The sequence below is a fragment of the Rousettus aegyptiacus genome, unplaced genomic scaffold (genome assembly GCF_014176215.1).
Source record: "Rousettus aegyptiacus isolate mRouAeg1 unplaced genomic scaffold, mRouAeg1.p scaffold_m13_p_15, whole genome shotgun sequence".
Classification (NCBI taxonomy): domain Eukaryota; kingdom Metazoa; phylum Chordata; class Mammalia; order Chiroptera; family Pteropodidae; genus Rousettus; species Rousettus aegyptiacus.
The window spans coordinates 14,741,026-14,885,204 of NW_023416290.1; the positions used below are offsets into that span (position 1 = coordinate 14,741,026).

The 144,179-nt window shown below is 38.4% G+C and overlaps 1 protein-coding gene across 1 annotated transcript; it reads right to left on the reverse strand.

Annotated features, from left to right (window-relative positions):
- Positions 1–253: 253 nt before the first annotated feature.
- On the reverse strand, positions 254–81,847 carry RAB2A (RAB2A, member RAS oncogene family). Its single transcript, XM_016162554.2, has 8 exons — positions 81,574–81,847; positions 52,114–52,185; positions 43,959–44,026; positions 36,079–36,161; positions 35,550–35,642; positions 24,798–24,909; positions 3,627–3,695; positions 254–1,593 (listed from the first exon to the last, which is right to left on the reverse strand). Exons 1-8 carry the CDS (start codon positions 81,617–81,619, stop codon positions 1,498–1,500), a joined length of 639 nt encoding a protein of 212 aa, XP_016018040.1. The 5' UTR covers positions 81,620–81,847; the 3' UTR covers positions 254–1,497.
- Between the last annotated feature and the right edge of the window lie 62,332 nt (positions 81,848–144,179).

Here is a 144,179-nt window from a genome sequence, read left to right on the forward strand (position 1 = left end):
TTAGCACTTCTTCATGAAGCTTTCTTATAGTTTAAATGCGCTTTTGTGCTGGGTAAATACAAAATGTAACTTATATCATCAATAACAAAACATTTCAATACTGTGAAGTTTTATCACCTTTTAGCAAAAGTTTTACTAAGGATAAGTGTTAAACATTCTGACCTTTTTAAAAATATGCTTAAATACGTGTAAAAACTGTGAATGAACTAAAAAAAAAAGTTTTAATAAAATGACGTGGTCATAATAAAAAAAGAACACTTTTATACATAGGACTTTATTTTGCACTGCTATAACAATTTCATTATAGACCAGGGGAGAAAAATAAGGGGAAAAAAGGATAAAACTACCACACCGAGTAAATTACTAAAGCTCTTCTACTTTTTAACAGGATTTTCCATCTGGCAGATTTATTGTCATATCTCCTTCAAAACAGACAAGATGCTTACCATATTTCAAAGATTATAGGTTACCACTGAAAGGAAATTTTACACAGTCACTGTACAGCAAGGTTGAAAAACTGTCCTGCATGAAAAATATACTTAGAAATCATGTGAATAAAAGAAAAAGAAAACATTATTGTGTTTAAGGAAAAATTAAAGTCCTCGTAATGTGCCATCTAAATGTGGACATTCATTCTTCTTGGAGTCGCTTAGGTGTAGGGAGTTCTTGCTTCTGCCCATTTCACTCATTATACTGTGTTTTTACCCAACAGTATTCATTAAGGCAAACAAATCCTTTTCTGAAGAGGTCTTAAAGAAATTGTGGACAAACAGCAAACTTTTGGCATTAAAACAGGTTAACACATACATAGCTTTTAGTAATGTACATTAAGCATATTTTTCTTGGACTAGAGACAAGAAAAGATGGAACATGCTTGCTAACAATGTCAAAAAGTTTAAAATTCAGTGTCCAAGCAATTCCTAACAATGCTTCGGTAGCTTTAAGCTCTAAACAGTATAGAATTTATGCAAATGCATTAATGAATTCAAGCTTGGCAAATTACACCCAAGCAGGTTATTAAACTATATATACAGAAAGTAAACAAATACAGAATTAAAAGAGTCCTTCTGTTTTTCCTTACTTATAGCCTTGAAAATTGACAAATTTTTTGAGGACAGTTCTATTAATATTAAACATTAGGTAACCACAAGTGTTGGGAAACCTAACTACACAAACCAATTTAAAATACTCAAGATGACTTTGTAGTGTTTAATACAATTCAGTTCATAGGTAAGGGCACGAGACAACAGTTAACAAAAATAATCACATCAATTGACCTAGAAATCAAATGCAAATAGATATGAATACAATCTCCAAAATCTGTCTTTTTAAGTGAACATTAACCATTTATTCAAAGTTATACAAGAATTTGAAAGATTAAAGTCTTCTGTGACATAAAGCCATTTCGAATAGTTTCATGTCTCAGCTGAGCAGGAGGAGAGGGTGAAAGAAATAGTGAGTAGGCCCCATTTGGGCAGCGAGACAGTAAAAACGGACTCAACAGCAGCCTCCTCCGGCCTGCTGTCCTCCCTGATTGCCTGCATGTGTGGCATTAGTAGCAGCATGCTGAGGGCCAATTTTAATGCCATTTGCCTGAAATAAAGGAGAAAAGGATAATAAATGTAACTGGATCCAATAAAAATCCATTTCATTCTTAATGACACAATGTTACCAAACAACTCAATATATATATATATATATAAAGCAGATTTTTGCACAATTAAAACAATCTCTCTTCGGGGTATTTCTTCCTTTTAGAAACAATACACTGGAAATATTTCTGGAAATAATTCTTTATCATACCAGGTACTGAGTAAAGAAACTGGATGGTTCCGCTTTTTAGGGAATTCTCACAATGGAGAAAATGTTTAAAACACTTCTTGCAAGTCATCTTCAAAGGATGAAAATATGTAAAGCCTGTGCTGCTCCAACACGACATAAAATCTTTTCTCTAGACAGCATTTCTCTTCCATGTTGAATCAGCTGTACAGGCTAAGGGCATATGAGTGTTCTGTGTCATCAATAATTTCTATGATCCCCAAAGACATGGCAGCTTGCCAAGAACCCACACACAGAGTAGTGCTTTCATTCATCAAACTCACACTTCTGTCTCAACCCTCACTCCCTCAAGTGGATTTTACCTAAAAATACAACACTTTGAGAAAAGTAATACAGTAGCTTCAGAAATTAAGCTCTTAAGGAAACTTTACGTCACAGTAAATCTCAGATTTATAGTGCTTGGCAGTTGTTCTGCAACAGTAGTAGCCTTGGGGTTTCTGGCACTAGCTCAGTATTGACAGCAGCTGATGTGGTTTCTTTTCGCTCTTTTGACTCCTCTTTAATAAAAAGCATGCCCTATGGCTCATTGGTTTTGCCCCCTCTGGGCTGGTAGCAACTTCTTGAGGAATCAAGGAGTCGGACTTGGCATTAGGCCAAATAAATCGCACGGCCTGTTGGCTCCTGATAGCACATTACAATCAAAGCTGCACCAAGCACAGTAAAGCAGTCAGCTACTATATGAAACCAGACAGGAACAATGAACGGGCCCTTTTAAATAGAGGCCCAATTACTGTTCAATTTATATGGCATTAGTCTCTGAATGGTGTCGCCTTTAAACTAACTCAAGATTTACTGCCATATAAGCTTAGAGAATAGGATTCAGAAACCATAACTCTCCAAATTAAAACAAATGAGAAGATCGAGTACTTTTTGGAAAACTCAGGCAAACTGTCATTTTGTTCAGCAAAGAATACTGAAGCGAATAATAAAGGGCCTCATTTATATATAGGCCAAGAGACACACATGCCCTGGCTTCCTAACTGAATGCTTTCCTGATGGCAGCCAGGGAGGAGGAAGAGTTTTTCTCTTGAAAGCAAAAAGTCTTAATGTAGAATGGTGAAAATACTTATGTAACAGTAAATAATATGCTATATCCATATAAACATTCTGAAATTAAAATAAATGTATAGTAGGGATTTAGGTCAAAATGATGACCTTTGATAAACGCTGAATTATACGCTTCAAAACTTATGTTTTCTCCTAATCATGTTGATCCAAACTGGCTCAAAATAATTAAAAAAAAAAATTTTACAAAACAAAAAACAAAATAAATCCCCCCAAACTTCCAAGAAAAACAAACCAGTACCAGTTTCCAATTGCATATTAATTTAGTTTCCTGAAAACATGCTATGCTATACCGGGGGTAATTTCCAAATTGGGTATTTCCCACTTTCATACCAGACAACAGGGAGAGCACCTTGCATTAGTAACATGGTACATGCATTTACACACTAGAGAATTATTCCCCAAAGCAGATGACACCATATGGACGCGTGGCTGAAAGTGGATTTTCTTCTCTCTTTGGAGGATTTATATTATTTTGCATTGCTGCAATAAATGGATAGGGGCAGTTACTTTAATCCGTTTGCACAGATAAAGTGACGCTTTACTAGTACACACTTAAATATTGTACGACATATAATGAATTTTCAGTTAGATGATTATAAACGAATGCGTTAACACCATAGACCCATTTTAGTAATTCAAAAAATATATAAAATCATGACTCCAAGAAGTAATTAAAATTCAGTTCTAAATATTAGCCAATAATATTTATACGTATATACCTCATTATTAATGTCAAAGACTCCTTCTTGAATTTTTTCATAAATTTCTTTTGCTGTATTAATAAATGCCTGAAATACAAGGTAGAGAAATTGGTTCAATTTAAAACCATTGAAGTAAAAGAACATTATACAAAAGCTCGAAAAAATATCATAACATTCAGTGTAATAGATCATATCAACAGAATAAAGAACAAAAACCACACGATCTTTTCAATAGACGCAGAAAAAGCATTTGAGAAAATCCAATAACTTTTCATGATAAAAACACTCAACAAAGTAGGACCAGAAGGGAACTTCCTAAACCCGTTGGTCAAAACAGCATCTAAGAAAAACCCACGGCTAACGTCGCACCTGTGGGGAAGACCGAATGAAGGCTCTCCTCGGACCAAGGACCGGCTGAGGACGGATGTGAACATTATTAGCATTATTAGCAGCACCAACCAAAAAGCAGAAACGACACAAATGTTTGTCAACTGATGAATGAAAACCAAAATACGACATATAATAGAATGTTATTCTAACCATATAATAGAATGTTATTCAGCCATAAAAAGATGAAGTACTGATTAATGCTACAATATGGATGAGCCCTGAAAACATCATGCCAAATAAAAAAAGCCAGACATATAAAAGACCACACATGGTATGATTCTGTTTATATGAAATGTTAGAAGAGGTTAATCTATAGAGAGAAAAAGGAGATTATTGGTTGTTAGGGATCAAGAGAAAGGGTGGGGGGTAATGGAGAGCTACTGCTAATGAGTATGGGGTTTGTATTTGGGGAGATGAAAATGTTCTCAAGTTAGATAGTGATAATGCCTGCACAACTTTTGGAAAAAACTGGAACCCACTGAATTGTACCTTTATTTTTAAAAGGGCAAATTTTTTGGTATGTGAATTTTATCTCAAAAGAAAAATTTATGATGGGGTCGTTGGGGATACCATAACATGAGGACCAGTACATATGAGAAAAACATGTCAACTAGATAAACTGAATTAACTTCCATGTTGAAAATAGCTAACTATGGAGGCTGCTGTTGCACACAAGGTCCCTTTTGCCAGGACAATGTATAACTTAATACATAGTTTAAGAGGGAAAAATCAAACGATGCTAATGATAAAGAGATAAAAAGGGCAGGCTCAACTTCTATGCCACGTTGAATAAAGTTTCACCCTTTTCCCATAAAGCATACTACTAAATTGACAATAAATCAAGTTAGAACATTGTAACCAAATTAAACTTCTAAAAAACAAAATTAATCCATTCTATATTTATGTAAAATATTAAAATATTTTATGTAAGTCTCGACAATGCTACAGAGGGTGTTTCTAAACTATCAGATTTAAGAGATCACAGACAACAGTATTAATATTGTCAGGTCCTCTTTAATTAGCATTCTATGAAAACTCGTAAAGAAATTTATTCTTTACTATCACGGATACAGACCAAATTTGAAAAGTAAACAGGTTCATGGAGAGGGACAAATCATACCTTTCCTCTTTTCTCTACTGGAAACATCTGACTGCTGAACTTGCTACCAGGGCTTTTGTTTCCTAATTAACAGGACTGATATGTTTTCACCTTTAAAGGCCTTACAGCTCCCCAGAGTAATCAACCTACTGCCGCTCAATTACTGCACCAAGAACACACCAGTCAGCGAAGGAGACGTGAATGAGTGCGGCAGGAGCGCAGAGATATGAATATGCATAAACTCTAAGTGGCTGATCGAATCATCAGAGAGGGTCATGAGAATTTGCAGCAAAATAATGAGAAGAATTAATCACGGCAGATCCATGAGGCACTCTGGAAGTGAGTGTGCTTTTCACGTGTGTGCCGGAGTTACAGTGAAGGAGAAACTGGCTTTCAGCCAACTATGAACTGATTTATATTCCTCAAAATTGAAGTTATCCTGATAAATAAGGAAAAATTTAACTTTAATTCCAATAACATGTCAATTACAGTGATGGTCTCAGAAATCAGCTAAACACTGAACCAACAGATTCATAAATTCACAGGGCTGGAATTCCTTATACTACGCCCACATGTGTACACTTCACCAGACCGTTAGACAAAACTATAAGGTCCTATAAGTGAGTTGTAACTTCACATAAACATTTACATTGTAAAAATCATTATTAAATGTGCCAATTTATGTAAGTAAATTGACTTTTGATGAATCACTTTGAAAACTGTCTTAAGAAAGCTATGCTACATAAAATTTTCCAAGTCGCTACTCATTTTCTTGCATAAATAGTATTTAATACTTTATTAAGCACCTTTAAGAATAGTTGTACCCAATGGAAGGAAGATATAATTTTATATCTGAAAAATATGCAATTTCATTACAATTGAAATATAACAAATGGTTATATTTTCTTTCATAATTCCCATCATCCTGATGAAGTAGTCTTTGCACAATGCTACATTTACTTATAATCTAACTCTTTGATTACATATTAAGGACACTGAAATAAAATATTTTCCTTTTTTCTGAGAATATTATAGAGGATACTAGATAAATGGATTGTTTCATCTACATCATAGTGAATATATATATTCAGTGATTAATTAGTGAACAATTTTAAGGAGTCCTCAGAGTTTAAAACCCTATGTGACAAATGTGGACATCAGTATACCACTTTTAAAATTGTGTGGCTATGACTGAAACTGTCCAGTTCCCAAATAAAATGAACATTAACCAAATATTATTAGGGCTTATCAGAGATCAAATGAAACTTCTATGGTAAAGAGCCTTGGGTGTCACGACAGTATCATTCCACTAACGCTGTAAAGCATCTCGAGAACTCAGATAAAACATATTACGACAATTAGAATTTTATTTGCTCATTTCACCCTAGTCACTAAAAATCGACCGCCATGCATATATATTTTTCAAGGCAGAGGTGTTACATTCTGAATACAGGAAAAGAATGAGGATATTAGCAACAAAAAGTTAACTAAACTGATGCTACAAAGGTTTTAATAGGGCAGTCTTAACTGGAAATTCTTCCCATTTTAGACATAATTTTAACCAGTTTTACTTTTTTTATTGTCAGGCTACAGGAGCAAATTCTGAGGAGGAGGGGGAAGGCGGAAGACGGCAGGTTTGAGGGGTGTGTCTTTGAGCGGGAAGTGGGAGGGGCGCGCGCAGCAGCCGCAGACCTGCGCACACAGCTCCCGGCCCGGTGCGCAAGTGTCACCGATGACCGTCCAAGTTGTGCAGGAGACAGAGGTTCAGTATTTGCCGTTTAACAGAAGAAAAAGAATGTGTTTTTGAAACCTTTCATCACTATTACACGTTTTTATATATTTACCAGGGTAAGAGTTTTTAACCTGGGAAATTAATCTATCTGGAATAATTACTTCCTTAATATCGGGGAAAAAAAGCTAGCTGATGGCATACCTAAAGAAAAATTTACATTAGTTAATGCAATATTTCTAAAACTGGACATCCTAAAGATAACTGCAGGTTTTGTGACACATAAGTTAGAACCACAAGATACATATATATGTGTGTATATATATTCATATTCAAATATCTTCCACATTTCACATATAGTCAATTCAAATACTAATAGGTTACAAAATAGGAAAAAATATTTGCCGAGAAACTGATAACAAAGGGTAGCATTATCAGCCCTGGGGAACGAACAGTATCTAGGTAGATCCATGATCATGGAGTATAAACAGATTTCCCTGCAACTAACTTGATTTGTTGAGCCTCTCGCTTTCCCACACAGAGCTCCGCCCCAGTATCAGAAGCCTGACTCTTCGTTTTACCATTAGCTCTCTCCCTTTGCCCTACTTTGATTAACTGCCACATTCAGTCCTTTACCTTCATTAGCTATTAATTGCCTTCCACCTCAGACACTAATCTTTCAACCCTTGGCAGTATTTATCTAAATGGTCCTGAATATCTACACTTAAGTAAATTTTCAAGGACTTCTATAGCACAAATTAAATGTAATGACACAGAACTATAAATGCATTATGATTCAAATAAATATTCGGCAAACATACAAGCTGATGTGTATTCTACGTATACTATTCGTCGTCGTTTACTCAAGGGCACCTATTAAATCATTACCACAGATTCAGCACTTCTCTCGGTAGTACGGAAGATACAGAAAAGAGGAGGATATAGTTCCTACCGCTGCTGAATAAACAATTTAGCGGAGAGAATCTAAGCACAAGGGCCTACATCTCTGTTGGGCGAAAACAAACGTCCCGCACTGGTGGACGGGGCAGGGCCACGGTGAGTCTACTTTAGGCCACGGACAATGTGCTAAGAAGTCTTTCGCAGCTGACGAGTGAGAACAGAGGCAAAGGGGAACATGGAATAAAATTTTATTTTTACTATTAGTTTTTAAGGTAAAATACTGAAATAATCTGTCTACAACAGTAACATTTTTATTAACATGCTGCCACCTGGTGGCAAGATAAAAATGATAGCATCTGTTAGGTAAGAATTAAAAAAAAAAATCAAAATATCTTGGTTTTATTTAGACATTTTGAACAGATGCTGGAGACAAAATACCATATAAAATAAGTGACTCTCTAGTTTTCTCTTAATTTTCTTCTTAATTGCCAATCGATGCTATGGACATTACAGGAGTCCATTTGCTAAAGCTACAAATAACCAATATTTACTAAAAGTACTTATTATGTGGGTGAGTCACTATGTTAAATGATTTACATAGGTGTTATTTCTGAAAAGAAATTCAAAATATGTATAAAAATAAAATTAATTTTCTTTTACTTGCTTTCAAGAAAATCGATGTTTGTGGGATGCAGTTATGCCTGTGAGAGTGGCTAAAGGTGGGCTCTAGAACCAGACCAGGTAGATTCACACTCCAGTGCCACCTCTTACTAGATGTGTTGCTTTGAACCCATTGCTCAGCCTCACTGTTAAAAGGGATTACTGGGGCCCACCTCTTAGAATGTAATGCACCAAAAACAGTGCTTGGCACCTAGTAAGTACTCACTGCCTGTTAGCTTTCGACACCATGAATGTTTGAGTGCAATGGCATCTGGAGAACAACGGAAGCGGGTATGCGTGCTAAGTGTGAATGTGCCCTGAAACACTGCAGACTAAAGGGGAGAAGCGGTGGTTGATGCTCTTCAGTGAATTACAATTAATTCTTGATTAAATAAAACTAAACATTGAAAAAGTCAATTAGTAACATGTAATGTGTTCAGAGAGCTCTAAAGAATAAAACATATTGCGATCGAATCAAATATTATCCAAATATAGGAGAGTCTTGGCAACAACAGACTAGAATTCAAGACGAGGCAGTTTAAACACAAAACTCACATTCTGTGACTTTAAAATTTTCTGGGTCTATTTGTTAGCTTCAGTGGGAGAAGACTCATACTTACATCATAAAATACAGTGGCTTTCCAAGTGTATTTCATGGCAATCCTGCAGGGGTCACCTCTTACGGATGAGGGAGGAAGTAGAGAGAGCCCAGTGAAGGGAGAACTGTTTTCTCCTCTTTCCCTTCATTTCCCACAGCATTCCTAATTCCAAAGCAGAACCATTCTGCTTTTTCTTTTTCATAGTTTCCTTTGTTTCATTAAAAGAATGAGAGCCACTGCTAAATCTATTGATCTACTAATTGAAATGGACAAAAAAAGCACACACTTCTTACATCTTTCAAAAAGCTTCGAGCTAGAAATGACTTTTGATTTCTAGGATTATTTTTGGAAGTATCTAATATTTGTGATTATTTACATCTTTTGTGTCCTTCCTTCTCTTTATAAAAATTAACATCACAAGTGAATGCATATTAAGAAGGAAAGGAGATAGCCTGAACAAATCTTAAAGCATTTTATCAGGGAAATAAAGAGGGAAATGAACACTTTAGATTAGAAAGGTTTGTTGGGGGGGGGGTCCCAGTATTTAAGAATTTCCCATTTTCTGTTAGTGATAACTCACGGATATATTTAATTTCTTAGTAATTTAGTTCCTTTGTTCAACAAGCATTTAACGGTACTTAGTTTGTAACCAGGGCTGAGCATACTCAGGTAAATATGAATGTCTTTGACCTCGAGGAAATGGTACAGGAGATACGTAAATCCCAAACTGAAACACAGCATGGAAACTTCCACCACAGCTGTTTAGAGGAGTAACATGGCATGATGACTTCTGATGGTAAAAAAAAAAAAAAAAATCTGTCAAGAGAGAAAGCCCTGTGAGCAGAGGCCTGATGGGTAAGTACGCTCCCACTCATTTACTGAGAAATTTATGGGCGCAAAGAGCATTCTGAGCAGAGGCAGATTTGAAGCTGTTTTGCTGGAAGCTGGAGACAGGCAGGCATGTGAGATGAGGTTAGAGGTGGCACAACAGACATCAAGGAACCCTGAAAAGGACAGTTTAGAGGATGAATTTTAAGGAGCTAAGGCTGGCAACAGGGAGACCAGTAAAAAGTCTACAATAATAATCCAGGGACGAAACAAAGGCCTGACAAATTACAACACTGGCAACAACAATGGAGAGCAAAGATCAAACCTAGTATCTGCTTTGGAGAAATCAACAGGACTTGGTGAATAAGGTAAGGATGGTAAGGTGTTTAATAAAGGTGACTCCACGTTTGGCTTAAGTGACTGAGATGGAAGGGTACGCTGTGATTGAGATAGATAAAAAAGAAAAATCAGGTTTTGAGGAAGAAATGACACGTTTATTTTAGACACACGCAATTCTAATGCTTATGTCATGTGTAAGTGGGAAAGTCTTGGCAGCTGATCTATAGAACTGTGCACCTATGAATATGCACTCCAGACAAATACGCATGCGTTTAAGTGGGTGGTACATGCACACACATATCAGCATGGTCTTCTTCGGTAACATTTGGCTACCCTGGTTTAAAAGCAGAGAAAATGAGTGTAACTTTCTAAATTAGTTTGGTTTGGATCATCCCTGAAGTTTCCTAGGGTGATGGCTAAATAAGGGGTAGAGAAGCTGATGCCAGTCAGCAAAGTCACCCAGTTTGTAGGAGAGAGCAGTAAATGTTCATTAAACTAAGCTCTCCTCCAGGACGGTAGCAGCCTGGAAAAGTCAGATCAGATTTCCAGTGTAAACTCGTGTGACACCCTCACCACTGAGAACAGGGTTAAGGGGACAACAAAGCCTTTGGTCCTTGTCCACATCCCAGCTCCAGTGACATCACTTAAGACACAGCCCAAGGCAAGTTAAGATGTCCTCTCAATGCAAATTAAATCTGTAGATTTTCAAGTATCTGGATGGGACACAAGTTCTAGCAAGGGGACTTCAAATTGGTCTTATTAACTGAAGTCTTATCAAACCATGTGTCTTCCCCTCCGACACAGAAGCCCACCTATCCTGCCTGTTTAGATGGCAAGTTTCTCTGATTGGGCTTAGGGTTAGCTGGCTGTATTTTCAACTTGGCTCTTTCTTTCCATTAGTACTTTAACAGCCAAACCAGGAATTTCCAGCCCTGATTTTTAACAATTTAAGATACTTTTGCCTTAAAAATTTTTGATGTTTATATATTTTCCTGGTTGCACATAAATTTCACATAAATTTGCTCAAAATACTTAATTTTAAGTAAAACTAATAAATACTGGGAAAAAAGGAACCCTTCAAATGACTAAGAAGTTGTAAAGAATATTTGATAAAATGACAACTGTTTGGGAGATGGCCAACTTAACTATTTTCACACTACACTCACCTTTAGGTCCTAGAAGGAATATACTACTTTAAATTTTGGTAATGTACAACTCTGAGGAAGTGAAATTTTAACTTAGAGGGTAAACACACAGAGAAAACAGAGAAAGAATTACAGAAGTAAATAATTACTTCTGGAGTATTTTGATATCTTCAAAAAGTGGCCTGGGGCTTTTGGGCAGGGGTACTTCTTCGAGCCTGTCATAATCTTTGCTACAGTTATTCCTGGGTCTTAAAAAAACTGCTTTTAAACCACAAAGACCCCAGGCAGCTACTGGAGGAAGCTCCTGATCAAAAGAGGAGCTTTCAGCTGAATTTCCGCAAATCTCAAGGATTTTAGAATGCTTAGGGCAAAAAGGTTTAGGTTGGAATTCCACTTACATGTTAACAAGTGGGACTAGAGCATAACCTGATTAAAGACTGAAGGAAGAAAAGCAAGGTTAAAAGTAATTAAATAACGAACATTTGTTATCTACTACGTGGTGAGGAGGCCTGTGTTGTTGCGGATGCAGAGATGAAAAGATAGTTTGTTTTCGAGAAATTCTGCCCTTATGGTGAGCTGACATGAAAAAGGAATGTCATGACAGACAGACTCCTAAGATAAATTCATGCCCGGGATGATACAAGAATATACGCAGAGAAAAGAACACATAAATCGTGACTGTGTGCATGTGTGGCGGCTGGTGGTGGAGGGGGACAGGGAGGGTGTGTCATGGCATTCCAAGAGACTTAGACTTGACTCTATCCTTGAAGGGTCAGGAAGAAAGGAAGGGCATTTCAAGTGCAGAGAACACTTTCTGTGGCGGGGGTGCAGAGCATCCCTCAGCTGACGGCTTAGTTTAATATGGACAGCACGCTGTGGGAGGCTGGCAAACACAGGGACTAGTCTTCCAAGCTGAGGATTTTTATTCTGAAGCTGCGGGGAACCACAACATGATTTAACAAAATTTGTGAGTGACATTCAATTTTCATTTCAAGAAAGATCTCACAGGCAACAGTGTAGAGGATCGAAAAATGGAGACAGGGAGTCCAATTAGGAGGCAATTATGGAAGGAGAAAACTTGGAGAGAATTTAACAGGTAGAAATAAAAAGACACAAGTGGAAAGTGATACATAGTAACTGAATAAATGAGTGCTTCAAGGGGCTGGGGAAAAGGAACACTCCAGGATGTAGGACAGCACAGATCTGCAGATGAGAGAAGCGCTATCGGTTCAGCCTGGATGTGTTAACCCGGAGGGTCCGAGAACCGCTCATGCAGAGCTGTCCAGGCAGCAGCGATTGACGCTGAGCTGCACACACAGCCTGCCCTTCAGAAGGGTGCCTGATGTCATTGATTTAGGCGACATTTCAACATGGAAGAGTTGGTAAGGGGGCTGGAAGGCTAGAGAGGCAGTAAGAAGGAAGACTAAACAGTATCATGGAGCTAAGGAAAAAGAAAGTTCATGGAAGAGCAGTCACAAGTAACACATATCCCCAAGGGGCTGCCTAAGGGAAGAGCAGAGAAGCATCTGCTACCTGGGGCAACTGGGAAGTGCAAGGTGATGTTGGCCACGGTGGAGAAGGTCAGATGGTGAACTAAGGTGTGAAAAAGAATTAGAAAATGGAGATGGATCTTGCTAGAAAGTAGAAGAGAACATAATCAGGGAGAACTGGGAACAACAGATTTTTATTTTAAGATGGCTGAAATGTGACTACATAATTATATGCTCAGAGCCAAGAATCAGTAGAAAAGGAGAAGATAGATATGACGAGGTCTGAAGGAATAACGCCCCTGAGGAGGTGGAAAAGGAACGCACTCTGCGAGTCTTCTCAGCCTCTGCACAGTGAGGCGTGGGGCAGCCGCGTCACCACTGAGAGCAGGTTCCACATGCGGACTTTTAGGCCACGCCCCAACCTACTGAATCAGGGTCTGCATTTTCATAGGATGCTTAGGTGAGCTGAATGCACATTACTGTTTGAGAAGCACTGCTTGTACATACAACTGATTTGGTAAAAAAAAAAAAAAAAAATTTTTACAATACATTCTGAGCTTAAAAAAAAGTAGTTTCCACACTCCTCGCTGCAACCTATATGTTACTGTGAATTAGGAGAACGAGCAAAATAACAGTGACACCAACTCCTCATGTGCATCCATTACCCATAATTCCATTTTTTTTCCCCTGTGAAATGACTGAATCACACTTGGAAACCTGGGGGGTTAAATAAAAGTCAACAATTTTCTGAACACTGGTTTCTCAGAAACTGATATACCACTGTGAATTCTGGTTTTCTAAAATACAGATACAGTCCAGCTCCTCCTAAACTCGTTTGACCGGGGGACCCTATGTAGAAGTGATCATTTTAATTAACATTCCTCAAAGGAGGATAAGGAGAATAAGGATAATCTTTAGTGCTGCTATTCTTTCCTGAGTAGTACAACGTAAAAGGGGAATGAATGGTGAGCTGAAACCCCTGGGTCTGGGTCCTCCAGGGAAAATGGGGATGATGGATGTGAAAGAACTCTGACAATGTACCATGCAAACCTACAACAGAGTCATTATGTCACGTACTTGGCATGTTTTAATCATCTGAAAATGATTCTGAAAGAAAATTTCCGTTTATGAGATATTCTTCTAAATACTGATACCACATGTGTACAATCGAGATGACTGGATTCCCGTGACAGGAGGGGCTCTTTGTAATCTTCATACCAATTCCTCAGCTTGTCATAGAACAGACCACAGGGGTCATATCTTCCTGGAACCCTGCAGAATGGGACACTGAACAAAGTTATGGTCCTGGAATGAGCTGCCAGAGTGTGTCAGTTGAGGTGTGAATCAGATGGGGAGCCAGGGCAGTCACCAGGCAGACACTATGTCTTGGTGTCCTCAATGACCTTTAAGTCTCAGTTGAAAATGGAAGTCAAACTGATATTCAAAAATATTACTGCTGGTTACACTGTCAATTCTTATTTCCCTACCAGCAAAATCTTTAATAAAATAGAGGTCAAATATATATATATTTTTTTTTGTCAAAGAGCCTAAACCTCACTTTCCTTATGAAAAACGTAATGACCCTATAAATGCTCTGCACGTTCAGCACGCTACTTGAATAAATGATAAGCAACATGTGAATTTTTCTGTTTACATGCTATGCACTCAAAATGTATATAGAATCAAATATTATGTTTAAAAAATCAGCAGTAATGACAGTTGAAAATATAAAGAATGAGTTCTGGTCTCCTATTACTCTGGGAATACCACGTAGACAAGAATATTTTGGTTGAAATTGGCTTTTTGATTTCACTGACATTTAGGGAATGAACTCTGGGGTGCGATTCTATTATCACATTTATAGATGTATTTCCTCAGTGAATAACAAAAAGGATAAATGATAATAGCATATTTGGAGCCATCCCAAGTTGTATAAAACTGATTAAAATCCATTTCACAGAAGAAATGAATTCCCCTATTATAGCTTGTAAGTTACAGTTGGAAAACAAATGTACTTAAACATAATGCTTATGTGCCATATTAGTTTGTTAAGAGTTGTTTTATATGAACAAAACTTTGTTTATGTGTATATAATAAATGTTTGTGTGCATATATATGTGTGGTATTAGTGTTATACATGACTTTATAAATATCAAATTATATCTCTACCGACTGAATAGCAGACCTTGTCTTGAGAAATTCTTACTTCTCTAAGTAAAACCTAGTTTAGGCAGACTAGTGTATCATTTTATTTTTATGCTCTTTAGAAAATAATTTTAAAAAATACCCTAGAATTTGTAAGTAGAGTTTTGGGTGCCATTTTTTAACCTAAGACCCCAGCTGAAGATCGGCAGCATAAGTTTAGAGAACAGCAAAATGGCTGGCACATCCGAGGTTATAGGTAAAGAAAAATATAAAGCTCGAGATATTACAGGTAGAGTGGTGCTGCACGATGGTGTGAGCGGGTGCCCGAAGTGAAACAAGGAGGAGGTCCTGTGGTTTAGGAATTTAATGAACTCGGATCTAGGTGGTGATCTCATCAGGAAGATGCTGCAATAGTTGAGGATACTCACTGAAGAATTCACAGGTCAGAAAGCTCATAAAATAGAAGTGGTGTCATCTCATAACAGTACTTTCCAGACTTCACTCTCCCCGAGGATGTTGATTGACATGAAACATTTTTAAGGTCAAAATCATATACCATCCCACCTACTACTACATGAATAAAGAAGATTCATGTATTATGCTGAGCTGTTGGTTCTGTACTTCATTGATTTTAATTGTATCCTCTCATTCTAGCTCAGTGTTTCTCAACCTAGATATTGACATTTTGGACCAGACGTTGTGCGGAGCTATCTTGTGCATTTTTCTCTTAACTCCACTTTGACCCTTTTCCCCCTCGCAGATCCTTCATGAATGAAATCGTTAAGCTGAGTAAATCAGCAGATCAGCAGATTAAAAGTAAATCTATTCTAACAACTCAACTAATGCTGGTAAAATGGTGTTATCGTATGCTGCACATTATCCAGTCTCTTACGGGGAAAGGCGCAAGGGAAACTTCATGGTCTCTACTTGCATTACACGGTAACTGGATCTGTCTATAAAAATAAACTACAGAACAATAGCAGAGGAAAGAAGTCTAGTTCTAAACAGAAAAGAGTCATCAATGTACCAGCAAGATTTAACCTTAATGAATAATCATGTAGTTTTAAATTTCTAAAAGAACCTTTAGCCAGATGGTCCATAATCAGGACATTGACATTCGTATAAATCATTCTTTTGACATAATTATCTTTAAGTAATTTATTTTAGAAAATGGCTTTTAAGAACTTATTTTTTTTTTTTTTAAATACAGGGGTTCCCCAACTTCTTCTCTACACATGAGAGCCAAAGACTGGCTAGGAATTGAGTAATTTTCAATGGATTACACAAAGAGGACAAATGACTTTCATGAGCTTCCTAAATAGCAACCGCCATTCTCACTGGATGGCTGGGATGGGCCATCAGAATACCTTCCTTACTCTTTGAACTCCTCATATGATCAGCTCTCCTACAGGAAGATCCTCCACGTTCAAGCAGTAAGTCTGAACCCATGATTTGAGTTTCTACCCACTGTGTAAACTGCCTCTCCCATGGAAGGTGGCAAAATTAGGCAAATTCAAGTCCTTAGAAAGCAAAAAACATAAAGCACTTAGATCATATTTCCCTGAAATTAATTACTATTTCTTGCAACCCAAAGTCTAAGTAACTTAACTAATTAAGAATCTCTGAACTCTGTAAAACTAACATTTATCTCTTATAATTCGTCATGATTCCTTTTGGGATCTAAGTCTAGCAGGCTAACTCTTGTTAAAATCCCAGAGGTAATATATTCTAATTTTATGAGCTGTACAGTCTTCATTGAGGCCTCAGCTCTCCAACCATAGAAACTGCTGTTGAGTGCCTATCGCAAAGCAGATGCTAATAAATGTTGGCTTAGTTCTCCTTCCCATTTCCTGAAGTAAAAAAAAAAATACCTTTTGTCTGTCTTCCTCAATCCCAAAGAAACTAAGTATTTGTTCTCCAACATTAGTCGCTGAATAAAATAAAAAGAACACTATTCAGACTTGATATTAGATATTAAGGAATTATTGCTGTTTGTTAGGTATGATAATGGTATTGTGGTTTGCACAGGGGTCATGAATGAACTCATATATTTTTTAAAATATTAGCTTATATATTAAAATTTAAAACATCTACTATTTAGCCCATTTTTGGAGTTTTTCTCTAGTTTGCTAAATGTAAAACTCATTATCTTCTAACCAAGTCTTTCTTATTGCATATAGCCTAGCTGTCTTCTTTTTTTAAATAAATATTTATATAATTTTATCTTCAGCTACATCTGAGAAATTTTATTGAGAAAGCCTATGCATAATAAAAATTTCAACAGGAACTATTATTTATTAGGTATATGCTAAACACAAAACACAGAGGGACCTGGTTGGTGTGTAAAAATCTGCTCTGTTCAGAAATGTGAGAGACACATGAAAAAGCTGTACTTAAAAAAATAACAATAATTTAAAAAAGAAATTCTATGTTCATGAATTCAAAAAATATAATTTAAGCTTTTATAATTATATTACATTATTTTCATATTACTATTTTATTATAATATAATTGTGAGGCTTCTAAATCCTTAATTTTAATTTGTTTAGATTGCCATTATGATCTTAAAGAACAGGGTATATTTAATTAGTTTGTATGTGGTTATTATCATGGTATTTTGATCAAACTTTTGAGATAATTACAGATTCATATGCAGGCATATGTCATTTCAAGAGAGTCATATAAATAGAATCATATGGTATGCAATCTTTTGTTCACTAAGCATAGTTTTCTGGAGATTCATCCAGATTGTTGAAATAAAGCTGTTAGGAACAGAAAAATCTCTGTATGGGTTTTTGCATAAGTCTTCATTTCTCTGGGATATATGCCCAGGGGTGCAACTGCTAGGTCCTACAGAAGCTGTATGTCTAATTTTGAAATAAACTGCCAAAATGTTTTTCCAAGTGGCTATATCATTTTATATTCTAAACAGCAATGTATAAGTGATTTAGTTTCTCTACATTCTTGTCGGTATTTGTTGTCACTATTTTTCATTTTAGCCATTCTGATAGTTGTGTAGTGATATCTCTTGGGGATCATAATGTGCATTTCTCTAATGGCCAGTGGTGCTAAATGTCTTTTTAAGTGCTTATCTGACATTTATATATCTGTCCCAATAAAATTCCTGCTCATATCTTTTGCCCATTTTCTGATTTCTTCTTCTTTTTTAGTTTTTAGTTTCGAGAGTTCTTTATTCTAGATACTAGTTCTTAGCTGAATACTTGGTTTGCAAGAATTTTCTCCCAGTCTGTAGACTGTCCTATCATCTTATCAAGATCATTCAAAAGGTTTTATAGACTCATTTATCAAATTTTCCTTTTATGGATCCTGCTTTTAGTGATGAGCAAGCCTAGTGCCAGATCCTTAAGATTTTCTCATTTTCTTCCCCCTAAAAGATAAAGTTTTACATTTAACTCCATGATGCATTTTGAGTTAGTTTTTGTATAAGGTGTGATATTTAGGTTCATTTTTTTGCCTATGGATAGCCAATTGTTAGAGCACCATTCATAGAAACAGTTATCTTCTTCCATGAGTTGTTTTTGTACTTTTGTTAAAAACTGATTGGGCATATTTGTGTGGCTATATTTATGGATTCCTATTCTGTTCCACTGACGTATTTATCCTTTTACTAGTATCATGGTCTTGTAGACTGATGACACAAGACTTGAAATTGAATAGAGTGATTCATACTTTATTCTTTTTCAAAATCAATTGAGCTGTTCTAGTTCCTTTGTCTTTCCATATACATTTTATATTAATAGTCAGATATCCATAAAAAAATCTTACTGGGATTTTATTAGTAATTGGGTTAAATCTGTGTATCGATTTGTAAAGAAGTGACATCTTTACTAGATTGTGTATTCCAAACAATGAACATAGCATATCCATCCATTTATTTAGATCTTAATTTTTCAGTTTTCAGCAATTTTGTAGTTTTTGGCATACATGCCCTGTGCATGTCATTTTTAGATTTATACCTAGTTATTTCATTTTCTTTTTCTGTGACTATAGATGGTACTGTATTTTATGTTGATGTTCATTGCTAGTATAAGGAAATAGAATAGATTTTTTACACCTGTCTTATATCCTGTACCCTTGCTGAACTCCTCATCTCCAGTTGAGTGTGTACACGCATGTGTGTGTAAATTCCTTGGGATTTCCTACAAACACAAATCATATCATGCACTAACAGAAACAGTTTTATTTCTTCCTTCCTGAGCTATGTGCCTTTATCTCCTTTACTTGCTTTATTGGACTGGCTAGGGCTTCTACCAATATGTTGAATAATGGTGAGAGCAGACATTCCTGCCTTGTTCCTGATCTCAGGTGTAAAGCATTCGCCATTAAATATAAATATATATATTTGATGCTCTTAAACAAGCTGAGAAGTTCTCCATAATCCCTTTACACTTTATTGAGAGTTTTAAAATATGTGTGGGTGTTGCATTCTATCAAATGCTTTTTCTGCACTGACTCCTAGAATGTTTCTTTTCCTTTATCTTATTCAAATGGTGGATTTTACTGATTGATTTTTGAATGTTAAACCAGCCTTGCATCCCTGGAATAAATTCCATTTGGCCATGATACAGATATTTTATGTACATGTACGTGATGTCATCTATTGTTGAAATCGATTTGCTAATATTTGTTGAGGATTTTTCCTTATATATTAATAAAAGCTATCAGTCTGTACTTTTTTGTACTTTCTTTGGTTTTGGTATCAAGATAATATTAGCTTTATAAGTAAATAAGGAAACATTTCATCTCTTCTACTTTCTGGAAAAGATGGTACAGAATTGGTGTTCATTCTTTCTTTAAATGTGTGGTAGAATTCTCCACTGAAATAATCTGGGCCTAGGGATTTTGTGGAAATTTTAAAATTATGAATTCAATTTCCTTAATAGTTATAGGTCTATTCAAATATCTGTTTCATAGTAGGTGAGGAGTAGTAGTTTGCTTAGTTTGTGTTTTCTTGTCCATTTCATTGAATTTATCATATTTATGTATTATTCCTTTGATGCCTGTAAGGATCATAGTTACATATTATTCTGTTCCTGATATTGGTAATTTATGCCTTCTCTCTTTGCTTGTCAGTTGCCAGAAATTTGCCAGGCTTATTAATTAAAAAAAAATAGCTCCTTTTCTTGATTTTCCCTTTGTTTTCCTGTTTTCAATTTCACTGATTTCTGCTCTTACCTTTATTTTTTCCTTCTATTTGCTCTGGTTTATTTTGCCTTGGGTACTGATGTGTGAGCTAAGATTACTGATTTGAGACTTTTTCTTTTTTCTAATGTATGCATTTAATGCTATAAATTTCCCACTCTGCATTACCTGTTTCCTACAAAATCTAGTATGTTGTATTTTAATTTTCATTCATTCAATGTATTTTAAATTTCCTTTGAGGGTTGACATACATATTATTTAGAAATATACTGTCTAATTTCCAAGTCTCTGGAGATTTTTCCAATTACCTGTTATTGATAACTGGCACTAACAGAACTGAAAGGAGAAATAGGCAAATCCACAATCACAGTTGGAGACTTGACTTTGATTTCTAGTTAAATTCCTTTATCTACTGTAATTCCATTGCTTCTATTGGTTTTTGCTTCACAGATCTTGCACTCTATTCTTTGGTGTATACAAATTTAGGATTGATATGCCTTCCTGGTAGATTCTCCTTATATTTTATATGATGTCCCACCGTCTTTGGCAATTTTCTTTGCTCTTAAGTCTACTTTATATGATATTAACAATGTCACTCCTCCTTTCTTTTGATTAATGTTTGTGTATCTTTTCCCATCCTTTTAATTTCAACCTGTCTGTACTGTTATATTTGAATTAAGTTTCTTGTGGACACCATACAGCTGTGTTGTTTTCTAATGTTCTCTGCTAATCTCTCTTTTGATTGGCATAGTTAAATCATTTACATTCCATGTAATTATTGCTACATAAGGTCTTAAGTCTGCCATCTTATTTTTGTTTGCTGTTTTTTGTTTTTCTCCTGCCTTTTTTGAAGGTTAATTGAACTTTGTTTTAGAATTCTATGTTGATTTATTATCTATTATTTTTTGGTGTATCTCTTTGTATGTTTTTTAGTAGTTGCTCCAGGCATTGCATTAGATATATACAATTTATCACAGTCTACTAGTGTTGTCATTTTACTCAGGTGAGGTGCAGAAAGCGTACCTTCCTTGATGTCCCTTTCTCCTCCACGGTTTATAGTATTTCCTGTATGTGCATTGAGAACCACATCAGACATTACTATTTTGCTTAAATTGTCAAACGTAATTTAGAAACTAAAAAATTTTTTTAAAAAAAGTCTATCATACTTCTCCATACTTTTGGTTACCAGGGTTCCTTCCTCTAAGATTCTTTGATCATTTCATTTCTGGTAGATAACTGCCTTTAGCCATTCTTTTTTGGTAGATCTACTATCAATAAATACTTAGTTTTCTTTTATTTGAGAATATCTTGATTTCCCTTAATTCCTGAAAGATATTTTTGCTAGTTCTAGCATTCTGGGCTGAATGTTCTTCTCTTTCAGCTCTGGAAAAATCTTGTGCTGTATCCTTCTAGCCTCCATGGTTTCTGATGAGAATTTTGCTGTCATTCAACTTAGTAAGTTATTGTTTCAAAAATTTTTCTTTGTCTTTAGCTTTCAGAGATTGACTCTGGACAGAAGTCTTGGCATGAATTTATTTGGGTTTAACCTGTCGGGAGTTGTTTTAGCTTCTTGAATCTTCTGCCGTATTTGGGAAGTTTTCAGTCATTATTTTGTTAAGTACTTTCTCACAATCATCTTTTGGCTTCTTTCTTTCAAGGATTTCGGTAACATGATGTTAGACATTTTATTATTGTCCCACAGGTCCCTGAGGAACTGTTAATATTTTTTCATCTATTTTCTCTCTAGTTTAGGCTACATACTTTCTATTATTTTATCGTCCACTTCACTATTTCTTTCTTCTGTCCTCTTCATTCTGCTGCTGATCCCACCCACTGAGTTTATTTTGGTTATAGCATTATCCAGCTCTAAAATTTCTATCTGGTTCTTTTTATCTTGTTTTCTTTTACTGAAACTATTTTTCACTTTCAAGGATGCTTCCAATTGTTTGTTGAGGCATTTTAATGATGGTTGCCTAAAAAATCTTTGTCAGATAATTCTAACATCTCTGTCATCTTGCTCTTGTCATCTATTTATTGACTACGTTTTTTTTCGCCCCCCCCCCCATTTGGTTTGATATCTTCCTGGTTCTAGATATAAAGAATGACTTTTTATTGAAACCTGGACATTTTGGGTAGTTTTATAAGACTCTGGATATTGTTTAAACCTATGTTTTAGTGGCTTCCTCTGATACTGCTCCTGGTATCAGAAAAGATGAGTGTGGAAGAATCTCATTACAGCCAGCTAACGGTGGAAGCAGTGCCCAGATTTTTTCCTGCGACATTTGGCTGTAGTAGAATAGTGATTTTCTAAAAGATTTCTGTCTTGTAACGCTACACCTTTCCTGGTTCTTTGGCTAGTGAGTAAGCTTCTCTCTCAACCTCACACCTGTCAGTTTCTCTAGCACTCAATCTGAGATACGAGGCAAAAAGAAAACCAAGGGAAATCTCTGCTGTGTTGTTCCTTGGGTCCCAAGGTCTCTAGCAGGTCAGCCAACTTTCTCTACCTTTCGGAATCTTGTAATTGTTTTATAAACAATGTTTACGGTTTTAGTTGTACTAAGCAGGAGAAATAGGTAAGAGTTAAGTCTATTCCATCTTTTCAGATGAATGAGTACTTTGGTTATTATTTCCATGTTCAATCAGTTCCTAAGTTGTGTAAAGAGATTCAAGATTGATTTCACCCTTTTTGGATCCTAAAGTGGTCTTCCACCTTCTTAAAATACTTTACCATGAAACGGTTTTGGCTTTTAGGTAAAAAACTCATGGATGATTACATTATGTTATACCTGTCTATGAATCCTTTAAAAATAGAATTTAAAAAGATTCCTTAAATCCTTAGCTTCTGAGAGACACATTTACATGATTAAATAAAGTGCTGTTCTCTCATAAGTATAGGATATTCATGCCTAGATCAAATTTAAATGATCACTTTTATTATTAACCATGGACACAGAATGGTTGTAGTAAGTGATGACAAAATGTTAACGGAATAAACAGGTTTCCCTCAATATCTGAAAGTAGCGTGTTCCTGTGAAACCTTTCCTAAGAAGAAATGGTACAGAGCAAAGAGTATCCTCTGCTTTCTGAAAGTTCACATTATGCCACTAGGCTTTTACCAAAGACCTGTACTAGTATAATAGGTTTGTTTGTTTGTTTGTTTGTTTTTTTTGGTAAAAGCAAGAATCCTCTTTGGATTTCCTTGGCTAGTGAAAATAGGTATTAATGTAGATCTTTGGTAAAGGCAAAGTGGCCTAACGTGAACTTTTGAAAAGCAGGAAATGCTGGTATTTCATTTAAATGTTCAGCTAAATGACATTTGTAAGCAGCAAATAAATCCTTCCTAATACCAAAAATGAACACAAAGGCATTAGAGACAGAACTAGAAATCTAGGATTTCTTTCCAATAGTGGACGCCTTGTCATCTGACTACAAAGCATGGTTCTTTATTAAAATGCAAATAATTTTTGCTTTATGATTCTCAAAATCAGCCCAAAAAATCCGTTGTTAATAATCAATAAGGATATGTTTCAGATATCCTGAAACCCCCACAACATGTTGGCCCTTATGGTTTCAAACACAACACCTCTAATAAGGAGTCTCTCGGCTTACATGCCTATTTTAAGTTGAACAGAGGGACGCAACATATTTCTCTCTGGGTTTGCTATGTGGAGTGGAACATTACTCTTGCATGTTATCAAGTAATTACTGGCTACAACAGTGAAAACAATATTTGATGCCTACAGAAAATGCATTAAGGACAATCCGAGAGCACCTCATCTAGTACAGATAAGTATATCACCTTACCTAAGAAAAAATTCTTCAGTAAAAACACCAGTGCTGTTCAATTACTGTACTCAATTTTTGGGTTCAAGGCGGTAATAAGAAAGCCTTCAAGTATCATTTCATTCTTCATAAATATTTACTCGCTGTTTACTATGCCAAAGGCACAGTGCTAGGCTAGCTGCTGCCTACATCATCCTCTGCTTTCCTTAGAAGAATGAGATTCTTCGATCATTTGTTTTCTAGAATCCCTTTCTGTAGTTGCTCTTAAGATCTTACCTAGATGGTGTCACTACAGCATTATTCTGGGCAAACTACTTATTTTTAAGCTTCATTTCTGTGTTTTATAAAGTGTAGCAACACATTCACCTTAGAGAGGATTAAGTGCCTACTCATCTACGTATAGCATATAAATAAATACTATTATTTAAACACATATAGCATAAAAAACAATGTGTTCAGAAAATTTCCAACAGTTCAGGTTGATCGATGAAAATAACTGAGATACTGCAAATTTTATATACTAAAGGTGGCAGAATTCCCATGCTTTGTATAATGTTACAGAGCAATAATGTAATACTTTCCCTATTTAAGCAGAAGTGGCTACAAATAGCTACAAATGTTTAGTCTCTAGAAACATTTCAATTTTCCTTTTCCTCTCATGCAACATAAAAAAGACTCAGGAAAATACATATGACAATGTGTTAAAGCATTTTGGTTTCAAGAGAAGGCTCAGAATATAATTTGAGTCTGATATAAGATGAATGTTACAAGGCATTTGAACAGAAGGAACTTCTTTATGGTATTCAAAGATGATCAGTGATTAAAAAGCGTATGGAAGATACACCAATAAATGAATATTAAGGTATATAATTCTATTAAGTAAAAAGATGATAAACATTGAAAAGGGTCTCTTATTTACCTCTTCTACATTGGAAGCCGTCTTAGCGGAAGTTTCCATGAAGATAAGTCCATGTTCTCGTGCAAAAGCTTCACCTTCTTCTTTTTTTACTTCTCTTCTAGATTCTAAGTCACTAAACAGGAAGAAAGGGCCATGTTATTAACCAACACAGGACAAACAGAGGCACCTGTAGAAAATGTACCATGAGATTCAAAGTTGTACTGACCATTCTTTCAATTAATTTTTAACACATAATAATCAACTGCATTATGGTGGGTATTATGAGGGTCAATGTGTTTATAACACACTGCTTAGAACTAACAATTCAACACAAGAAAAATACTGAGTTACAGTCCTAGAATGCTAAAACTAGGAAAAAACCTAACAGGAACATCTAGCTTGACACCTGCCTTTGAATAGAGTGAATTCCCAAAGAAAATAATTTTACTCAAATACTTTTAGAGAAAACTAGAGAAGTCTACTCATCCTTTAGCCAGGCTGATGTCTATGAATATGATTAAAAAATTAGTCACATGATTCTCAGAAGCTACAGGAAATTGCTTAATAAATTCCAAATTACACACAAAAAATATTAGATTATGAAACCGAGTTGGTTTAATTCCCAGCAAAACTGTTAACAGAAAGAGAAACAAAAGCCTAAGCTAGAAATTTTGGATGAAAGCACAGTGTTCATTTTTATCATACCAGAACTGTACTAGTAAGGTGTATGTGGGGGGAAGTAACAGTCTTCAAGTGTGTTTTATTATAAAAATTTAAAAATTTAATAAAATATTTTAAGCACACAGAAAAGGATGGAGAATAATATCCATGTAGTGCCATCTAGCCTTAACACATATACATCATTTTGACAGATTTATATCAGATTATTTTTCCGTTGAGAAATAAAATCAATAGTTACAGTTGAACTGCTTCCTGTGTGGCTGTCCATGATCTCATTCTCTTCCCTCTTATCTCAAAGGTAACTACCACTCTGTATTTGGCATTTTCCTCCTCCTTATGTTTTTATGTTTATAGCCACATAAGGGTTTTTTGGGTATGTTTTTTGAAAATTCAGATGTAGCTATTGTCCTACAACTTGTTAATTTTGGTCAATGTTATGTTTTTCAGATTAACCCACATAATGTATATAGATCTAGTCTCAATTTTTTTACTGCTGTATTATATTTTATTGAATGAATGTAACAAAATTTTTAATTCTCCATGAGTTATTTGAAATTTTTAATTATTACAATGTTACAATGAAAATTTTAAACATTTAGTGTCCATGTAGTATTTTTCAAACTGAGACATGACTCAGTGAATTGTAAAACCACTTTAGCAAGTCATACTCAGAATCTACAAAAAGAGAAAATGTCAGTGTGTATTCCCCACTATTTCATGGACTTTTTATCTATGTAGGTATGTACATAATTTTATGTATAATTCATGATGGAAAGTGTATTTCCGTCAAATCCAAAAGCTCAAGTCACTGCTATTGAATATATACTCAGCATATAGCTGCTTTCCAAAACGACTGTATACTTTATACTCTTAGCAGCGATGTCTGAAAGTTCCTTGCATCACATCCTCATCGACACGTGGTAAGATCATACTTGTTCATATTTGCCAATTTGATCAATGTAAATAGTACCACACATTTATGCTAATTGACTTTAGCTGAGTTTCATAAATGCTAATTAATATCCTCATTAAATTAGGAAATACAGAAAAATCTAAAAAAAAAAAAGACATTCATTCATTCGACAAATATTTGCTGAAGGTCTCCTATAAGCCAGGAATTTTAGTAGGTACTCAGGATATATTAATGAACAAGAGAGACAAAAAAGTATACATATATACAGTTGACCCTTGAACAATGCAGCGGTTGTGGTGCTGACCACCCCACTGCACTTGAAGAGGCATGTATAAATTCTGACGATCTCAAAACTTAACTACCCTCAGTATCCACAGGAGACTGGTCCCAGGACTCCCATGGACACCAAAATCTGTGGATGCTCAAATCCTCTATATAAAATGGCATAGATTAATAATGCACACAGTTGGGCCCTCCGTATCTGTGGACTCCCAATCAAGGACTGAAACAGAACAGGTATTTACTGAAAACAGTCCCTATATAAACGGACCCGCACAGCTCAAGCCTGTGTTGTTCAACGGCCAACTGTATTCTAGAATGGTATAGAGAGATAATATTAAATGAGTCTAGTTTTTCTACCCAAAAGTGACTGTTTTACATATATTCATAATCGTGCTATGTCTGCGATTTTGTATCCTAATTTTCTACACTTAATATCTAGGTCATTACGCTTTTTCAATAAATATCATTTTAATGACTAATTAATAGTATCCCATCAAGTAGATATAGCATAATTCATTTAACTATTTCCTTACTGTTGGATGATCAGAGTCACATAGTATGAACCAGGTACTGTGTGAAGTGTTTTATATGCGGATTTTTCATTTAAGTCACTTGACAAATGAGGAAACGGAGGGACAAAGGAATAAAGTAAAGCCTCTGAGCTCACAGTCCAGGAAGAGTAAGCAGAATGATTCCAACCCGACCACTGTGCTATGCTGTATCATTAAAACATATTTTAATGACCACTTTTTAAAATAATTGATTATACTGAAGAATCTCTTTTTGTCAAATACAGAAAAATACAAGAAACAAATCTACTCATAATTTCACTTTCCACCAGTAATTAACATCTTGGTGAATATAATAATTCTATATAACTCATTATTTTTACTGTCTGTTTCTTCCCTACCACACTGGATATTAGCCAAGAGATGGAAAAGTGATGTTTCCTCTCTAGTAGAATATATTCATACCCACTAGTCATTGTAATTTGCTTTTTTTTCATGTACTATATTGTGGATCATTTTCCCAAGTCATTTTTGTAGTCTTTTACAATATTATTTTTACTGAGCGTATATAGTAAAGAATGGTAATATTTTATGTAAACAAAATTACACAAATTAGGGATATTACCCAAAAAAAGATATTAAGGTCTCATCCACCTAATGTTAAGTAATGTCAATGTTTCAACTTTACAAAATTTAGTATGTATTTTATAACTTCGAAGCTGGCTAACTGGATAAGCTGTCAATTACATTTACAAAGTTGCCATATAAGTCTTTATGAGTCACTATTGTTTGTGAGACTGTCTTGTAACCTTCAAAGTTGTTATACTTTAGAAATATTTTACCACTTAAAAATGTCGTCTAAGCCTTCATTCAGTGGAACAGGTTCTGAAAAAGCACTCCTAAAAATCAGAAATGTTGAAAAGAAAGTCTGATATAAAACACTGTAAGGGGAACAGCGAGTATATGCCATGCTATTAATTTAGATAACTGTGCTATAAAATATTAGTGGTAAGATGAAAACATAAAAAGTAGGCAAACTAAGTTTGTAAATATCATAGCATAATCAGGCAAGGATAACTTATCCAATTATCATCTAAGGGCCTCCAGTGCACTAAATAAGCTCCTTCATGGATCTGGGGACAGACCACTCAACAAAACAGACAAAAATCCATAAGCCCCTGGCCTCATGGAGTTTACATTCTAGTAAGAATTAAAAGGATGGAGGCGGCAAATGGCAGGGGGAGGGAGGGCTGAACTAGCAACAGTGATGCTGTAACGTGCTCCTGGAATTCAGCGTCTGTACCTGACAATCGCTCTTAAGAGAAAATAAGCTTTGAATTACAAAGAATATATCTTCCCTTAACTACCCTTTCCCCCATTTTATGCATTTGCCATATTTATATAGATAATCTCTTATTTGGGGATATTTAAAATTATTCCTAGTTTTCCACTACCAGTATCTGATTATGTTTGTGTTTTTAAATGTTATCTTAGCAAAGATGGGTAAGGACTTGGATGTTTGAGAGATTATTCAAAGAAAAGGAAGTGACACTTTACTATTCATGATCTTTGTCACTCTACTTTGGTTATTTCCTTAGTTTTCCACGCATAAAATCGTGTTGTCTTTGACTTTTCACCCCATCAATCCCATTTAAATTGCTTTCATTACTTAAATCTTTCTTTTCTAAATCATTCTTACTACTATGCTACCTTTTGGTTTAAGGTTTGTATGATAAGCCTTTAACTATTAAAAACTTTCATCTTTGCAGATTTTGGTTCCTAATTCTTGTATAAAGAATGTTAAATGCCACAGTAAAAAAAAAAAAAAAAATCTGTGTCATCTGTCACTCTGACTAGGTCACTGCTCTTCTCAAACCCCTTCACTAGCTCCCTTGTGTTTAACGTATCTAATTCCAACTCGCTTATTCTCGCATATTCTCTATTTCCATGTCTTCCTCAATTCACCTTACCTAATGATAATCACTTCATTTACCTCTTTTCATTCCCATTCATTCTTTGCATGTCATACATTCTTTTTGCCTTTCTCCTAGCTTCTTCCTTAAAATGTCTTCCCATAGCTACTATACTCTTAACTGTAAGGGCCACCCATCCATAATCACTAGAAATACCTCTTGCATATACTGTACTTTCTTTTTCCTTTTCATTTATACTATAAGCTCCTCAAGGGCGGCTGCCAAATTTAAGCCACCAGTAAGCGGCTACCCACCATGTTTCAGACACAAAGAAAACACTGCTAAGATAAAGGTGTGAAAATTCTCTTTCTTCTCCAAATATTCTCCTCTTAGTACTTCAAACATTACCGTTGAATGATAGGATAAATAATTCCATATTACAAGACTAAAAGTTCCTTCCAATATTTATTCTTTCTTAAATTATTTAGTGAGGTGATTTGAAAAGATAACCAGGAAAGGCCTTGACTGAAAGCCAAGATAATATATACTTTTAGTTACAAAGTTATTGAAAGTTAGCCTTTTATAATTAAAATATTACTTAAGTAAATATTTTCTTGTAATGGCAAGTCTAGATTTCTATTAAAACAATACTTTCTAAAATCAAATCTATACAGTTTAATGTTATTTGGTATTTTCCTTTTTTTACAGCATTACATTGACATAAAAATATTGCATATTGATTTTAATGTAAAGTTTGATGAGTACGGTATATGTAAAGCCAACAGGCTTCCCAAAATTTCCTCATATATCACTATAATCCATCCTTTTCTCCTTCAGTACCCTCGGCAACTAATGATGTTTTCTGCCACTATAGATTAGCCTGCATTTTCTAAGATTTTATATAAATGGAATCACACACAATGTTTTCTTTTTTGTGTTTTTTCACTCAGCATAATTATTTTGTGAGTCGTCCACTTTGCTGCACCCATCAATAGCTCATTCCTCTTCATTGCTGAACAGTATTCCACTGTATGGCTATATCACGATTTATTCATTCACCAGTTAATTAAAATGTGTGTTTCCAGTTTGGGGTTATTACAAATAAAGCTGCTATGAACATTTGTGAATATTTCTTTGTGTGGACATGTGAAAAAAGCATGTTTATCTTGGGTAATAAATATCTAGAAGTGAAACGGCTAGGTCGTACGACAGATGCATGTTTATTTTCTAAAAAAACTACCAAATTGTTTCACAAAGTTGTTGTATCATTTTATATTTCTACCAGCTGTTTATGAATTTCAGTTCCTCTACATCTTTGCCAATACTTGGTATGTTAATTTTTTTAGTTTTAGCCATTTCAGTGAATGTGCAATGGTATATCACTGAGGTTTTAACCTGCATTTCCCTCATAATTAGTAATGTTAAATATTTTTCATGTGCTTACTTGCCATCTATATATCTTCTTTAGTGAAGTGCTGGTTCAGATCTTTTGCTCATGTTTAATAACTAGACCGTCACCTATTCTCCCCAAACTCTTCCAAAAAAAATCAAAGAGGAGGCAATACTTCCCAAATCATTTTATGAAGCCAATATTACCCTGATACTAAAACCTGGAAAAGATAACACAAAAAAAGAAAACTACAGACCAATGTCTCTCATGAACACAGATGCAAAAATCCTAAATAAGATACTAGCAAACCAAATACAGCAATATATTAAAAAGAGTATACACCACAATCAAGTGGGCTTCATCCCAGGGGCACGGGTTGAACATACGCAAATCAATTAATGTGCTATACCACATAAACGAATTAAAACATAAGAATCATATGATCATATTGATAGATGCAGAAAGAGCCTTCAACAAGATACAGCATCTATTTATGATCAAAACACTTAACTAAATCAGTATAGAAGGAAAGTACCTTAACATAATAAAGGCCATATATGACAAACCCGCTGCCAGCATTACCTTGAATGGTGAAAACCTAAAAACCTTCCCTTTAAGATCAGGAACAAGGCAAGGCTGTCTACTATCACCACTGTTATTCAATATAACATTGGCGGTCCTAGCGAGTGCAGTTGGGCAACAGAAAGATAAAAAAGGCATCCAAATAGCAAATGAAGTCAAACTGTCACTATCTGTGGATGACATGATTCTCTATATAGAAAATCCTAAAGACTCCACAAGAACACTACTAGAAACAAACAAATACAGTTAAGTTTCTGGATGCAAAATCAATGTTCAAAAATTCATAGCGTTACTATACTCTAATAATGGAAGTGTCATAAAAAGAAGTGGAAAAAATAATTCCTTTTGCAATTGCTACAAAGAGAATATAATACCTAGGAATAAATCTAATGAAACACGTGAAGGATCTACATAATGAAAACTATAAGACCCTATTAAAAGAAATCGAAGAAGATACAAAGAAATGGAAAGATATTCTGTGTTCTTGGATTGGAAGAATCAATATAGTGAAAATGACCATATTACCTAAAGCATTATACAGACTTAATGCAATCCAATCAAAATCTCATTGGCATTTTTAAAAGAAATAGAACAAAAAGTCATCAGATTTGTATGTAAGCACAAAAGACTCCAAATCGCCAAAGCCATCCTAAGAAAAAAGAACAAGGCTGGAAGCATCACTCTACCCAACTTCAAACTAGACTACAAAGCGATAGTAATCAGAACGGCATGGTATTGGCAGAAAAACAGATACATGGACCAGCGGAACAGAACTGAGAGTCCAGAAGTAAACTCATATTGATATGGGCAAACAATTTTCAACAAAAAAGCCAAAAACATACAGTGGAGAAAGGAAAGCCTCTTCAATAAATGGTGCTGAGAAAACTGGAAAGTCACCTGTAAAAGAATGAAACTAGAACTATCACCACACACCAAAATTAACTCAAAATGGAATATAAGACCTGAAACAATAAAATTCATAGAAGAAAACATAGGAACGAAACTCAAAGATCTTGGACTTAAAGAGGATTTTATGAATTTGACCTCAAAGGCAAGGGAAGTAAAAGCAAAAATGAATGAATGGGACTACATCAAAAGAAACTGCCAACAAGGTAAAGAGACAACCATCCGAATGGGAAAATACATTTGCAAGCAACACCTCTGTTAAGGGTCTAATATACAAAATATACAAAGAACTCATACAACTCAATAACAACAAAAAACAAATGATCCAATCAAAAAATGGGCAGAGGATCTGAACAGACACTTCTCCCTATGGGGCATACGAATGGCCAACAAATATATGAAAAGATGTCCAACATCGCTAGCTATTAGGAAAATGGCAAATCAAATCCACAATGAGATATATCTGTTAGAATAGGGTTAGGGTTAGGACAAGTAATAACAAATGTTGGAGAGGATGCAGAGAAAAAGGAACCCTTTATACACTGCTAGTGGGACTGCAAATTGGAACAGCCATTATATAAAACAGTATGGAGGTTCCTCAAAAAAACTAAGAATTGATCTATCTAGCATATGATCTGGCAATCCCTCTATTGGGTATTTACCCCAAAGACTTGAAAACCCAAATCCGAAAATATATTCGCACACTGATGTTCATAGTAGCATTATTCACGGTGGCCAGGACAGAGAAGCAACCAGTGTCCTATGACAGATGACTGGCTAAAGAAACTGTGGTACATATGTACAACGGAATATTACTCAGCCATCAGAAAAGATGGAATACTGCCATGTGATAACATGGATGGACCTCGAGATAATCATGCTAAGCAAAATAAGCCAGAGAGAAATAGTTGAAAATCACGCAATATCACTTATATGTGGGATATAAACCTAAAAGCAACAAATGAACAAGAGAAATAAAAAGACTCGTGGACATAGACAATAGATTAGCAGTTACCAGAGGGGAGGGATGAGTTAGACGGGGTAAAAGGGGTCAAATATGTAGTGAGGGAAAGAAATCTAACTATGGGAAGTGAACGCACAATGTAAATATATATATATATATATATATATATATATATATATATATATATATATATATGCGCCTTACTGTTAAAATATACAGTTGAATCTTATTGGGTTTTGTTAACCAATATCACCATAAAAATAATTAATTAAAAAAAAAGGAAAAAAAAACACTTAATGAGTGTTTGAACAGAGAAAAATAAAAATAAAATATAAAAACTGGATTGCTTTTTTACGAATGAACTGTAAGAATTCTGTATTTATTCTGATAAAAAGATTATCCTTTCCTCCACTGAACTGCCTTAATATCTTTGTCAAAAAATTACTTGACCATATATGTACAGATTTACTTCTGCACTTCTCTGCTTCACAAGTCTGTCTTCCTATGCCATTATTAGACTAAATTGATTATAGCAGCTTTATAATGAACTTCAAAATCAGTATTAATGAACCCAAATCCTCTAAATTTGGCTATTCTATGACACTGGCATTTTCATATAAATTTTAAAATCAGCTTGTCAATTTCTATCTCCTAAAAAAGTCTGAAGAATTTTGATTGGGGTTACAATGAATCTTTATATCAATTTGGGAAGAAGTGGCATCTTAAAAATATTTAGTTTTCTTACCCATGAACACAGGCTATCTCTATCTCTCCATTTACTTGGATTTTTATTTTTTGGACTTCAGGACTCTAAAAATAAGAAAGTAGTTATCTAATATAGGAATTTTAGGAAGACCGTAGTAACTATAGCATAGAATGGGGGGATCAAACAGTTGTGAAGAAAACAGTATTTTTAAAATCATTAGGGATCATTAATTTTTTATTGACATAAAACCCTGTATAAATTTAAGGTGTACGAGCAATTGATTTGATACATTTACATAACTAACACAGTATGCTTACCACAATAACTAAAATCTCCATCACGTCACATAATTAACATTTCCGTCTGTGGTGAGAACATTTAATATCTAGTCTCTTAGCAACGTGGATGTGTAAAATACAGTCTTGATACCATAATCATAATGCTGTGAATTAGGTCTCCAAAACTTATTCATCCTTCTAACTGAAAGTTTGTACCCTTTGACCAACAGTTCCCTCCCTGATCCATTTATTTACTTTGTTTACAATATTCTCTTATTACCTCTATAGTATCTGAAGGATGTGTAGTAATATCGCTCATTTCTAATACTGGTAATGTGTGTCTCTTTTTTCATCTCAGTATCTCTTTTATTTATCTTCTCAAGAACTAGCTTTTGGTTTCATTGGTTTTCTTATTACCTCCTTTTTTGCTTACTTTGGGTTTAATCTGCTCTTATGTCTAGTTCTAATTTTAAGGTGAATATTTAGGTTATTGATTTGAAACTTCTTCCTATTGTGTTTAGTGTTATACTCTCCCTCTAACCACTGCTTTAACTGCATCTTACAAATTTTCAAAGATTGTAGTGACAGCAATGAACTTCTGGAAACCAGACAATAATGTAAATAATTCTGGTCCATACAAATGCAGACTGTGCCCATGGAATACAATTATCCCATGGATATTGTTTAGTTCCGCATCCATTTGTAAATTCTTTTCAGTATTACTTATTTAATTATAAGTGTGGTACTTTGAGTTCTCTTTTAAATCACTGTAATATTTTACCAGTTCCCTCATTAATTAATGAGATAAATAAAAGCTCTGACATGAGTTCATTATCATGAGAGTCATGATTTTACTATTCTACAAACATTATTTTTAACATTATTTTATAAACCTAAATAATGAATGATGTCTAGCATTTTAGAAATACTAATTTTATTTGTTACCACTGTAATTTTCTACTAAAATTAGTGGCACTCTTGCAAGTTTATAGAAACCATGAACAAAAGACTGTTTTCCTACGTATTACCATTTACAATGCAGAGCACAAAAGACATTCACTGCACATAATGCTTCCTAGAAATATACAGTAAAATAAAATTGAAATACACCATTAGGATGACACTGATATAAGGACTTACAGATAAGTTTAAAAGAACTGTGATATCTACTGATCGATATTTAACGTGTTTCAGGATTGTAAGAATACATGGGATACCTATATATTACATTAACTCACAGAATGTACATTAAATCGTGAAAAAATATTTTTCTGAGTTCTGCACAGATACTTATTTTCCTGCCAACTATTTAAAACAATTTGGACAATATTTTACAGTTGACTTATCCCCCAAATAATCAATGGGTTTTATTTTAAATTACTAATCAGATAAAACTTTCAGATTATTCTTTAAAGTATACCTTCTAGAAAAAAACTATTTGAAATAATAATAATTTCCAACAAAGCTTATTATCTATATATTTTAAAAACCAAAAGAAATCTCTTAGGATTTTCAAAATTTTGTAATTTAAGAAACCAATAACTTACATTTGGACAAATGTACCAGATCAGAGCTTTAACAGTTATCACATAAATAGCTACCCACAGTCGTCATCGTTAATGCAAAAAGGTTTAAATTAGTCTTTTTACCTTTTATTTCCAATAAGCATAATGACCATGTTGGAATTGGAATGCTGGCGGGCATCTTCTAACCAAGTTGTCAAGTGGTTGAATGTATCTCTCCTAAACATGAATGATCATTTGATTACTACTGTCAAAGGATATCCCCCAGCAATGTACAATGAACAGTATATATTCCACTCAAGGTAATTATTTTTAGCCATATTCACTTATGTTATGAAAATAGATTTCAAGTACTGTACCTGGATTTAGAGTCCACTGATTACAGTTCAGTTTAGAAATTTAATGTAGCATCATTTCATAAAATTCCAATGTATAAATACTATTACCGAATTGATCAACTTTGGGTACTTACACAAGAAAATAATTTAGTTGCAATTTTCTGGAGTAAATTTATATTTAATTCAAGACACACGTTTTAAAGTCAAACAGCCAGGACATAAAGTCAAATAGCCAGGACTTTTATTACTGGTAACCATACTTATTTAGAAAAATTCTCTGCATTGACCACTGGACTGAACAATTTCCAAGTTCTCACCTTGTAATATCATAGACTAGTAAAGCCCCTGCTGCACCTCTGTAATATGACCTTGTGATGGAACGAAAGGACTCTTGCCCTGCCTGTGAGGAAAGAAAAGGTTGAGAGTTTCCTTTAATAAATTGTCCTCTACATTTTTTATTATTCACATGCATAATATGAGCAGGTAAGGAATGAGTGCATAAAGGAAAAGAAGAACATCTTACTTCACCATCTAGGAAAAAGTCACATAATACAACTATTGCTCAAATCAACCAGATGCACATGCCATTCCCCCAAAACCCTCCCCAACAAGACCTCTAAACCTTTTTTGGCAATCCCTGACAACACAATTTACTGAATGGCTTCACAATACATGAATCATTATTAGAGCATAGAATGGACTCCTAGCAACTAAGCTCTGAAGACAAATTTGAAAGGAAGCAAATAACCCAGAGCCTCACATTTGAATTCAATAACCCACTCCCTGGGGCAGCTGTTGACACTAGAATAAATAAAGTCCATTGTAAATAAATGATGAATGACATCTTTACGCCCACCATCTGCTGGTGTAAAGGTTGTTGGAAGGCCAAGGATGCAGATTTTATCAGTTATATCATAAACTGCAGTGAGCTTTCAGCAGTCATCAGATGGAATTCTTTGAGCAATCATTTTATTATGAAAAACAGAAAATGGTTCTGAATTTAATTTATATAATTTTTCTACACACTTAATCAATTTTCTCTGCATTTGATATATAATGATGTCAAAAGGCAACAGGATGTAAAAGTCATCTTTATATTCACTTGTAAAAACAGACTTCAGAGATTATGCAAAATCAGTTCTTCTCTTTTACCAGTGGCACTAATGTTCTGTTTAAGAAAGGTTAGGGATATACCTTTGCCTTTGAGTTTAAAACTGCGACAGTTCTTAACAAGAATACTTTTTCATTTTTAATCACTTCTTTCCCACCTTTGAGAAAGAAATAAGCATGTAAATTAAATAACTGTAAAGCCAGTTTTCACGATTTTTGTATGTAAAATCTACTTTCTTGAAACATACTCATGTTTGCATCTTCTAAATTCGGATCTTCCAATGTAAACATTAAGCCCTTCTTACCTGCAGAACACACACAGACAACTCAGATTCTGTCCTGTTCTAACACTCAGCACTATAACTCCTTGTTCTTGTTAGCCCTTCCATTACACTTCCTCCCTCCCTCCTGTGTCTCTTACCCCCAGTACCTAGCACGGGGTCTGGCACACAGCAGGCATTCAAAGGAGTCTGTGAGTGAAAGAATGAATCCCAATGTCTTAGGTCAAATGCACAAAATGGTCATTACTCCATCCCACCTAAATAAGTGGACATCAGTAAACCCTAGCAGTAAAAATAACTTCTATGTGGAAACTAAAGATAAGACCCTCTCTTGGTAATCATGACCAGTTCTGGCACTTAGAATGTCTTATGCTAAATTAGATTCTGAGAAAGTCATCACATAAAAGGGCTGTAAAAATAACCAACTCATTCCACAAAGATTGAGGCTAAAACACTAGGTAATACTAGTTGGAAGCATAAAATTAAAATTATTTTTAAATAATTTATTGGGATGTATCTTTTAAAAAAATAAAAGTCCTTTCAAATTCAAGTTCAAAATGGAAGCATCATGGGAATTTCTTCTTTAACTGCTTAGCATGGGAAAAGTAAGGTCTAGATTTTTAACATATTAATTTCACTGTGAATTACATACACTAAAGAAATCAGGTTTGGCGCTCTTGTGTTTCCCTTGCCTAAAACGCAGCAAAGGTAAAAGTCCTTTAAAACAATCTTGCGAGGAGAAAAGCACATATCTATGTACTATTCCCATTCCTTCTAAAACTGTTTTACCAATAACAAACATGCTGCAATATAGAAATAACATATTTAATTTATCACTTTATTCTAAATGCACTGAATCTGGATTTTGCCCATCATTAAAAATTAAGGAAAAACAATAAAAAACACACACATTCCAATGAGGTCTATGAATGTAGCTATGCATATTAAAAATTAACTACATAATAAGCGAAGATCAGTACTCAGAATAGTTTCTAAATTTTTGAGACCTGACTTGTAGGAAAAACATCCCACACTCTGGCCTAGTCTCTGTTAACGGTACTGGTAGTCTTGAAATAAATCTTGCTCAAATAAGTGTTTTATTATGGCTTTTCCAACTACATACAAATAAACAACAGCTAACAGCATAAAAGTTAGCCCAATGATTAATTATCTTGATCATATTAAAACCAAGTAATCAAGTTTTTCAAAAGCACTTTAATATAAACTTGTCCAAATTGTGATTGACCTATAGTGTTTTAAATGAAAAAGAATGTCGACTTAGGAAACAGATGTTATTTTTGATCCTACTCACTATAAAGTGTTTGCTTAAAGAGATTTTAGAAGCTTGAAACTGAACAGGACATAGAGTTCCTTGTAGTAAGGAATTCCTAATAGTAGCTGAGAGTGTAAAGAAAAATGTATTTAATGAAACAAGGATGACTTAGGCTAAGTAAATAGCACCAGAAAAACCTGGCTGGGATGGCCAGAGTGGACCGTGAGCTTATCTGCTCACAACATAGCTGTTGATTTCTGGGGGGAAAAGATCCAGCAAGAGACCCAGATATAAAAGAAACAGAATGGAGCAAGTCAGCCCTAAGAGAGAATGGGCACGCTCATTTTTAGTGCTCCTTAGTACTGAAATCAGACACAGAATATTTGTGAAAAAGAAACCTTACGGACCTTTATTTTCCATGTGAGAGTTGCTAAATCAAATAAACTTGATTCTTTGCCCCTTACCTTTAAAATTTACTTCCACTGGCAAGATTAAGATTCCCCCAAATTGGCTTCCCCATGTGCCTGAGTTTTTCCTTTGTAAACAATTCTTATAGTTAACCAGGCTGGCAACTTAACTCTTCTTCCTCTCGTTACCTCTAACATACTTTATATACATAAGCTACTGCTTAAAACCTATATAGCCTAAATTTAAGTCCTAAGCTCCCAGACATTTGATCTATTTGTTTCTTTAGAATTTTATCTTCTTAGTCAATAAAAGTCTTATTCATACAACTGATTTTTTTTTTTTGTTTACTGATGTCCTCTGTGTTCGGAATATTCCTACTTTTGTACCTGGTTAACTCTCCTTGAAAAACTATTTTCTCCTTCTTCCACTTACCCAATTTCTATTCCCTTTGATAGAAAGGAGCTCCCCAATTCTCTCACAAAGCGTCTGCCACAGCCCATAGTCATCCTTTTCTCACAATTCTAAAAGTGCTTTCATGTGATCATTTGGTTCTAATACTACTGATTAGATAAAATGAACACATTGCTCAAATGCTTATCTTTTTCCCTCTTTAGTTCTCCTTTAGGAGTAGTCTAACTCAGAATACTGAAGTATATTTATAGCAGGCACTAAAATGTTATCTTAATTGATCCCAAAGAACCAATAAAGTTAGAAAATTAAGGTCTGTGAGAATCAATATTACAGTAATATCTCTTACTTTCATTTTTAGTTGTTTATCTAACAACTTCAGCTATCAAAACCTAGCCAATGACCAAAAATAAGAAAAAAAGAATTTCTAAGTAGCCAAGTAAGTTGTCTAGTGCCCCAGTGAGAAATCTCAGGTACTTTCAACTTAAAATCTAGGCCAGTGATGAAGGAACTGTTATCAACAAGGAAACTGAAAATGTCATGCACTAAAATCTACACGCATTAACAAGACTTGTTTTAAAAAACAGATCAGTAAAAAACAAAGTGATTTTTTAGGCTTCTTCAGTGTCCACAGCGAGGATGGAGAAAAAGTCAACCTGGACTATAATTCTAGGCCTTTTTTTAAGGGAGTCTCCTATAGAAAAGAAACTAGCATTGTAAATATTTAGAAAAAATAGCAGATGCTGAATGCTTTCAAAAGTTCACGAACATTTACTTTGAAAAAAAAGAAGAAAAAGACAAGAAGAGAGGTCTGCTGACTTCAGATTCTTTTAATGCTGCTAAAGAAGAGAACACCTAGAGACTCCAGGTGGGAGGTAAACATTAGAGTAGAATGAAATAAATGCCTGACATCGGCTCCTGTCCCTGTGGTTGTTTAGGAAAAAGCTGATGAAAAAGCAACAGTTGGGACGCTAAAAGCCTCTCGACTCCTGGGGCTGGGGGCACGGGAGCAGAGGGTTCACAGAGGCACTACCGTTTCCCAGCGCTGGTTCCAGGACCCTTCCACGGTCCCACTGAATTGTGGTCATTGGTCCTTATGGCTCCTTTGACACATAAAAATATTCATTTGGGGGGGGGTGGTGGTAAGGAGGTGGGTGTAAACTGACATATTTTATTTACAAAGGACCAAAAGATGCCTGTGATTTGCTGAAAAGGCGCTTTTAGCATGTATGTTTAACATGCTATTTTGCAGTGTCTCACTAAATCCTATTTAATGAAAATAATGTTTGTAAATCTAAAGTAAAACTATTTCTAGAGAAGCTGAGCAGATGTATGGATTTAAAACATCTATACTACACATTTTTGGGAAGAATAAGATTTATTTGGATGTGCCAGGAAGGCAACTGAAAAAGTGACAAAAAGCAAAAGACAAGTAGCAACAGAAAAAGATGGTGGGAAAAGGCTAGATGAGGGTCTCATAATGAGAACCCACTTCTTACGCACTTCTTCCATCAGTCAGTGGATAGGAACTGGGTGCAACTGATGCTTTTCTTTGACTTACTGGGACAGAGATGAGGAACATCACACATGTGACTCCTGATAAAAGAAAACAAGTGACAAGGGCCAAGCAACAGTGCTTTAAGGGAGCCACTGATATGCTGTTATCATTCTTTCAGCAAGGCCTCCGGAAGCTATCGGCTAGCAGCTAGACTTACTATTTTCAAAAAAAAGCAAAGATGGTAGATGTGGATATTTTACAAGGAAAATATTTTTATTTTTGTGAATGGAAATGGATGTATTATGAATGATAAATGTGCTGAGATAATGAGACTTAGTCATTGGGGAAAAAAATAATTTCTTTAAGACTGACGAAACAAACCATAACATTTGGCAAAATTTTCTCTGAAGGACTCTAGAATGAAAGGTTTTGTAGATGTCCAGGGACATGACCCTTGCTAAGAACATAGCTTGCTTTCAATGTATAGACACATTGCAAAACATTAATGATACAGGAAACTAAGATTCATTCAGATATAAATAAACTAAATGTGGAACCAACCTTAATGTGTGTCAGATAACGTGTATTAAACAGTTTGGAAATTAGATATGGAAGAAGAAAACCAATGACAATAAGAGGAAAACCTACAGGGCAGAGACTCGAGAACAACTTTCACAAGTATTAGGTTAACAGAGTGTTTTGAACATTCCTAAAACTCTGGTACAGGCCATTGGGTTCCAGTAACCTCCATCTGAAGACTTGAAAATCTTTTTCTTTTTTGGGGGGTGAGAGTCATAATAATGTCTTCGAAGGCACTATAGTGTCTCCCTTTCATATACAGAGGAAAGAAAATTACTCTCTGCTCTTCTAGCAGAAGTATGAACAAGAGTTCTTTTTCTTTTTCCCCTTTATACTGTTCAGCATAAGTAACAGTTATAGATCATTGCAGCAGAAAACAATCCACTCATATGCTAAGAAAAAAAGGCTCCTATCAAACAAAGGCAGAGCTAGTCAACCTACAAAAGAAACAACTGGGGACGAACTAAGGACTTGTTCAAGTTTCAAAAAGCGGGGTGGGGAGGCTTATTATTTAAGGGAACACTAAGAATAGAACGACAATTGAATAAACTACAATTAGGTGATTTGTGCTTAAAATATCACATAATTTTCATTACTATAGTAATCCTTCCTTTTAAAACCATGTATTTTAGTAGATGTTGTCTCCTGAACACGTTCAATAATCCTACTGATTCATCCAATGAAATTTACCAAACATTGTATCAGTCAGTAAACTGAGAAGATACAAAGGTGAAAAAGATAGAGATAGATGATTCTTTCCCTCATGATGTTTATTCTGAGAAGGTTAGATACGTGAACAAAAAAACTGATAACAGAATCAGAGCTACACCAAGAACATACATAAAATATTATGGGGAGAATCAGCTATCTCATGAGGGTCAGAAAGTTCCACAAGAGTCGACATTTGAGCTGGTTGTAAACGTAAAAGGGGGAAAAAATACTTCAAGCAAAACAAGTATTTATGCAAAGTACAGGAGTTAAAAACGACTTTATTCAAGAACATCAAGCAGTTCAGTTTGCACTGCACTGTACGGAAGGATGTGTGCTGCAGAAGTTTACTAGCTAAGAAAGCAACCCAGTTTGTCTAAAACAATCAGTTTTCAAAAGAACTGAAATTCTTTTAATATAAGAAAAATACTTCTTTTTGGTTGGAGATTATTTATTTTAAATCTCTAGGAAAGAAGAGACTTTTGCATATTTTATCTTTCTTCTGTGCGGTTTTGAAATCATGTTGCCTGAGAGAATCTGGGACAGAGCAAGTGAGAAATCTAGGGTTTTCCATTTTAGGAACAATTACGTGACACAGAGGAAGTATAAGGAAACTTAAGTCTCACAATGGCCTTTGGCAACTTGCTTGGTCTCCTTGGGAATGAATGTGATCTCTGAGAATGAATATTCTCCAAGGCTCCTTCCTTCCCTTTTAGGTGACAGGTGAGAAATGAAGACTGAGTAACTAGAGGAAAAATGACTTGGAATATATGATGAGAAAATGCCCCATATTTTATAATTACTAGTTTAAAGAATATGGTCTTTGTCATAATGGGACACCTTTTGGTTTTACTCAACTGGGGTTCCACGAAGAATTAAGTCCTAACAGCCTCAAGGCAGTGGTTCTCAAAATGTGATCCCAGGACTCCTGGATGTCCCTGAGACTTTTTAAGGGTCTATGAGGTCCTCTGTTTCCCAACTACCTATTTGTGTGAGGTTGTATTTTCTTCATATACTTCAACTAAACAACACACATAGGATTCAATGCAGAAGCAGATATGAGAATCCAGCTGTCTTCTATTAAGCAAACAGTAAAGAGACTTTTCAAAATTTAACGAACGATACTCCTCTCACTAAAAAAATACAGGGTTGCTTTTTTTTTTTTTTGAAAAAGTTAATTTCCATAAAAATTTGCATTGTTTAGCCCAACATATGAGATTATTATGGCTATTTCTAAATGAATAACTAAATATCTAAAAAGTTTCTCAGTTTTAGTTTCTAATATGATAAATACTGACAGCTATAAGCCATGTAAGCAAAGGCTCTTTGGGGTCTTTAGTAATTTTTAACAATACAAAGGGATTCTGAGACCAAAAAGTTTGAGAACGGCTACCTTAAGACATCCACTGTATATAATAAAGTAACTTCTCTTTTATGCATCTAAAATGGGAGAATAGAGAAAATAGTTACTCAAATTATATTCTGTGGTTCAGATGAGAAACTGCCATTAAAAATTATACAGCATGTAACAGCTCAATGAACATAAATGAGAGAATCAGGACTGGGAGCAAGCTGGCTTCAAGTAGCTGGGACTAAATCGAACTTTTAGAATACATTAATAAACTGTCAGCTCAAGTGGCTATGGTATTGAAATTCTTATTTTACTTCACATGTGTGCTTTAGACATGCTGCTTGTTTTCCTTAAAAATGTAGTTTCTAGAGCATTTCCATTCAGCTTCAGCATTCACTCAGATATGTTCACCAACACCTAACACCTGGGGTACACCTGTTGAAAACACTGCATAGGAAAAACAAATCTTTTCTGGTACCGTATTTCATCTCATGGCTGCGGGGGTGTTAGCGCCTAACAAACCATAACAGGCATAAAATAACATTAAAACAAAACATACAAAGTACTTTTGTTATACTTACCGTATCCCATATCTGAAGTTTTATTTGTTTCCCATCAATAGTTATCATTCGAGCACCGAACTCTACACCTGAATAGAATAAAAAATGATTTGTTACACAATCTAGTGGGACAATATTTCACATTTAAGGATAAGAAAAAGGATATCTATTTCCAGGACATGCTATGCCAGGTCCTTAGAAAACATCTAATCTAAGGCAGAAGCACTACTAAGTCATAAACTATGGACATAATCAAAACACTAAGATAAATATCTGAATCTAGTATAGTCAAGAAACTAAATGTGGTCTTCGTGTTTTACAGGTTCGTTAACATAAAAAATCACTAAAAAGGGGCAGATGAATTTCAATATCATAGTCTTGGATCTCAGTATGGGCTATCAACTAGGAAAGAAACCTCCATATCCATCCACTATAAATAACCACTGTTTAAATATACTTCCAGACACTGCTCCATGAATACACGCACAGAAATAAGTATACAATTTTACAAAAATAGGTAAATATAAACGCTATTTTACAATTAGCTTTTCAGTCAGCATGTCATAAACATATTCCATATAATGAATACCTTTGCCAATCAATAAATATATAAAACTATACCATTAGTATTTTCGATGGCTGCATATTTGTGTGTGTGGGTGGTATGTGTACGTATAGATAGATACATACACTTTACTAAGTTGGCACTCTACTGCTACAAATTTAGGTGTTCCCAAATCTTCACTATGTTCATCAGCGAAATCCAACACATGTTCAAATGAACTATCCTACATCATTTTTCGACTTGCGATTATGATTGCACAATAAAGGGAATACAAGCTTTACACTTGTGTTGGCTTTTTCTCTTGCATTTCTCATCTCTTTAAAGTATTCATTCAATCATCAAAATAGAAGGAGAAAAAGGGGATGATTTCAGAACAGCGAACAGCTGTGAAGAAGAATCTAAAAGTCTATCGCTTATATCATACCAAATCATTACTGCTTGGAGTGGTTTCTATCAGTATTTAGATCAGAGTCAGGATGAAGGGAAGACACACATGGTCCCCAGAAACCAGATGTCTTCCTGGCAGAAAAACAAGCTCTAGTTGCCCATGGAAAGGGCACACCGCCCAGTGACAGAATTCCATTTCAGCATCTCCTACACTTTCCCCAACCGAGATTAGTAGGGTGAAATAGAAAGGTAATTTATCCTCCCATGATGTGTAACTTGAAGGAGGTTTTATTCTACATTTTAATACTTATTCCATCGTAGAGGCATAGTCAATACCAAATCAAATGAAACAAAAACGGAATTCAATTTCAGCTTCAGAAACAACTCTTTCCCATTTACTTTTTCATTCGCTGCAGGTTTCCCTTTCTATGTTATGCGACAAAAGAAAATACTGAAACCTAAAGTGTCCTCATTTTCAGAAACAAATAATAAACCAAAAACCTTCTCTCTCTTCTGGACTATAATTTTTTTAAAAAAAATATGTTTCCTTAAATATATGTATATGCTTGAGAATCCCATTTAGAAAAGCTTCCCTAGCTTTTTCTTTTTTAATAGCATAAACCATCATCCCCTATGCCTTTGAGGCTGTCCTCCCAGATACATTTTCAATTAAGACAATCTGTCTGCCAGAGAAATTGTCTGTGGAGTCAAAATCAAGGTCCCAAATACCTGACATTGTCAGGGAGTGATGCTTATTTCTTTAGATATGTAATTCAATTCTAACCTTCCAGAACAAAATACTCAGAATGTAAATATACATGTTCTAATTGTCTCTAGACCATTATCATCCTTGCATTATAATCTTTTATTGAACATTCAATATTCAGTACCTACTAATTGTGTTACCCTGGGCAAGTAGTTAAAATTGTTTAGTTTTTTTTTATCTGTATAGTAGTATTAATGATACCTAATCACATAAGATTTTTTTTCAAGATTGAAAGGATTCTTAAATAAAATATGGAACAGTGCCTGGCACATAGTAAGCTTTCAGTATGTGAGTTATTGTTATTCCATATTGTACACACAATTTCTAAACCGCCACACTACATAACAAATGACAGACCCCATGAGAAAGGGCTACATGTAAGAGCCAGATGACTGTGGAAGTGCAAAGGCAAAATGTAGCCTTTCCCCAGATGGAGCTGCCAGCGTAGAGAGCAGAGCTGGGTACGAAGCAAGTAATCAGGCTGAGCCCTCCTCAGACCAGCATGGGAGCACAGGGGCCTGTTCCCGGAACCTAGACACTGCAGAAGTTCAAAACTGAGACTCATGGGAGTAAGATTTTCTTAATTCTAGAAATGAAGGGAAAACTACATATAAAACAAGAATTTCCTTAATTTTCTACGAAAAATAAACAGCAAATACCATTCTTAAAGGTAAAACAGAGAAATTCAAATTATACTGAGAAAAAGATTACAATGCCCTCAACTTATAAATTATTCTAGAGATTTTGGTCATAACTTACAAAAAACAAAACTAAAAGGTATAAATATTAGCTAAGGAAAAAAAGTGTAACTTTCAGATATGACTAAATTACCTAGAACATGCAAAAATAGTTAATTTAACATTGACGGGGCAAAAAAACTATTCATAATAGGAACAAAATATATATACCAGAACAAACAAGAAAAGCACAATGCCTGTATGAAGAAAATGATAAAATCTTAAAAAGTTGGAATAAAAACACATATTGTGTATATAAAAAGATTAGTAATCTCAATACAATAAAAACAAGTTATCTCTAAATTAACATATAAAGTTAATAAAATTCTTACCAAATTTAAAAGTCTCACCAAAAACTTTGCAAATTTTGCAGATGAGACTAAAGTTCATGTGGAAGGACAAGTGTACAAGAATCATCAAGAAAACACAGAAAAGGAAAAATGTCAATCACATATTAAATACTCTGCAAAGTTACTATAAATACCACAGTGTGATACGTATGGCCTCATGAAAAAGCAAAGAAGCATGCACAGAATAGATTTGAGTCTCCACACAGGCTTGCTTACATATGGAGATTTAGCAGATGACAAAGGTGATAATTCAAATAGGGAAGAATGAATGGCTTATTTAATTAATAGTGTGGGGTCACAAGTTATATAGGGATTAAAGAAAATCATATATACAATCACATACCAGATGGAGTACAAATTTATGGCATGAGAAGAATATTTAAGAGAAGACATAATTTTTGCACTGGGGAGCCTTGAAAACCATAAAAAAAAAAAGTCAATGAATCTGACAAAAGAAAATCAATAGTAGAAGGGACAAAGAGATAAACAGGTAATTCAAAGAGAAGACGTAGAAGTGGTTCTTAAACATATAAAAAATGCCAGCATCCCTAAAAAATAAGAACCGAGAAGTAAATTAACCATTTTTATCTCTCCAATTCACAAATATGAAGAACATTAATAAGTTGCAGTAGAGACAAGGGTGAGGAGAAACAGGTACTTTAGTGCATGGGTCAAAGAAGTGCAAACTGGACCAGCTTTGTGTTTATGACTGCTACTCAAGTCCTGTAGAAGGCAATACACACACCAAACTCTATAGCAGTTCCTAGAGGGCCAAAGGAAATTTATACAGGAAATTTAACATTCTCTGTTTTTTTTTTAACAATATTTTCATAATGATCACATCCTGTCAGGAAAACGCATTTACATTTTAAAATTCATGTACATAAACTTTGTAAAATCTAAATTAGATGTTCACAAGAGGTCTTTTAAGTGTTCTTCCTTGTTCTTGGCAATATTATTCCAGGCAAGTCAAGTTATCAGAAAATTGAACCCCAAATAAATGAGGTATATTTTTAATTGACAGCTTGTGGGAAGCCTGATAGGAATATATTTTGATTCTACCACCTTTTCCCCAAAAGTACATTTTTACTCCTAGTAGTCATTTCTTAGGGACTGACTGCTTTAAAAAGTGGGAGAGATAGGTAGGAAGGTGTAATCAACATACAAATGGGCCACCCTCTAGACCAGTGTTAGTCAAACTGTCCATTAGCAAGTAGTGAAATAAATGTGGTGGGAATTAGTGGGCTGTAACTGGAACAACATAATTGAACGTCATTAAAGGAATGCATGCATTAACCACTGTAATGTTAAATGATACTTTATGAAGCTTTCCCTCCAGATAGTATACTAATTTAGCAAATATTTATAGAGTCTTCTTATGTACCAGGGGCTGGAAATACAGTATCAAACTGGTAACTCTGCTGTCATGGATTTGACTTTATACTGGTGGAGACAATGTTCAGTTATATTTACTTGTATAAAAAGTTAAGAAGAAAAATAAATCTAGGTGAGAGGATGGGTATTGGGGTACGTGAATACTGGGGAAGAAAAACATCAAGAGCTATTTGGTACACGTTAAGTTTGAGATGCCTATTAGATACACAAGAGGAGATGTTAAGAAACCAGCTGAATATGTGTATATGAGAGGAGAGAACCCTAGTTAGAGTGGGTTCAAAAATGAGTGGAGAAAAAGAAAGAAAAAGGGATAATTCTTTCTGAGGACCTTTGCTTAAAGGAGAGAAAAGAATGGAAAACTAGAAAAGTCATAAAAAATTACCATCAAAAAGAGAAAAATTAATGCCCACTGGAATAAAAAAGAACTGGTGAAGCTGTGTTCTTTGAGTAGACCTTGGCCAGCAACTTGGGGTTTATCCACAGCAGCAAGAAGGCTGAATTTATGGGCACAATGCAGGTAGGTGGGTGTCTGTGTGGTGGTGGAAACCTGTGAAAATGCTCTTCTACTTGCCTCTACTTTCTGAGCGAATAGAAACCGAGGTTATCACCTGAGAATGAACACAGAAATGGTGCTATGTGCTTATAGAGCAAGAAGGTATAATATAGTTACACAGGAAAGAAAAGAATGAATGGATGTTTAGAAGTGCGTGCCCAAGATATTAAATTAATGAGACTAGCTAGCATGGTATTGTGTTTTTCTCCATGCAAGCATGGAGTAGTAGATAGCTGAATTTAACCTACAGGTTAGCCACAGAGTATGGTGAAGTAAAAGAGAGGAGAAGGACTTGGGAGGGTGTATGCAGGAGTGATTACAATGACAAATACAGTGGTTAGAATTAAAACTGGGTGAGGAGAGAACTAAAAATGCAAGAGAGGTGAGAATGAAAAGATGCTAGGATCCAAACATTATAGGTCTGGGAAGGGCAAATAAATTGTTAGTGTTAGGAACTAGAAGGTGTGAGCTGGAATGATGGGAAGAACAGTCAAACAGCCACATACGCGAAAATGAAATTCTGGAGTGGTACAGGTATTGGTAATGACAAGGTCCTGGGAGCGACTATGGGACTAAATAGCTAAGGTAGAGTGGAAGCAAGATCATGGGAGAGGAAGTCAGGGGACTGAGAGGTCAAGATGTATATGGGGGTGTGCTCACATATATGTATAAGGCCAACAATAAACGACTTATGTCCAGCAAGGTAATCAATATTTAAAAGCCATTGCTCCAATGCTTCTCAAACTAATGTTCACATGAATCACCTGTTGAAATGCAGAATCCGATTCATTAGATTTAACACGCTCCCACATGACTGATGCTGCTGGTCTAGTGCAATAGCCCTTGAATAGCCTTTACGTAGCAAGGTTCTACCTAGTCTCAATTTCAATGTAATAGTAGCCAGGAAGCTATTTATAAACTGCTTTGACTCATATAACCATGCTCACTGAGATAGTAGTCAAAGGGTAAGGAATATTTCAGAGTCTTTTCTTGCCTTTTACGGTCTTTTATTTCCCCTTTTCTATCATTTAATACGTCTTAGTCGTGACCCAACCATAAGTTTTCACCTTTCTCTATGCATCAGGCAAAGGCAAGTATGCAGCAGAATCAAGATACTGTCATGTCTACTTTCACAAACATTCCAATGTTCCTTTAAAAAAAAGTTCTAATGACCTGCTAAATTGTCCTTGTGTCTCCAAAATATATTGTTGTGACGGATGTCATAAGGTATAGCAGTTGAGGTCCAACCAGAGAAACAGAAACCATACTTAAGTATTTAAAACAGAGAGAACTGTTACAGTGAGGATAAGCTAAGAAGCCCAAAGAAAAGATGGTAAAGCAATGCAGAGCTTGGCCAACAGCAGGAAGCTGCTACCATCCCTAGGCTGTGGGGACAGAGAAACTTGGGTTTGCAGAGCTCAGGAGCTAGACTAGCAGGACGCAGTGGGCCCGGCAGGCAGGGGCTGGGGCTAGAGCCACAGAGGACCTACAGCTAACTCATGCAGAGAGAGAAGAGGAGACTCTTGGTTTCACTTTGCTTTTAGCCATCTATCTCCCAGTGCCTACCATCAGCAAACCCAGAGAGGAGCCAGCTGGTACAGTCACGTGAGTTACAGTTTTCCAAACAACTCGCTTTGGTCTACTCCGTTATCTCTTCCCCACAAGTATAGTCTGTGCCAATTTCTGACAGAGACTCTTTAACAGGTGTGCCATAATGATTTAGAAATTTAAATGAAAGCGTCAATGAAAAGGAAGACACTTTTATTTAGTATGCTATACTAAAAACTGTTTAGCCAGTAGTCTCAGGACTGAGTCTCACCTAAGAGATGGCTACTAAGGTTCAGACTTAATGGCCAAACAAAAAAAGATCCTACATAAAAATGAGCTCACCAAAGTTAAACTATGTCATGAGGCCCAGAAATAGTTGAAACCTTTTTACCCATCATTACTGTGTATACTTAAAACTACTGAAATAAAATGGAATTTGAATATTCTTGATCAGTCACCACTAGGGAAAAATTTTAATATAGCCAAAAAGTACATGGGGCTTCACTAAAAACTATTAATTGATCTAGTAATTTGATTCATAAATTCTATCTTCAATTTGTTATTTTAAAAATACACAAGGCATGAGAGTCACCCTGTTAGTGAATTAATGATATCTATAGAAAATAAGCAGTCACTGACTAAAAAGATACATCAAGTTATCAGTGGTAAAGTCTAACTAGATTGCCAATTACCTTATTTCTTCATAGTTTACCAATTTCTAATTGTTAATGGGCTATAGACAAAGAATAATCAAGTAAGTTCTTCAGCTTTCAGGGTAGAAATACAATTTCTTTAAACAAATAAGAACACTGAGACAGTCTATTTACTTCAATTTTTTCATGTTTTAATTTTATATTTTTGCATATTAATAAGCAGTATCAATAATAAGTTATTACTTACCAGTAACTGTCTCATTTATTCTTCAAAACTGAGGAAACTAAAGAATGCTGATGGTAGTTTTTCTATCGCAGTAATAATGATAGCTAATATTTAAATAATATTAGTTAATAATAGCTAATATTTGTTGACTATTCCTTACCAGTAACTGCCTCATTTATTTCTTACAACTGAGAAAACTAAAGGATACTTGATGGTAGTTTCTCTCTCACAGTAATAATAATGGTAGCTAATATTTAAATAATTGAGAAAACTAAAAGATGCTTGATGGTAGTTCTTTTCAATTAGAAATTATAGGTGAACCGAGAGAAGCCGTCCCCAACCTTTTTTGGCATCAGGAACCAGTGCTCCTGTGAGATTCTAATGCCTGATGATCTGAGGCGGAGCTGAGGTGGTGATGCTAGCGCTGAGGGGGGAGCAGCTGCAAATACAGATGAAGCTTCCTTGCTCTCACCAGCCGCTCACTCCCTACTGTGCAGCCTGGTTCCTAACAGGCCAGGGACCATACCCGGCCTGGGGGTTGGGGACCCCTGTCCTACAATACTTACCATGTTGCCAGGCACCGTTTCAATGCTTCATATTTGTGAGACTGGTACTACTATTATTCTCATTTTACAGATAAAGAAACAGATATGGAGCTTGCTAGTGGCAGAGACTCCATTCGAACTCTGGAAAGCTGGTCCAGAGTCTCTGCTCTTACCCCTGTGCTGTGTCATCTCTCAATCATTTGTTTCATCATTAAATACAATCAAAATCCTAAATATTAATATGTCTTGCTTCATTGCGACCACTTTTACAAAGTTGGGTAATATTATTTTTATTATACTCCAATTTTTAAAAAGAGATGGAGACTAAACTCCGAACAGCATGGGTTCATTGATATTTTGACTTGTTACTAATAGAACTGAAACTCTAAGCACATTCCATTTCCACTTCCCAAAACTTTTGAATACTTCTCATTTCTTTTATAACACTTACCGATAGTAAGGTCATGCACTGGTTGAAACCTCTTGTCTGTAAACTGTAGCAATAAGCATGATTTCCCAACACCTAGAAGTTAAAAAAAAAAAAAATTAAGTGGGGAAACTCACAGAAATTAAAGAACACTTTACAAAAGCACATGGAAAACAGGTAGCCAGGGTTTCTGGTGCTCTGTGAACAATCTTTTATGATTTCTCAATGCTCTAATTTCTTGGGAAATTAGAGGACTGATAATATAGGTGGAAGGTGTTAATCAATTCGAAGCACCCCTTTCATCCTTTCTTATTCATTCGACATTTCAATTTGAAAGATAAAAAGTGGCAGCAACTTGTAGAAGACAACTAAGGTCCTCCCAGTAGCCTCTAGCACTCATGCAGTTAAGTGTTCACTTTTCTTTGTGTACTAGTGAAAATGTTTAAAAACACAATTTCATCTTTTTGTAGGCAGCCATCATTCATTCATTCACTCAAAAAGTCTTTATTGAGTGCTAACTTTACTGCACTAGGGACTTGATACAATTGTGTGGAAAACCAATATGCTTCCTTCCTACAGTGTAGTATAGCTAGAGAAATTAGAATGGATGCCCAAATTATTTATATAAACTGTAACTGAAATAATTATAATAACTGCTATTTGAAAGAAAAGACTAAAGTGCTATGAGGATGAGTAACAAGAGGCGTAACTGAAGGGCTGGAGATCTTTCTGAGGAAGTGACACTTAAATTAAGCCGTTCGGTGTCTTCTAGATTATAAACACATAAGAGAAGGTCAATGAATATCTTTTTGTCTTATGGTAGACATAAAGCACTTAATAAATTTACTGAATGATTGACCCTAGCGTCAAATGTTATAAAAATTGTCAGAATGCCCAGTAACAAATCTATGCTGTGGTGTATGGTTGTGTTTTAGGAAATACTTTATTTGTTCAAAGTTGAGTATTTTAAGATTTTAGTTAGCTGGAAATAAACTGGAACTTGATCTCAGTTTTCTTCTTGTTCTAATATCCATTATTTCTCTTATATTACGAAATGTCAAAGTCAAATTCATTTTCTCAGATTTCTAACTCCTTTGAATAGCCTTTCAGATCTAGGATAGAAAGGGAAAATTTTTTAAGTGTGACGGTACACTTAAATGAACAACTGAAATATGAATCTTCGGTTCTTTTTTAAAAATTGACTTTATTTTTAAGAGCGATTTAAGTTCATAGCAAAATCAATCAGAAGGTACAGCCAGGTCCCATGTTTTCCCTGCGGCACAGGAGCACAGCCTCCTCCACTGCCAACATCCCACTTTGGTTACAATCGATGAACCTTCATTATTGACACATCGTCACTCAAAGTCCATAGTTTACATTGGGGTTCGTTCTTGGTGCTGCACATTCTACAGATTTTGACAAATCCCCCATGCTCCCCCTATTAGTCCCCTCCTTACTCCTAACCCCTGGCAACCACCTGTCTTTTTACTGTCTCTGTAGTTTTGCCTCTTACAGAATAAAATATAGCTGGAATCAAAGCACGTAGCCTTTCAGACTAGCTTCTTTCACCTCATAATATGCATTTAAGAATTCTGTGTATTTTCTTCATTTCTATTTTTAACATCCAAAATTTTCCCATGTGGTAGAGAAAAAAATTCTAATTAGAAATCACAGATTTTATTACTGAGGGACTTCAAGAATCATCAAAGTCATTTAAGTGATACAAGAGTCTGAAACCCTTGCTTATCTCACAAGAGAATATTGCTCTAGTGATACCAATATCACTTATTCTGACCAAGTGCTAGATAAATACAGTTAATATTTATTCTTCGGTTCTTCACTTTCAAGACTCCATATGCTTTCTTCAGGTAGCCAAAGTATCTTTCAATGCAGAGAATACATCCAATTGCCATTGTGGTGTCTTCTTACTTAGACAATAGACCATTTGTTAGGGTCAGTTATATTTACAGATATCTTATTCAGTATTTGCTGACCTCTATAAAACTTGTTTCCAAATACTTGGGCTGTCTGACTCACAATCACCAATGCTTTTCCGAAATGCCAAACTGAATTAGCTAGTCTCTTTTCAGTCCTCATCTTATTTGATCCAGAAACATTATCTACTTGTGCCACAAACTATAGCTTATCTGCCTACAACCTCCTTGAAAATAATCTCTTCTGGTTTTATAAGGATGTAACTATTTCCTTTGTTCCTCATCCTGTGACAACTGTTTCTCCTCCATGCAAGCCTTATACTGGAGGTTTCCCCCCGTCATCCCATCTTTGGTTACCTTTTCTCTTCACCTGAGAAAACTACTCTAGTCCTATAGCCTCAACCCACTTCTATAAATTAGTTGGTGATTATCAAATCCATTTCTCCAGCCATCTTAACTACACTCTTATTATACTTCCAACTACCTATTGAACATGTCCACTTTAATTCCTTCAGGGCTGAAACTCAAACTTCCAACCTAATCCATTCCTTTTCATTCTCTTGCCCATCATCCTCCCAACCAAGAACTCAGGACAAACTCAGCTCCTTCTTCAGTGTTTCCTATCTCTGGAATTGCCTTCCAATGGAGCACACCAAAAAGGGAATCATGATCGCCCTTAATTCCTCTTATTTTATCATTGACTGTATCACAGCAGTGTGTGACCGACCCCCCAAAAGAACCTAAGCTCTATTAAGATAGAGACCAAGACCAGCACATAACGGATACAAATCAAGTTTCATAAAGCCTCTTTCTGTCCTCTTTCCTATCTTATTATAAACACTGTCTTAGTTGATGATTCAAAAAGAGTGAATCTGAATTTTTCTGAATTTTTCTCAGCATCTCAGGAGGAAGGATGGCTATCTGGGAGGGATTTAACCAATATGACTTTGTACAACTCATTTCATCTCTTTTGACATAATTTTACTATATGTACAGAGAATTGAGCCAGATAATCATTATGCTCCTTTATAACTCTACCATTTAGACCTGATGATTTATTACATCATTTAGAATTTTACAATTTTAATGTTTTTTTTTTACTATGGGTGGATTTAAAGTTAATAAATGGAAAACAATGGCTCCATCATGCCAAAAGTATAGTAATAGGATATAAAACAGCATGGAGAATTTTTCTTTCCAACTAATCAAAACTATAGGGCAGACTCTTGTGCTGGAATATAGCAAAAACAATATCATCATGTGGTAAGTTCAATTTCAACAGACCTATACTTTACAAAAAAGGGCCAATTCTTATTTTATGATTGAGCATGCTAATTTGAAACTTTAAGACGTTTACTGCATTTTAAAATCTAAGAGCACTGTGGTTTAACCAGATTACTGTATTAAGCTGGTTTTTAAGTGCTCTATGATAGGTATTATGATCTCCTCACAGTTAAAACAAGTAAGCCACATCTTTGTATGTTCAAGTTAAATGCAACTTTTAATTTAACAGCTATAATGAACATAACACTTAGCTCAGGTAACTAACTCCACAAGACTGATGCCTAGACCTTTTGAGAACTTCTATCTAACCTGTATCATTGGTCAAACATGCAGAAAGGAGATTTTTGCCCCAAATGCCAAACTATTTATATTTGAAAAAAGCTCTAAATTAAGGCTAGATTTTTAAATGGATTTTTGGAACTTATGGTTATATATGAAATAACTTATACAGTAACTTCAGCACAAAAAAAAATGACTAAACTTATGTCCAAATCTGATGTTTTCTTTAAAAATGTTCTCTTATTTTTTAGAAGAAATAAGACTCTAATGTGAAACCATTAAAATAGGTACCAACATTTCATCATAAATAGCAAATCTAAAACCTTTAAAAAAATTCTAAATATTTAAATAAATTTAACACAGTAAAGTTTAATTTATAATTATAACTATCTCTTAAACAAGGAATGCAACAAATACTAAGTTAGAGGTTTTTGGTAATATATAAACTTTGTAGGACATCATTTAACATTTGACCTTTTTATAGTATAAATTAAAATTGATAAAATATCAAAGGTTTCTTTCATCAATTTCCCCATGAGTCTCTCTTAATCCTTGTATTCAAATCATTCTTTAAAAGCAACCTCTGTATCTTTTCTCAACTCTTTAGCTCTTTAGTCTAAATATCTGATACCCATTCACATAACTGATGAAACCCTATATATTTTATAGGATTTGCAACTGATTCATTATTTTCACAAAGAAAATCAAATTTGTTGATTATCCTGAGGGAGACACTTAGAAAAGATAATTGAATGAGGAATAGTTTCTTAAGTGACCAAAAGACTATTCTGAAGTTACTGTATAAGTTATTTCATATATAGTCACTATGTTATTGTGACTATATTCTGAAGAACTCTGAAGTATTAAAAATGATTCCCAATAGATAAAACTTAGATAAACCTTCTTTTGTGCCAAACGTTATTTTAAGCAACTTACATATGTCAACTCATTTAGTTCTAAGAACATTACAATATACAGGAGTGGTTAAGATTTCTGACTCCAAAGGCACATTCTCTAGAGCCTAATCTAAGCATTGCTAATCATTACAGATAAAACCTCAAATTATTTGTTCTCAGTGCCTCAGTTTCCTAATTTGTAATTTGTAATAACTATTTCATAGGTTTATGGGAATATAAATGAGTTTGTGCATTAACTGCTTAAAACTGTCTGGCACACAGTAAAATTTAATGAAGAATTCAACAAATGTTACTATTATTAATAATGCTATCACTTCTTATTATGTCTGTTTACATTTTAAGCTCCCTAAAAACTGGAACATGTTTTATTCACTTTTAGTACGGCCACATGGACTTCCAAGGTTTGCCATAAGCCAATCTTTCTAGGAATATCTGAATGTTGACTAGGTTCTAAAACTAAGTAACGAAATATATAAGTAAACAAAGACCAAAGTCCTGCCTTTGTGGAGTAAGGAGAAAGAGACAATGAACAAACCTCTGTTTTTAAACTTACGTGTGCCTGTCTATGTGTATATGTATATACAAAGAGACAAAAGAGGGCGCGTTACTTGCAGGGTGTTAAGTGCTATGGTACAGAGAAAAAATAAAGCAGAGCAAGGATATGGGACGTGGAATGCTGGGCAGAAGGGAAAGGGTGTGGTATTTAGATGAGGTGGTCTCTCTCACTGAGAAGGTGAGATTCAGGTAAAGATTAAAGGAGGAGAGAAAACAGGCAGGTGGATTACTGAGAAGAGCACTCAAGGCTGAGCAAACAGCTAAAGGAGAAGCTGGTAAGGTGGGATATGCTGGAGCAACTGCAATAGGCCAATGTGGCTAAGCTTAGAAGGCAGGGAAGTCACACCCTTAGGAACAGACCCTGCAGGACTTTGTAAGTTTGTGTGTGATAAAATGAGAGGTTCACTGAAATTCCTATAATTGGACTTAAATTCTAAAATAATCACTCTGCTTCAGTGAGAATAACCTATAGTAGAAGTAGAGGAGATAGGAAGCGAACAGACTGGTTCTGCAGGCTTTCTCAATGAACAAGGAAATGGTGTCTTGGATCAGGGCAGTCGCAATGGTTTGAAGTGATTGAATTCTGTATACATTCTGAAGAAGAGATAAGAGAATTGCTAACAGTGTAAGACATGGGTTTCGAGAGAAGGAGGAGTATGTTAAGTATGTATGGCTCCAATATTTTTTCCTGATCAAATGGACAGATCAATAAGATAGGGAAAATTATAGCAGAGCAGGAAAGACTATCAGGTCTAGTTTGGTTATTTTAAGACGTTTATTAGACATCCAAGTGGCAAAGTTAAGTAGGCAACTGAATATATGAGTCTACACTTTAGGAAAGATGCTCAGGCTGGAGACAGGGCCGTCAGCATAAAATAGTACTAATTCCCGTTTACCCCAAGAATATTCACTGCTGGTGCTTGCGGCTGCAGCCTTTACCCTGGAATAACTCGTATATTACAGTCCTAACCTTACCCCTGAAGTTTGCCACAAAATATCTTGTTTTTATTATAACCTTCACTTCGCCCTAATATACTGATAGTCTTTGGAAACAACTGACATCATTCTATTTACAGCATTTAGTTTTTAGTAGTAGTATTTCCATTTAAAAAATGTATTCATTTTCGATTACTGAAAATGTCAAATCCTAGAAAATGCAGCATTGCTATGTGTGATGTTAAATTAACACTGGCAACAAGGTGCCCTTTTTTTTCTAAACAGGAAAAGGGTTAAAACCATATGAAGAGAGGAACCTGCCAAAAAAAAAAAAAAGTGCTTGTTTTATAAAAGCACATTTGCTTTATTACTGCAGAATTAAACAGAAACAAAAGAAACATAAAGTGGCCTCTCCAAATTCATCTCCTACTAATACAGGGAAGAGGCATGAGAACTACACAGACTAAATCTTAAACCAAGCAGATTTCGGAGCCTGCCACGTGTTGTTAGGTATGGTAACCGGTTAATGAGCCATACGTGAGACAGAGCACAGAGAACCTGCAGAACAAAGGAAGATTCCGGCTGAGATTACTAATGACTGCTTACCCACACCACAAGAGAAAAACAGAAAACAAAGACTTTATGCTGTACTTTGCACAAGTTAAAGACAAACTCAACCATTCATTCCATTCTTTATGTCCTATAATCAGGAATTTTTCACAGAAACTAAGAAACAGATATAAATCCAATGCCCCAAATACTTAGGGTCTCATTCTTTGACTGAGAGGAGCCCATGATCTTCTATGGAGCATTATTTCTTCTCCAATAAACTTGCCTTTGTCTTTAACTCTGGTTGGCTCCTAACTTCTTTCCTGTGTGGAACTAAGGGCCCTTGCTGGGTGGCACGGGACTTCAGTACCCACTGGGGGGATTTACCCCATGCTGCATCACTACTGCTGGAACTTACAGGCCTTCACCCACCCTACCCATTTACCTTCCTCTCTCCACACAGACAGAGTCTCATGGCCAACTTCTGACCACCACCAGGTGCTCCCTCACCATTCTATGTGAAGTATCTCCCACTCTCCATCACTTTCTACACATTAGAAGTTTCTGAGCTTTACCAAAATATCCCCAAATCAGTATCAAGCCTTGCTCCCTGAGATTCTGAATGAAATGTAAGCGTTGTGTGGTGGCTGAAAGCACTACTTCGCTAACCTTGAACAAACCACTGGTCTCTATGTTCTTTTCCGGTGCAGAAGCTTTTTAGTTTGATACACTAGTTTTTTATTTTTGCTTTTGTTGCCTTTGCTTTTAGAGGCATCCAAAAAAAATCACCAAGACTGATGTCAAGGAGTTCATCACCCATGTTTCCTTTTAGGAGTTTTATAGTTTTACATCTTATATTCAAGTCTTTAATCCATTTTGAGTTAGTTTTTGTGTATGGTGTAAAATAGTGGTCCGGTTTCATTCTTTTGTGAGTGGCTTTCCAGTTTTCCAACACCATTTATTGAAGAGACTGTTCTTTCCCCACTGTCATAAATTAACTGACCATATATGCACGGGTTTATTTCTGGGCTTCTGTTCTGCTCCATTTATTTTATGTATCTACTATTATGTTAATACCATACTGTTTTGATTACTAAAGTAATATAGTTTAAAATCAGGGAGCATGCTACATCTAGCTTTGTTTTTCTTTCTCAAGACTCCTTTAGCTATATGACCACTCTTTAATTAATACAAAAATACTATATTTAATAATGATGCTGTTCATACCATAAAGTCACCTTTGTCTTTTACTCAGGGTGCAAGTCACCATCATCAATAGGAAACAGTATTGTGGTGAGAACCTATTATTACCTAATTACCACGTCAGTGCCAAACAATTACAAGTAACACTCATTGAAAATACAGATTCGTAAAGCCCCACCTGCCCTAGAGATTCTGATTCAGTCGATCTTTGGTTGGGTCCAAGAATCGAAAAATAAGTTCCTCAGTAATTTCTAGGCTATAATAAGTCCTTCTCCACAAGAGAAACACTGGTGTAAGTGCTAGGTATTCTACTGAAGTTTATTTTCCTAGTCTTAAACTGACTTCCACCAATTTAAAGATAATTATGAAAAATAGGTGACGACTCTATTTTTACAATCACAAGACAGCTTTAATTTAAAATATGAAAACACGAATAACAGAAATGTAAGAGGGTCAATTCCTAATTATTGAAGGAAAGTTCTGTCCAACTATCATCCTGAAATCATGGTTGTATATTGTCATTTAGTACACTTGGTCCTCAAAAAAAAAAAAAAATTGACAAAAATTTTAAGAATGTACAAACTATCTTATGACTAACAGGAATCCACTGCAGAACAACATATTTTAAAGTCATATGAAAGAACCAACAGAGTTCAAACACGTTATACAGAGATGTGGTTAGTGTTAATATTAGTAACTTATTTTGCAAACACAGAAAATTTTCTTCTTTGTGCTAACATTCTAAATTGACAAACATGAAAAATAATAAAGTCTGCTCTTTTTAAAGAAAAAAGTTAATAAACTCTGTAAGCTTTACAGTTGTTTACACCAGTGTTCAAATCTACCTGTATTATTTTATGACCAATGACCTGAGGCAAACTAGCTATAGAGAGGTCCATTTCCAAATCTGTAAATTAGGAAAAAGAAAAGAGAATTCCTACTTCAAATAAATATTTATATCATAAAAGGCTTAAATGCAAAAACTTTGAATCCTGCAAATTCATAAGTTTTAGTAAAAATGTTAAGTTGAAGATTCTTCAAGATGAATACAGCTGGGGAGCAAAATCACCAACCAAACTTATCTGACCCTGAGTTCAGATTTTTGAATACTTATTTTCCAAAAGTAACTAACTTCGGTTTAACTCTCACCTGCCAGCCTGTTGTCGTGAGCTGAAGAGTGACCCTCCAAAGAGATATGCCCAAGTCCCAACCCCTAGAACCTGTAAATGTGATCTTATTTGGAAGAAGGATCTTTGCAGATATAATTAAGGATTTCAAGATAAGATCATCCTGGATTTTGGTTAGAGCCTAAACCCAATGATACATGTCCTTAAGGGAGAAAGGCAGAGGGAGACAAAGACAGAGATACACAGGAAAGAAGGCCATTGGAAGACAGAGGCAGAGGCTGGAATTATGCTGCCACTAGCCAAGGGACACCTAGAGCGGCTGGGAGAGGCGAGCAAAGATTTTCCCCGGAGCTTTCAGAGGGAGTGTGGTCAATATCTGGATTTTGGACTTTTGACCTCCAGAACTGTGAGAGAACAGGTTTTTGTTGTTTTAAACCCTAAAACAAGTTAATGATAATTTGTTACAACAGCCCTAAGAAACCAGTACACTAATCACTAGTCATCTTTCATTTCTCCTTCTTCTTAGATTTCTACTTTGTTAGTCTCCCACTGTTGTTGATGCTGTCTATAATTCCTACTGTAACCAGTTAAGAGTGAATGGTAAGGGAAAAGGAAACAGGGAATATAGAGTATTTGAGAAATCTATCAGTGAAGCCTAGGAGAGAAGGGAAGAGACAGTCAACCAAAAAATATTTACTGAATACCTACTATATTCCAGGCACTGAGCTTTAGTAATAAAAAGAAAAATTAAAGAAAGTTCTCAAAAAGATGTAGCTTTAAGAATGTAAGACATCTTTTCCCTGACACTGTAAGGCAGTGGTCCCCGCCATTTTTTGCACCAGGGACCAGTGCTCCTATGAGAATTTAATGCCTGATGATCTGAGGTGGAGCTGAGGCAGTGACTAGCGCTGGGGATCAGCTCCAAATACAGATGAAGCTTCGCTCCCCAGCCCACCACTCACTTCCCGCTGAGTGGCTCGGTTCCTAATCACAGTTCCTAACAGACCACAAATAGGTCATGGCCTGGGGCCGGGGACATCTGCTGTAAGGTATAGAAATGAGTATGCTGACAAAGAGTTGCTAAAGAATCAAATGAAAAGGAACTAGAAAGATGTAGAGAACTGGCCCTTCTTCCCTTCATGCAAATCATCTATTTCTGTATCTTTGATTTATAGTATTAAAGTACTCCAAGAACTATAACACTTCTAGGATGAGACCAAAACCACAAAAACAAGAAAAGCAGGTAACATCAACAGAATGCCTGATTCTTTATGCCAGTATCTCTCACGCACCAGACCTCTGCACTTATTTAGCATACTTTAAGTGTTCTTTGTCCAACGCTCAGTGATCTTTCTGTCCACTCGGCTGACAGCTATTATAAACTTTAACTCAAGTGCCATAACCTTTAGGAAGCTTCCATAATACACACCTACCTTCACAAAATGAGTTAGGTATTCTAATTTTTAAACATGGAGACTTTCTGGCTGTGTGTGCATGTAACATAATCAATGTAACTGTGTGGTTTCAGAAGCAAAAACACTGTCCTTTGCCATAAATGGTGGCGGAGGAAGGAACACTGACAGGCTTCTGAGATAATCTCAACTCACCCTAGGTGTGTCATGGACTCTAGGAAACCAAATCTGAACCTGAGCTCAGAACAGATAAAGAAGCCGAGCTTCACTGAAGGGTAAAATCCATTTCAAAAACAAGCTTAGGAAGAGCTCCAACCACAGCATTTATTTAGCCACCATTTGCTGAGCACCCATGAACATGATGATGAGTGGACAAACCTTAACTTGGGTAGCTTATTCCTTACCCTGCCTTCTTTATGAAACCTCTTTGCTTTTACTTTCCCCAAAGTTCTGACTTTTTTCCCCCTAAGTTTTTACCTAATGTCCTTTTTCTATCCAGGATCCCACATTACATCTGGTTATCGTGTGTCCTTAGGCTCCTCTCAGCTGTGAGTTTCCCACTCTTGCCCTGTTTCTGAAGATCTTGACAATTTTGAGGAATACTGGTCAGGTATATTGTAGAATGTCCCTTAATTGAGATTTGTCTGCTCCCCCCAACCCCACCCCACCATGACTGGCTGGAGTTGTGGCTGTTTGGGAGGAAGACCAGAGTACAATTTTCATCACATCATAACAAGAATATTATTAACATGACAGATTACTGCTGCTGTTAACCATGACCACCTGGCTGAGGGTGTTTGGCAGGTTTCTCTTCTTTCCTTTTCTTTCCATAATATACTCTTTGGAAGAAATTCACTATGTATAGCGCACCCCTTTGGGGAATGGACCTTACCAAAATTGTAAACTCTGCATCTCCCCTGACCTGTTTCTCTTTATATAATGTCAACTTTTACCCCCCCCCATATCCAATCTTCTGCCATTGCAGTGTTTTAACATTATCATATGTATTCATTACTTTTATGATAAAAAATTAAGAGCCTGTATTTGAAGTACGTACTCTTCTGAAATGGAAAAGTGTCTGTAAATTACCTTTGTCATTTAATTTTTTGACTCCCTACAACATCCTTCCCTAAACCCTGTTAAATCCAGTTCTCACTACCTTCTTTACTTTCACTACCTTCTTTACTTTCACTGCCATTGTCTCAGATAAGGCCTTTTTACCTCTTACCTGGACCACTGTAACACATCTAACTATACCCCAGCTTTCTAATCTGTCCTACATATTAGTAGTGTGTCTCTGCCATTACATTACCATATATATATATATATATATATATATGCATGCTATGTATGTATATATAGTTTCTAATTTTATAACTATACTGTTTCCTTTAAAAACTTCAATCTTTTCTGTCTACAGAATTAAGTTCAAACTCTAACCTTTCACAACCTAGTACCTACATAGGTCTAACAAGTAAAATTTATCTTTTCAGCCTTATTTCCAATAACTGTCTGATACAAGGTCTATACTATCGTTAAACTAGATGGTTTATACTGAGGAAGGTACAAGGTATAATAGTACTTAGCAGATACGCAATAAATGACCCTATTTTTTTTCCTATTTTTAAATTTTGATTATTTACCATTTCTACTTGTCTAAACTCTGCTCATTTTTCAAGACTCGGCTCAAATGCGGTCTTACCTTAAGTTTTCCAAAGAAGACCCTCTAGATCCTATGAAATACCAAGCATTTTCTAATACCTCAGTCAGAGAGAGCCCTTACCACATTTTATCAGCACTACTAGATTATAAAGCTCTTAAGGATAGGGACATATCGAATTCACTTTTTAAATCCTGCATAGTAGTACCTACCTAGTCCTGTGTTTTACACTGGCAAACTTTTACTACTGTAGCCTTCTGCATGTCATAGTACACCACCAATTTAGAGATAACAAATCTACTGGACTGGATTTGGATCCTGTGTGTGACACTGGTAGAAAAAGTTGTGTCATGTTATCTGGCCTTGTTTGCTCATTTGTATAATGGTAATCATACCATCTACCTTACTAATGAGGCTATTGTGAGGAAATACAAGAGTTAGCACGTACAGAATAAGAGAGAGAAGCTATCTGTGCTGCTTCTTTGTTCCCGAAGGAACAATTAAAGCTGACACCTTATTCCATGCCAAGGGCGGAGTATTCTACACACACTTTATCAAGCACTTACTACATTATACTTTTATTATTAGTTTACACCTCTGCCTTTCTCACTTAGGAGCAGTAAGACTCATCTTTTTGCACAGTAGTACCCTCTTATCTGAGGAGTTTTGTTCAAGACCCCCAGTGGATGCCTAAAATTGTAGACAGTACCGAATTCTACATGTACACTGTTTTTTTCTATATATACATATGTATGATAAAGTTCAATTTATAAATTAGGCACAGTAGGATATTAGCAATAACTAATAAAAAAACAGAAAAATTGTAACAATGTAACTGTAATAAAGATTATGTGAACATGGTTCCTTGCTGAAGTCATATATGCTTAACGCTTTCTGGCGTAGCACATTGCCCATCAATCAAACATGTTTTCTATTGATGTGTTCCACCCACAGATTCGATGCCTTTTCCATTTTAACTAAGCACTCATAAACGGTGTGCATTACTTCTGCAGTTTCAGGTGCGAGAGCAAAAGCAGCATGACTTTCTTTTCCCTCCTCCACAGTCACTGATGGAAGATTCATTCTTCCCCTGGATCTTTTTCTTTCCTCATCAGGCCGAGAACTTATACCTTTTAATTTAAAGGAAGCATTTTATGGCTTCTCTTTGGCATATCCAAATTGCCAGTATCGCTACTCTTGCACTTAGGGGCCATTATTAAGTAAAATAAGGGTGACTTGAATAGAAGCGCGGAGATACTGCACACAGTCGATAACTGAGACAGCTACTAACAGACAACTGGGTGGGGAACATACATAGTGTGGAGACGCTGAACACAGAGATGATTCATGTCTGGGCAGGATGGAGAAGGACTGCGAGATTTCACCAGGCTACTCAAAATGGCACACAACTCAAAATTTATGAATTGTTTATTGGTTCATGTCTGGAATTTTTCATTTACTATTTCCAGACCATCAGTGAAATTCTCTGCCATCCAGCAGGTCTCAGCTGTGCCCCCCTTCAATGAGGTCTAAAGCCAGGTTTGTTAGGGTAGCTGCTGTGCCCTCCACCTGCTGTCATTGTGTGTATTCTTTAGAGTTCTCTTTACCTCTTAGCCCATTTCCCATTGCTCTAATCTCATGTTATAGTTAATGATTCTTTACACTAGACTTTCCCTGTTCAAATCCCTGTGTGGTTTGTCTCCTAGCTGGAAGCTGACTGATACTAAATGACTAAATACATCCTTCATTAAGATAAACCAAATTTAATTTGGTAAAGTTGAGGGTTTCTGAATTGAATATAAGATGAGTTTAGATTTTCTTCGGAAAGACCTGGTTTTTTTTTTTAGTGCCATTTTTTCACAAATACAAAACTCAACGCAACTAAAATTTTTAAAAATTAGAAAATAAAATGAAGCATTTGCTAATTTTCATAGGGAATAAAAAAATAGACTACTAAAGGTAATGTCAAGTAAGAGCTGAATGTGGTAAAAACACATCCCTGCCCTTCCTCTCTCAACTCCTGACGCTTTCTCCGACTAGCGTGTCGTAATGGCGAAAAGTTGATAGAGCATCTGAGAATCAGAATGAAGAAAACACAGAGGTCCTCTGTGCAGTAGGATTTTAAACAGCTAGGTCATGAAATCAATTTAGTGGATCACAACTAGCATTAAAAAATAAATAAAACAGAACAAAATAGCAAACTTTAGACTGTATGTAACATAACACACAAGGTTAGGCTAGGCTACAATGTAATTAATATGTACCTGTTACTGTGGCTTGTAAAAAAAAAAAAAACCATGGAAATTACTCTAATATCTAATCCAACCACACATCCAATGAAAGAACTCATCTACAATATTTTTGTTAGTATTTATGGCAAAATATATCAGTTGAATCTAGGATACTTCTATTCCTTTTTAATTAACATTTACAAGAATAGAAATCAAGGAGAAAATCTGATCATCTATTGGCAATTTAACATAATAAATAAAACCTAGGTATCGTGAGTCATCTATCAGGTGACAATTCTATTACATAGGCAAAATTAGGATTATCCTACATTTTGCTTTGCTAGGGGCAGGCTCAGTTACTCCTGTTGTCCTGATAAATTATGGATCAGTTTGGATGATAAATTACATGGTTTCCCTAAAACACTGGCATCATCATCTGGAAACTTATAAGAATGCAAATTATCAGCCCTACCCCAGACTCACTGAATCCGAAACTTTAGGGTGGAGCCCTGCAATCTGTGTTTTACCAAGCTCTCCAGGTGAGTCTGATGCACATTAAAATTTGACAACCGCTGTCCTAGATATAACACTGTTTTCAATGTCCAATCCTCTTCAGTTTTCCAGCTACAACTTAATCTGAAGCCACTACATGCTTGGGATAACAGATAAATAACTGAAAATACTGCAGATATGTTTCACCACAGTACAGATTAAGTTGAAAATATGATTATGCTTGTTTCCACTTATTATCTTTGGCAATTGCTTAGCTTAGACTATGCTGGACTACATGCTACCTGCCAAATATCCAAAGAACTGACTCACTTCGTATGAATAAGTATTTTTTTATTGCATCTATGGAATCTTATAATCAAGTTTATACTAATATATTCTCATCTTATGTAAAATACCTGCATGGTGTTTGAGAATTTGAAGGTAAAAATATGCTCCTTCCACATATACAATCTTTTTTCAACCATAGTAGTAAATCTATGATAATAAATAGTAATAAATAATAAACAGTAAAGCAGAAATGATAACCTCAATTTAAAGATGAAGAAACTGAAGTTTTAGTGATCTGCCTCAAGTTAACAACATAAGGGGCAGCACTGAAACTCAAATCTGTGTTTTTTTAAATTTTAAATCATATTTTCCAACTACGCCACCTGACCTCCTGAGTTTGTTCTTCTCAGATACATATTACTATTTGCAACCAATACCTCTACTAACTAAAAAGAACATTATCTCACTTTCCGGGTATTAGAAGCAATACTAAGAGGAAGGAGGGAATATTTATAAGCTAAATGACTCCAATAGGGCAGAAATTTAATGAAAGAAGGTTTAAACAATGAGTACTATTTCTTTGACACTGACTTTATCCCAAACAATAATGTTCCAGTTAACATATCAGTTATATTAATATACTTTACTTTGACCATTTCGAAATCGTTTCATAAGCAAAAATTCCAAATAAGAACTGCCTATCTCAGAAATACATTTAAATGAAGTAGCTTGAAGAGGATACTTTTTCAAGATGCTATGGAAGGAAGGTGTTTAGATGTAAATGTATAATTATTGTACAATAAATTTACCATACATGATCTCAAAGTAGTATGTATGGTACGAATAGGTATCAAAGTTAAAGTCTGTAAGCATAAAGAACTATTTCATGCAGATACCAGATTAAACTAATAAGAACTCAAGAAATACGTGATGACAGTAACTAAATTAAACTGCTAACTTTCCAAACATAGACCAGGCATCAGTCAACACAATGTTGAGAGTAGCCTGTTGAATTTAAGTACATAAAATATATACCAAGCTCAAAATTAAATATTCTTTCGATATCCATATTTTTAATGGAAGGTTATTTGGTAGTATCTATCATAATGCAAAATGGAAACCCTATCTGGCTCATATATTTTACTTACACAATGCATAAGAATGTTTACCACAGCACTGTGTATAACAATATTCATCAACAGGTATAGGAGGACATTTGTTGTTTTTGATAACCTAGCATCAGAGCAACCTTCTTTCAGCTCCCTGGCAGCAAGGCACAGACATGTGACATAGAGCCAATCAGATGCTCTTGTCCAGTAAATGGACTCTGAAGGAGTGCTCCAACATCGGGGACCATCAAGAGATAATCCACGGTTGTCCACAGCGGAGATGAGAGAGCAACGGCATGTACCCAGCATCTTCTTCAGCGGGTTGTATGACAGCAGGCATTTGGCTGTGCCTTGCCTTCCTTGGTTTTGCCATTTTCAATCTTGATTATATTGTACTCCTATCAATTCTGCGGAGCACTCAATCTTCTCAATGAAATCTTTTTCTTAAGTTATAACCACAATAGGTTTCTGCTGTTTGCTACACAAACCAGAATTAACAGCATCAGGAAATGAGTAAATTAATTATGCTTCAGCTATGCAGGTGTTTAAAAAGAATGAGACAGATTTATATGCAATATGTTAAGACATCTAAGATTTACCTTTAAGTGAAAAAAATTAAGGTGTACAATAGTACTAAGTGTATAGTCTCATTGACACTGGGACAGACACACACACACACACACACACACACACACAGACTTAGAGATGAATAGAAAAGTACTGGAAGGATACACAAGCCATTGTTTACTCATGTAAAGTTGTGAAGTAATCTTCATTTTTTTACCATGAGTATTTATCACTTTCACCATTAAAACACACACACACACGGGGAGCATTTCAGATCTTGCTTCTCAACATATGTCATCAGTCTGGCTCAAAAGCACTATTATAAAAATTTAAAAAAAAAAAACCCACGAGTTTTCAAAGAACCTCTTTTAGCATCAAACACTATATAAGTAATACTTTTACTGGCCTCATCCAATGACCTCAATAGTGACATGGCATTTAAATAACTAGCAAAACTTCTAGTGTGACCAAAAATAGTTACATTAAATGTTGGTTGGTCTAAGAAAATTACAAAGAAACCTACAAGTAAAATAATGTGTTGTGAAATAGAAGATTATAATTTCCTTTATAATTCCTAAAAGCCACCAAAGAATACAAACCAGTAGAACTTTTTAGTAAGGCTTATTATTCTTCACTAAAGCCGAAAACACATATTTGCACTCAAATCCAACATGATTTTTCCAATTCTCAGGTAAATTCTCTAAGAAAAGAAACTGTAAATCAGAAAGGATGGGGAAAAAGGGCCAAGAAAGAAAAAAATGTTAAACGATGGGAAGGGCTCATTAATTACTGTCAGAAATCGGTGTTAAGGGTAGAAATTTATCCCTTTTAGGGATGGGAGATAAAACTGCTTCTCTGAAGCTATCTAGAGGATAAAAACCCAACTCTTTATGCCACACAACGCTCTTCACCGTAGGGTCCCAAGATTCATTTAAGTCTTAACGCCCACAAAATCAACAAAAATCCTAAATTTCCATACTCTACGTAACATTCCTGGTATAAGGTTGTCCAATCCTGGCAAAACAAAAGACCTAGGGGCTCAGCTCAATTCTCTGTTCTCCACACATAACAAATTTAAAGAAAAAAAAAAAAAAGGGACAAAAAGCACAAACTGATTCTACAGGGCTACTATGTAGGGAATTTTTCAAACAAATGAAACCATATCTGATCATGACACACCTGATCATCTGATTTACCATTTGGAAAATGCGGTCAATAGCTACCTAGAATTACTGAGAACATACACGAAAGCCCAAGCACAGGACTCAGCACACAGTAGGTGCTCAATAAATGTTTGCCAAAAACCTGAATGTTATGAGCCATCCACTCCAGTTACAATGAATCCTCTCAATGCTCCTCTAGTACTTTGTATATTTCTCTATTACAATATCTTGTAATTATGGTAGCAAACTGATCTCCCCTTTAGGGTGGGAGAGTCTTCATTTTTCTAACTCTAGCAGAGGAACTGATGACGTATTATCTTAAATTTCTTTGAAAAGAAAAAAAAGTCCAATCCAATTCTCTACTCTCTGCCCAAATTCCATCATCCAAGCCTTAATATGTGTCAATCAAACACCTCTGCTTCAACAGCTCCAGTCACAAACCAACTCACCACTTCGCAAGCTTTTTCCATTTCCCAGGGAGTCCAAATCTAACCTCTCCTCTATTCATCGTCCCGCTTCTGTCAACTAAAAGCCACAAAAGGCTACTGAAGCCCTCTTTTATAGGACAGTCACTTAAGTATCTGAAAGTCATGCTTACATTCTCCTTTAAGTCTTCTCGTTTCTTGGGTTAAAATGTTGAAGTTATTTTAACTGTCCCTAAATTATCTTGGTTGATTACAGCCTTCATACCACCCTTACTGGCCTCCTGAGCATAGACCCCAATGTGTAAAACAACTCAAGTCAGAAGACAACTACGTATTGGCCTCACCATCTTTCCTAAAGGCTAACGGAAAAGAGCAACTCCAGCTTGATATTCTTCTCAATCTCAAGTGGGCCATGAGGATATCTGAGATAGGAAAAGACTTATGGAATCCAGAGAGAATTTCAGGATCAAAGAACTGTCATTTTGCAGATTAACATGTGATCATGCTTCTTTGAAATCAAGTAATTACAGTTAAGCCGGCACAGTGAATAGCTTTTTCTGTAGGTGAGACCTCACCCACCAACTTAATTTTAAGATGCTCAACAGATTAGAAAATTTATCTCTAATAAATTACTATTAATAAAGCACTTTGCAACTTACAAGGCACCTGCAGACATTATTTACTTCAAACTCACAAAAATCTCATGAGGCAGATAAGCCAGGCATTACTACCGCCTTCTTCTAGAGGAGAAAACTGAAGTTAAAGAGGTTTGAACTTCACTAAGAGGAGCCACCACACTAATCGAGATATTCTAATTATAAATACGAAGCTCTTGGAAAATTTACAAGAGTGCTGTCTTAAGCTGAAATAACCAGCGAGAACTTAGAATATTAGGTGCCTCCTAGAAGCACAGTAATTATGGTTAAAGGTGGACCAATGCTATAGGGAGAGTCATTGTCAATTTTAATAATGCTGGGGCAGCAGAGCATGCACGAATACAGCACTCTCAACTGTAAATAAATGAAGAGAAACAAATTACAGACACTTGAGTTCCAAAGACAGCTACAAAGTTAGAGAAAAATGAAACAAAAACCTATGGTATTGGTGAACAACCCTACAGGGTGAAGTAGGCAGGTACTACACATATTTTATAAACAGAAAACTCAGGAATTTAAATTAACTTTATTTGCACAAGTAGGAGTTAGTGGAAGAGACCCTCTTTCCATTAGACTCTACGTTATCCTTCTAGGAACAGGTGATACCATACATGCTTGGGAAACATGACCACCATACTGTTTCCTGTGTGGGACATGTACCTCCTTCCACACAAAGCCATGGCAAATGGGCATGCCTGTGATCTATGCCCTGATATCTTATCATGTAACTGAACAGGGCGGTACTTGATAGTAGAAATAAATTCAAATTCATTAGTGATTAAATTCACAGAGTAAAAGATAGCTTCTCAGATTGAATTTCTAAAAAAAAAAAAGCAGTGGGCGATATAAAAACACAGGCCTTAAAAAAAAGGTGACATGGTAGGGTTGAAAGAACAAGAATGAGAGTTAACTGAAAACTATTCTGGAGAGTGATTTAGATTAGCTGGAAACACCGAAGATGTGTACACTTCCACCCACTAGTCCACTTCAAGGAATACCTCCAGAATTCTTGCACACGTTTTCAAGGAGGTAGGCACAAGAACAGTCCAATTATTATTATCTTTTACAGTATGACCAACAACTCACCCTAAAATTTCCTTAATGAAAAGAATGGGAAATTTGTAGTATAGTCAAAAAGAATATAAATATAATACAGATAAATCCCTAAAAACAACATTGAATTAAAGTGTTTCAGAGCAAGCACAATTCCATTAAAACAAACTTGAAAAAACATATAATATTGTGCATTGTTTACAAATACATACATACATATGTAGTAATCATTTAAAAACTTTCATAGGAATAATAAACACCAAATCCAGGAAGGTTACCTCCAGAAACAAAGGGAAGGGAGAGGTATCAGGGTATATAAGGGGCTTTGACTGTATCTGTAATGTTTGTTTCCTAAACGAAATAAAACAAAAAAACAAAAACCTGATTCCAGGAAAAGTGAGAGGATGGAAAAGTATGTACTAGGCAAATATGAACCGAGATACTCAAAATTAATATCAAAAAGCTGAGTACCAAAAACCCCACCACCAAAGGCACAAATGTAAAAAGTGGAGGGTAACTCATACTAATGTAAAATGTTAATAACAGAAGAAACTGGTTATGGGGTACATGGAAACTTTCTAGTATCTCCTTAGTTTTTCTGTAAGTCTAAAACTATTCTAAAAATAAAACCTATTATTTTAAAAAAGAAAAAAAGTGGAAGGTAACTGAATGACGAAGAAACAACTAACTCTTCAGCAAGATGTTAAAGACCTCAGGCCATATACATCTTACATCTTCACATTTACTGGGGAAAAAAATTTAATCTGACATAACCACTTACATACACAAAAACTCCATTATCATAGCAGGAGATGTTAACATCTTTCCCCGTAACTCAAGACTATTAAGAATATTGAAGACGTGATCCACACAAATAGCAAGTCTAACCTAATGAACATGCACAGAACCATGAACCTACCACGTCCACAAGAATACACTTTTCCAGCACACATGGAACATGTATGAACACTGACCAAGTACCTGGCAACAAAATCAGTATCAAGCACTGAAGAATCCATACACAATTTCACTTCCCTAAGTGAGATAAAGTCAGAAATCAATTAATAAAAAGACTGTTTAAATAAAAAAGAAAAAAAATGTTTAAAACCCCAAATTCACATTCCTGATTATTTCAAGGGGTGAAAAAGAAGCCATGAGAGGATAACAAAGATTTCTGAGTGGCCAGTTCTCCGGGACTTGTTTACAGTTTTTCTTGGATCCCTAAGAGCCCTCTTTAAATTCTTATCAAAACATTTTTTTCTTAAGCTAGTTGGATTAGGTTTCTGTTCCTTGTAATCAAATGAGTCCTTCCTAGAGTTTCTCTAAATTATCAGTGAACATGGATGGTCATACAGACTTAAGCAAAGCTGCAAAAAAAATATACATATACAGATACCTGGAATAAAATGAATCTTGATAAACAGTTTTGAATCTTGTTAAAACAATGTTGATAAAGAAACTTTCTGTAAAACATCTAGATGCAAACGAATATGGTTAAGTACAAGAAAATACCAACATAAGCTAGGAAACAATTAAGAATCAAGGATAATGGACTGAGAGCATCAGCTAGCCACAAATGAGCAAGCTAAGTGGGGGGGGGGGCGGGGGAATCAACATGTTAGGACATATGGAGGGCAACAGATATTATTTTTGCTGTGAACAGCACTAAACACTATATAGCACTGGTCGAGTTCGCATTAGTTTTTCAAATGCATATGGGGAAAGTATAGAAACAGTCAAAGAAGTAAGATAAAAAGTGAAGATGAAGTATTAACCATTTCCTATTCAAGACAGCGTTACACATATTCCCTCCTGTATTCGTTCCATTTTACAGGTGGGGACACAGACACCTGGAGATTAAAAGAGGTTGCTCAAGCTCACACAGTTGGTAAGAAGCAGAAAAAGGACTTTATCCTTGTTTTACAGAGGATAACTAACATGCATGAGTGAAGGTGGTTATTTTAGTGAAGGGAAATGAGGGACTGCATATTCCCACATTCACTCAACAAAGGGCTCAAATTCCAGCATGGTCAGCTACTAAATGTGTGATGTGACAATTAGTCTCGCTTTTCTCACCTGTAAAATGCAGCCTTCTTCATAGATATTACTGTTCAGTTTCAATGAGTTCTACCATTAGAAAAGTCTCTATATGTAGTATAAATATATAAATAACAAAAATAATTCATTTTCTATATTTTAAAAAATTAATAAATATATAAAAACAGAAATATAGCAGTTGTATATTTACATTCCTCACTACATTAAAACCCATTATCAATTATAATTAAGTACATGCATGCACATATTTCTTTATAAAGCAATGGGTACTATGATTAGGATAAATGAGCATGTTTTTGTTTGCACCGCTTAGTGCTAAATACAGTGCCCACTTTAGAGAGGTGTACACAAGGTCATTGTCAAGTTGCTTCTGACTTCAATTTAACTGTTTCTACTGTTTAGTACTGTTACTCAGCACCTGTGGTAGTCAGAACAATGCCCCGCCACCACCACACAAAGACATACATGCTCTAATCCCTAAACTGTGACTATGTTACCCTATGAGGCGAAGGAGACTTTGCAGATGTGATTAAGATTACAGACCTTGAGAACGGGAGATTTTTCTGGATTATCCAAGTAAACCCAATCTAATCACACGAGTCTTTAAAAGCAGAAAACCTTTCCCAGCTTCAGTCAAAGAGAGGGGATGACCCAAGAAGAGTCAAAAAGATATGACATTAGAAGGACTTGATCCCTTGTTGGCTTTGAAGATAGAGGAAGGGGGCCATGGGCCAAGGAATATGGGTATGTAGGTGGACTTTAAAAGCTGGAAAGAGGCCTCAGGTGACAGCCAACAACAAAATGGAGATCTCGGCCCTACGGCTGCAAGGAACCACATTCTAGCGTCATCCTGAATGAGCAAGGATCCTGCCTCCCAAAGGGAACCAGGCCGGGCTGAAATTTTAATGTTAGCCAGGTGAGACACACCTCAGATTTTTGACATTTACATAAACTTACATAGAACTTTAGAACTGTAAGATTAAATAAATTTGTGTTGTTTGAATTAAGTATGGTAGTTTGTTATGGTAGCAACACAGAACTAATACACCCACTTTCCCTCATTTTGTTAAAATAAACTGTAAAAAAATTTTTAAGGGAAAGTGCCCTTAATCTTTTCTGAAACTAAATACATTGGTTAATGCATGAAGCTACCCAGCAGAGGCTATCTTAGCGCACAGTCATGGTTTCTTTTTTTGAAGCAGTAACTCTGTGCCAGACACTGTCTGGCCTTCAAGAACTTCACTGCAGCCTGCATCCATCAATATTTATTTCCTTCCTTTCTCTCTCAGGTTTGACCAGAGACACAGTTAACTGTCAGCTACACCTGGAAATGGGAATATTTTGGAGCAAGAACTGTGAGAAACTTAAAGTGCTACCTCGTAGCTACGAAAAGTAAAAACTTGTAAGAGGTGGGGGTAAGAGGAAGGAAGAAATAAGTAAATAATTTGCCCCAATCATTCATTTATAAAATGGTAACTTCATATATCAAACATAAGAAGTTTTTGATACTGTGTATGTACTATAAAAAGTGTGGAGAATTCCTCATGAGAATGTACTACATTGACACAGTGCCAAAAGCTCATGTGACAGAAAATTCTATATAAATTCAGCCTATATATATCTTAGGGATGGTTTAAATAAAATCCCCAAAAGCAGAAAATCTGGCAATAGAAAAGAATCAATTTTAGAAACACAGGCAGGTGAAAAAGGCCATGACTAACCAGTAGAGAGGAATGTCACAGTTCTACCACTACAAACGATGCTCTAAAAAAAAATACAGATGTCCAGGGCTCACTGCAGATCTACTAAAACAGCATCTCCAACGATGAGACCTAAGTCGTTTAAGTTGTCAAACAATGCAAGAATTTAAGGCGATGACTACATCTGTACAATAGCAGGGGGGATCTAGCAGCATCTTTTTGCCAGGCATCCTTTACTTATGAATGAATAATAACACCTAGAATATAGAGTATTTAAAAACCTGCAAAGGCTGATGAAATCAAGTAGGAAAAATTTCATGTAGAAAATGAAAGGTCAGGAGGACAAGAGAGGTCAGGACGTGGCTGCATCTTTTGCAGCAAAGGACAGAACCTCACAGACTGAGGATGAGCAGAGAATAACAAAATGGAGCAAGCACAGCTGGGCCAGAATGAGAGGGAAAAACTGCTGAGCTGGCAAAATTAGGATCTGCTCAAATAAAACAGCAAAATTACTGGCTACTGCAAGAGGAGAGCTGGTGGGATAAAATGGGGGAGGGGGAGCAGTGGAGATGATAAAGGAGAAAATTAATTTTATGTTGGAGCAGGAGCAGGAATAGAGTGGGGACAAAAAGGACAAGAGCACTGAGGAAGAAGGGAGGGGCATTATTTGAGATGAGGAGGTAGGTTAACTAAGAAAGGGAAGAAATGAGAACAGGGCACAGCATTAAGGTGCAATATGATGTCTCAGGAGCTACATGCATATTAGAGGAAGCAAGTAGCAAATAAACTGGTTAGGAGAGAAAGAGAAAAGGGCTGGTCAAAAAGCCTGGAAGACTGCTAGTAATATGTGTAAAGGAAAACTTAAGTATAACAGAAACATATTGTCTCAATCTTAGATGACATTAAAAGGTATGTTTGACATGTTTTAGCTCTCTCATTTAATACTACTACTACACACATCTAAAAACAGGCAAAACTAAACAATATAGATTAGGGATGCTAAGTGACACAACTATGAAGAAAAAGCAAGGGAAGGAAAACACAGAATTCAGGCCAGTGGAAGCCTGGGAGACAGGGAGAGGTGTGTAATAACGACCTGTACACCTTTAGCATGGGTGTCTGACTTATTACTATTCTTCGAAACTATTAAACTATGTATACATATCATACATACTGATATTTCATAACTAAAGAAATTAATGGAAATTTTTCTACCTCTGAATTTCCAAGTTTTCTTTTTAAAATTTTTTTTCAATTACAGTTGACATACAATATTATATTAATTTCAGATGTACAACAGTAATCAGACATTCGTATAACTCACGAAATGATCACCCCAGTTAAGTCTAGTACCCATGTGACACCATACACAGTTATTACAATATTAATTATATTCCTTCTCCCCATGACTGTTTTTATAGTTGGCAATCTGTACATCTCAATCCCTTCCTATTTTGACCTATCCCTCCGACCCTGCCCCTTCAATCTGGCAACCTTCAATCTGTTCTCTGTATCTATGAGTTTGTTTCCGTTGTTTATTTATTGTTTTTCAGATTCCACATATATAATCCAAGTGAAATCATATGGTATTTGTCTTTCTCCGACTTATTTCACTTAGCATAATACCTTGTAGGTCCATCCATGTTGTTGCCAGTTTATATCCACACTGTTAATTTTCTGAAGATAGTCTAACGAACTTGTTCGCATCAAAATCTCTGGGGGTTTGGGACACTGAATCTATTTTTTTAAAAATACCCTAGGTGATTCACAAGAATCTAAAGAAATTTAACTTTGAATCTCCCACAGGAAGAAGGCTTCCTTCTGTTACAGCTCTGAAGCACTAGAGACTCTAATGCCATGCCTCCGCCAAGTCCTCTAGGCTTTTGCTCCTGCCCTCTCTCATTTTCAAATTTTCAACCTCGTCCCCCTGTCTTAAAACACACACACACACACACACACACACACACACACACACACACACGCCAACTTAATCTTGCAAACAACTCTAAACTTATTCTTTCTCTATCACATTCAAAGTCATCAATAAAATTGCTCTACATTTAACTTCCTAGTATCTCCCACTAGCTCACTCTCTTTAAAACCGCCATGTATAAGAGACTGACAGACTGAACTGCAAACATGCAGTTCCAACTACCTACTAGACAACTCCCCTTCCCCACCTGGCAAATCCCTACTCACCATTCCAACTTCAGCTCAAATATTACCTTCTGGGTAAAATCTTGCAACAACTCCCCTAAGGGCCCATCCACTTTCTAGTTGAAATTTTTGGCACTGAAAGGCCTACCTACCCTTACATTTAAGACAAAGTCCAAAGCTTTCCAGACAAACAATAGCAACAGAAAGATTATTCAGAATGCATGTAGTAAAGGCAGTCAAAAGGTACAAAATTCCAATTATAAGAAAAGTAAGTCCTGGGCATGTACTGTACAGCATGGTAACTATAGCTAATGATAGCTAAAAGTTACTAAGAGAGTAGGTCTTAAAAGTTATCACAGGAGAAAACATTTGTAACTGTGTGGTGATGGATATCAACTAAACTTACTGTATTGATCACTTCACAACATACATATATACCAAATCATTATGCTGCTCACCCGAAACTAATAAAGTGTTATATGTAAATTATATCTAAATTTAAAAAATACATTTGGATGACATAATAATGTATAATGAGTCTGGTCTTGTTTATTTTCTTATATAGCACTTGTCCTCAAAAGAGTTTAGTTAAAAAAAATAAAAGTGGGAGTCAGGAGGGGAAAAGAGGCAGGGAATGAAGGAAGAGCAGAAGGGATCAGTATACTGCAGTGAAGAGTGGGATTATCATTTTAAAAGAATGACTAGGAGTTGGTCAGGTGTAAAAGTTGCAATCTAAACTTTCTTTTTTCTTTTTTGGCTGGGGGAGGGAGGATGGTGGTAAGAGGTGCATACAGCAAGCAGGGGCATTTTGGATAGAACACACCGGGATTGTGCTTTTGTGTTCCCAGCTGGGTGGCAGGCAAGGGAAGGTTAGTGATGAGGTTAAAATGGCAGGCAGATGCCAATGATTACGATTTTTTCCTCTCTCTATACTTGATAATTATCTGCTTAGGATATTACGCCAGGCTTGTTAAAAATCAACTTCTACTTTATATTTAAAAGACATTTTCCTAGATGATTTTTCAGGAAAATGCTACCAATAAAAAAATTTAAAGCTATATTTTAAATGCATTTGGGTTATACAGTAAGAAAACAAGTATTTCAAGAGTATCATTGTGATCATGTAAAAGTTTAAAAAATATCTTCTATGAAAGGGAATTCCGAAAAGGAAAATGAGCACAGTATTCACATTTGTCCTCATTTTATCTCACTATTAAGAGTAGGGAAGGCTAAAAAATTACTGTTTTATAGTCTAGAGAAAATGAGAAACATGAAAAGTAGTGAATTCCTTCATTCTAAGATGGACATTTTTTACATTATGACTTTTTAAAAAAACCAAGACGATCTCACACTATTGATTATTAATATTATCTTTTGTGGGGAGGGGCACAGTGTTTCTTACAACTATGGGTATACTTTAAATTAAGGAAACATGGTAAAGGATTTTGGACAATGTCAACAGTAAGAAAGTGGCAGAACTGGGCTAAAAAATTCTGCTGTCAAGCTATTAATATATATAAATAGGAACATAGTAGTTCATTTGGCTATTCTTTCATTAATTTAATGCATAGGGCCTACTTTCTCCTCGGCTATTCCTGAAATACGAAGCCATACAAAACACTTTTCCTACCCTCAAGAATTATATAATCATATACAGATGCCTACACAAGTATCTATAAAACAGTCTGGGATTCATATCAGAAAAATGATAGAAAGTGAGGCACATCCAGACAAGGAGTAATCACTTTCGGTCAGCATACCAGGAGAAGCTGACACTCTAAAAGAGCTTAATATATGTTGACTCTGAAAGCATTATGGAAGACCCAGGTTAGATTGTGAAGAGAAGAATTTTCACAAAGAAGTGCGCACACCAGAGAGAGCAGCAGGGACCAAAAAAAAAAAAGCACAGAAGTCAGCTACTGGGTCTCACTGACAGTAGCAAGGTAAAAAATGGTGAATAGTGGGAGGAAGATTAAAAAAATAAACAAGGGCTAAAGTAGCCTCCTAACAGCCATGTTGCAGGAAGATTAATCTGACAGTAAACTCTACAGGCTGAATTCGAGTGGGGAGAAAGTACTGCCTATGGAGTCCAGTGTCAGGTATTCAGAGCCTGAACTAGCTGCTAACAACTATGGCAAGAAAAAGTGTGCTCCTTTTGAACTACCTAGGGATTATTTTTGAATGAGAGCAAATTCCAAGAGAAGAGCACCAATTTGTTAATACTTGTAGCCCCACTTTTGCCAATTCAATACCTTATCCATAGTAGATGCTCAATAAGCAAGCCTCTTAAAAAGAAGGCAACTTGCAAAGACTAATTTGTATCTTTACTACTGCTAAATATCAATCATCATTCCTGTCTCTACTTCTGAAACCCACTCATTAATTAACAGGAAGTCCCTCTCCAGTCTTGGTTTTACAACCTAAATCAAAATTTGTCAGTAGGCTTTAGGACCCCACTTCTTTTTCCCTTTAAAAGTATGTAAATTTGCTACTAAACATTTGCAAAATACTGCTTTTCCCAGGATTTTTTTTTTTTGTAGAAAACCACCTAGTTTCCATACACACACCAAAACAAACAAAACCAACATAATTTGCTGAAAAACTGTATTTATAGCATAAAGTTTTTCTTTTAAGCAGCAATCAACATGCTTCCTGTGTTACTTATTGAATCTGCTACATCACTAGTGCAACCACAAGCTGCAGTTTACATTCCAAAATTGTGCAAAGGGTCCAAAGTTGTGCAAGAGTCATCACTGTAATCAGGCTCTGGTATATTAATAGTTATATAACACCTGAAAAAGCCTGTTTTATTATTAGAGTCAAAATAATACCCAAATCACAGGTATTAAAAGATATTTTACGAGTTTGTTTACTTATCTGTAAAATATACTCGAATGTTATTTTAAGTAAGAAAAATTGAATTTCCTTCTGCTTCAAAGAGACATCAACTGGAAAATCGGCAGTGGTGACCCTGGATATATCAAAATAATCATCACAGTGTCCCTGACACACAAGCAACCTCACACCCAGAGCACTGACGGGCCTTGCCTTACTATCAGTCAACCCCAGTTTACACGTGGCAAAAGTCAAGAGAACTCTTTCATGCTTTAATGACCTCGAAAGGGATTTCCCAGCCGTCAAGTAATGGGATGCGATTTATTCTGACTTGGGAGTTGAAGGTGTTAGAAAAAAACAAAAATTTTAAGGTTTCATTCTCTTCTCAGCCGGCTGTCCCACACCAGGGAGCGCTTTGCGCAGGCCCTGGGAGATGCATGTAGGTCAGGGAAGGTGGGACTGTTCAGAAAACCCCCAATCCTCCTCCCATCACCTTCTGCTCTCCTCTGCCTCCCTTTTTCATCCACGGAGGTGGCAAAGAGGCCCTAGGTGATGGAGCCCTGGCGAAGGAATGCAATCGTCTGAGCCTGGCCCTGACGGCACTGGGCTGGGAGGCCCCTGCTGTCATACACTTCCCACACCGGGCGTCGCAAACGGCCGCCGCGGCCTCCAGCTGCAGGCTGCTCGGGGCAGGGGCTGCGGGTCGGGCCCGGCCAGGCCGCGGCCATTCGCAGTGCCCACGTCACCAGCTCCAGCACTGCGGAAATGGAGCGGCGCGGCTGGGAGGGAGGCGCCGGGCGGCGTCGGCGCCCGCGCCGCGGCCCGACACCGTTTGCCCCTCGGCCCAGGCCCGCAGGCCACCGACACCCGCCTGGCCGAGCCCGGGACCCTCACCTGTGTCGCCGATGATGATGTACTTGAAGAGATAGGCGTACGCCATGGCCGCGGCCGCTCGGTGCCAGGGCACACGGCTCCTCCTCCGGCTACTGCTGCTCCTCCTCCTCCTCCGCGCCCCTCACCCCGGCGCCGCTCGCCCTCGAAACGCCAGGCCCCGCCCGCCGCAGCCGCCGCCGTCAGCCGCCGGGAATGAGGGGCTGAGAGCAAGCTGGACAAACTGACACTGCCGGAGCCCAGGGAGACAGCGCCCGGCCGAGCCCAGTCGAACAATAACAGCCGCCGCGGCGCCTCCGCCCCGCCTCCGCGCCGACCCGGAAGTGCTGCGGCTGCCGGCGCCGCGGGAGTAAAGGGGCGGAGCCGCACGCCGGCCGCGCCTGCCGGCCGGAGCCCCACCCAGCCAGAGCTCCGCCCCGTCCGGCGCCGAGCCGGCTGCGCCCGGTCCGCCCCGTCCGCCCCGAGCCGGGCGAGGCTGGGCGCCGGTCGTTCCGGCACGTTTGAGCGGGCGACCCGGGCGGCCGGGAGACGCTGGGGTTGGGGCGGGGAGGGTTCGGTTCCGTCGCCGCGACGTGCGCAGGTGTCGCGTTCTTCCGCCCTGCGGAAGGGGCGTGGGGCACGTGGTGGGAAGGTCGCGTTCGACGCAGGGCCCCGCCCTAGGTTCGTGAAAAGATGTTTGAAAATACCGGAGGTGGGTCAGAGTGCAATATTTCTGTGTTTACGGACCAAGCCTTGACAGTGGAATTGGATATATTGGTGTACTTGAAACCGTAAATAAGGAAATGTGAAGTAGATTCTGGTATGCCCCTGTGGTGGAGTACTATGCGGCTCTTAAAAAAAAAATGACATGTTAAACGAAAACAAGTCACAGGACTCTGTATAAATACATATTTATTATATATTATTTACATAGGATATTTAACAATTATAATAAACAACACGTTACATTTTATTGTTATGTAAATATATGTTTTATAGCATTGTGTAAAAATTGAAGGAATACACTTAAATACCCAAATGTGTAAAAATCAAAGCAGACACAACTGGCTCCAAGCGGATGAGTGGAATTGGAGAAAAGATCTGTTTCATTGAATTATTCACGTAAGGTTTGAAATTTTTGTAGTATTTGTGAATTACCTATTGAAAATGTGTTTAAAGGAACAAAACTTTTTGTTCATTCAGCAAACACTGAGTACATACTTTGTTTTCCTGCACTGCTAAGCATTGCAAATAAAGGCAGACCCTATTCTGAAGGAGCACAGATTTTGGAAGAGGGAATAGAGTACAGTGTCAGCATAGGTTATCTAGAGAAGATGTCCAAACCAGGCATATGAATGATGAGTAAGAATTTGTTAAAAGGACAAGAGTTTAGGGAAGGGAATGGACGTTTAGGCACAAGAAACATTATGCAGAATTCATGGGTCTGTTCAGGGAATTTAAAGTTGCATAAAGGGAGAAGTGACTAGAATTTGGTGGCCTTGGTTCCTGTTGCCTAATATTTTGTCTCGTTTGGTATCTTTTAGTACCTAATTCTATTGACATCTTCATGCTGGGCTGGCTGTGGTTGGTCACTACATGGATCCAAGTGTGAACTCAAGCTTTTTTCTGGAGATCTTGGAGGGAATTTTACTAAACATTCAAGGATAGCTAGCATACAAGAATTTGACCTGAAAAGTTACCTGGAATTGCATAATCTGGTTCACTCATCTTTAGTTTGGGGGAGGAGAGATCCCTGTCCAAGAACTCTAGGTTCCAGAGGCTATTTTGTCTCTCTCATCTGGGTGCCTTCCCTCAAGTCTTTCCTTGAGGTAGACATCTAGAATGTCCCCTCTTTCGAATAGAAACTCAATTCCTTGCTACTCTCAGATGTAGCCTTTACTCATAGACCCAAAGGAACTACTCTATCATGATGTTCACTCAAAAGCCTGGCATCCTTAAGCATCAGAAACATTCCCATACTGTTAGAGGAGGTGAGTAGCTGGAGAAGTCACTGGTGCCAGGTCATGCAGGGTCTTGTAGCATGTCAATATGCATATAGAACTTTATCCAGTGGACATTAGGGACCGTGAAGGGAAAGGTCAGAATTGGGTAAGTAAAAAGTCATAGAAATGGATATAGAGTTAACGTGAAGAAAAGAACTTAGGAAACCTGGCTTTTTATCTTGGCCTTATCACTAACTGATGGGATGATTGTGGCAAATCATTTAGCCTCATAGAGTGTCAATGCACTCAGCCATAAAATGAAGAAATTGTTACCTAAGACAGCAGTTCCAAGTCTGAAGTCCTTTAATTTTATGTCTATCCAACCTCCCGATCTAAAGCCACCTGTAAAGTAGGTAGTAATCCTCTCATGAAAATGTCAGGGCCACAGAAGTCAAATGTATATTATTCTTGCACAGGACTAAGATGCATTATTTATTTGTAAACAGGAATTGTAATGATCAGTTGCTGCAGAGCAGTGCACTCTCATGCCTTGGTTTCCTTATCTGGAAAATGTACATAATAACCGCCTCACAAAGTGAATTTAGGATCAAATGAGATAATGTATGTGAAGATATTTTCTAAGTTATGAAAAAAAACAGTGTATTTTTTAAAAGTTATATGGAGGGAAGAAAGTTCTAATCTCAATATAAATTGGCTCTAAAATCGGCTCCAGTCCTGTCTCTATTTTATATCTTTACCTTTATTTTTTCCTACGTGTACTTCATAATATTTTGTTATGTTTTCTCTAAGCCTATATGCTGTTTTAAATCTTCAAAAGCATACAGTATATAAATAAAAACCACACAAATTTTATTTTAAGCATTTTATTTAGCTCATAAAATTCAAAAACATTTTTTTAAAGAAAAAGTCCTTAGTCGAAATGACAGAAATAAACCTCTCTTCCCTTAAGTGGCAGGATACTTCCTGGGATTTTCCATTTAGTTTGATTTTCAGCTATTTCACCCCCTTGGGGATGAATTCCAATTACCTCATCTCTCAGTCTTACATCATATATGGTCTGAAGGTCATAACTGAAATTTAAAGATTGTGGGAGTACATTCTCTAAGGTCCCCTTGTTCAAGTTCTCCATGACATTTTAAAGCAGTGTTATATTGGAATTTTACATTTAATGCTCCAAGCCAACTTTTCATGTGTTTACATTTTCTCTGGTTTTGATTGCTGAGACTGTGGGAAGAGAAGTAGGGTAGGATAGGATGGGAGAATGGTGGCTTGGAATATGTAATCCATAGGTTTTTACTTTGGTTCCTAACCCAGTTCTTGAATGAACTCCAGGGACTCTGATCCTCCAGAAATGGGTGCAAAATGTATGTATTTGCATATATGTAATTTTATGGAGAGATTCTTGCATGAGTCCTTGATCTAGAAATAGTTAAGAAGCACTGTGAAATGCCCTCTTTCAGCCATATTCTAAACACCATGATGGAACGAATTTTCCAGCAAATACTAATAAGCTCAGTACCAATTTTGGAGGAAGAAAGAGCTAGTTTCAAATCTTGAATTTCCCATCTATCGTTGAGTGATCTTAGATAAATCGCTAAAACTCTATAAGCCTTAGTTTTCTCATGAGATGACATAGTGTCTAGCACAATGTTGAGCACACAGTAGGTATTGAATAAACATTGAAGTCATTTCCCTTTCCTCTCATCCTCACTTTGTCCTCCAACTCCGACTTTTCACTAAGGACAGTAGGAGTTAAGTGAGGCCTACAAAGATTCTGCCTTAAAGGAGACTAGAGTCTCCTCGTGCAGAGTCGTGAGTGGGTTTGGTCTGATGAAGGCAACAGGAGAGAGGTACCATGTTATTTTAGAGGACAGAATTTTGTTGTGAGGAATGAGGATAGGGTTTATGGAAGGAGACCTGTTTCAACTGAACCTTTCCATAGTTATTGCTTTAACCTAGTCACAGCCCCCTTTATTATACTTTGTTCACCTTGTCCACCTGATCTGCCATTTATATTCTAGTTAGTTAAGCCACTTAGTATTCCATTTTATTTTTCTTTTCACGACTTATTTTTGACCACATGTCAAAGCTAGAAATGACTGTTTTCCCTCTTCCTTTCCATTCTGCTCATCCTTCAAAAACTTACTTGAAAGAGTCAAAATTAAATGATCCTTAGTCAATGTATGTGTAGGTCAGTGAAGAAACTTTCTTTTATATGTAGCCTATTCTTTTTGCCAATGGACTGTTAGTAATACAAGGGTCCTACATAAGTACATGGACCAGAGAAACAGTGAATATTGCAATAATGATAAGCTTATTTTATAAAATAGTGGATTAAAAATATAACTACATAAAATATTTTGAATTAATAATAAAAAACTTAAAAGTGAATTAAAAACCAGAATAGTGTTCTTAAATTAACTACTTTTCTGAGTCTTTAACATTTGCTTTGTGCATGCAGTAGAGAAAGTGGTCTGGAGAGAGGCCCAATATTGGATTCCAGAAGACCTGAATTATAGTCTCTTCCCTGCCACTACCTAGCTGACCTTGAGAAAATTATCTTTAAACTCTTTGTCATATGTTCAATAGAGATAATAATTCCGGTGGCTTACATAATAGAATTGCTGGGAGGTAGATGTGAGAGCACTCTGAAAAGTACATTATTACTTGGAGAGAGTACATATACCAAACTATGGGTAAATGATTTTCTGCACATGTATCTAAGTATATTCAAAGGCCAACTGTATAATATCAGTAATATTGCTTTATCTGCTGGTTTTTTTGTCAGTAGAGATGGACCTTGCAATTGCCTCAGACCCTACTCTCTATTTATCTTTAATGTGTTCTATGTCTTGTGTTAATTGGTACTTGTTCCTTGTTTTGGAAAAGTTGGGAATGAAATAAGTGGAGATGCATGAGGAGTATACTACACTTTTGGGCTGAAGAGAGAACCATTTACTACCATAAGTACTTCTATTTATTTAAATTTTACCCCTAACCGTCTTTAAATTTAGACAGAAAGGAGTGTGTTTTCTCTCTGTTTTTGAAGAAATGATAAGCTAGCTCTATCCCAATGGGAGGGGACAGAAAACCTATTACTGATGTCTTTAGTGTAAGACTGGCATCTTAGAAAATGAGTGGTTCAGGGAACAGTGAGATCACAATTCAAGCTTCTTCTACCTCCCCTCCCTCCCATCTAATCTTTATCTCTGCTTCTAACAATCTCATTATCAGAATTTTCAACATATGGAGTGAGACAAAGAAACAGCCACCACAGGATCACATTTCACTTCTAATCTGCAGAAAATAGGAGTCTGTTTTTCCAAAATTTCTTATTTTAAAAAATAAAAGTTGAATTATTAAAACAATAAATCTTTTTTTTTTTCCAAAAATTGAGATTACGTCTAAAGGCTCACATTTAAAAATTGGCAAGATTAATTTAGATTTGTGCCAAGAATTGTTGCTGCACCTTTACTGATCTTTTAAATTTCTCAATTTAAGGACTCAGAGGATCAATTCTCAAGAATTTCTTCAAATAAGCAGATTATAAGAAAGTACAGCACAACCTTAAAACAGCAATCAACTTTTATTCTTAGGCACTTTGTGCATCAGAAATCTAGGAGCAGTTTTAACTGGGTGTTCTGGCTTGAGCTCACTCGTGGGGTTGCAGTTAATCTGCGGCCATCTGTGCTTGACTGGGTCTGGAGAATCAGCTTCCAAGATAGCTCATTCACATGGTTGTTGGCCTGGGGCCTTAGTTCTTTACCTCGAGGACCTCCCGTAGGACTGCTTGAGTATCTTCATGACATGGAAGCTGATTTCTCCTAGAGTGAGACAGAGAGAGGGAAAGCATAAGGCCAAAACCTCAGTGTCTTTTATGATCTAGCCTTGGAAGTCACCTACCATTTCTGCTGTATTCTTTTGGTCCCACACACCCATTATGATAAAACGTAGGAAGCGACTACACAAGGGCGTTAATACCAGGGGCAGGGATCATTGGGGGTCATCACAGAAGTCAGCTACCACAACCCCAGGAGGTAAAAACAGGGATCTAATAAATGTCTAACCATCTGGTAATCAGGTACATATGAGTCAAATCAGGTTCATTTAACCTGTCTATCTACAATAAGTAGCTTAGTCTATAAAGAACTTTATTGTAGTTTTGGTTTTGTGTACTTCTAAAAATATTTTAGATAAAGGACCTGAAAATGATTATTTTATAGTTGGAAAGGAAGAAAAAACATTTTTCAGTTTTTAAAAGTTATATTTCAAACCAATTGTTTTGAAAATAGAGTACAATGACAACAAAACTTCTTAAAAAGTTTTTAAAAAAGGGTTATTTGTTTCTATGCCAAGTCCTTAAGGATTCATGTGGTTCAACAGAGTAAAAAGTTTATGTCTACTTTTTCATTCACTTCCTTCAATACTTTTATTGGAACTTAATATTTTCCTACTTGTGAAAACTTGTATCAAAATATCATAGCAGTTGGATATACATTTTAAGTTTAAAGTGAAAAAAAAAATCTTCATTAAATGCAGGTAGAGGAAACACTGCCTTTAGTTTAGCAAGTTTAAGGTACAAATGAGTAGAAGTTTGACTCTCATCTTATTCCCTAAGACTAGTCTTTTTCTGGCACTGTAGTTTAGTAATCTTTATTAGAACTGAAGGCTTATGTTGTTTTGTAATCTTATCTTGAAGTTTTTATTACTAGAATTAATGGACAATATATTTTACTCTTAGTAAGTGGAGATTTTAATTTTCTTGATACTACCTTTGGTACAAATTATAATGTAAAAGCATCTGCTAGAAATAGTGTGTTATTCAGCATTGATATACTATACTTTCTCTTAATTTTTTCTTTAGAAAAATCAAATATAAACAAAAAGCTCTTTAGAACTAGATTTGGCTTCCTCTCTTTGAATTGACTGAATGCATTTCTGGACGTTTCTCCTTTCACTTCACCCAAAAAGACACTAAATCTAAACACCAACTGTGAGATTGTTTCATCTGAACCCCAAGATAAGCTATTTTGCTTATTTGTGAAAGAACAGATTGAAGTTCTTGAATTCCTGATTGAAACACAAAATCTGAATTATTTACCTTTTCTTTTTTGGAAACAAGCAGAGATGAGTAAGTAAATATATAATATGTTTTACTATGTGACCTGGGATATAGGGAATTGAAAATGGACTCAGTATACAGCTATCCCTCAATTAACATTAATTCAGTTAAGAAAATTAATTAAAACAAAGACTATAACAAGAGATAAAGAAGGATCCAATAAGCCCACTTCTGGGTATTTATCCAAAGAAACCCCAAACAATACTTCAACGGGACAACCATACAACCGTATTTTCATTGCAATATTATTTACAATATTGTTTTACAACAATACAACAATGTTATTTACAATGTAAATAACATTACAATGGATGTCTATCAATGGATGAATGGATTAAGAAGAGGTGGTACACATATACAATGGAATATTACTCAACTATAAAAAAGAATAGAATCTCGCCATCTGCAACAATGTGGTTGGACCTAGAGGGTATTGTGCTAAGTGGAGTAAGTCAGGGAAAGACTAATGTCATATGATTTCACTTACATGCGGAATGTATATATGGAGAAATGAACAAACAAAACAGAAATGAGCTCATAGATAGCATTTTGATGGTTGCTGGATTTGGGTGGGGTTGGGAGAATGGGTGAAGGGAGGGGAGGAGATTAAGAGGTACAAATTGATAGTTACAAAATAGTCATGGGAATGTAGAATATAGCATGGGGAATATAGTCAGCGGTATTGTAATAAGTATGTGTGGTGCCAAATGGGTACTGGATTTATTGGAGTGATTTTTCTGATCACTGTTGTATGTCTGAAATGAATGTAATGTGTGCCAACTAATTGAAAAATAAAAAATATTTTAAAAAAGAGAAAAATTTGAAGTCACTAAGTCACTGAAGCAAATAGCTATTCAATGATTAATTTAATGTAGCTGTATGAGAATTATTTGAGATGTGCCATTCATGTTCCTAAGGATAAAGAGATATATAGGGAGATTTACCATTAGGTGATTGAAGCTTAAGCTGAGAGTCCCTCACTTGCATGAACCCCTTCCAAGGCAAATGTGCAATTTTCTTTTCTTTCTTTTTTGGTAAAATTTGCAAAACTAAAATATTTAAACCTTAATTCGTGAATTCTTTCTCTCCACTCAGACTACCTGTCTGTCATACTTCCCAAGTGTTAGGAGGTGCGAGAGACAGAGAGAGAGACAGAGAGAATGTGTGTGTGTGTGTGTGTGTGTGTGTGTGTGTGTGTGTACATATTGGTTAAGGAAGATTTGAGTTGGGGACACATTTAGCTTTGTAAGAAATATTTATTCCAGGAATACTGCAGACCTTACTGTGCTGACTCAGCATGACATCATGTAATGTAGAGGTCCTATCTCAGTGTAAGCATGTCTTATTGAATTAGCTTTTTATTTTTTTTTTCTGAGTAACAAAATACCACAAATGTAGTGGCAAAAAAAACATCATCATAATAATAAAATACCCATTTATTATCCCACACTCTGTAGGGCAAAAGTTCGGGCATAGTGTGATACGTTCTCTACCCAGGGCCTCACAAGGCTAAAATTAAGGTGTCGGCTTAGCTGCATTATCACTTGGAATTTGGGGTTCTTTTCCAAGCTCATGTGGTGTGGCAGTATTCAACTTCTTGCAGCTGAAGGACTGAGTCCCTGTTGCCTGCTGCCTGTTATCCAGGAGCTGTTCTTAGTCACTAGAGGCTACTTGCATTCCTTGCCACACGGCTGACTCCATCTTCAGAGCGGACGATAGGGAATCTCCCTCATTTTTAATCCCTGTGCTTCTACTCTCTTTGTCATGAAGGGCACTGTCCCTTTTAAAGACTCAGCTGATTAAGTCTGGCCAGCACGAGACAATTTCCCTATCTTGAAGTCATCTGCAAAACTCCTTCCCATCATCATCTAAATTAGTATTTGATTGAACAACTGGGAGAAAGTGTACGTAGACCAGGGCATGGAGATCTTGGGGGCTGTCTTAGAGTTCTGCCTACCAGCACTGACAGATGTAGATTACTAGAAGGTGTACCTATTATAAAGCTTTTCAACTCAGAATCTTTATCTTCAAAGTCTTGAAAGAAAAATTCAACATAAACAAAATGGACATTTATTCAAAAAGTTGACACAGCTCTAATGTTCCTCTGTTACTTCATTGTTTCTATTAAAACTAATAAATTCCAGAGTCTTAATTTTTTAAGAAACTAGAGATTCCAGTTTATTTAAAACAAAGAGTACATGAAGAATTAACAGAATATACAATAAAAGCAATAAAGATGAGTGATTAATAAAAATTATCCTGTCATAGAGAACTAAATTATAACAAAAGGCTTTGGAGAACACAGCGAAAGCAGTAGTTCATTACAAGGGAGAAATACATTTTGAAAAGCAGTAATAAGCAGGTTCAGTGCCTGTCTTGCACTCAGATGAGAGGGGCCCTGCCCTGACCCCTGCACTTTGCACATCACAAATACTGACGCACAGAGAGCGTTAGCTTTCTTTTTGACCTCATCGGAGAGGTTCCCGATAGTTTAGAAACCAGCAGAGGACCAGAAATCATGAAAGGGGGATGTGTAAGGAGGGTTGACCCTGAGGCCAGAGGAGTCTGGCTGAGAGCCAGAGAGAGTGCGTGGGTTGGGAGGAGCACTGTACGTAATGCAGCCTGTGGAAACCAGATAATGAGGAACTGCTTCAAGTTGGTCGTCCCAGATCACCTTGGTGGAAGGCTGGGTAGATCACAGTCCATAGACACTTGCTGTTTTCTCTCTTCTGCTTTGCTGGTGTAGTTTTGAGAAGTGAACTCCCAGAAGGGATGGGATTTTTTTGTGAGGCAAGTGGGAGAGCATGTGCCCACCTGACTCTGAGGAACTTAACCATGTCACTCCCCTCTGGCTTCCGGGTGGGTCCAGGCACCACTCAGGATTCCAGGGTCTGGCCAGGCCCAGCTTGCTGATGCCCTATATATGGAAGGACTTCCATATATAGGGAGAGAGGAATTCAAGATTGTTTTTATTTCCAGCGCCTCCAACAGTTGGTTAGCAATGCTAGTTAAGCTAGTACGGTCCAAAGGCCCTTTGCAGGCATTCGACAAATGGAATCCCTACAAACAAGATTAGAGACCAACTGAAATGTGTCTCAATGTATGTGGGGAAGAGGTCTTCCTCTCGCCTGTTCCCTTATTCCTAGCTATTTAGAACAATGTAATGCAGTTAATCGAGCTAGGAGAAGACCAGGTAGGTGAGACGGAGGGGAGAGAATCAAAGATTCTGTTTGGGACATGTTGAATTGAGGTGCCAGTAGACACCCAAGTAGAGATGTCAAAGTAGCAGTTGGAGTGTGGAGCTTGGGGTGATGGTCTGAGTTACAGATGGAGATACTGTATAGATTGTATTGTTATTGGGGCCAAATGTTTTTTCAAGTACCCGATAGACATTTGTGGTTCCTTTAGTATAGATTATATATTTGTATCCACTACCTATTTATCTATTGGGTCTATGGCAATTATTGTTAAAATTCCCAGGAAGTTTAATACAACTGAAATGTGTAACAGATCACCCCAAAGTGTCTAATCTTCACAACAAATTTGATAGTTATTTTTAAATTTAAATCTTTATCAAGAAAGAGACTGAGGCTTAAGGAGATTAAATAATTTCTATGTCATGTCATGACAGCTAAGTGGCAGCGCTGGAAGCTGGATACATGGGTCTAAAGAGAGCTTTGACCTTTATATACAAATTTAGAAGTCATCAGCATATAACATATGAGGAAAAAGTATTTGTCCTCTAACAGAAAGTGATGGACACTTCATATTCATGCAGAAGAAATATATTGAGTCTCCAAGGGAGCTCTCAGGATGGTATATATAGTAACTCAGACTTAGAAACCTGATTTCTCTTGACAGTCAGAGTGAATCCATCTTTCAGGAAAGGACTCACATTTACCTAATTTCTAGGTCTGATTTTTTAAAGCAGAATGTCGAATTGCAATGATAAATCACCGTCCAAGAGACAGGAATAGGTAAAATCCATGCAACTCAATTTTTCTTATCCTGGACAAAAAGTAGAGTGTATGGAAATATTTAATGACTTTAAGCTAAGGAACATAAAGTGGCCATCTTGCCTTTGAGATGATCTTTCCAGGATGTGACTCCTAATGCCTTTTAGCAGCTCATTCATTCTCATTTCATTAGTCTGACCACACAGTTGTCTCACTCTGAACTGCATGGCGCATCTGTTTGGCCTCTGAAGGCATTTGGAACCCTGGCCCAATGGCCTTAACCTAGTACCAAATACTCTGATGAGTGAAAAACTCCCCTGAGTAGTATTTCAATAGAGAATGCCAATTTTTTTCTCAGAGATCTTTCTTCTCGGAGTTCTTTACTTTTTTAAGCCTCTAAGGCTGACCAATCCTCCTTCTGAGGGACAGTTGCTTCCCATATCTTACAAATTCAAACAAATTACCATCAGGTTATGCCCTGGGATCCAATCCAGACCTTTAGGTCACCCCTATTACTTCATTTTGCAGCACATTAAGCCCTCTGTCTCATTAGTTACTGACTTAGCCAAGCCATTGATTCAGTCTGTGGTTGTTTCTTAATCTGTAAATGGGGGAAATAATATAAAAGTAATAGAGTTACTGTGAAGTGCCTAGGGTATGTGAAGCTCTTAGGATATCATCTGTTATTATTACCACATGTCATCATTATATGTTGAATTTTAACATAAATTCTCAGGGTACAAACTTATTTCCAAGTCCTTAGGTGAACCCTTACTGTAAAACACAGTGACTATAATGTCAGTCACATGTGGTTTTGAAGCTGAAAAAATAAGGGACAGTGGGCCCTGTAATATGAGCTTCAAATTGAACTGATAAGCGGTAATCAGAGGGATTAAAAAAAAAAAATTAGGCAGGAAACAAACATTATGTGTTGTTTTATTTCATTTTTTTTTCTTTTAACATTAGGCCTCTTTAGCAGTCTGGTAAAGCTCATGGACTCCTTCTGAAAATAATGATTTTAAAGGCACAAAATAAAATACGGAGGATTACAGAAAAATTAGATTATATTAGAATCATGTTAATAAAGAAGCACATACATTAATTAATTACTCTAACACATTTGTTTTAGAGTAATGTATGTGCTTCTTTATTAACACATTAAATACCAAGATATAACAAGAGGTCTAATAGTGACCATAATTTAGCAGTCGGATGTGTGTAAATGATAGGACAAAATATTTATATCAATTGCATTTTGTGATGAAAACATCCATATTTCAATCAGTGACAAAGCCATAGGTACTGCTAATACCACCATTGTTTGTTGACAATAATCATAATTCAAGAAGATGTTAAATTTTAATTAGAGTTAATAAAAATAAAGATCCATTTTCTCCTATCCATACCTCTGTGCTTCATGGACCCCGGATTAAATACCTATGCATCAGAGGCTGGTAGTACCGACTCCAAAAGAAGAGAGAATTTTTGAAGGAAGAATTGGTTAACGCATTTAACAGAAAAAATAGAAATTATAAAGATGAAAATGCCTATTGGATTTATGATTTAGGAGGTAATTGGTGAACACTGCCAGTGCAATTTCGTTAGAGAAGTTGGGGGCATAAATCAGACATTAGTTTCTTACAGAGCAAAGACCCAGCTAGCCCAAAACACCAGTTGCACTCCCTGCTAAGAAATCCCACTGTAGACGAAGAGGCTCACCCTTGAATCTCACTGGCTTCTCCAGGAGGTATGGTATTAAATATATTTCATCTTTGTCCCAGGTTTATAGCACAGAGCTCCTAAAACCCTTGGAACTTCCTGAGTGATAGGAGTGCCTTTTGTTATTCAGACGGAGCCTCTTTTGGATCACAGCTGAGTTTATGCTAATGAGGTGACTTAAGGTGAGGTCTCTATCTAGCTTAGGGATGGAGGTGGTTACCAAAAAGACTAAGCGATTAGAGAGTTGTACCTTTCAGGCCCACCCACCAACCTCTAGGAAGGAGAGGGGCGTTGCAGATTCAGCTCTGTGAGAACTCTGGAACTGTGAGAGACCGGCCGGGCGTCTGGGTTTGGTGAACACGTGGAAGTGCTGGGAGGGCGGCGTGCCCAAAGAGTGCATCTTTCCCATCTGGCTGTTCCTTCTATAATAAACAGGTCAAATGTAAATTTTTCCTGAGTTTTGTGAGCCAGTCTAGGAAACTATCAGACCTGAGGTGAGGGTCCTGGGAACACTGATTTATAGCTTGTCAGTTAGCAGTACAGGTAGCCCTTGGGACGTGTGATGGGCCTCTAAAGTGGCTGCAGTCTGGTGAGACTGAGCCTTTAAACTGTGGGGTCTGGTGTTATCTCCAAGTAGATAGTGTCAATATTGAGTTAAATTTGTAGAACACCCAGTTGATATCCACTGCGAATTGGAGATGTGCTTAGAGGTGTCGGAAAACACCCAGGAGGATGTGGATATCCAATCAAAAATCTAAGATCTGGAAAGAAAGGGCAAGTGGGTACAGAGAAGCCAACCAACAACAGCTACCGTAGATATCATAAATCTTAGAAGCAGAGGGCCTGCGGTTTAAATCCTGGCTCTGCCGCTTTTGAACTGTGTGAACTTGAACAAGTTAATGAACCTTTAAAAGTCTTATTTAATAAGTAAACCTGGAATAATAATACCTACTCCATGAGATTACTGAGAGGATTAATGAGACAATGTACACAGGAGTCCATTAGATGTCCTGGTCCATAGAAGGGACGCCATGGGTGTTAGCGTCCTTTCTTCCTGCTCTTCTGTGCATTGGTTTACGGTAAAGCCACTTGATAGGATCCGAAGGGGTCAGTACCTAGCTATTTACAACAAAGGTTTTCTGAGGTGCTCATATCTTCTAATGAGAGCATGAGCCATCATTTCAACCATTAGATTAGGAACATTACAGATGGTCACGGCACAACGTGTGGGTGTCACAGATGGCTCATAATAGCAAATCTGGAGTAATAAGCAAGAATAGACATATCGGTTTTAGTTTGGGGCTTTCATCTCTTCTTAAATATACTATTGCTGTATAAAACAAATAAAATATGTGTGCACACATATGTTTGCCTTTCTATATGTTTCATAATTAGGCCAAGATACGTAAGAAAATGACCTCTACTCTGGTTTTAAATGCATTTCTTCCTTTCCAACACAGGCTATTGTGCATACTGCTCTCTCTGGAAGATAACTTCATGTATATCATCAGTTTCTCTAGAAAAGTCTCTCAATTTTCCAGCCTAGATAGGACCTTTTGTTTTTGTTCTCATAGCCTTGTGTTTTTATTATCTATTGCTGTGTTACAAAGCACTCCAAAATTCATTGATTTAAATACTAATGATATTACTTCCTATGATTTTGTGTGTGTGTGAGTGTGTGTGTGGCTGATCAGATGGTTATTCTGCTTCATGTGGTCTTGACTGAGGAGCTGAGATAGCTGGAAGGTCACAGGGCTGGCATATCGTGCTGGCCACCTACTAGGAGCTCAGCTGGGGTTGTTGGCCAAGGGCCTCGTTTATCCTCCACATGGACCACCTGGCTGGTGAGCTTCTTCACAGAATGACAACTGAATTCTAAGAAAGTGCATTCCAGGAGGTCTAGTTTCATTGTGCAAGAGTTCATCAAACCTTTGCTTGTGCCATGTACGTGATGTCCCAAAATCAAAATTAATTATATGGCCAGACCAGTGTCAACGTGGAAGGGAAGTATACTAGTGCAAAATATCGGGTGGTATGGTTCATTGGGGGCCACCAGAGTCTGCCACATCTAATGAACCTCTCATTTGTAGCAGTCATCGTTTGCAATGATGTATTTGTACATGTCATTTTTCTTTCAGTAGATGCTAACATCCATGGAAACAGGGGTTTTCGCTGTCGTTGTTGCTAATTACTGTAGAAGAGAACCTTAAGGGCAATTTAAAGGTTTTGAAGAAGCCCAAGTGACTGAGAAACTAACAATAGCTGTTACCATGCTATTCTTGCAAATGGAGGGGCGTGTCCAAAACGGCCTGGCCACTGCTAGTCGGTCTCACACCTCCACACTGTTTTGCAGAGTCTCAGGTGTTCTGTGCTCCCTCCCGATCCTGGCTAAGAGGAGGAGGGCTTCCTTCTCACCTGAAGAAAACAGATTTAGGGATTTCAAAAATTATTTGGAGAACTTAACATGTGACCCTTGGCTTTTGATGCATCATAGGGATGATGCATCAAAACATCCCATCGTTGGCAGGCACCAGCTTGTTTGTGGGTGTCAGACTCTGCGAAAGGCTGTCTCAGGAGCCTCTTACCAGGCAGCCCTTCGGAATGAAGGGATCTGAACGCGTCCTGGACAGACACCCAGTGATGCCTTCTGCTGAACAACACTAGCTCCACTATTGAGACTCCCACGTGCTAGGGAAGTCACATATTTTTTTTTTTTCTAATTCAACACTGCAAGGTAAGTAGGTTTCATTCACATTTTACAGATGAGAATACTACGTGACGTTGAATTACTTGCCAACATCACCTAGCTAATAAAAAGCATAGTTGTGTTTTGAACCTAGGTCTGTCTTCAAAATTCATGTCCTTCCACTAGTGCCTCCTTGCCCCAGTTCAGGGAGACATGGAGAAGATACATGTTCAGAGACAGACACAGACACCGAGCTTGAGGTACAACATATTTAACAGGGAATAATGCCTATAATAGAAAGAGAGAGGAAGCGGTGTTGAGCAGATTGAGAAGTCGTGCTGCAATTCGGCCTCAGCTGCCCTGCAGGAGTTCTGGAGCAAATGGCAGTTAGCGTGGGCCCCCTTTGGGTGGAAGGCTGGACATTACACCTCTGCCTCAGGCACAGGATACACGTTGCCCCAGTGAGACCGTTAATTTTATGTCAGCTTGACAGCTAAACTTTATTTCTGCATGTGTCTGTGGGGGTGTTTCTGGATGAGGTTAGCATTTGAATTGGTAGAGTGAGTAAAGCAGATTGTCACCTCATCACATCGGTTGAGGGCCCTAATAGAACAAAAAGGCGAGGAAGGGAGAATTCACTCTCTCTCTCTGATTTGTGAGCTGGGACATTGGTCTTTTGCGCTTGGATTGGGACTTACATCATCAGCGCCTCTGGTTCTCAGGCCTTCTGATTTGGACTCGAACTTATGTCACTGGTTTTCCCAGGCCTCCAGCTTGCCATGGGACTTCTCAGCCTCCATAATCATGTGAGCCAATTCCTCATAATAAATCAATCTATTTATCTCTCCCTCCCTACCCCTCTCCCCTGCACTGTTCTCACTCTTCTCACTGTTCTCACGGTTCTGTAGGTTGACTGGGCTAAGCTGATTGGTCCTCATCTGAGGTCTATGCAGATGCTGTGAGATGGCAGCTGAGACCTGGGCAGATGGTGCCTGGGCTGGAGTAACTGGAGCAGCCAAGGCTGGCTGGGCATCTGACTCTTACCACTAGCTCGGGCTTCCTCACAGTGTGGTGATCTCGGGGCAGTCAGACTTCTTACATGGTGGCTGGCTTCTCCCTGATGGAGCATTCCAAGGGACAGAAATTGGAAGCTACCAGTCTCTTAAAGTCCATGCCTGAAAATGGGCACAACTTCACTTCCACTGTATTCTCTTGGGCAAAACAGTCATAAAACCTACCCAGACTTAAGGGGAAGGGACATAGAACCCTACCTCTTAATGGAAGGAGTATCAGATAATTGGCCATCTTTAATCTGCCTCATCTTCACTTTGGCATTTGACATTGTTCACCACAAATGATACGATTTCTTGTTCCTTGGTTTTTCTTTGATCTCTGACTATTCTTCTCTAGTCTCCTTCAATGGTGTATTCTTTCCCCCACTACTGGAACGTCCTCTTCCCTTTCCTCTCTCAATACTCATTTGCCTTCGATGATCATATCTTCTCTTATGACTTCAGTCACCATCTTTAGGCTGATGATTTCCCAAATCTCTAAACATGGCTACTCTAATCGTTTGACTCACATGGCCAAGAAACCTTCACAACACCCGTGGAAGGTGTCTGAACAATCTTTGTGTTTATCCACTCATTAGCAGAGCCACAAGTCTTGTCCTAAAGGCAGCTGGGTCTTCCTTGTATGGCTTTCCTGAGAATCTCCTGCTTCCATCCAACTATACTACACTCATAGCAACCTCTAGGAATGACCTCCATGAATGACAGCCTAGGATGCCCTAGGCCATAGAACTCAAAAGTATGGGATGTCAGAGGACTGACTGGCTGTATGAACAAGGACGGTTTATATGAACATTTAACATCTTTCACTATAGGACCTGCATTTAGAGATTTCTAGGTCACTCAACTATAGGAAGCATAGACACAGTTTGTGTTTTTCTATTAATCGTACTTAGTCATAATTGCACTTTTATAGTTAATAAATGAACAGCTCATCCAACCTATTTATGATCCACAGCACTCATTCCTGTAAAAACAATGTCTAGCCAGACCCTTTCTCACAGAGCATGTGGACATGATATTTAATAGTAGAAATAAGCTGGAAGTGGTCCCTGCAAACATACTTTAAAACAGATACATATTTGAAAGAACAGCTTGCTTTAAAAAAAAAAAAGAAGAAGAAATAAACTATGAACATTGTTTAAATAAATCCTACTTTTGTTTTATTTATGTAACAATTTTTATTAATTTTGTTATATTTAGACTTGAATTCTCTGTTGGCAGATCGTTTCTATGTCATATCACTTCTTATCTCCAAGGTGCAAAGGACTTACATTTTAGGATGGACCATCAATATGGTTTCTTCCCCGTGACTGGTCCCAATCTGGGCTGATCTTAGTAATCAGCCCATTGTACAAGAGTTCCAGTTTATGGATGTACAACAAGTTGGTCCCCTCCATCTGGTGCCATCTTCACTGAAATTCAACAGACGTTAATAAGGCACTATGTTCCATGTTGTAGAAGATATACAGAGCCTAAGAAGTTATGAGTAATGAGGGAGAGAGGAGTCACAGATAACTATAAGACAGTATAGCTAGGTGACAGTGTCAAAGAGGTACAGACCTTTTGTAGAAGGTGGGGGTGTTACCTTACTTTTCCTTTGGAGGAGAGAGAAGGATGCGAGAGCATTGCAGCGGAGGGAACAGAGCAGAGGCATGGAGCGGGAGTTCAAGCTGTGGCTGGGACCGATGAGTAAGCCCTTGGCTAGAACACAGAGTGTGTGTGGGTGGGTCCCAAAGAAAATGGCTGAACAAAGCATTGGGGTTGCATCATGGACAGAGTCACTTGGAGAGAGGTGAGTCATCACGGCCTTTGAGTGTAATTGAGTCTCGCTCCAGCACGGCTTCATGACTGTGTCTCCCAGGGAGTGTCATGTCAGTGCTTGATTGCACGGGTGTCTCATCCTCACTCTTCCCTGACAAAGGACTCATTTTAAAATAAAAAGCAAAGGAAAACAAAACAAAAAACCCTATTCTTGAACTGAGTCTCTTTCTAATAGCTCCCTAAACCACCAAGCCCATCAGAATAGGCTAGAAGCCCCGTGTCTGGATCCTCACTTCTCATCTGTTCTTTAAAAACCCTCAATCCCATCACCATCGAGAAAAATCTACTTTTAAAAAAATTACATGATGTATGTACTTATTAAAGAAAATTTAGAAAATGCATATGACCAAAAATATAAAAGACTACCCATTATTTAATGCCTCACAAGCAACTGTAGTTGAAATATGGGTGTGTATGTTCATGTATTACATAAAATGCTTAACCTAGAAAAGCAAATATAGCTTATTTTATAATCTGCTTTCTTCCTTTATTAATACTACATGGACATGATTCCATGTTATTAAATATCTTTCTATAATTTCAATTTTTTTAAGTCAGATTTCTTGAGGTATAATTTACAAGTAGTAAAACTTAGCCTTTTAACTGCTTAGTTTGAGGAGTTTGAAACATAAAAGTTATGTAAATCTTACAAAAACCAAGAGAGAACATTACTGGTATCCCCAAATTTCTTTCTCCACCCCAGCCCCTAGCAACTACAGATTTGGTTTCTATTCCTATAGTTTTATCTTTTCCAGAATGTCATATAAATAGAATCACACAATACGTAGCCTTTTGTATATGCATGTGTGTCTTCTTTCACCTAAAATAAGACTTTTGAGATTCATTCATGTTGTTGACTCTGTCAGTAGTTTGTTTCTATTTATTACCGAATTCTATTTATTTGTTCTTTTATGTTAGTCATTCTAATAGGTATTCTTGATTCCTCAGTAGTTTTAGTTTGCATTTTCCTAATGACTAATGATGTTGAACATCTTTTCATGTACTTATTTGTCTTCAGAATCTCTTTGCTTAAGCATCTATGTGTTTTTAAAGCTTCTGCCCATTTTCTAATTGAATTTATTGACTCGTGAAGAATCTTCGTATGTTCTGGATACAAGATCTTTATAAAATATGTCTTATGAATATTTTCTCCCAGTCTGTAACTTGTCTTTTCATTTCCCTAACCACATCTTTCAAATAGCTGCAGATTTTAATTGTAATAAAGTCTAATTTATCTTTAAAAAAATCTGGGATGTACCACAGATTATCCATACACCAATTGATGGACATTTGCGTTGCTTCCAGTTTTTGATGATCTTTAATAAAGCTGCTATAAACATTTGCGTACAGGTCTTTGTGTAGACCTGCATTTTCATTTCTTTTGGGTAAATTCCTAGGAGTGAGGTTGCTAAGTCATATGGCAAGTACCTGTTTATAAGAAGCTGCCAAACTGTTTTCCAAAGTGATGCACTACCGTTTTGCATTCCCAGTAGTAATGTAGGCAAGCTTTACATTACTGCATTCTCATGAGCATGAAAACAATTTAGCCATTCTAGTAGCTGAGAAGTGATATTTCCACATGCCATCAATGTCTTCTGCAGAGAAATACCTGTTCAAATCATTGGCCAATTTAGGGGGAGTTGTTTGTCTTTTTAAACACAGCTTTATTTTTATAACTATATGCATATACTCAAAGGGGATTCAGTTTTGGAAGGGCCTAAAGCTTATACAATTTGGAGAGACTTATTTAAGGAAAAATCTATAAAATTATACAAAATTATGAGCACCTACCCCACAGTACTGAAGGAGTCCACGCAAGTGAGAACTCCAAAGCTTAATTTTCATTTTCTTCACAGTAAATCTGCCCTGGGTGAAAACACAATTGGTTTACTCAATACTATATTATTCTACATGTAAGTTCTTCCTTCCTCCCTCCCTTCCTCCCTCCTTCCCTCGACAGGAGACAGAAACCGCGCCGAAGGGGAGAGGGAGGAGTGGAGGGAGGTAGGGAGTGCGGGAGTGAGGGGGAGGGGAGGGCGTTAGGGAGGGATGTGTGAGGTATGGCGGTGGGGCGGGCTCGAGGCTTCGATCGATCTCTCTCTCTTCTCCCTCACCTACCTACTCCCTCCCTCCCTCCCTCCCTCCCTCCCTCCCTCCTTCTTTTCTTTTTCTTTTCTTCTCTCTCTCTCTCTCTCTCTCTCTCTCTCTCTCTCTCTCTCTCTCTCTCGTAATACCATTAGAAACCATATTCGAATGAACAGTTGATAGCTAAATCTTGGCATAGATATATATTCTTTTTCTTGGAATAATTTTCTAGAAGTAGACTAGCTCTGCCAAATGGTATGATCATGTTAAAACAGTATATGACCATCCCCTCCACTTTCACCAATTCTGGTTATGATTTTTTCTTTTGTTTTTAATGATTTCTTCTTCCTTTAACTTCAGTCAAGTTTCTCCCTCCATCGTGTCACTGAAACTGCTTGGCATGTCACCAAATACCTGTTCCCCAAATTCGGTGAATTCTTTTCACGTATCTTTTTGATTTCTCTGTACCATTGAGCACTATTGACCATTTTAATCTTTTTTTTTTTTTTTTCGGCTTCCGTGTCACCGTTTCTATAGTTGTCCTAGCATCTCTGTGGCCACTCTTCTTGCCCTTCTCTGCTTTGTCCGTCTCTTGCTTTGCCTGGCTCTTCAGTTTTGTGCCCTTTAGGGTTTTTTCTTTGAATTTCTTCCTTTTCCGTTTTCCTTCCTATTTGTGATGGTTAATATCATGTGTCAACTTACCTAGGGCACTGTACCCAGGTGTTTGCTCAAACATAATTCTAGATGCTTCTGTGAAGGCATTTTTAGGTGAGATTAACATTTAGATCAGTAGATTTGGGGTAAAGCAGATTATCTTCATTATGTGGGTGGGTGTCATCTAATCAGTTGAAGGCCTTAATAGAAAAAAGGTTGATCTCCGCAAAGCAAGAGGGAATTCTGCCAGCAAACTGCCTTAGGGCTCAAGCTGTCTCACCAGCTCTTCTCTGGGTCTCCAGCCTACCAGCCTGCCCTGCAGATTTTGGATTCACCAGCCTTCACAATCACATGTGCCAATTCCTGAAAATCCATCTCTTTCTTTCTCTTTATATCACTCTGTGTGTCTATAGATAGATAACCTGTCTACACACACACACACACACACACACACACACACACACACTACTAGTTTTATTTTCTCTGGACAGTCTTGACTAATACACTATTGTATCTCAGTGAATCTCAAACTCCAGTTGCACTACAATCACCAGAGGTGTTTTGTTCATAGTACAGAAGACCCAGTGACTCCCTTCCTTACCATTTGGCTTCATGTGTCTGGAATTTGGCTTGGGAATTTACATTTTTATAGGCTTCTCAGATGATTCTCATGCTCATGGTGAGGAAATCATGCTTTGAGAAACACTGGTCTGCATATTCTTTCTGGGTAATCTTATCAATTCTCATGTCTTTAACTACTGTATACAAAGGTGACTATTCCCAAACCTATAGATTTAGGCCAGGACTCCCCCTAAATGCCAGATTCTTCTGTCTGCTAAACATTTTACCTCATTGTTCTTTAAGCAACTGATCTCACCACGTCCCCTAGGACATCTTTAAAAATCCCCATTTCGGCGAATGATACCAACATCTGTCCATTCACTCGAAGGAGAAAGCTGGGAGCCCTACTGAGCCCCTTCCTCCCACTTTTCCACTTCCTTTGTATCTTTCATAGCGTCTCTTAGCTTTTCATTCCACTGCCATTGCCATGGCCTGAACTATAGCACCATCTGGAGCTGGGGCATTTGTAATGAACTCCCATCACATGTCTCCTATCTTCCCAAGCCAACCTCCACTGCTTCCCAGACCCATTTTCTAAATTGCAAATCTAATTGTGCTTAAACCCTTTACTTGCTCCTCCTGCCCATAGGATACGTCTACATTCTCGAGGTGACCTGAAGCCCTCCGTGTCTAGTCCTGCTCTGCTTTAGTGTGTTGCTCCTCTTCCCATGTAGACTGTAGCTATAGCCTGCTGTTTGTAGCTGCTCAGACACATAAGGCTATTTTTGGCATATTCATGATGCTGTTACACCGATTTGTCTTCCTAGAATGTGTTCTCTGCCATCCTCACACGAAATATCCATCCAGTAATCATCTATTCATCCTTCAAAACTCAAGAATCATCTCTGTTGCTGAGGCTTTTCTGATATTCCCAGGAAAATTAAATTTTCCCAGTCTTACTTTGATTATACTCGAATACTTTATTGCACTTATTTATTTACATGTGTGGCAGTAAATAAATAGCAAATAATTTCCTACTAGATGGGGAATTAATTTTTCACTTTTATATCCTGAGTACCAAGCAGAATCTGACATATAGTATAGATGTATGCTCGTGCCTTTTGATTAAATAAATGAATTAGTTATGGTGGAAAGAATATCATTTTTTATAAGGTCTGAGGGTCTAATGTATAACATGGTGACTATACTTGATAACACTGTCTTATGTAATTGAAATCTGCTGAGAGTAGAACTTAAATGTTCCCACACACACACAAATATATACAAATATGTGAGGTGATGGATGTGTTAATTAACTAGATGAATTCTTTCACGGTGTTATATGTATATCAAATTATCACGATGTATCTTTTAAGTATCTTACAATTTTATTTGTCAATTATAGCTCAATAAATCTAGAGGGAAAGAAAAAAATTGTTCTAGGAGTTCAGTCATATGTGTCTACTCCTGGTTCAACCAGGACTTAATTTCCCTTGGACAAGTCATTAACCCTCTTGCAGTTCGGGTAGCTTAGGGATTCACTAGAAAGGAAGTGGAATAAATAGCAAATGATGACAGAATTGGCATGCAGTTTGTACTGTGACTGTCAGGAGCCCCTCTAAAAATTATTTGTTATAAATACTTATTTTATGGTATCAATAATTCATGTGTGCTGATGTCAAAAGGTTTGGAGTCCTAAAAGAATTGAGGCAAAGAGTAACTGACACTACAGATATAACACAGATCTCCTTCCTGCCAATCCAGAGGGTATGAAAGGAAAACCCTGGGTAAACAGAAGTCAGAAAGGGTGTCCAGCTAGTGGTGGAGGGCTTTCGTCCTTCACCTCCTCTCTCCTCCTCCTCCTCCTATTGTGCCTGAAAATAAGGCTGCCCGTCGTTGATATTTAATCAGAAACCCTGGGTGGTAGTGGGGTTTTCTGAATCTTTTCTTGGCTTTAGGGTAGATCTGTTGTTTGAGAAGAACCTTGTATTGAAACTTCCCTTCACTCAACCACTGGGGAAAGCAAATGAAAAAGTAGGAGTCTCAACTAATCTTTGTTTTAGTTCTTTTTCCTTGATGGCATAATTTCCCTGAAAGGTTAAACACCTTCCTGAAGCAGGGGTTAGAATGTCCCCCTTTCTTCTAGAGGCCTTATATTGAGGTTTAGAAATTACCATAACGACAACAACATAACAACAATGACAACAAAATGAGTAGCAGCAGCTTCAGCAGCAATTGTAGCAGCAGATACTATTCAGTGGGCAGATAACTGTTTTCTGGGTTCTGTGCTAATCATTTGACCCACATTGCCTCATTTAATACCTCTGATAACGCTGCATGACAGGTACTCTTATTAGCTCCATTTACGGGTGAGTAAATAGACTCAGTCAGATTAAGGAATTTGCCTAAAGCCACACAGCTAGTAAGTGGCAGAGCTGAGAAATGAACCTAGGACTGCCTGACTGCGAAGTCCTCATTACAGAGTCTTCTCTGCTTATCCTGAATTATCCCGATTCCGTAGCGTACACTCAAAAAGTGATATTGATAATTTTATATTTCTTGAATTCAAACCTTTGAATTCATTGAGCAAAGTGATATGCGCAGTCACGTACAAGGATAAGAAAGTTATCACAACTTGGAAACACAGGTCCTTGGATATTTCTGATAACGATAAAACCAAACAACAAACTGAACCAACAAAAACCTCTTACATTAGGAACTTTGTCCTAAACAAAAATGCGGTCTAAATATTGAAGCCACAGGTTCATGATTTCGTGAGTCACCTGGTGAATCGTTTTCACTGCTAATGCTTATGGTTATATTTCCAATGATAATGCTGTTCATTCCCTGTTCATTTCTTCTGAGCCCTGTCTTCTAACAAGGACTTCTTTTAAGAATCATTCTTGTGATTGAGAATTTTTCACTGCCAACTGCTGTGATTTTCTGGGTAATGACAAGCCTGGAAGGTTAAGGAAAGACATTCTTATTTTTACCTCGTTATGATTGTTCCAACACTGGCGTATGGTATCGTCCCCCGACCTCCCACCTACACCCCATGCTGTGAGGATGCCTGATTGTTTTCTGTGGAAATCATAAGGCCTGTGAGGTTCAAGGAAAGATTAAGCTCATTCTTTTTCTAAGCACTGCATAATTTGGATAGAGACAATTTAGCTGGAAGGCCCCATTAGCCCTAAGGGCATGTTCTTACTCTCAGCCCTGGGAATCGTTAATACTCCAGGTTGCCTCTTTATCCCCTTGAAATTGGTAGCCAGGTTCCAGACTGCTGCTGTCTATGACTCACTCAGACTTCCCACAGGACACAACCAGAAAAATTGCCCTGAGGCAGAGAGCCCTAGCTAGCAGTTTTGGCGCTTGAACTAAAAAGACAAAACATCTCTCAAGTCAACTTTGTAGTTTTAACTAGTCATTCCTACTGATTGGGCACTAACATTTATAAATACATTATTAAAGTGCACCCTCTACATTTGGGTGACCTGACACAAAGCTTTGTCACCCTCCCATTGCTCTGTGTCCCTGTGGTGGTCTCTGATGTGTTGCCCCAGTCCTGCTTGAGGAAGAAGGGACGTGTGTCCCTGCTGTTGGCAGAGCTGTCCTCGCCAACCATCTGCTGTCAGCCCCTCAAGAATGGCCTTGCCCACGCTCTCTCCCTATCCCCGAATGGTGGATGTCTATGGACATAATCGTGTTCTCTGCAAATAAACACAGTCTTACTGATTCCTTTCTGTTTCTTCTCTCTCTCCCTTCCTTCCTCCCTTGCTCCCATCCTTAGAAATATATAAAAGTGCGAGATACTATTACTACTGCAAATATTTATTGAAAATTTACTTTGAAACAAATACCTTTGTAAAACATCAGTTGTTCATATATGTGTGGGTCTGTTTCTTAAATCTGTATTCTTTTATTGATGTTTGTCTATATGTTAATCGCTCACAGTCCTAACTGATATAGTTTTATAATAAGTCTTGAAATTACATAGAATTAGCCTTCAAAATTTGTTTTTCTTTTTTAAATTTGCTTTTGCTTTTCTAGGTTCTTTGAATTTCTGTGTGAATTTTAGAATCAGCTTGTAAGTTTATACAAACAGAAAAGCCTCCGGGGTTTTTGATTGGGATTGTTTGATTCTGTAGATCACTTGGGGGAGAATGGACATCTTAACATTAACTGTTCCAATTCACAAACAAGGCATCTCTCTCCATTTATTTAGGTTTTCTATAATGTCTTACTATAATTTGTAGTTTTCACGGTGTAGCTCTTTCATATCTTTTGTGGGTTTTTTGTGTCTTTTATCCCTAAGTATTTCATATGTTTTGATGCTTTGTAAATGATCTTGCAACCTGGCTACATTCTATTAGTTCTAGTAGCTTTTTAAAGTAGATTTTATTGAATTTTCTACATAAATGATGTCATCTGTGACTGAAGATAGTTGAACTTTTTTTACATTGTTAGATTCAGTTTGCTAAGATTTTAAGATCTTCGCACATATAGTCATGAGGGATACTATTCTACAGTTTTCTTTTTTCATGTCTTTTTTTTTTTTTTTTTTGATTTTGTTATCAAGGTAATGCCGGCCTCATAGAGCGAGGACTTTATCTGCTTAAAAATTCTGGAAGAATTTCTGTAGCATTGGTATTGTTTCCTTAACTGTTTAGCAGAGACCCCGTAGAACTCGCTGCCACCTGAAGACACAAGGGGAATCTGCAACCAGGAGAAGGTCCTCACCTGGCTGTGCTGTCACTCTTACCTTGGACTTCCAGCTTCCAGAACCGTGAGAACTAAATTCCTGTCGTTTGTAAGCTACCCAGTCCGTAGCCTTTTGTATGGCGGCCAGAATGGACTAAGACATCTGACAACCAAAATTATGTAACACATTTCTAACCATCTTCTCGGAGAGGAGGTACGTACCGTACAGCCCTGACTGCCGGTGCAAGGGGAAGTGAACTGGAAACAGAAGAGGTTGTGATTAGAGAGTCAAATGCTCCCATTTTTTATTATTCATATTTCTATCACGGCCTGCAGGGTGCTTTGTTTCAGTTAATCATTTCCACGTCTGTCTCCCTCTGCTAACTTCGGAGTTCTCTGAGGGTAGGAACCACGGTTCGTTTGAGTGTATTATCTCATTTGAATACATGAATATACATGTATGTATCTATGTGTATGAATAGTTGTGTGTGTATATATTTATATTAATATCTCTTCCCTATCGGACCCCACAGGCTCCACAGCTATGTTCTTTTCCTCACCCACTGACCAGGTGTCACTCAGCAGGTTTAGTAAAGCAAAGCAGGGACTTGCCATTACGCACTGGCCCAGCCGTGAGCCAGAATATGCTCCTGTTGCCGTGGCTGTGATTATCTTCAGTTTACAGATGAGGAAACTGAGGCTCATATTCCTCGTCTGCAACTCATTGTTGAGCCTTGGAACCTAACCTTTGATCTTGCCTCCATTGCTAAAGCTCTAATGCTAGCCTTAGGTCATGATTTTAAAGAGAAGGCTCTCCAGGTAGTAGGAGACAATGCTGACTGACAGCATCACTATCTCAGGTTGGGGTGACTCACAGACCTGAGTCAGCCCCTCGCTCTGTGCCGAGGGAGAATGACCTGTGTGCTGTCGCGGCACCAGTGGTGATTTGTAGCTGATTCTGCTGCTTTTCCTCATGAGACACGAAGTGAGCTGCTTGGATCCACTGAACTAATTAGTGGCCTAGCTGGGTCTGGAAGTCAGTATTCCCTTCTCCATACCTAGCTTCCTCTATGCTTGGTGTCTTCCTAACTTCAGATATGCCTCCTTATCTGTTAGGGGCCTGCCTCTCCCCAGCCATCATTAGTCGGCAGCCCTCGACCCAGCGCCATGATGGATATGGAGCAGGCCATGCCCGCACGCTTTACCACAGAGGACTTTATAAACCCCGGGGGCTTTCGTCCCCATACTTTTTCAGCCTGGTGACAGACTGGAACATATGTACCCTTTGAGTTTAAGGTTTGGTGAAGCTTGTGAGATTTGGCCTATTTCTCTTAGTCTACACCCATACCCTACATTTTGCCCTATGACCAAGGCATAAAAGTATGAGCTCTTGTCCCTCAGGCCTCAGCAAAGCTTACCCATGTCACCGTCTTTCAAAGTATGGGTCATAACCAATTAGAGAGTTGTAAAGTCAACATACTGGAGTTGACCAGCATTAAAAAAAAAATGAATAAAATAGAATAGAATATAAAGTGTAAAAGTGGTAGGAAAGCACTTTGTGAAATCTTTTTTTATTTGTGTATGTATGAATGTACGTATGTATATGTATATCGAGTGTGTGTGAGTATATACCAAATCACAGTGTAAAATGTATTTCTTCTTACATTCAGCAGTAAAACAATAGGTTTCTCAAACTGCAGGTGATGAATATGATTTGGTAGAATATATCAGAACTATATGCCACTAAAGGCATAGCAAGAGTCTCCGGAGGGAGGGGACAGGTATGACAGGTATGTGTGGTTTAAGTTACTGATTATAACATACCTCCCTTGCTACTTCCCCAACACACACACACACACACACACACACACACACACACACACACACGGTCCCACCGTTGTTGAGAACAGCCACATCTCATTCATCTGGATAGCACTCGTTCCTAAAACAGTGCCTGGCACTCAGATGCCACTTAGTAAACGCTTCTAATTGTCAAATGGCAAAGGTCCGAAGGATATAAAGTGGACTCTATGTAGTGTTCTTTAACCATGCCTGGGATGCACTTGGTAAATGCCACTGAGAGTGATCATAATGACTTCTGGAAAACAAAAATACAGCCATGAAAAGCTATATGAATAAAACGCACAGGTGTGATCAACAACCGCAGAATGGGCCGGCCTTCACCGCGACAGAATAAAGCTCTCTTTCCCCCTCAGTGCACTTCAACAAACCAATCCAAACCAGGGAACCTCAAAGAAGGAGTGGCTGTCATCTCCCTAAGTAATAGAGCCTATCTCCTCTTAACCTTCGTGACCCTCAAAAACCAGTAAATTCCTTCTTTTATCTATCCTAAATCCTTTATAGTACCCTCTAAGCCAATTTTCTGTAGTACTGTATTCAGTGGGAATTGAAAACAGCTGGTCACCATCTGCTGTAGATTAATTCCTCATGTACTTGAAGCCTATAATTAGGTCGTTCCTCAGCCTTCTCTTCTCCGGGCTAAATATCTTATTTCCTTTAGCCTTTCCCAAAAGGTTTTATTTTCCAATTATTTAATTGTCTTCCTAGTGTTACTTTCAACATCAGATTCTCTGTTCTTCATCTACCTCAAGTTGAGGAAGTTGATCAATGGGAAGGGTTATGGGTGTTTAAGGTCATCACTGCCACTTTTAAGGAGTCTTTTTCTGTGAGTTGTTTTTCTTTAGAGGGCCATTTCGAAACGAACAGCAGCTTTCAACTGAGCAGGTCCCTGCCACATTGAAATTGGAAACAGAGGAATCAGAATGTTATGCTTTGCTTCTACCCTAACTCCAGATAACCTTGACTTTGCACCCCCAAATCTGTGAGATGGACAGTGCGGTCTACAGGGAGTAATTATCATTCTTGACTACGGATGCATCATGATAATGGCATTCTGAAAGTGTCTTGGAAACCTGGAAGGTCGATGACAGCTGGAGAAAGATTTTTAACTTGACTAAGCTCAGGAAACAAGAGTCTGGTAGAGACTCTTCCTCTTAAGTCTAGGGAATGAAATACTGGCTGGCGGTGTGATGTGGGAAGGAGGACTGTGTCCAAGTACCACTCTCCAAGGCGGCGGTTCTCTAGCTTACTCTGGGGTTCTCTGGGGTTCTGTATATGCGACACACTCCCTAGTGTCCAGGGTTTTATGAAATAAACATTTATGTATGTGTTGGACATAGATAAAAACAGAAGTATTTTGGGTATCAGTAGATTCTTGAAAAGATTGACACTATATCTTCACTGCTGTGGCCATCTGCTGTGTCTCTTGAAACTGTGCTGGAGTTTTATAGCATGAATTTTGTTTGGAAGAAGTTACCCCCTGGTTGTCTGTCCTCAAAAAGACTCCATCATTACTCAGAAATGATGGCCAGACTGCATAGTGTTTTTGCCTGTTATATATCCCCTCTGGTTGACCAGGCCTAATTCAGAAACAGCCAAAAATAAACGGCTTCTATTTAATGTGCACAATCCTTTTATATAAAAGGTAGATATTATCACCCTCATTTTTATAGATAAATAGATACAGAGACTTCTTTAAAAAAAAAATTGCTTCTAGTTACTTAGGTGGCAGAGTTGGGATTTGGATCCAGTTCTGGTTGGTCTCTCTAGCATCATCACAACTGCTGTGGCGTGCCTGTTAAAATGCAGACATCTGGATCCCACGCTCAGATTCTGATTTAAGAGGTGGGGCCCATGAATCTGCATTTTCAATCAGCTGTCCCAGCAATGCAGGTCACCCAAGTCCTCTGCGTACAAAAACATTGTCTGTCTGATTCTGTGCTGCCTGAATTAGAAAATCTAGGTCATTGTTTCCCAAGCTCTGTTGTACGTCTACCCAGGAGCTTGCTGAAAAGAAGCCTGGATTCCTCTCCACGGCTCCTGCATCAGAAGCAAGGAAGGGCGGAGTCCAGAGCAACTGTTGTATTGTTAACATGCAGCCCAGGGTAGTTTGGGTCACCCAGGAGTTTGAAATACTGGCGTGAGTCTTCTTGCCATGGTTTGCTATCCCCAGCAATTCTAGATGCTTTTGTGGGTGATAGAGTCTGCTAGGGTGAAAGGTGGGACGGTATTGGCTTCTTAAACGTGGAAGGAAGCTCTCGGCTAAGGAAACAATGGGAAGATGACCTCTGAGAATGCTTCCTGCCTCGCTAGGCCGGTATCTCCTAGAGAAGAAACCTTAACCCTAAGGATAAAATGCCGTGGTTTTGAGAGCCAAGTGTTGCATTTGGTATCAGAAGTCTAGTGAAGGGATAACCATTTGTTAGGATGTTGTAGCAGGTAGTGTTGCCCTGGCAACATGGCAGGGGACCTACAGAGGAGGAAGACAGAAGAACAGATGGGAAGGGTGGCGTTCTATTGAGAACTCGGGATACAAAAAGGTTTACTAAAATGAGCAACATAGAAAAATACTTGGCACACAGAAATCCAGTCATAGATGATGAAAACTCAGACGACCTGGATCCGTGAATATATTTTAAATCTACAAAATATGTTTTAACAGCAGGAGCAGAAGAATCCTCACAGACGTCTGAGAAATCTTTCTTCAGACCTCCTTTGCAAGCAGCTTTCTACTAAATCAGCACTGTACCATATGCTAGTAGTATACTGTGTATGGGAAACTGAGTATAGTGTTTGCACTCAAAAACCAAAGCTACACAAGGACAGTTAAACTGCCACTGAAGATAATTGAATGAATTCAGCATGGCAGTTTCTTGAGTCGGTATTTATCAGGTAAATAGAGGAAAATAATTTTGAAGGCTCATGCGCATTTGTATTTAAATTCCAGTATTATAATATTTATAGGCAGCATTTAAAAACAAATCTAGTTTTAATTCTGTAGATTAATTTTGACTCCTATTAATTTAATTCATTTTTACTTTGAACCAAAAAACATTATTACTTAGCATTTAACATCTGTACTCCATCAATTCCTCAAATTCACAATAACCTAAAAAAAATTATTTAAATAAAACCCTCTCTACTTCAGTAATTAAACTGTACTACTTCCTTAGATACAGGATTACTAAATTAAAATTATTTAAAAAGGAAACCACAGATTCTATACAAATGTATATCTCATCAGTTGATAAAGATCAAGCAGGTTTTCTGCCATGTTGAGCAGTGGCTAGAGGCTGACCTCATCAGACTGGGCATGGGAATTCCTCACATTTTTCTTGTTTGATTGGTCTCTTCACTCTAAGTATGGAGGACAAAAAAAAAAAAAAAAAGGAAAGAACAACATCTTACACACATCGATGAATTCCCCTTTGAGTACTTCTCAGGTTACCCTACTGAGAGACTCTGAATCCTTCCTGTAGGCAAGAGTGTTCCCAGCTTCCTTTGGGCTGCTCCCAGCCCCCAAGCAGTTGTCCTCTTCCAACTCCCAACTTCCTGTAATTTTCCTGATCAAATATGTCCTTTTGCTCCAGAGGCTGGTAAAATGGAACACCTTCAAGGCAGGAAATAAGAGCATCTCTCTCTGCCTTTCATGTTTTTGGAGGCATCTGATTTTTCCTTCTTAACCGTTAGTCTCACACTTGTTCTAGGTTTCTGTGTTCCACGCTGCTTCACAGATTATATCTTCGGTTTTCCCAGGATGAATTTCCTGGACTGCTTCTTCCTGGGTAGAAGTGTAGCTCCTGAAATCCAGTTCTGAAGCAGGTAGCCTCACTCAGAACATCAGTGAAGAGCTGATTGAGGTGTATGGCTGCCTGGGACCCAAGCTGTCCTGGCCATCAAAATCTCACCCATTTCTTATGTTAGTGCTAAGAAAGTTGTTTGGGGGAAAATTGAGACCTGCTTTAATAGTACGACTACGTGAGAAAATTAGAATTCCAGAACAGAAATAGACTGGGGTAAAAATGGTCAAAGAGATCCTGATCTAATTAACGATCCTTGTGCTTATTCAGTCTCTCGGTCTGTGTTTACCATCACCAGGCCATTCCTGTAGACAGAAGTCTCAAAATGGAGGTTGTCTTTGTGATAAAAAAGAATGTCTCAAATCCTGGGGTGAATCTCTTGATTACTTGGGACTCCACTGGTTACAATGAACAGAAACTGATTTGAGGTAGCTTAAGCAAAAAGGGGGATTTTGTTTTAAAAGTAAGGGAATGTGTCATAAAATCCAAGGGCAGGCATACAAACTATGGCTTGAACTCAAACCAAGGAATGGGAGTCCATCGCAGGTCTCTCTGTGTTGGCCTTTGCATGCTTGCTCAGTCTTCTTTCTGTGGACTGGTCTCCACTGCTTCTTCTCATTCTTCATATCAGAAATATGGCGTCGGTCACATCCTGTGGTTTCATTTCCTCCGTTGAGGAGGGAGCCACACCGAAGCGGGAATCTTGATTGCATTTCCAGTTTCTTGTGAGAAGGGTTTTATTGGCTCTGCTTGGGACAGGCGTATGCTCTTGGTACAAGCGAGTATGGTCTCGGAAAGCAGTCACATTGTACAAAAAAGGCTGTCAGGAGTCCTGCTGCGCTGGCTTTGTAGATGGCACCGGGATTAGGGTGCGGACTGGGCATTCCCAGAGCTGTGCGAACTACAGATCCCCTTCCCTGCCACACGCAGACACTTTTTTTTTTTCTTTCATGCATTTAAAGATCCTCCATCTAAGGTGATTTGACTGTATCATATAAACATCATTTCCACACAGTATATATCCCTTACTTGTGCAGGATGCCCCAAAGTCATGTTCTGCATTGCATTCATAAGAGCTTTTATGGCGGTAGTATTCTGAATTAGAACACGGGGTTTCTGGGAGAATTCCATTCTTATTCTAGTTCGTTCTTGTTCTTGTCTGCATGTGATATCTCACTATCTTGCTACCCATGGACTATTAACAATAGACACATCTCACACATCTGGTACAAAATGGAGGAAAAATTGGAATAACTCCGATAAAAACATCCCATTTGGAAAACAGAAAAAGGAAAAGAGCTGTCATTGGTGATAAGTCCAGAGCTTGTGCCTTTTGTTGTTGATAAGTTACAGGATCCCAGATTCTCATGCGCGTCAATCAGTCATCTCGCCGCGGGCAGTGGCGCGAGTCCTTCCATTAGTCGATCTGGCTGTCTCAGGTTCTGACTGCTGAACTGCCCTTGTCCAGTGCCTTTGAGGACCATCGGAGAGTGCCATTTGGGATGATGAGGGGTGTCTTCAAAGCAGTCACTTTCTGTTGGTACAAATACTTGGGCTTTGGGATTGCTTCAGAAGCTGAGAAATTGTGGGCCCTTCTTTACTAAGCCTGAGTTTTTTTGTTTTTTCCTTTTCTTTTTCTGGCAATGCAACTCACTTAGATCTTAGGTTAATTTCTGGGGATTCCATTTGCTAACAACCACCATCAGAAATCCTGTGTATCTGTTTCTTAGCCCCAGGGGGATTGGGGGTGGGGGTGGGGATGGGCGTTGGGGTGAGCCCTCTCTCCCTTGCCTCTGGCTTTCAACTGGAGAGGTGAGTTTTCTTCTTAATCTGCCCTGGAATGTTGCCTCAGCCTCCACTGCAAGCATCGTCACCATTGTCTGCCATGAAAGAGTTTAGTTAGATTCTCTCCTACCCAAAGGCTATCTTCAGGGGAGCCTATCCAGGTCTTGGGAATGAAGAGTTGAGCAAAGAACAGTGATTATTCACTCCATTTCTCAATGCTTGAAACTGGACAGATGCCCACACACCACATTTGGGCTGGCTCTCAAAAGCAAGCTGCATATGCTGTGGGTTGAAGTTGTTGCACATTTTAAACAATATCCACTATTAAATATTGTTTAATAATATTTAAATCATGTGCTCCTTTCCACCCCTGAAAGTCCGCTCACGTATACTCTTTAGGCTTCCGGGTTGAACTCTTAGCCATATAGCAATATACTCAGAATGAGCACTCTCTTCCCCTGTGACCTTGGGCTTCCTTCTCGATAGTCTGAACTCTGTGGTTTTCGTATTTGTCTGCTGCTCCAGTCTTGGATGCCCTACCCTCATTTCACTATTGCTCTGTAACCCCAGAGATGCTGACCATTGCCAGGCTAGGTCAGCCCTTTGCAAGTGGAGGGAAACACACAGTGGGGGAGACATTTCTTTGCCTTCTTTGTCTCTAACTAAATTTTCTAAGATCTTTGTTCCTGGAGTAATTGATTAATCCAGAGAGTAAAGCTGGAAACAAGCGCATTCCTTAGAAACCATGGACTGCCCCCTGAAACTTTGCCTCCCCAGGTCATGGCTCTGAAAGATCAGTCGTGGATGGGGAATGACAGGGTCATGAATAGACTTCGTTTTGGGTGGGCATTTGGATTTCAGTTTCTCCTTCTTCGTGTCCAACCAACGGGGCTGTCCTTTCTAAAAACCGCGAGTGTGTCATGCTTTGGTCATCGTCTCTCTCCTTCTACATTCTTCCTTCCTTCCTTCTTTCCCTCTTCAACTTGCTTTCTCTTTTAATGATTTACAGAGTTCCTATTGTGTGTTGAGTGCAGTGCTCTGTTGCGGATGGCATAGTGTACACAAACATTGTTCTTGTCCTCATAGAGTTTAAAGCCTCTTGGGGGCGGGGAGTCATGGGATCACATTATAACGATGAAAAATGCTGTGCCAGGGGAAGTGTGTATAGGGTGCTTTTGTAGGGCCCAGGGGCAATACCCAACCTGGACATAGGAGGGTCTGGAAAGACCTTCGGTGATTAGAAAATTGAGACCTGAACGGTGAATGGGAATTCACTAGGGGACTTCAGATTTGGTGGTGATGGTGATGAATGGGAGGTAAAAGAATTTAGGTAGCAAATGTCTAACAGATGTCAGCTACGTCTCCCTTCTGCTAGGATCTAGTTAGGACGAACTACATCCTGCCGAAGTTCAAAATCTGCCTCAAGATCTCTGAGGCCGGTTCTTGGGTTTGCACCTGCCCTTTCCTTAATTGCTATAAAATTCTACTTGCACAAAGGATTTAGTTGTGAACTTAACTTTTCTCAGCATTTAGGAATTACCAGCAGGGATCCCACTGTGCTTACTGCTTGGCCAAATTCCGTAGAAAAACAGATTAGAAATTTTGTTTCTAAAAGTCCTTTTGCCCCGTCGCAGGCGGGTTTCTCACTTTGCCTTTTTCCCTTGACAGGCCCAAACCTTCACCCTTGTTCTTGTTCTCCCCTCATCCTTCCCCTCTTATTTCTTCTCACCGCTTCCTCTCAGAAGAATCCTCGAAACTCCTCTCATCGTACGTGGGTTCAGGGTCTCTCGCCTTTCGCCAGCGGTCTCCTGGAAACACAGCCCTTGATTCCAATGGTGGGAAATCCAAGCACAAGGGCTGGCTGTGGAGGAGGCATTTTGAACGTTCTTGTTCTCCCAGATTCATTCTATAGATTTTCTCAAGCATAGAGATGGCTGTAATATTAGGTACCCATTTAAATAGGTTATTTCCATTACTGCTACTGTTACTGCTGTATTTCTACTACAATTTACTGCTACTGTCCCTCCAATTTCTACTGTTACTTCTTGAGCACTTATTGCATGAAGCATCTTATGTCTGCCATTTAATGTTATAATCACAACCATGCCATTGGGTTATTACCCCCAATTTACAGTTGAGAATTTTCTTCAAGAATTTAAGTAACTTAATTAAAGTCGCTCCGATAGTAAATGATGGTGATAGCCAACCCTAAAGCCTTATGTCCCGTCATCATAATAGAACAGTCCCTGTTACGAAGCACCTTTTCACATTTCTTAGCTTTTATTATAAAATGGTTCAGAGTGTAGTCCTTTGTATAAATAGTGATAAATAGTGCCATTCATACCGTAACACAGTCTGTAACTGAAAACATGTACATTAGTTGAAAAAATGGAAAAGTATCTTCAAATTTGTAATGAAAGTCAATGAGAAAATGTATGTCAAAATCCAGCTCATTTAAGGAACATAACTGGAGAATAAGCCACGCTTGTGGCAATTGAACTGTGTTCTGTTTTATTTTTCTGAAGGAGTTCATAGTTGCACTTATGGAAATGATTTTACATTGAAATAATATTTGCATAAGAAAAAGCTTGTGATTAATTGCATGCTGCTTGAGTGTTCATCTGTGAACATGAAGAATAAGCTATTTTTAGTTATTCCTTGCTTTTCAGTAAAACAATTAGAATCTTGACAAATATCTAATATATTTTGGGACCACAGGTATAAGTTTCTGCGTTTGTCCTTTCACTGCCTGCCTCCAAATTGGTGACTCAGAACCACTGCGATTAAACTTTTGCAAGGTTACCCGTGCGCTATGATTCAAAATGCTTCGCACACTCCCATAGCGCCCTGGTTCTAAGCTTCTAAAAATATGGAATTGAAATGTTAGACTTTCATGGTTTAGTGGGAAGAAGGCAAAATTTATAATCAGAAAACTAGTATTTGTATTTTGGCTTCAACATTTACCAGCTCTCTGACTTACCAGCATCAGGTTCCTATTCTGGCAGACGGGGTTGTTAAGAAAATATGGAGGCTTTGGGGAATGTGGAAGTTGCCAGAGGTGGAGGGTAGGGAATGGGCAAAATGGGTGAAGGTGTCGAAAGGTATAAACTCCCCATTGTAAAGTAGGTAAGTCCATGATATACAATGTGCCGTATGGTGAGTTTAGTTAACAATACCGTCTTGTGTATTTGAAAGTTGCTAAGAGAGTAGATCTTAACAGTCTCATCACAAGAAAAAAAATTTGTTACCGCGTTTGGTGGTGGATGTTAACTAGACTTATGGTACTCATTTTGCAATATATACAAATATTGAATATCTATGTTTTACACCTGAAACTCATATAATATTCTATATCAATTATATCTCAGTAAAAAACTTGTATATGTGTGTATATATACGTATATGAAGGCCTTTTATCCCATCAGTTTTGATGGGTTAGATATCTGAATAGAGTTCCATAACTACAGAAATTCCTCATAAAAACATAGTGTATCCATATTAAAAATAAAAAAGAAAAGAACACGTGGAGGTCTAGGGAAAGAACAAGCATTTGCTGAATACCTCCTGTCAGTAACACCCTGTATCAAGCCCTTCACACCTGCAGTGCTGTTTAATCTTCACGACACTCCTCTATGGTAAGGGGCACCATCCTTCACTTACAGAGGAAGAAGCAAAGGCTAAGGGAAGTTAAAACACATTCACAGACCCATTAACTGTCACTATCAGTAGTGAAGAGCAGGCAGGTGGTTTTTTACTAGAAGAAGGAAGCTTTTGGCAGCTGAGTTTTATTTAGAAACTTTCTATTTCATTGTTCTTTGACTGAGTTTCTGTTCAGCACACAGCCAAGGATGCTATCCAGCAGCGGCTTCCTTGTGGTCCCCCAAATGCTCCTTTCCCTCTGGGCTTGCAGATAATGCCAGGCCCTTTCCTCTCATCCTCTTTAGGTTCTTCTTACTCCGTGTTTCTGTCTCTCTTTCAGTCCGCAGTTGGGGTTGTGTGTTTGCTTTCATTCCCTCCTGAGTCTCTGATCCTCACACAGCTTTCATGTCTGAGGATTCTTCCTTTTTTCCCCAAGATACTTGTTCAGGATCACTATTTCCTTAAAGCAGAGGTCCCCAACCCCTGGGCTGCAGACCAGTACCTGTCCGTGACCTGTTAGGAACTGGGCTGCACAGCAGGAGGTGCATGGCAGGAGAGCTAGTGAAGCTTCATCCGTATTTGCAGCTGCTCCCCGGCGCTAACATCACCGCCTCGGCTCCACTTCAGATCATCAGGCATTGGGGGTCTCATAGGAGCACCAGCCCCTGGTGCTAAAATGGTTGGGGACCGCTGCCTTAAAGCATTGTCTAAAAAGCACACATATAATGTGAAAGCATTCCCTTTTTGTCTTTGTAAACAGAAAAGTATGACCCTTCTGTCTAAACCCAAATTTATAAATTTATATTTCCAACTATTCCTTGGCTTCTCCCTCTGGATATCTTATAGGTATTTCAAGTTGTACCCTTTGAAAATTGAATTAATTATTCACTTCCTGGATCTCAAAACCTTCTCCCCTCACATCCTTCTCCTGTCTTTTCTTCCCGCTCCCTGCCTTCCCCCCCCTCCTACCTTCCCTGTCCTTCACCTAACTTTCCTCCCATTGGTTCTACATCATCACCGAAGCCAGAAGCTTGGGAGGCATCATCAATGCCTTTATCTCCATCATAGTCCATGGATACAATATCCTATGTGTAGTAGCTCCTACATACCCTTTCGAATTACATGTATTTTAAACATACATGAAATGTAAAGAATGTGTAATGAATACCCTTGTGTATTCCACCTGTCACTTCTAAAACCTGTATTTTCTTCAGATTTTTACGGAAGATACACAACATTGCAAAATTCGAGCCCCTGTGTTCTTTCCCCAATCCCATTCCCCAACATCCGTCTCCAGAGCGAACCATTCTCCTTTTCTTTTTGTTATAAAATAGCTTTATTGAGATATACTTCACACACTGTATAATTCATTCCTTTAAAGTCCATATTCTATAGTGTTTAATTCACAGAGTTGTGTAATCACATCTCCCATCCCGTGCGGCCCTTGGCAACTACAAATTTACTTTCTGTCTCTATAGATTTGCCTACTCTGGACATTTCTTTTATATGGAATCATATAATATGTGATACAATTATTATTTTTTTAATCATTTCCATGCACGGCCTCATACTGTTACTACACGTGTTTTCTAAATTCATATTAATGACATCAACTGTATATGCCCTTTTGTAGATTTTTTTTTTTAAATCATCTTTATATTTTGTGATGTATCTGTTTGATAGATTTGGTTTTGGAATTTTAATTTTCACTGCCTTATAGCATATGTCCATTCTCTTGATGGAATCTTCGATTGCTTTCAGTTTTTCTTTTTAGTAAACATTATTCTACCTGTTCGTCTTCACATGCCTTACCTGTGCCGCTGTGTAATTATCTTTAGCTGGAAAAGGCCGGATCGTGGGAAGTGGGCATCTTTAACTGGACGAGATATTGCCAAATTGCTCTCCAAAATTCACGCACCGATTTACTCTTTTCTCAATAGCCCATGAGAGACCTCATTGCTCCAACTTTTTCTCAAAATCTGATATTTTCAGACATTAATTTTTGCCAATTTGATGAGTATGAAATATTATCTAATTGTTTTAATTTGCGATTTTCTGATTAGTTGTGAGGTTAAGTGTGGATATTTTAATATGTATATTACCATTTGTATTTCCTCCTATAAATTGTCATTTTATTTTTTTACCCATAATGCAAGGATTATTTATCTTTTTGAAAGTAATTTATTTATTTTAATTAGTTTCAAGTATACAGTATATTGGTTAGACATCTATAGAGTGTGTAAAACAATCCCCCCAGTTGCTCCCTCCCTCCCCTGACCCTCCACCTAGCCAATGTATTTATGCTAATTGCATTCCCTGTGCTGTACTCCCCATCCCTGTGACCATCTAATTTATACTTCTTTAACCCTTCATCCCATTCTCCCAGCCCCCCAATCTCCCTCGCCCTCTCTCTGTCACCAAATTGTCCACCTTATTTGTGAGTCTGTTTTTGATTAGTCTGTTCTTTTTATTCCTTAGATTCCGCATGTAAGTGAAATCACACAGTGTTTATCTTTCTCTGTCTGACTTATATACCTTCTAGATTCATCAAAGCAATAACTTTTTCCATCCTTTTCCTTTTAGTCTGTGTGTGTGTCTTTTAATCTGAAGTGAGTCTCTTATCGGCAACATGTATGTGTCTTGTTTTCAATTCATGCTTTCCATTCATCCACTCTTTTAGTTGGAATACTTAATTCTTTTCCATTCGAGGTACTTATTGATTGGAATGTAGTCGTTACTATTCTTTATTCCTGTTTTTGATACATATTTTTTATTCTTAAAGAGGTCCCGCCAACATTTCCTGTAATACTGGCTTGGAGGTGAGAAATTCCTTTAGTTTATTTTTGTTTGGGAATCTCATTATCTGTCCTTCAACTCTAAATGATAGCTTTGCTGGATAAATTATTCTTGGTTGTAGATCCTGGGTCTTCATCCTGTAGAATATTTTTTGCCAAGCCCTTCTATCCTGCATAGTTTCTTTTGAGATATCAGCTGCCAGTCTTATGGGTTTTTCCTTATAAGTAACTATCTGCTTTTCTCTTGCTGCTTTTAATATTCTTTCTTTGTATTTAAACTTTGGCATTTTAATTATGATGTTTCTTGGCATGGGTCTCTTTGGATCCATGACTTTTGGAATTTTCTGAGCTTCCTGAGATTTTATGTTTATTTCCTTCACCAGGTTAAGTAAGTTTTCCATCATTATTCCTTCAAACAGCTGTTCAACATCTTGATTTTCTTCAGTTACATTGATAAGACAGATATTTGGACCCTTAATAGTGTCCCATATGCTCCTTGAATTTTTTTATAGTCTTGGCATCTTATCTCTTGCCATTCTGATTGAGTGTCTTTGGCTTTCCTGTCCTCTAGAGAGGGCATTTGATCCTCTTCTTTATTCACTTTGTTTATTCCTTTGTTTATTTCATTTAATATACTTCTCAGATAATGTGTTCTTCATTTCAGACTGGTTCCCTTTTATAATTTCCTTTTCCATTTTTATATTTTTTATCTCTTCGTTGAAGTTCTCACTGAATTTAACCAAAAGTTCATTGAGTATCTTATAACCAGTGTTTTGAATTCTGCATTTGTTAGATTGCTTGACAGCATTACATCTGGATCTATGTTTTATTTTCTCATATGTTTTCTGCTTCTTTGTCTTCCCATTTTGGCTGCCTTTCCGTGTCTGTTTTTGTGTACTAAGCAAAGCTGCTAAATCTCCTGGTCTTATTAGTTTGTTGTTCACAGTCCTGAGAGGGGTTCAGCCTCAGGCCCAAGCCTCTATCCCTCTGGAGCCACCTGTTAAGATTCAGCAAGGAATCCACAGGTGCTGTGCTTATAGTTGCCTCAAAGGGCCACACCAGAAAACGAGGCCAACTGCCTCCAGTGTGAGTCTAGACGCTGCTCAGCAAGGAGCACCTGACTCTCTGAGGGCACACCTGGATGTGGCTTGGGTGGAGCTGTGAGTTGGGGGAGGCAGGGTTTCAGGGGATATTCTGGGCAGCATGACCTCTGTTATCCAGTTTGATGACCTCACGGCTATGGCGGTGCCGTGTCTGTGCACTGGGAGTGGGGAGGGCTCAACAGGGAACAACGGACACCTCTGGCACTTCTGTACAGAGCCGGGGCCCTCACTCTGACAATATCTCCCTGGAAGTCCCTGGTGCCCCCTGTGCGCAGCTAAATTGGCACTGTGCTCAGAGTGAGCAGATCTGTCGCTGCGAAAATCTACTTGCAGATGTGGCCCCTTTAAGAAGCTTGTCACTGCCGCAGCCTCCGTCTCATTCAGCTGCTCAGGACCCGGCAGCCTCTTGTCCTTGCCCCATTCTACCGTCTGCCCTTGCAGGTGCTTTCTTGGATTTCTCCCTAGCTGTATGGCTTGTTCCTCTAGATCCCAGGCAATTTTTCCTCGCTGCTGCTCCTTGTTTCTGTCACAACTTTGATTTAGTCACCAGAGGGATGAATAGAGCCTTTATCATCTACGTAATTTTGGTTGCCCGCCAGCACCCTGAAGTTTTTATATTTATCTTGTTTTAATGACTGGTAGATTTTTGTCTCTAGGTTTTTAATAGGATTTGGAAGGAATCTTTGACTTTATCTCTCACCTAACACCCTCCGATCATGCTTTATTGCATCCAACCTAAGTGTTTTGGAGGCTTGCCAGGCTCTGTTATAACTTCTTAACATTTGCACAGTCTGTGTCCTTTTCCCGGGGTGCTCCTCCGGCATAATCTGCCAGGTTATCACCCACTGTCCTTCAAGGCTGACTTCAGATGCCTTCCTTCTTTGGAGCTCTTCCCTATCTGCTGCCTCTTTTCTTTGGGCTCCTACTCCTTGCTTCACAGCCACTGGACACAATCTTATTATAACTCTCATTTTTTTGTATTGTGATTAGGGTTTCTTCCTGGAGATTGAACAAGACTTGGGATAGAAACTGTTTTCTTTATCCCCACTGCCTAGCATTGCGCATGTCTGGTATATAATACATAATAAACATTTGTTGAATGATTGAAAATATGGAAGCAGAAGTGGGAATTTATTGTATCATTATAGAATGAAGAGTCTTTGTTGAGTTCAAAGGACAAGATATTAAAAATATTGGTATTTAAACATGTTTTGAAATACCACACTTAAAAAAAAATATGTCAACACCTAAATGATACATGGGTAGAATAGCAATTGTTAAATATTCACAGGGTATTAAAACTACCATATTTTCAAATCTAATAAGACTAGCCTATTCAGTGCAGAAGCACACTTAGTAAACCTTAAGACTATTTATATGAATATAATATAAAAAATAAATAGGGTGTATTAACAGTGGCCAAAAACAATAATATGATGGAATAGCATTTGTGATGTTGGGCAGGAGCGTGGTGTGCCAAGCTGCAGACGTTGTTAGGCCTTATGCTGTAACTGACCGGAAGCTGTCCTGAGCACAGCGACACAGTGCTGGGCATACAGCAGGTACATAATATGTGTTCATCGAACCCACATGGTCTTAGGGACACTCTGAAGGATCCTTAACAGAAATGAAAAAAGTTTTAATAACCACGTATAAACATTGGGGAGGGAATTTTTAGAAAGTGTCCTTTCTAATTTTTATTTGTTATAAAGGTAATAATGTGATAGGAGAATAATGTAATGACTAATAGTAGACATTTACATAGCACTTACTTTATGTAGAGCAAAATAAGTATTTTTCTAAGCATTTTTACATGCAATAACTCATTTAATCTGTATACCAACCTGACTAAGTAAGTATTATGATTATCCCCATTTTAAAGATGGGAAACCTGAGGCACAGAGAGATTCAGTAGGATGCCCGGGTCTTCAGCCAGTAAGTGGTACAGCTGGGATTCAGGACGTCACGGGATCTTTCTTGTTTCCTCTTCCCTCCCAGACTTCAGTCACATGCTCACATATTTCCGTAGCTGCAGTTGTAAGACACTTTAATCAGATACTCAGACTTTGCTTAGCATATTCTAAACGTCTTCCAAAAATATTACAAAGACATTACAATTTTAAATGAGTGTGTCACATTCTATTGAGTTGTATATCACAATCGGCTTGACTGTTTCTCACGTGTTGGAAATTCTGGTTGTTTTCATTTTTTTCTATTATGTATAGTACTGAAATGATTATATTATGTTAATGTATGTAGCATTTTCTTAAAAAATTTTTTCCTTAAGATAAAAACTTTGAAGTCAGACTGGTTGTAAAAGAATGTAAATGATTTCATTACCCTTGATGTGTAATAAATCAAGAAGAGTTATATAGATATGTGCTGTTAGCAGCGTGTAAAAACCTATTTTCTTTCCAACTGTACTGAATTTTTGCTAGGTATTCTTGCTTACTTTTATATAGGCATATAGTAAATTTCTCTCTTTTCATTTTCATTTATTGATTAGTAAGTTTGGAGACTTTTAAATAAAATGTTTCTTTTCTTTTTTATTGCCACATTGCTGCAAATATCTTTCTAATTTGTCATTTGGCTTTGCAATTTTAATATTGATAGCTACCTTCACAAAATTTAAAACTTTTATATGTGTCAAATTTATTTTTCTCTCCAATTATAATGTCTCTTATTTCTTGACTTTTAGAATACCACCGTGATTCTAACAGTTATTGTGGGCTATTTGTTTATGGCCAGAGTGCTATTTGACTTTTGATACACATGCTTTAAATGGCTAAGAAATAGTAAAAGTCCCAGAGGTGTCTAAGTGAGGCTCTGAAGGAAACGTAGTTGGAGGAACATAGAAAACTGCTGATTGCTGTGACTCACCATATCTACACTATGCTGTCGCAACTCAAAATTTAATGCCCAACGTTACTGAATTTCTTCATAGTTCAAAGGCCTTGAATCCTTTTCTACAACACAGATCTGGCCCAAGACAACAATTCCTCCAGTTTTGCAGGCTTCAAGCTGTTTAACATTATGAAGCATTTGAGATGAACTGGTACATACACACCCAATACTGTTATTTGTTTAAATTTCAATAGTGGTATGCAGCAGTGTTGTGATATTATTAGGGAAGGCTGGTTTTATCAACACCCACATTTCCTAAATTGGCGTTTATCTTCTGTAAATTTCACACTCTCAATACTTGATCAAGTTCTCAACTTTGAAGCTTCAAACATTTAAAATTTTAAGCACACTTGCTATGGATCCAGCTCTCAGGGTGAAGACTTCCATTAACCCAGGTGACAAGAGGCTGATGTATAAATCAAATCACCCGTATTATTTCGCAGTGAGAACTCCGAGCATCACTTTGACGGAGATATTTAGGCTAGTATGACGAGCATATTATCTTTCTCTTGGCAGCTGTCCTTGGGGAGTAAAATTATAATCAGGAGCTTCCCTGATGAATACAGAATCAGAGCAAAGAGAGGGAGTTGTCTGCTTTAGATAATTAGTCACGTTGGATTTCAGCAGCCATATCAGTTCGAGTCCACTGATTGCATTGCTGGAGTCTGTGGGCCACTCCACCTCCTCCTCTCTTCAGGGCTTGTGTGAATGTGACCTTCAGGATCTTCGAGTTTACCTATTCTGTGTGGTTTGAGGTTTAGTCTTTCTCCTCGTGGTTGACTACGTTCCTGCTGTCTTAATTACAGTCACACTCCGAGTTGGCCTTCCTGTGGTGATTCTTGGGTTCCCTGGGTTGGCATTTTGGGTGTTGCTGAACATATTTCAACAGTCTTTTGGAGTAACTAGATGACTAAAATCTTACATTTTGCGTAGACTTGCTGGTTTAGCTCTTTGAGGACAAACTTTTTCCCTCTATTCTTGCCATGTGGCCCCTCGCCCTCCTTTGGCTCTCTACACTGTGGTCTAGGGAAAGTGAAGGGTTTTGGTCACTTTGCCCAGCTCCGGCTACCTCATATCCCTGGCATCTCCTTGTTACTCTCCCTTGGGCATTTTCCCATCCAGAAAATTTGGTCTTCGTCTTTCTTTTTGGCAGATGATAAGACATGCAAATATGGGGCTTGGTTTTCCTCCTTCAAAAGTTACATGGGAGCCAGATCAATCTGTGGGGCCACTTGAGTCTCCAAATGCTCCATGTCAGAAGTATTTCTGGATGTCTATCACTCTGCTCTCTGCTTCTCTCCCCTCTTGGGCCACCCCGTTTGTTCTGCTCTCCGGGTCCTGGTTCCTGGCTTCGTGCCTGGCTCACCAGCACCGAATGAGCTCTGCCAGCTGCTACGTGGCTGGTGGCACTCCGGGGCATGTGGCAGTTTGGTTATATCCCAGGACAGTCTTTGTTAAAGCCAACAAAATAAAATGCGCCCGAACACATAATGTCGTACCTTGGGGGAAAATTTAAAGATTTTTAAAATTACATTAAGAATAGTACATTTCAGAATATTTCACAATGCCTAGCATAACAGCTTTGGACTAATCGATCAAACAGAAAAGAAACCAAAAAAACAGACGTGAACGGCTTTTCATTGCACAGATATCAAATATAGTTATCTGTCGTGTAAATATCACACCAAAACAATAACATTTCAGTTATGAGAACTCTGTTAAGTAATCAGGAATTCATGAAACTTATTAAATGTTCATCTGCTGACCAATTCTGTCATTTTGTGGGTGAGAACACAGCACTGGCTAGAGCCAGGCCTTCTAGAATTTAGATCTTCTTGTCTTACTTTGTGGCTCTTTCATAACTGATGACACAGAATCATTTCCTTCAGTGTTCAGTGTCCCAAAGGCAAGTGGTGTATGAAGCAGAGGGGAACAACCCGTTTTGACCTGGGATCAGATCCTGGCTTTGCTGGTGACAGGCTGAGGAAGTTAATTGCGTACTCCAAGTAACAATGATTTTCTAGCTGAGAAATTGAAATAATAATGGTGAGAATTATTATTATAGAATAAATTAAATTATAATGCATGTAAAATACACAAAGAGATTAGTCAAATAATCATTTTTAATACATATGTGTTTTATTGTATTGTTAGGTAGTACTGTTCCATCAACCTCCTCAGTGGAGACAGCAAAACCGGACAGTTAATGCTTGTGTGGATACACGTAAGAATCTTCTTTTAGAGAACAGGTTGGCGTCACATTCGCTAGGTGGTTTCCGTGTGAGCTTTTGGCTGAAACATCTCAATAGTACTGAACTTTGTATTTAATAATATTTGTTGAAATAGTGTTCTATTCGAATGAAATAGTGTTCTTTTTGAATTCCTGAAAAGAAAATGAAGAACCTGAAAAATTAGTTGGAAAAAATGTAATTATATTGAATGTAGGTCATAGCGAATCTGACACCTGTTTTTTTGAAAATGTCCTCTTTTTGAGAATACCAATATGTCCTGTATTGGATGACTTTTAAGTGTATAAAGTACTTTCATGTCTATGATCTCATTATATCCTATGATACCTTATGAAATGGTGCGTTAATCATGTTTTCGTACATAAAGAAAGCGAAGCTCTTTATGAGTGGCACATCTGGGACTGTAATTTCAGGACTTTTCCTCCACATGGCGACCAGTCCTCCAGAAATGATGTCGTATGTGACTAATGAAAGGCAGGCTTCCCTTAAACACATGCGTTTCTTGCCAGGAGCCGTTGCATTGGGCTGTTCTACTTTGTTAACAATCACAGTGACAGGCGCTAGTAGCCGGTTTCCTCTGTGTCTCAGACTGTGTACGTGTTTTTACGTGTGCGTGCTGGCCATTTACTTGTTTGCCCTCGGGCCTGGTGTCCACCCATTTTCTCTGCGCTGTATCTCTGGGAAAGACAGTTGTCCCTCGGTATCTGTGAGGGTTTGGTTCCAGGACCCCCTAAGGATGCCAAAACCCACAGATGCTCAAGTCCTTTTTATAAAATGTTACGATATTTGCATATAATCTATATTTGCATATAGACTACAGCAGGGTAGGCCTGCACATCCCTTTGTCTGCGTGGATTCAGCGTTGTGCTCAGCATCTGACAAATTCAAGTTTTGCTTTTGGGAACTTTCTGGGATTTTTTTTTTTTTTCCCAAATATTTTTAATCTGCAGTTAGTTGAATCCGCGGACGTGAAGTCCGTTGGATACGGAGGGCAGACCTTATGCTTCCCAGGTTCTCTTGCCTTCTGGGCGAGGAGAGGCGCAGGCAGGCCAGCGCGGGGCGCGGGGAGGAGAGACGCCAGGGCCTGGCTCCCCTTCCCGCCCGCCTGCCTCGTGCAGCGTCTCCATATCCAGCGGCAGCTCGTCCTCCTCGGTGGCGTTAGCTCTCCTGCCGCGGCCACGACGATCCCCGCTCCTGCTGGTCACCCTGACGCCTGGCTCTGTACTGCCACCTTTCTCCGTCCGTCCAGCAGCCAGTCTCTAGCTGGCCTCTTTATTGTTTGGTTCCTCAGCTCTTCTGCCCCCTGTGGAGCCAGATCCCTGCCTTGAATCCTGTTAGAAGGAGCTGGAGCGGTTTTGTTTCCTGACCGGACCACGCTGCTGCTCTGCGATATCACAGTCACAGCTTTCCTGGGCGGGGTGCCATTGCCATCTCCATTCACAGATAATGACACTGCGGGTCAGTGGAGACAAGCGATGCGTCCAAGCTCTTACAGTCCGTCAATGGAGGCCCTGGGACTCAAATCCAGCACCGTCCAGATGACAAGTGACGCTGATTGAACGCATTCCGGTGCTGGGCCCTGGGGCCTGCGTGTGCCTCAGTGCGCTGTCCCATGGAGCCCCTGCGGCTCTCTCCCCCGTCACAGGCGAGGAAGTGGAATTCAGACACTTAGCTCGCTACATTAGCAGAGCGAGTAGGTAGCACAGATGGCGTTAAACCCAGATCTGTCTGCCCCCAAACCTGTTCTTTCTGCTACTGCTCCTAACTACTACTATTACTACTGCTGCTGCTGCTGCTACTACTTCTTCCCAAAAGTTAGTGTGTCACAAGCACGGTGCTGGGGCATTGTTGAAATATGAATTCCCAGTCTCCACCCCACCACCCCCAAACTGCCAGTGCCGTAGGTTTGGGAAGGGGCTCGGGAATATGCACTTTGCACAGCTGCCCTAAGCGATGCTGAGGTAGGGTGCGGGGAACCCCACGGGGCCAACCTTGCTGAAACCCTCTTCTACCTGAGACACCTGTGTCTTCTGCTGTCTTTCCCTGCCAGCCTCAGTTTACTCATCTGTAAAGTGAAGGTTTGGAACTAGATACACTGTGCCGAGTCCCCTAAACCTGTGTGCTACAGGAGTACAAGGCACGTGGTGCCATGCTTCCAAGGGGACGGCCACTGCTGTGCCGAGCCCTCCCAGGGCATGGCCGAGGGCCGGGAGTCCCGGCTCTCTTATGGGCGCCCCAGGCTGTGAGACTCGATGGGAATCCTATGGCTCGAGAGGAAAGGAAAGCCCTGTTTGTTGGTTTGCAGTAGTTGGCAAACAGCATTTTAAGAAGGGAGCGAATTGTAGGGCGGGGGTTTCAATTCAGGGAAAGATTTGAAGAACTCAGTGTTTGCTCTGAGAGGTCATTAAATAAGTTTTGTTCCCACACCCTCTGGAAAAACGATGCTTCATTAAAATGGCAACATGAGGTGTCGTGAAAATGGCGAAGTTGGGAACACTGAAAAGACACATTCACTAGATTCCACTTAAAATGTAAAAGGAGTGTAAAGAAAACAAATGGACATTTTCTTGAGGCAGCTGAGCGATACAAAACACAGGCATCTTTGTTTCCTTCTTGAAAACTTCCACAATGCCTTCTCCTTTCTTCCTCTTGACTAATCTGTACTTCTAAGAGGTGTTGAGTTTCGGCCAAACTTTCTGCTCCGCTTGCATCAAAGGCCGCCCCCTCGTGAATAGCCGGCTCTCACCTACGATCCTCTTACCCACTCCTGCCCGGTGGGTGCAGCTCATTCCCGTAATTAGCTCACAGACAGAATTTCCAGGCGGGCTCGGGAGCATCCATCACAGGGATGGATGGGAAGTCCATGTGTGGGAACACACTGTGGCCTCTCTGACCCTGTCCGTGCGATGCTCCCTCAGTTCCCTTAGCCTCCGGCGGCCTGGCCCCATCTTTGGTTGACAGTACAGGTTGTGCTGGTCACCACACAGATTTAGAGGGGTTCCGACGCCCCACCAGTGGGGAGGCGTGGCCAGTGTCTGTGTCAGGTGTAACGCCATCTCTCCCTGGGCATAGCTGCGTCGTGGTTCCGGGCTGGGGTCTTGTTTGTGCCATGGAGGGTATATGCTTAGGGACGGCCTGGTGTGCTTCACAGCAGACAGGGTACAGAGGAGACCGGGGTTCTGCTCTTCTCCTAACCGCTTTCTGCTTGAAGTTCTGGTTTCTCCTGTTTCATTCTTTAAGCTATTTGAGTGTGATGATCCAGAATTAGCTAATAATGAATTAGAATGAAGAGAAAACACTGAAAATACAAAATAACATAAATATAAATTCCTCGTTGGCGCTGCTCATAACCTTTCCTAAGGCCTGTCTGACCTGTTCTCTCCCGACCAGGTCTGGGTGGTTTACCTGGGCGGTTTTTCTGCACCTGCTCCAGGATGTCTCCCCGCCACCCCCAAGCCCGTGTCTGCTGCCTTCTGTTCCCTGACACTCCAGAAGGAACCGGGCTTGGGAACCTGAGTTCAGTGCCAACATCAGTCAGGCTGGTTCTGATGCTTATAGTATTTATTGATGCCCGTGCCTGGTATCTTGACCCACACCTGGAACCACCCCTCAGTACGGAAAGGCCAGCGTACCGGCACAGCACAGGGCAGGAAACTCTATCAGGACGAACGCCCGCTACCAGGAGCTCTGGGCCGCTGCTCCTCCGGCACTTCCAGATTCTGCAGCACAAAGAGCTTTTCTGCGCGAAGGGAGGATGCTTCGTGGCTAGAGAAAACCCGCCATGAAGGGCTCGCGAGCTCTAGAGCAGCGTCTGGCCTATGCTCCCCTCTAGTGGTTGAACAGTGCACTGCAGCCAGCTCCCAGAGTATGTAAAATTACAATTATTCTGTATCTTCTATTGTAAAATATAGACAGACGTCTAGAGCTGTGAAGAATCAAAGATATATTGAGGGCAATAAAAGTGTAGATATAAATCTTCTAATGGGATTGCAGACAGAAGATTTACTGTGGGAACCATTCAGTCTTTATCTGGTAACAAGCTGGTAGACAAAACCAGAATAAAAATAACAAATTTAATGGATTTAAATTGGTTTTGCCAGTCAAGAATTAAAATTATGTTTATTTATCCACTTTGACTTTTACCAACTTTTAAAAGAGTTTTACCCATTTTTCCCCCTTTTACAATAGTTCAGGAGTAAGAGATGATATATTTTTAATTCCCATTTCACTGATGTGGAAACGGAGTGAGACCTAAGTTTCTGCAGAGCCAGTAGCAGACTCAGAATTACAGGCCTCTGGGTCCTAAATCAGAAGGCAGATGTGGGGCAGGGAGGTCTGGGGTCGACCTGGACAGCTTTGGACTTGTGGTCACACACCTGCTACTTTTCTTGTTCCCGTCACAGCGCACTGGGAACAGTTCTCGTCAGCTATGTACGCCATGTCAGGCATTTCAAATATGTTTCTGGAAGTTGTGGGTGATGTTCTCTAAGAGGCCTGAAGGCAAAATTCAATGTTTGCAGTAAATAAAGTACTAAAATTTTATCAGCTATTAGGAGAATGGATTATTTCCAAGTCGCTTAGCCATATTGGCTGAATGTTGAATTCAGCATTGGTGCCAACATATTATGCGTGAGAGTTTTGCATTCCCGGGCACCGAGAATTACACTGAAGATGGTGCAGAGTCTGCTGAGTGGGGTATCACGGAGTTCCTGGAGACGCCAAGAGCAGGTTCCGGAAACTTACTAAGATGGAACCTCCATTGGACCACTTCCCAGAGAGGCTGACCCAGAAGAGACAGGCAGCCTGAGAAGCTAGACTCACAGCGTTGTACAAAGAGTGGGTTCCAAGGAGAGTTCGTTCCTGGAATTGAAGGCACCTCTCTCTGTGGAGTCTCTCTTCCCCTCTAAGTCTCCGTTAGGGCCGAGTCGCCCCCCTCCCCTCAGCTCGAATGTTGCAGTCCTGCCCTCTGAGTGCCTGAGATTACGACTGGATTTGGAGATAGGGCCTCTAAGGAGATAGTTGAGTTAAAATGAGGTCCTTAGGGTGAACCCTGATCCAATACGATGCGTGTGCTTATCAGGAGAGCAAGTCAAGACACAAGCGTGAGTGGAAGGAAGACGCCGTGAGGACACAGCGAGAAGCTGGCCGTCTGCAAGCCGAGGAGAGAGACTTCAGAAGAAGCCAACCTTGCCAGCCCCTTGGCCTTGGACTTCTAGTGTTCAGAGCTGCGAGGAAGAACTTTCGGTTGTTGGAGCCACCCAGTCTGTGGTGCTTTGTTATGGCAGCTCCAGCAGTCTAAAACAGGGCCCACGCACTTAGGAGCAACACCAACCTAGCGAAGACCATCGAAGGCCACTCTGTAGAGAGCTAAAAAAAATTAAAAACAAACAAACAAACAAACAAACACAAAACAACCCAGGCAAGTGACTTGTGAAGTAACATCTGGTTTGAATGGCATCCAGTGTCTTTTACTAGACAAGATATATTAGCATAATTTCTGGAGAAAAGCCCAAATACATGCCCCAAATATGTGCACCGTAGTTATATTTGAATATAAATCTTTTTTTCCCCTGGCTCTATGGTGTCCTATGGAAGGAATCCAAATAGTATGAAAAATGTCCTTAAGTCTAAATGAATCACACAGCCAATTTTTATGGAACCAAGCTGCAAAGTTATCAATCGTTATGAGAAAAAAAATTCACTTATGTGACATTTACCTTTTCCTTAGCTCTTCTGAGATATCCGATGTTTAGTTTATAGATGACGTTATTTGATGGAACTCTACAAAAGATTTCGTTAAAAGAAAAGGAACATAAGCCCTGAGGACTTAGAATTCAGCAAAGGCAGATGTATTGCAGGGTATCACCCATGGTGGCAACGAGGTTGATATGGGTGGTTAGCAGCCTTTATCGAGCATTTCCCATGGCACAGGCACTAAATTAGTGGGTGACGTTTTTTACTTAGGTTTTAGAGAAACACTAGCAGATGAGATGGTGGTATAAGGTGGCCATTCAGTTTCAGCCACCCCCACTTCTCAGCTGTGTGACCTTGAGCAAATTACTCTCCGTGACTCAGTCTTCTCATTTGTACCAGGTTATTGTTAAGACACGTAAAGTGCTTGAAATGGTACCTGGCACGGATGAAGTTTTCTTCAGTGTTGGCTGCTAGTGTTTTCCTTAGCAACCCAGAGGAAGAGACGAAGAACGGTAGACATGCTAAGCAGTTAGCTCATTACCCCGGTGCCGCTGAGGAGGGGGGCCCAGGCGTGCATCGCTCGGGCTTCCCAGCGCCTCCTGTTGGCCACACTCTCCTTTGCAGGCACTTGTAACCTTATTCGCGAGGATGATTTTAATATGTGTGACACGTGCTCCTTCACCGTGGGATACTTCAGTGTGTATTTTCTAAAAACAAGGACGTTCTCCTGCAGAGCCTAGTAAAATAATAAAAATCAGGAAATTACCACTGATGCACTACATCTGGTCTGTAGACCTTATTCGAATTTTTCCAACTGTTTCACTTACGTGCTTTATAGGAAAATAAAATAATTATTTTCTGGTCCAGGATTCAATCCAGGGTCCCACATTTCATCTAGTTGTCAGGACTCTTTCATCTTTTTCATCTGGAACAATTTTTCAGCCTTTTTTTTTTTTCTTTCATGCCTTTGATGCTTTTACAGCAGCAGCCCCCAACCTTTCTGGCATCAGGGACCGGTGCTCCTATGAGAATCTAATGCCCGATGATCTGAGGTGGAGCTGAGGTGGTGATGCTGGCGCTGGGGACTGACCGCAAATACAGATGAGGCTTCTCTGGCTCACCCACTGCTCACCTCCTGCTGTGCGGCCCAGTTCCTAACAGGCCCATGGACCATGACCCAGGGATTGGGGTCTTATTTTGTAGATTGCTCCTCAATTTGAAAACCAGTTTTGTTTTTAATGTGCCCTCTCTGGAAACGCAGTCACTTTACTAAGAAATGAAAAAATGGTGGGAACGCATGAGGCATCATAACAGACAGCAGGTGGGAGCATTGAGATGGATGGGTTCCCCAACAGCATTTCAATCTAACTGCGTTAGTGGACGTCATGGTTGACTCTGATAAGGAAGTTGTTCACTCTTAGTCTTGGTCAATCAGTTGCCTCATGTACAAGATGGTGGATTTGATTTGCGCGGTCTCTAATATTCTGTCTGGTTCTGGAATTCTTCTAACATTGTGAAATTCTGATACATTGTTAACAATGCTACTTACAAGCTTTTTTCTAGTTAACTGTTTCCAGACTGGCTTCCCCGTGATGAGGAACATCCTCCTCAACATCCCTCGTCCCCAGCCTTTTGATTCTCTCTTCCTCCAACCTTCACAATTTTTATTCCACCTTCTTCACATGCTCAAATGCCTGTTTTGCCTATGCTTCTGCCACGCGTCTGCTCTTGGGACGTAGGAAAGGCCTCGCACACCAGGACTGTGGCTCCGAAACGTTTCCTCTGGGTCGGAAACTACCCTCTCCAGGGGGGCAGCTCTGTGCCAGGACTCTCGGCTCATCGTCACTGCCCTGGTTGGTTGTGGTTTATTCTTCCCAAGAAATCGATTGCTGTGTATATCTACCTGGCAGGAACTGACCCACCTGCCGCATGGCAATGTACACGAGGAGCTGGCCTCAGTGCCATGGCTCCCGGGTGACAGTTCTCAGGCATGTTCTAGTTGTCACTTTCAAGGGCTCTGTTTGATCCATATTTGCTTTTGGGGTAAAAAGAGAGTGTAGGGGAAAGGAGGGGAGAGAGAGGCAGCAGGCCTATTGGAGTGTTAGACTTTGGAAGTGAGTCTGAGAGAAGAATGATGCTAATAAAAGATAAAGTTTTGCTCACAATTATACAGTGAGGATGTAGAGTTCCTAGTTGCTGTAGAAATGACAAAGAATTGGCTATCTGCTTGAAAGATGAGGGACGAGAGTCTAGGTAAAAAGGGAAGTTAGAGCTCCAGATAGCCGTTTGTGGGTACTTGTAGAATGAATGGAGACAGAGCAGTTTGTACTTTACGAAGCACTTTCAAGTACCCATGCATCCTTCCATCCTGTCGTTATTTACTCAGCAGGTTGCAGCATCCATTCTTGGCTCCGAGAATGCAGAGGTGGAAAGAAGAAAGCCTCAGTCCATTCAGCGGGGTGGGCATCACAGCATAATTTGCAGTGTGATGTGTTCAAGCAGTAAAGGGGCCATTGATGGGGTGAAGGACTAAGTCAGGAAATGTATGTGGATTGGGAATGTTTGGTCTGGATCTTGCAGGATGTGTAGGAGTTTGCTGTGTGGCTGAGAGGAAAGAGAGTATTTCAGATATGTGCCAAGGCCTCGAGTTACGTACAACAGGGCCTGATCACGTGAGGTCGGGGGCCTTGGATTTGCCCGGCTCCGTGGGTCCCTGCAGCCAGCAGCATCCGATTGGGCAGAACCAGCTCCGATAACGTCGGGAAGGGGAGACACTCACCCGAACCCCTTCATCGTCCCTTCTTTCGTCTTCCTGGAATTCTTCCTTTTGTCCGTCAGAGGGAAGAGACTCAGAGGTATTTGATTAATGAAAGGGGGAAACAAATAATAGTTTGAGAGAGTTGTTCTCACTCAGGCTGCACTCACAATCACCTTGGGAAGTTTCTGAGATTTAAGTGGCCAGACCTGACATCCAGAAGCTCCGACTTGGAGGGCAGGGGCAGGCCCAGTGCTCACCCGCTCTATAGGGCTTCCCAGGTGCGTCTTGGTCAAGAGCATCTGTTACACGTGTCTCCAGTACCAGGACTATCTGCCTGTAGGAAGAAAGGACACTGGGTGCTATACAGCCATCTCTGAAGACAGGACCTGTGGACTGTTTCATGGTAACCACGTCCTTTTCCCCGCTGTTCTGGGCGTAAACTCTAGTGATGAGAAGGAACATTGGCCGGAGTTCCCAGAAGGCTGCTCGGTTTCAGGACATGCTTTCAGATAAGACTTTCTCGTCTCCCCTAGAGTCCCAGCGTCTGGTTAGGCTGTTCCTCTGGGAATTTTTATCATCTGGTTTACCATCACGTTACAGGTTGGGAGGAGACATGTCGAGGGCTTCTGGGATGCTGGCAGTGCTCAGTTTCCTAACCGAATGTCGATCACATGGGTATATTCATGTAGTAAAAATCCATCGCGCCCCTCATTTACCACGTGTGTACCTTTTAGTCTAAATCTGACACTTCAGTAAAAAGTTGACTTAAAAATAAACAAATAATTTTCTAATTGAAATTGTAATGTAATGAAGGTGGTGACCATTTTTTCCTTGACCAAATCCCCCGTAGCGGGCAGACTCCCAGGATGGCTTGCACCTCGGCTCTGCAACTCGGTAGGGATGCTGTTCACGGCCTAGGCGGGGGCACAGAGTCACCTGCGTGTGCACGGCCTCCGAGGGCTGTGAGAACGGCGAGCTGGGATTTCCTGACTTTTGTGCATTGATGGTTTCACTCAGAGTCTCATTAACCCAGTTCCGTAGAGTGAATGCAACCATTGGTGACTTTCTGATTTGTTTTTCAGTTTAAGATTTAAGATTCAGTGGAAGCTGGTAAATGAGGCAGGAATTCCCAAGCTTTCCCAGGCCAGTGTGGAGAAACACTGGGATGCCTTTTTCCTCTTCTCCGTCCTTTTGCAGGCCAAGTGTGCATCAGTCAAAGGCAGGCTCTGAATCGAGCTTTGTGCAAGTCCCTGGAAAGATACCCAAGATCGTGCGGTGGGGAGAAGTGACCGCGGCGGTGCAGCGACATCTGCAGAGCTGGCCCCATCCCTGTCTTCCACAGAATGCGTGTGGGCATGCTTTACGAGAACAATCCATCCCGGATAGAATGGGGCTTTTGACATCAGCTGAGGCCGGGCTGCCTTACAATGACAGGCCTGTTGGTCAAAGGGAGACTGTGTGACGGACTGAGAAGCAGAGGCCAGCTCTGGCCACCTGTGCTGAGGATCTGGGGGGCAGCTCTTTGCAGTAACTGGCTACGCTGGAGCACATTGCCTTTCATAGAAAGCAAATTCGTATTTCAAAATCATGAGCTTTTAAATGTGTGTGTGATGAATAGCATTATATAAATGTTGGATACTACCTCTTTATTAGCAAGTAAGCCTGAAAAAGTATCTTTTAGCTCTGAGGTCAATAATGATAATGGCTTCTTCCTTACACCGGGTAACAGTGTCGTACCAAGGATATAAAAACACTTTATGAAAATGAGATTCATTAAAGCTCTTAATAATCAGGTGAGGAAGGCAGATGATCACGACTGTCACCACTTGGCAGGTGAAACACTGAGGCTGAGGGAGAACAATGAGTCATGACCAAGGTCGAATGGCAGGTGGGAGGTGGAGCTGATGTCTGATTGTGTCCTCTAGCCTCTGGCACTGGAGAAGGACACGCAAGGCTTGTCTTGACTTTTCCTGGCAGGCTTGCCATTCTCAGCCGGAATGCAGGTGGCAATGTTGTGATTCCTGGCGTAACCTTCACCGCTTCGGTGGTAATCTCTGTTGGTGCCAGGAACCAGCTGAGTGTCACAGCGCAAGTCCCAGGCTTAAACGATGCGTGCCGAGGTTTTCGGAGCAGCTTCTCGTTTATTAGTTGTGTTGGAAAGAAATCTTTAATACCTAACTGGGTACCTCTGGATTTTAACAGCTGTGCTTTATAAGAGATTTGGGGGGAGGGTTGTTTTCAAAGTGCCTTTCAGAAAGTGTCACCTCAGACTGGAGTTTCCAGTCTGTTCCAGTAGAATGACTTCAGCACTTCTGAGCTCAGAAAACCAGGCTCGCAAGAAAAATCAGGTTATATTTTCTCGTAACTCATTTTGGCGCGTGTGCCTTCGTGAGAGTCACCTTCCTTTGCAGGCAGTAGTTCCAGTGGAAGGGTCTTGGAAGACGTCCTGCAAAGACGACTGCCTGGCCCCGCACTGGCGAGTCGTGGTGGCAGGGGGGGCCTCGAAGGTCTCGTACGATCTGAGCTGTTATGACTCTAGAACTAACCGGACTCAACTTGTGAAGTGGAATGATAGTAACTACCACTTATTGGGCACTTTCTGTGTTCTGGGTTCTGTGCCGAGATCTTGACATCATTACTCTGAATTCTAACAAAAACACTGTTAATATTGTCCTCATTTTACAGATAAGGAGAAATTAAAAACTCCAGTGGCAGAGATTTACGATTTAGTAAGTGATGGCCACCTGGAAATTGGTTCCAGATGAGTCTAATTCCAAGCTTGACCAGAATGAAATTCAGGGGCCTCGTGGTTGTCCTTTCCTCAGAGTAGCACGTGCTCTTCACCTCTCAAGGTGGCCGGTACTGTTGCTCTTGTCAGATTCTGTTGAAATCAAGGCGGAAAACCTCCGACTAGGGCTGGAGGTGCCCTGGCCCATGGAGTCTCATCTAGGCTGACCGGATTGCCAGAGGATTCCTGTCCTCCTGCCAATTAGAGGTCGACTAGTTGTAAAAAAATACAAAGGCCCTTGAAGAGACAACACATCAGTTGGCACCCGTTAACACTATTTTGTGAATTAGTGTAATGCAGCAAATGCCCAGAAAGAAGGAAACTCAAGGTCCACAGGTCCAGGGTAATCCCAGCGTTCAGCGCCCTGAACACTGACCCTGGTGAGATCGGAGTGTGTCTTTCTCAATGCCCTGAGTGTGACCCCCGTTCGGTAAGGATTTGGTGACTTATCAGTGTGATCTTGCTTTCCAGAGGTTCAAAGCATAACGTTTATTAGAAAGAGTACTCAAAATTCTGACCTGTGTATATACGGAGAACATTTATAACAATAAAACTGTAATTTATTTTAAAAATATGATCTGAGAAGTCAAGTTCATTGTATGTATATATATGCATTTTTTTAACAAAGCTATCTATATCTATATTGTATATAGATCTCTCTCCTCTCTCTGTTTCTGTCTCTCTGTCTCAGTCTCTGTTTGTCTCTCTCTCTCTCCCTGCCCCCCCCCCCCCGCCTACAATCCAATCCCAAGGAGATCCTGTTTCTCATCTAGTCTGTGCCTAATTTTATTATAGAGCAATGCTTCTTTCCAGTGGGGTGCAAGTGCAGTAGCAGTCTACACTGACTACTTTGAGCTATAAATATTCTGTTGATTTTTGATAATTTTAATACAATGTGTCTTGGTGAAGGCCTTTCTGGGTTGAGATAATTGGGTGTTCTATTGACTTTTTGAATTCCAAGCTCCAGATTTTTTCTTAGATTTGGGAAATTCCATCCACTATTTGTTTGAAAATGCTTTCTAATCCCTGTTCCTTTTCCTCCCCTTTGATAATGCTCATTATTCTTATGTTGCCTCTTCTGATGGTATCAGCAGTTCTTGTATTTCTCTTTCATTAGTTTTTCATTCTTTGGTTTCTCTCTTCTTCCTTCTGATTTATTTCTAGATTTCTGTCTTCGCTATCACTGATCCTCTTCTCCATTTGGTCGACTCCATTTCCCAAGCTTGTTATTTCATTTTTCAACTCCTGCAGTGTGTTCTTCATCTCCAGAAGATCTATTTGGTTCTTTTTGAGGGTTTCAATCTCCTTGTTAAAGAACTCATTCTGCTCGTCTAGTTTTTTCAATTCCTGAAATTGTTGATATGTGTTTTTTCAGAAGTACCATCCTGAATTCTCTGTCATTTAAGTTGTATATTTCTATGTCTGTAAGCTTATTTTCTGGAAATTTTACGCTTTTTTTTTTTTTTCTGAAATGTCTTGTGATTTTGGTTGTTCATGGCTTTTAATGGACTATCTCTCTGCCTGGGTGTTAATAGAAGTATGTTCTGCTTTTTTTTTTTTTCCCCAGGAAGAAGATTTATTATATAATGGTCTACAGCCTGTTGCAAAGAAGATGCTTTTCTTTTGGTTTCCAGTAGGTGGCATCTAAGCCTCTTGGATCTCTGCTTTATATAAAATCTTAATAATGTCTTTTTTTCCCTTATAGATGTTTAATCACGCTTACTACCCTGTCTCAATTCCCATCAGTGTTAGTAACAGTTTCAGTAGCGTTTGCTCAGATTCCCCTGGGGCTCTGCAGTGTTCGGTCTTGGAGGGCATGGGGGGAGGGGCCCTCTGGGTTAGGGGTTGGGGATTGTGGCTCAGCCTCAGTTTTGCAACCGTGGCCGGTAAAAATCAACTGTTGTTTCTCTGTGGTCTCTGATTCTCTACTTTTTGCTCTAATGCCTGGGCACTGCCACCAGCTTCTTGGAGCTCACAGCTTTCCCAGGCAGGGGTGTTCAGGGAAGTTGCCACACCTTCTCCCCTCTCCCTTCTCCTGCAGGGAGCTCCGGCTGCAAGAAGCAGCTTCTTTGTCTCTCCCAGTCCACTGCCCGGCACCCAGGGTTCTGACTGTGGTAGCTCTTATGCACAGATCCCACGCTCAGACGTGCTGGTGTGCAGCTTGGGTGTTTTTTTTGTTGAGTTTCAGATGTTCAGCATATTATTGTTTCAAGGGAAGAAATCTGAGGATGTCTCTCATTCCACCATGTTTAATCCAATCTCAAAAGTTTTGTGATGTCAAAAGTCACTTCTCTTCCACAATAGGCCCTAAAGTTTTTATGTAAACAATCAAGACACCTTTGTCATAAAGGAGATGTTAATAATAGCAAAGTAGCCTAGAGCCATGTGAAATATGCAAATGTAATCTAACTTTCATGGTGAAAAATACAATATTTTAGAACAATTCAAGTTTTTTCAGTTTGTTTTAACTGAAATTAAAATGAAATGAAAAGTAAAAACTAGAAAATGTCTTTACATATGTCAGAGTATTAGGGTATAAAGTATATATCAGATATTACAAGAAAATATGCTTCATCTCATCACTCAGTGCCCACCAAAAATTAATACTAAATGCAGATTTCATCCACAAAGCTAATTTTTTTTCTCAGATTTTATGAGGACTCTTCCACTTTGATATTTTTCAGAAACACATCGAGGCTCAGTTGGAAGCTGCCCAATGACACTGAGTGAGGAAATGCCTGGCCAGCCTCCTGCTCACCGCCATGACGAGGCTGGTCTGAGTCCCCACAGGGCCTGCAGATAGGCATCCATGAGAGGGTAATGACGAAATGTTTAACAACCTGGGCCTTGCGGTTTCTGTAAGCATATCACCGAGGCTCTGTAAATCTTGCAAAATAAACCAAGAACACTGACTTCAATATGTCATCTTTCTCAATACATCATTTGAAAGATGTCATAGAAATTTCAAGGTGTAGGGAGGTCAGGTAGGGTCTATTCCACTTTAAATAGCTGTGAACTATTTGTGTACTCTTTCCCCCAATAAGCAGGGGGAACATGACAAAAATTATTTTAGAAAATACCACCCATGGAAATGCCTCATTCAGTGGGGAGCAGGAGAAAGTGGGTTAAATAAAGGCAGCTAAGGTGGGTGCAGTACGCCTTCCCCCACTGGGTCCTGTGTGTTCTAAAGTACATACTGGCTCGCCAATCGGGCTCCTTCAGCAAGGCCCAGGTAGTGGTCAGCCCTTTACGGAGTTCGTGTGTCCTGAGGCCAGTGCCGGTGGCAGCTTAGAAATTTTAGCTTCTACCCTGGATCTCTGGAGCTTTCTAGAGCTATCGCTCTTCCCTTATCCTTCCTAGAGTTTCGATCTTGGCTGCCGTTGTGATCGCTAGCATTGCCTCTGTAGATAGAAAGGGGAACGTATTGGAGGTAAAATCAGTTCCTCAGTCAATCAATAAGCCAGTTTTGATTTCATACAATAAAACGTCTAATAGAAGAGGGGCCAGCTGAAATAAGCTTTTTAAAGAAGTTGTATTCAAAACTTAATCACTAATCTGTGTATTTTCAACACTGACATTTCTTCCAAATGTAGGTTCTGTATCTCCAATGCCCCAATGTTTTTTTTCTTATTATACCTTATTAATGATCTTCTTAATGGTTCAAGTCTTCCAAAAATCTTTTGGACCTGGTTGAATAAATAAATTCTAAGTTACCGAAAGACTTCTACTTTTAGTTTTGTCACATCAAACCGAAATAGCCTTAGATTGAATTTATCTAGCTAATCCATCCCAATTCTAATTATGATTTCTTTCCTTCGCTCCCTGTTCTTATAGATTCATTATTCTACTATTCACTCAGGCACAATATTTGGGGGCCCATCACTCATTTGTTTATTCGTCTATTTGTTTTCCTTATTCGTAGATATTTATGAACACAAACTAGGTACTGGAACCAGGCATTGTATAGACTCTGGGAATACACCAGTGAACAAAACTGATAAAAAAATTTCTGCCTTCTATTAGCTTATAGATCAGCAAGGTAGAGAGTCAAAAAATAAGATAAATAACTTTTATATTGGGTAGTGATGTATCTTCAAGTGGACTTCTCCACTTCTGGGTACCTGTGTCTTTTCTTCCGTCTCTTATAAGGACACTATTATTGGATTTAGGGCCCACACAGGTAATCCAAGATAATCTCATCTCAAGGTTCATAACTAATCACATCTGCAAAGACCCTCTTCCCAATAAGGGCACCATTCTACCCAATACAGGGGAGAACAAGAAGAGTTGCTTTTTTTCAGTTTTAAATTGGATGTTATAGGAAACATCTTTCTGAAAAGGTGACATTTGAATAACAGCCTGACAGAGGCGATGCAGGGGAGCACGCAGACTTCTCGGCCGAGCGCTCCAGGGAGCGGGAAGGGCAAGTGCGAAGGCCTTGTCTGCGTCTGCGTCGTTCAAGGAATGAAAAGGCCAGAGAGAACAGACGAGGGCCGCGGAGGCAGAGACAAGGAGATCCGCCCACGTGTGGCGGTGGGACGCGAGCGGTCGCGGCTTGAGCCGCAGCGGTTGCTGCAGAAGTGAGAAGTGGTTGGAAGCCTGGGATATCGGGAGCCGGGGGTGTCGGAAGCTGAGCTGTGCACAGATAAGTCGTGGCGCTCCAGATGTTGAGCTTGGGATGGCTCCTAGTCATCCGGATTCAGGTGGCGAGCAGGCAGCGGGGCGAATGGGTCCTGGAGATGGGAGGCCTGGGCTGGAGGTTCAAGTCTGACACTTAGAGGACAGAGAAGACGCTTAAAACCACGGGACTCGGTGAAATCCCCAAGTGTGGGAAGGAAAGAGAAGTGGTTTGGGGACTGGACTCTGGGCCATCGCACTCCAACGCTTAGAGGTCCAGAAAAGGAGGAACCAGA

Bases quoted from the DNA above. Each gene is read 5' to 3' on its own strand.
- RAB2A (XM_016162554.2), bottom strand. From the start codon at position 81,619: ATGGCGTACGCCTATCTCTTCAAGTACATCATCATCGGCGACACAG. The intron at 52,186-81,573 runs GTGAGGGTCCCG...TTTAACTTCTAG, and splicing joins CATCATCATCGGCGACACAG to GTGTTGGGAAATCATGCTTA. The intron at 1,594-3,626 runs GTATATACGTAT...CCTTTATTTCAG, and splicing joins TCTTTGACATTAATAATGAG to GCAAATGGCATTAAAATTGG.